This window comes from Carassius auratus, chromosome 2 (assembly GCF_003368295.1).
Source record: "Carassius auratus strain Wakin chromosome 2, ASM336829v1, whole genome shotgun sequence".
In the NCBI taxonomy this organism is placed as follows: domain Eukaryota; kingdom Metazoa; phylum Chordata; class Actinopteri; order Cypriniformes; family Cyprinidae; genus Carassius; species Carassius auratus.
The window spans coordinates 14,416,047-14,537,942 of record NC_039244.1 but is presented as its reverse complement, the minus strand read 5'-3'; the positions used below and the strand labels follow the sequence as shown (position 1 = coordinate 14,537,942).

Below are 121,896 nucleotides of genomic sequence, written 5' to 3'. Positions count from 1 at the left end.
ATACTTTTATTGTCTTCACTGTGAGATATCTTTAGAAAAAAACATAAGAACACCAAATTAGCTTAGTTATGCCGACATATTCAGGGCTTTTTATGAATACATATGAGTAAGTACCTACCAGAGAGAGCGATGGCTGATAATGTGCTTCCTCTAATAAGAACTAATGAACCAATGGCAAACTTCAGCTCTAGTTAGAAAGCACAGGGTGCTCTGCTGGGTTTTGGTTTTAATGTGTGAAGCTGCTGTAAGTGTTGCTATGTGAAGAACTCAAGCCTCTGTCCACCTTGTTGTGCAACGCAGCTATTTTCTGTGAATGTGCAAGACTTCTGATTCATTATCTGTAGTAGGACTTCTATAACAAGAAGAAGAGCAAAGTGTAGTGAATTGTAAAACTTATGCAATTCTGACAATGAATTAAAATATTTGACAGGAAATACCTCTTTTCAATATCAAAAAGCATAACAGGTTGTTTTGTACAGCTTAAAATAAGCCTTTGCACATTCAAGTTACAAATGTCCGCATCCCCCTTATGTTCAAAATAAGGTGTATATGGCAATGTTTATAACAATGTATGTATTTTTGTGTTAGTAATATGTCCTTGATTATATAACATATACAAATATTTAATTTAACTTTGAAATGGCAGCGAATTAAAACATAATGCATAACATACATCATGATGTCAATAACTGTGGAAACATCATCACAGACTGTGAAAAGGGTCCATATTATATTAAAATTCATTTAATTTGCTGTCATATCAAATTATATTTCATATACAGCAATGGGAGATTCCTAAACAGAAACCCAGACAAACACTCACTTATACACACAATGCGGTTTGTGCAGACAGCTGTGCACATATAAGTCAGTCACCAGAAACTGTCAGTGACATAATGCCATGGCACAAAGTAAGTCTCATGAGCTTTAAAGTGACATCTGAGCAACATCTATTAATATGAAGTCAAACACGAAAACAAGAATGCGGTGGAAATATGCAGCAATCACAAACATTTTTTTTTACAAACATATGGCGTATTAAATAGCTGAAGTCAAAACCCTTCACATTCCGCTTGCTTCCTGCTGTTTTGAATTATTTCAGAAAACCATTAACTCTGTATATATTACCCTGTGCTCCAGACCTCAGGTTTTAGTAAAACAAGAGAACCCCAGAAATGAACTTCCAACTCTAGTGTAAAATAGCAGCCTTGTCAAATTCTTAAGTCTCCAGGCAGTATCTCCAGTCTACACTATGTGACAGGCAAGAGACTTCCCGATCCAAAATCAAAAGCAAAATTGAATTTGATCTGATAGATTCAAAATAATCTGGTTGTCTTGGTGACGGATGTGAAAATCAGAAGCAGGGGAGTCAGAAAGTGTTGATATCAACAGAGAACTGGACAGGCTGTCATTCCTGGCACAATCAGTTTTTATCTGACACACTGCACACACACACACACACACACACACATGCACACTCATGCACAAACATACATACATCTACAACACATGGGCTGCGAGCAAAGGTGACATGCTGATGTTGATGTCATGGGCTGAAAACAAAAATTAATCGGTCACAAAAAAACAAAAATAAAATGTGTGTGTGTGTGTGTGTGTGTGTGTGTGTATATATATATATATATATATATATATATATATATATATATATATATATACACACAAAATTTTGCAATGCAATGCAAGGCTCATATGCACTTAGCAGGTCTGAATGAGAGAATTGGTGTAGCACTAACAGGACATTCAGCAAGTTAATGAAAGCGTTCAGGAAATGGACCAAATCAAGCTTAATCCCAATATGATGTAAATGCATCATTGCACTTACAAGAAAATGTACTGGTAACAAATGCATAAAATAATGATGAGATTTATGGAGAAGGAAAATGGTAGAAACCCCAAATGCAGAATGGCCCCTGAGCAATGAAAGTGCAAATGTATTCAATGTACACTACTTGACATTCATCTACTAAAAGACAGACAGATCAACATGCAAGTCTGTGTGTGTGTGTGTGTGTGTGTGTGTGTGTGTGTGTGTTTATGAGAGAGAGAAAGTGTGTTTTTATGTGTGGGTGGTTGAGTAGTGGGGGATGATTATATTTGGTGTTAGATACATTTTTTTATGTAACAGAGCTCATCAAAAATAGGAATAAGGTTGAAACAGAAGAAAGAGGAAGCAAAGAATAAATTTGAATGTATGATATGATGTATTCAGCCTGATGCAGTGATGATACCTCACCCACAGCCTGCAGGTGAGATGCACACAATGTTTCACTGGATTAAGACACTGTCAGTGTGAAAACATGACCCTACATAATGTCTCTGTGGCAGCATGCAGTTATTCTGTGATTTCATGGTGAAATCTCGGCTGTCAGTGATCGAGAGCTAAAATGCTGATCCTGCTAATTCTGCTCAAAGACACTGGAAGAATTCATAAGCAATGCTTAATGCTCACTTTAAAAGTCTGTGGAGTGTATAAAGCATGGATCTAATCAAATATTCATTTTTGGGAGGATAACTTAAGGTAGCTTTTTAAATTTTAAGAAGTTGTCATTAAAAAAAAGCATATTGATTGATTGCTAATCTGAATATTATGTATATGCCCTGGTATAATGGCCAAGATAACCTATGCATAATATTATTATGCATTTATATATATATATGTGCGTGTGTGTGTATATATATATATATATATATATATATATATATATATATATATATATATATATATATATATATATATGTGTGTGTGTGTGTCTGTGTATATGTATACATATATGTGTGTGTATGTATGTATATGTATACATATATATGTATATGTATATGTATATGTATATGTGTGTGTGTATATATATATATATATATATATATATATATATATATATATATATATATATATTTGTATGTTTTTTACTAGCATCCCCAACCATGATATAAAAAATGTGTATATTTATTATCTGCATTCTTTAAAAAAATAAATAAATAAACACTTACAGAGAACAGATACAAGACTGAAATCTTTTTTTTTTTTTTTTTTTACCATTTTTAGCTTTCTAGTGTCTTCTGTCGTTTTCGAGGCAGTGCCAATGAATATTTAATACCTTCCTCTGCTTCTCACTATTTAAAAAATAAGATTTCATAAAATGCATTTGATGAAAATCTGCTGCTTCTTAAAATTCAATAGCTATGCATATTAAAAAATGTTTTGTGAGAGTGTGGGTAAATGAACTTATGAAAGATTATCTGGCTATATCTTGAAGATATTATATGCACAATTTAAGACAGCAGGTACACTGCAAAAATATTTAGTCAGGTAACCTAAAAATGTTTTGCTTCACACAGTAACATTTAAAGTAACTGGTTTTATTTGAGCCAAAAATATTACTTAATATGACTGAATCGGGGCTGAATACTTAAGGTTATACTGAAAGTCATTTTTAATGATCAAGTAAAAATAACTCTTTATGGTAAAAACCACACAAATCCACAGCGAGTGTGTGTGCAGTGTGTGCTAGATTTAGATTTGTTAAAATATACATATATATTCACACAAATCAAACTGCACAGTGCATGGGGGAAGGTTGTACATTTCTGTGGGGGAAGGGTATGTGTGTGAGGGGGTTGTTTGAATGTACTTAATAGGTAATATGGCGGGGGATGGGAAGCTGACATTCAGGAAGATGCCTTTTTCTGAGGTAAAGTTATGATTCCAAATATCCAGCACCGGCATGTGCTCACTTTCTCTAATACACAAGAGACAAGAGTAACCGTTGCTCATACAATTAGAAAAACTAAATTCTCCTGACACATACAACTATATAAACAGACTCATTTGCAACTATAAAAAGAGTCTGAATCTTTGTTCAAACACTATTAAAATCCAGACTCCAGCACAGGTGACTCTTAGGAACGAGCACTTAAAATGCACTCTGATGTACTTCGGCTGCTAGGAAGTTGGTTTAACACTGCTGGTTATATTTGTAACTATCAGATGTTTCACATTGTGAAATCCCATTGATTTTTGGTTCTGTGTACATCCGGTGAAATAACATATCGACTAAAATGGAAATTCCCCATGGACACAACCTCAAACCAAACCGAGACGAAGCCTCAAACCACAAATAGTTTGGCTGCATTTGGGGAGTAAAATTAAACAAATTCTTTAGCTAATACCCTCGTCCTGCATTGTTCACCTCTTGTTCTACATTTGATAAATTAACATTGTGTCAGCCGGTTGAAATAAGTCTGTTTATGAACTCTCTCATGATGTGTTAGCTGAGCGCTAGACTGCCAACACAATGCTTTAAATGCCAGCTGATACTCAAAGGTTAATGGAATAGAAACCTCATTGTACATTTATTCACCATATTGTTCTTTAACAAAATGTCAGCATAACTCAAATGTTAATGATTTCTAAAATGTCTTCAGCGTTGAATTTGTCTGCCACTTTCATCAGGCTACCTGTTCTGTGTGTACAAGACTTCATATGAGATTCATGCAGGCCAGTGTGTTGTTGTAGATGTAACTGTTAAACTCAACTTTCATCTCTTGGAAGCAGATGTCAGGATATTGTCTAGTCCACTTTTTAAGAAATAAAGAATAAAGTTAGATTTTATGGCTGAGAATGTTATGAAGCTAGTTTTTTTTTTTTTTTTTTTTGGCTGCCAGTCACAAATTGTTCAGAGATTAACAGCCTTTGAAAAAAAAAATGCTGACGTTACTTTGACCACAAAAAAGCGAGCTATTGTGTGCACTAGCATTCAACGTTCAACGGGCCGTATCCAAACAGAACCAGAGCAGACTTTCTTTTACTGTGTCTTTTGATGCAGAAAGGCCATGATGCATTCTGATTTGGTACATTCGTCACCAAAAACATTATACCAATAACAGCACTGTGTATCTCTATCATCATCAACCTCACCATCATCATCATAATCATCGATGAGAAATTATGAAGAATGACAGTTTCTCCAATGTAATTGACAAGAAATAGGACCACATACACCTCCTTCATTTCCATTTGAGGAAAACATATCCTACTCATTTGCCACCGAAAACATTATGCTGGCATTGTTTTTGTGTTTCTCATAAGCTTTGATAACGTAGTTCACAAACGCTAGATAGATAGATAGCTAGATAGCTAGATAGCTAGCTAGCTAGCTAGATAGATAGATAGATAGATAGATAGATAGATAGATAGATAGATAGATAGATAGATAGATTTACATTTCTTAAGATTGTCTGGCATTTGAGATGTTGCTTCTAGTAGAATGGAACAAATGATTTCAGAACCTATTGATAGTTTCTGTTTGTGGAAGGCAGTTGCCTCATATTTATATGTAAACATTTTTTTTTTATAAAAATAAAAACATTTACAAAGTCTATGAATGTTTTGACTGATTATCAACTGCCTTATCCATATCAAAACAAAGCAATGTGAAATGTCAAAAAGCTTCCCAAGCCCTTGAGAAAATAGATTCTTGGAAAAGCAGAGAACCAGAAATATTCATAAGTTGTGGTCAGTGTTGGGTATACTTATGAAATATGGCTATACTGTTTACAAGTTAGAATTAAAATGAAATCAGAAACCTAATCTTTAAGAATTACTTTTTAAAGCTTTCCATCTAAAATTTTTCTTGTGGGCAGTGCAGAGTGGAGGAGCAGCAAATGGAGAGGGAGAAATGAAAAACCTGCAGTGGAGGTTTATGACCGTACAGAGGGCTCAACTGTGTATTATTCAACATATTCTTTTCATAAAGGCTAATATCTTATACATACACATTCCAGTTTCCATTTTTTTCTAATTAGACTGTTCCACCAGTGCTTTTTAGACTACTTTTTGACTCTCATCATAGTGCTGATACATTAAAACTGTGATTCTATAACTTTTAAGAACTGCAAATTCTTTGGAAAAAAATTAAAAAGTAAAAAAATATGATAACAGTTTACATGCTTTACTTAAAGATTTTTAGCCAGATTCAGAGTTTAAAATGTAAAGTTTAACTTGTAAACTACATGTGAAGTTAAACAATATTAAAAGATAAAAGACAGTTTTAAATACTTTAGTTCACCTTGGGCCCAATTTGGAAGTTTGCTGAGGCCTAGTCCTAGCAGGTTTGCACCACAGCTGTAGACTTTTGTTTATCATTACATTTTAATAAATTCTAAACACACTACTGTCAAAAATGTGTTCGTATTGAAGAGCGATACTGTCACAGCAAAACGGAATCTTCCGTCACCAAATGTTTAGACAGTATCATACGCAAATTTGATGCAAATCCTGTGCTCTAGAGCGCACATCGCAGCGCCCCCTGTGGCCGCTCAGCGCTAGCGCCGCGTGTGCTGCGAGTCTTTTGTGTGTGAACATTGGCAAAGCGCTCGCTTCTCTCCATAGAGCAGTTACACTGAGCCACAGCTGCACCAAGAAGATACACATCTCTACTCACAGCAGTCAACACAGACTCACCAGATGCTCTTGTTCTCTCCAAACCTGTGCGCTTTTTTTTCCTGCGGTATCTCTCTATTGTAAGACGACTGAGGTAGAGGGTCATATAAAAGTTTTTGCGAAAACCGCGGAACGGATGTGAGGCGCAATAGAGAGCCTCTTTCAAGCCTTGACTTTGCACCTTCTTCTCTTATTTGAGTCGCGATTTCTGAGTAAGCGAGGAACACGCTTTCTAGTGGAAAGGCAATAGGAACCGGTTGATGCTTTTATTGAAATGGACGTGAGATTTTATCCACAACCCCCACCACCATCAGCAACAGATCCTTCCCGACTGGGACAGTTACACTATTCGGACTCTCCGTACTGCAATAAGGTAAAGCTTCATTTTATGATGCTAATCTTTTATGATATGGATATTCATGAATGTGTTTTGTTTTGAGTTTTGCCCGGCTGAACTTGAATGGACTGCTGAGGACTTGTTCAAAGTTTGTAACGTTACTTCTTCACGCGACTGTCACAGAGAGAGTCGGGGAAAGTAGGAGCGATTGAGCGCGGCACCACAAATGTATCCGAACCCGGTGACTTTGTTTATTATCTGTTTATTCCAAACTATTTGTTTTTAATAATATATTTGTAACTCTTAAACGCGCACATCGGCAATTTTACGCGCCTTTTACGTCGCCTAAAAAATTAAAAACGCTGTTTCGGGTTGTCACTGAAACCGCGCGCGGATGGTAATGTTAAATAAAATGCAAATAATACTAAAATGCATCATGTAAGTTGGTAGCAAAAAGTAGCGTGCTTTCTTAAATACACCTGCTCTTCATCACTGCCCCAACAAACTCATGAACATCAACAAACTGTTCTTTATGCACAACATGCACAAATAACAGATAGTAATATAGGCTATTGTGTAGTGCGTTTGTTTATTAAGGCGGTCCACATAATCATACTTTATACTTATGGCATTAATTTATCCTCCGAGTCCCTGAGGAACAACAGATATATGTGGGGTTTGTATTCCTCTGTTTCTCCTAATGATGGTGCTGTTACTGTGTGTGTGCAGTGAATATGCGCAGGATAAAGAGAGAGAGAGAGAGAGAGAGAGTGTGTGTGTGTGTGTGAGTGTATGAGGAGGGGGTAGGGTTACTGTGGGGTGATATAGTGGGGGTTGGGGTTGTATTATTCCTTTCAATGCTTCTTGATTCACTGCCATAGGTCTCATATTCATGTCTAAGAGCAGTTACACACCGAAATGTTTTATGGATGAATCACGTTTTTAGTGACAGACTCTATTTAAAAAAAATCCTTGAAAGCACAATTTCATTGCATTGTTTCAGTGATTCATTTGTTAGATGTAATTTTGATGTGCAGCAGTAAATTGTTAATATCTTTGCTGAGTTTCTAAAACCGGAGAGGAGAGAAGAAAGGTTGGCGGGGGTAAGGAGGAAAGGAAGAGGGAGGGAAGGAGGGGAAGGGCTTTCAGATATAATCTATATAGTGTAATTTTACTGCAGAAGCAAGTCAGCCTATATCAAGTCCACTCGAGATTTTTCATCTTAGCGATTCAGAAAGAGAGGGAGGAGGGGAGCTGGAGTTGGAGGGGTGAGAAAGAGAAGGTGGGGAGAGAGGGATGTACACAGCAGAGCAAACAAGTGAGATTGTGACAGTGGTGTGTGGTATCTACAGAACAAATAGACAGAAATTGATGGTATGTGGCTAAACGGGGGTCACGCTGCCAGTGGGACTGATTCAGTCTGTGCACAAAGCCCCCCCATCTGATTAACTTCCTCCCTACCTGCTCTCCTCAGATCCCAGAAGACCGCACTCTTTCTGTTTGATGTGGACAGAAAAATATGAAAACAAGCACTGTATCTTTATTCATACACTATGGATTTAGTTCCGAGCCTTGCAGGCATGTGCTGGTTTAAAAGCGTTCAGTTGCAGTGCACTTTGTTGTGGATTTTCTGCAGTTCAGCAAAACCTGTAAATGCAGGAAAGTCTGTGTTTGTCTAGCACGATGCTTTTTGTGCAGTGAAAGGTACATGTTTCGAGCCTGAAGTTATTGCTGCAAGGAGAAAAAAACGGAGCAACTTTGAACACACTTATGCTCCACACTTCCTGCACCATACAGTTCGGTTCTTATCACCCTGTGTTTATCGTTCTACCTACTCTGATATTTTTGTCACAAGATACAGTGTCGGTTTGCTAAGCAAAAGCATTTGACCCTGTAGAGGACTCTTTGAATCTGAATCTGCACCTCAGATGTCTGCTTTAATACACGAGCGCTGTCAAGGAAGTCAAGTGTGGTCTTGAGCGGTACTCTGGAGAGAGAGCGTGAGCAAGAGAGTGTGGCATCATGGGTAGGATTGGATTACAGACTGTATGGGATTATGAAAACCGGCAAAGATGCAGCCCCAGACCATTAATGGCCAACAAAACTGTTCTGCTGAAGCCGACCTATATCAAAGTCAATGATTTATTTCATGCCTAATGACTTTCAGCTGGTGCTCAAGTCGCTGCTTTAATAGAGTTTGCAGGCTCGAAGTTATTACAGCCAATGAGATAATGCAAGCAAGCTGTTAACACTACGCATGACGCATTGTTCGTTGTTGATGTGGTTTTAAGGAATGGTGAAAGATTTCACAGGTTTTGCTTGTTTACAGTCTACAAATCTTGTGCGCTGTCAAGTGTTATGATAGAACAAGTCCAATCTAACTAATTGGGCTGAATGATGTTTACAGTGTAGAAAACATTTCTTCCGAAGTTGCAAATGAAATGCGTTCAACAAGAAAATACTATTTCAGTTTTTATTTCATTTACATACAAATTTCATGTTTAGTTCAGTTGTACTTGAAATTTCTTTGTAATTTCTTTCTTTTTATTTTTTGCAGTTTATGAGGGAAAATTGTTTCGAAGTAAATCCTTTTTTGTCAAGAGACCTATAAACATTTGTCAGTGGAAAACCTGCCAAATTAAATTCAGGCTCTTTTTATTATAATTATGGGCAAAAGTCTGCTGAATCTTCTGTGTGTGGTTTTGATGTCTTTGTAAAAATGCAACTAAATTTCTGCTCTTAAGGAGATTACATTAAAAACAGATGAGAAATGAGATGTCTCCGATATGTATTGCTGTCATGGGCCATGCTCCGTAGTATAAAGTCTCGTGTGTGTGTGTCTTAGCCACAGGCATTTTCAATTAAGTAGAAATGACTGAGATCTTTGGTGGTCCTGGATGTCAGAGGGTCCCAGGATGTTGAACCTGACATAATACGCTGTGTTTTGTGTTTGTTAGTCAAGAGCAGTACTCAAACCACACTCTAAAACTGACCAGCCCCCCAACACCAAATCCCCCCTCCACCAAAAAAAGTTCTTCTACTACTCCAGCTGTAAAGATCAATACCCGCATGTGCATTTTAAACAAAGGAGTTACCAGTATGGTATTTGTGTGAAATCCAATTTTTATATATTAGTATTAATCTCAGCTTGTGGAAGAGCTACTTGTGATAAACTTTGGATATCAGTATATTATAAAGATGTAAAACAAATTTTAGTACTTCACTAGGTCGGTATGAACATTGTATCAGTTATTTAAATATACATTTTCCTGTTACCTGGCAACCAAAGTTTTATAACTTAAAAAATTTATTAAAACGTTTTTTACGGAGCCCCGCACATGACATGCAAGAAATTTGCGCACAATTTACTAATTCGTTCCCTCAATGTACTAAAATGTGCACATGATTACTATTGCGTTTCTTCGATTTGCTAAACCGTGCGCACGATTTAGCAAATCGAGGGAACGAATTAGTAAATTGTGCGCACAATTTATAAATCGAGTGAACAAAATAGAAATCGTGTGCACGTTTTAGTACATCGAGGGAACGAATTAGTAAATCGTGCACACGATTTAGCCTAATATTTTTTTCCTGCATGTCATGTGTGGGGCTCCGTAGTTTTTAAACATTGGAAGCACAAATCGTAAATTCGGTGTTTTTCCATTGAAATTAATCTTTATTTATTGATTTGTTTCTTCTTTAAATATTTTATTTTCATTTTTTTTACTGCTAAATTAAACGAATCATGTTTTAAACGTGGTTGGAAAAATCAGAAACCTCATTCAAAATTAACAGGCTATTACATTAATAAAGTAAAAGGTTTATACAATATATCATTTTTTGATCAACATTTTCTGAAAGTTATTTGTTTAAAAAACCTTAAAAGTTTTTAAACTCTTTTTGTCAAAGTGTCATGTATTATTGTGAAATATGCAGTTTTAAAACATGAAAGCCAAATATTTTATTTCTGGTTTATGTTTTGCTTAATTATATGCATTATTAAAAGTCGTGTCAGTATGCATAGACAGGTGTTAAGTGTAGTGTTTAGGGCTTGTTTAAAACCTTCATGTTTGAATAGTTTTGAAAGCATTGTACTGTAACTCCCAAAATGGCTTGCTCTCCGATTTAAACAAAGATGTCCTACGACTGACGGATATCTGGGAGTTTTTCTTATGTCAACAGCATATGTCAACATTACACCTGCTGGCCACACATGGGTGGATTGTCATAAATGTGAGAGGTTGACAAAAGCTGTGATCTTTGCTCATGTTGTGCCTAGGTCAAGCTCCAAGCACAACAAGAAGTTGCGCACATCACTAACATGACATTCTTTTTCATTCATTGAAGCCTCCGCACAAGCTTCACTTGGCAGATGACTTTGCAAAAGATTGACTTTTTTTTGTATGTTTTGTATGTTTGTTTAGTGTATGTTAAGTCTGAACATTAAATGTTTCTAGTAGCTTCTTACTGTTATCTTGGCAGCAGGTGCTAAACCAATTGTCAGTTAATAAATTAAAATGTACATTTTCTGGAAGAAAAAACAAACACAGCAAGATCTAATTATTGTCTTATCTCCACAATATCCATATATTCTAATATAAGGTCAACTTAATTGCATCCAAATTTGGTTTTGCTGGTAACAAAAGCCATTATTGTTGGAGTTCCTGTTCAGTGGCTAGCAGGCATGGTTCACTGGCTACTGTCAAGAAGGATTTGCTTCTGATTGACAGCCTCACTGGAATGTGCATAGAGTTTTTAATTGCATATCATGTGTGCACATCTAAAGAGACTCTGCGGCTCAGGATACTGTTCATTACAACTCTACAGGTCAATGTACAACTCAACTACACAATCATAAACACAAACACACACTCATTATATAAGACCATTACTTGTGGGCTTGTTGCATCTCACTTCCTTCCATTATGAGGTAGAAAATCTGCTTGGTTTGTTTGCTTGGACTTTAGGGACATGTCAACATATCATTTTCCAGTATGTGGATATTAAATACATAATATACTGTCCAAACACTCACATGGGAACTGTAGCACAGCACCCATTTATTTGCACATCATAAATAACGCTGTCTATCAGTGACTCTCTGTTGCTTTCTATCATTTATTTTGGCATCCATCACCTGGATACCAGACATGACTGATCCTGCTCCTAAATATCCTATTATTAATAAAGTCATATGACTTAAGTGCTATATTTACTGTAGTTTGATAGCTTTGTGAGGAACAGCCTAAAAGTAAAGTTGTTATTCACAGAAAATCAATCTTCATTCTGCATATTCAAATCGGTGTGTAACATTTGGTATGAATTTAACCAGGTTTCTAATAAATGGGTTACATTTATATATTTTTGTTGTAAAAAGCAAAAATTGCTGGACTGAAGATTTTCACTGTTACTGTTAATGTTGTGTAATCCAGTAGCCTAATTCAGGGTTTGGGTCGCAAAGGGGGCCTCAAGGGGTTGCAAGGTGGTCCACAGGTAATTCGGAGAAAAAAAATGAAAGAGCAATATTTATTGTAAGAGTGCTATTCTTTATAAATTATTAATTTCCAGGCCATATTTGATTACATTAATAAAGTAAAAAGTTCATACAATATATATTTGAATTATTATTATTTTTTTGCTTTTAGTACAATGACAATATAAAATGCAATTATTCAATTTCTAATATCACACTTCAAGCTCCATCAGATATATGGCTGCCTATGGGGGTAACAAAACAAAACAAGTGAGGAACTTTGACATTAAAAGTTTGAAAACCCCCGGTTTGTTTGTCTAGGTGGTTTGGGAAATCTATCAGTGATGCATTTAATTGCGAAAATGACAAAGAAAGATCTGCACAAGTGGGGTATGTTGTAAAGAAGTGAAAAGAGCTTTTCATAGTCAGTGAGAAGAGACCTGTGCTGAAGTGCTAAGGCGTCACTTTGTGTGTTAAGATAAAAAGAGGGAATTTTGCTTGCTTGGTATGTTCCATTTTTGTGTTTGTCACTGTGGAAAATGCAAGGCCGTAAACTCAAGCATTCCTGTGAGAAAGACAGCTTTCGGTTGCATTTTACAGCCTTGAATTTTACTGACATGTTTACGTCGTCTGCGTCTGTGTTTACGATGCTAGTCGTCAGTCCCAGTTCAGCCCTCTCCAATCTCCGAGTCTGCCTTGCGTGTAATTCAAACAAATGTGACATTGCGTAGCAGTTTGTTACAGAATAAGATTATTTTCTCAATATAATTAGCTTCCTTCTCTGCTAGCATATCCGCCAGTGCGGTGCGATGCAGAAAATGCCAAAAGATCAACTCATTAAGTAGCTGAACATAATGATCATAAAATCTGGACATGTGTTCGCTTTATTTTGGCTTGGGGAATGTTTTTTTTTTTTTTTTTTCAGGGCCGCCATGCGCATCGAGAAAACTCTGGCACAAATCTGTGAATGCGAAATCATTGGAGGCATCTCATTTTTTGGGGTCTGCTTTGCCCAATGACAGTCTACATATGAATAGCTGATTAGGCTCCTCAGTTTGAGGAAACATCCAAACAGATGGCACTGTGAAAACCAATCCAGAATATCTTAATTGTTTGGTTTAATCTCACTATGAAACATATTGCAATCATTTTCACATAAAGGCTTTTTTTTTTTTTTCTTCACAGAATGTAATGTAAGTTATGGAGCGGATCCAGAATTTTTGAAAATATCCCAGACATTCTTTTTCCATTGGTCTAATTGCTAATATCTTTAAGGACTCACACCATAATAACTAATTTTCCATTATTTGTAGTTTTTGAGTGTGTGTGTGTGTGTCGTCAACACACAAGGCAGATAATCCATCGTTTATTTAATTAACAAACATTTCTGTGTTATTTCATGGCATGTGCACAGTTTCAATGAGTCCAGCATCTGTTAAACACACATTTGTCTGTTTGTTTGCATGCTTGGTGAGTTATTCTGACCACAATGATAGTGCCAGCCTCTCCATTGTGTGATGCTTTTTCGTGGAGGGACTTCCAGCAGCACATCGGGGCTGATACGCACACGGCAGCTTTGTGAAGGAGCACACCCTGGCCTTTGTGGGCCCATCTGTAGGTGAACTAATGGCCTGTTGCGTTTCCCCTCATTCAGCTCAGTCTTTGGTGTTTAAGTGGCACCTGTCAGCCTTTTGATGCCTGGTCCTCTGTTCTCCTGTGATCAGGAAGGACACATTGCCAGTTCCCGATCACTGTCCTGTGACAAGTGTAAGATCATGTTTCAGCGGCTCTAGAACAGGTGGGCCCCACACCTTTCTCCTCTGGAACATAATCATCAAAATGGACTCCACGCTCTGAGGCTTATCATAAGCTGTAATCAAAACCTATAAGTGCAAAAAGTAGAGTGCAAAACATCAATACTGCACTGATCATGATGCTGTTTCATGATGTGAGCATTCTGATGCCTTGGTTTACATTATTAAATAGCACTGGAAAACACAACCGTTCATATATTTGGAATAAGTATGTCTATTGGAAGGTACTAATACTTTTATTCATCAGGAGTGAAACAGGAATTTGACGAATCCTGGAAATAATGTCATGTTTTCTACAAAAATATTAAGCAGTGTAACTGTTTTCAACATTGATAATAAGAAATGTTTTTTTTGAGTCATAATTCAGCATATTAGAATGATTTCTGATTTCTGGATATTAAAATATATCAAAGTAGAAAATAATTTAATTTTAGCAATATTTAAAAATACTGCTGTTTAATTGTCTTTGATCAAATAAATGCAACCTTGGTGCGCATTAGAGGCTTCGTTCAAAAAAACACAAACAAACCTTTCCGACCCCAAATATTTATTATTGTATTGTATTTATTATTAAGTATTGTAGTGTTAATTTGGGGCATTTTGAAACAAATTCATAACTAATATTGGGTCTTTCTTTTGCTTACTATTATGTGAAATATTTTGTTTTGTAAATTAGAACCAGCTGTTAAAAAAACCAACACACAAACGAAAATGTGCTTTTGATGTTTTGTGTGGTTAACAGAATATTTTAAATTTGAAAACAAGCTTGCTACCTAGCTAGCTAGCTAGATTTGTATACTGTACTTGAAAGTATTTTAGACATTTCCTCTACATGCAAAATTTAAGAGCAAGAAGAAAAATATGTTTTCAACAAACATTCCTTTTATTTAAAATGTTTTGTCCTCACTGCGAGCAGCTGTGTTTGAGGTCAAAATCGACCCAAAATAACAGACTTAAAGTTATAATTGCACGCTTGACTTTCAGAGAAACTCCCCTCAATGCTTGTTCATGTTCTGGTGGAAAGTTTTGAAGCAGGTCATTTGCTCAAGTTATTATTTGAGGGGTTGAGGCTGATCGATGTGCCATATTTTGGGTGTTTACACATTCAGGCTTTTAGAGGACACACTCAGCCAACTCAGCTCCGCTCATGAGCCTAAAATTAGACATGAAAATATGCGTTACTCTTACTGCGGTGCACAAGAGAGCAATTAATTTTAGCGCGACAAGTGTGTACACCATTCATAAGCAAAAGAGAAGGCAATTCAAAGTAACTTAAACCTTATCAGGACAGCAAGTGAAATGAAAGGCAGTGGACAGAGAAAACACGGAGCTCATTTCAACAGGGAGCCAGCAGAAAGTCATACTCAATTTTGTTTTGTATTAGTCATACCTTCTTTGCGGTTTCCTGCTGAAAGAATAGAAAATGGAGTCGAAAATGGTTCCAAACCCATTTGTTTTATAGAAACACTTTGAAAAGTTTTGCGGTTGGGGCTTAGCATTAGATTTGTTGGGATAAGAGGCTGTCTGTCTTCATAACAGCCTTTCATCCACCACCATTATTTTAAACACTAATCATTCAAATCTGAGCTTTAAAGACATTTAAAACATTCATTTCCGCATAGCTTTCAACTGAAACAGCATCTTGTGGTCCTGATTTAGTAAAATATGATTCTCACTGCGCAAGACGAAAGGCACAGTATATTAAAATCTGTCCGAAAGGGCAAGTTTTCTAGCCTGTTCTGGATAAGAGTGCAAATGAGTCTGTCATTACAAATATTACAACTGATCTATAAAACAATTCATGAATTTTCGAAAGCCCCTGGGCATTCAGTTTCATGCCTTCCCTGTTCATGTAAATGCAAATCAGTATTACACAGGTGTTGTGTGCTTTAAAAGATGGAAATAGTTCCTTTGCCGTTTTAATAACGATCTTTTTTTTTCAACCTTGCAATTTCGAACGGTCGAGGCTTATAAGTCAAACCACAAAATCATCCTTGTTTCAGTATACCTCTGAGTCTGATAGTGGTGGACACTGTCTTTTTGCTCTCTGCAAACAAGGCCCTGAAGAGAGAGACACACACACACACACACACACATTCAAATATATGACCCCAGTGTAAATGAGGAACAGCTGCACCATTGTAATTAAACATGGGCAAAGAAAACTACACAAACAAATGAACCTCACAGCCGTAGGTCCTGAGGCACATTAAGGGGGGAGAGAGAGAGAGAGAGTGTCACAAAGCTTCCTACAGGTGGTTAAAACACAAAATTGAAGACAAATGAAGCACCCTTTAAATTTGCCAGATAGTAAGTTAATGCTTGTAATGCTGTTAACAGAGATCAGGCAACAACACTCGCATTTAACATTTCACTGGGTGAAAACTCACGGTGTTCAGCTGTAGTGAGATTAAGCCAAATATTATTTTAAAACATTATCACACTAATATGATGCTTTAATGAGCATTATATAAGAAAGAATTGCAATCAAAGCATTTCCACTTTGTTGTAAATTGTGTTGTTTCTGATTCAATGATTAATAAATGAGTGTTGCTCCAAATGGGTTCTTTTCTTTTTTTAGTGGAAATGTTCTTGAATGTTCATAGTGACCACATCTGTCAAGCTTCAAAAAGGGAGAAAAACATAATAAAAACAACCATAAAAGTGATTTTTATGACTCGTTTGATATATATGTCTTTTGACCCCATAAAATACATTTATGAAACAGACCAGAAAGTTATATAGCATTTATGAAACCTTTTTTGGTATTTTCATTTATTTCTTTCTTTATTTTGTCTAGTTGTTTGACTAAAAGTAGAGCTGCACAATTAATTGAATTTCTAATCAGGATTACATTTACGGATGCGGCAATTATGTAATCGTTCAAAGTCCACCAATGTAATGTTATGTTAGTGCTTAAGATGTGTAAGTTCTTTCTACAGATTATCTTAAGGGGGTTTCCATTGTTTTCATTTTAGTTTTAGTATAACATTATAATACCAAGCATATTTGACTTTTTTATTATTATTATTATTATTTACAGAAGAAACCAATCCAATGTAAAGTTGACATTTGAGGCTTAATACTATAGAAAAACAATTTTCCAGGAAGACTGAATAAACAGCTTGTTTACTTTCCATATAAATATATGGCATGCAGTTGCTTCAAACAATGGTATAAACATCATTCAATGTAATCACTGAACATCATTCAATTTCAAGGGAATAATCAACATTGACTTTGATTTTTAATTTTCGATTTTTGTCATAATGGTGCGACCCTTAAAAAAAAGTCAATTTCAGTATATCAGTTTAAAATTTGAATCAACATGAAGAAATATGAAAACAATGACAGAATTTTCCTTTTTTTTGTGAACTGTCCTTATAAGTAAAAAAAAAAGTATATATATGTATATATATATATATATATATATATATATATATATATATATATATATATATATATATATATATATATACCAATAGTACTTGACAGATGAAAGTGCTTAGATGAAATTACTTTTGCCTTCATTATGCTTGTGATCGTAATGCAGCAAGTATGAATATCATATCATCAAGCTATTTTTAGTCTTTGTACCCTCATAAAGTCAATGTGTAGCATCACTCTATTTGATTAATATCATTTCACGTCATGTTTTCCTAAGGAAACTTCAACAAAAATTTGCTGCTCAGGTTCTCCCGCAATCAATACTGTAATATGATAGAGATATTTTTGTCCTCTTAGCAAATATGATGGTGATTTGCAGACTATAATTGGAAAGATAACTTCCAAGGCTCCATTATCCAAATAAAGGAAAAAAAAGAGACAAAGCAGGTTTTGTTCTCAGGTTCGGTTCTTAATCAATAGTTTTATTAAAAAAAAAAAAAAAAAAAGATTAATAATAAAAAAAACTACAAAAGTGATGAGTTGCAGCCACTGGGCATGTGCCTCGGAGACCCATCTGATGCTGATCAGGCTGAAACTCATTAACCAGGCCAGATTTGTGTGAATTTTCAGGATCCAAACGGATCTGGTGGATGCTTGTCATGGCAACAGCATGTATCAATAAAGCAATCTTTATTTCCTGACAGGGAACGAGACCTGCATTCTAATGGAGGGGCTGTTATTGCATCGTAGCTCGGCACTGTGGCGTAAACGCTGCAGTCAAACTAGCATTAGCTAACCCATATGTTTCGCTGTTAATGCATCAGTGCAGACATGTGGATTGGATGATTGACAGATAATGGGATGTTTGTGCCCGGTAGTGTCCAAGCTTGTTTTTCCGTGTATGTTTTTAGCAGCGGCTCATTGGTCAGGCCACATTAATTTCTATGTGTTTTTCTAGCAGGAGAGGTAATGAACAGGAAGTGATTGTGGTCATGTGTCCAGATAAGAGAGCTTGTGTCCCAGCATCCCTGATGCTTATCACCCACCACACCAGGGCGGCAGCTGCGGAGGAAGTACATAGCTCCATAGCAACAGCCCAAGAGAGGAGAATTCACTCTAAAGCGCACCAAAATATGTCTCAGGTTCAGATCCGCACAAAACAGGGCTGTGAAATCACCAGTTAGAATGATTTTCTCTCATAGTGGTGTAGATGCTGTATGAAATGGATATTTCTGATTCTAAATTATGAATCCGTGTTTAAAGCTTGTTGCAAAATGATTATAAATGACTGCAGATAATTTATAAAGTGGCAAGTAATATTGTGAAATATATTACTTGGCAGAAAAATTGTTTATGATTATGTCTTGTATTATGCTGCTGTTGCCACTGTTTCTTTAAAAAGCCACTGGAGAAAATTAGGGAGCAATATTTATTTATTTATTTGTTTTCAAAATGGCACTTTATATATATGTAGAGAGAGAGTAGCACGCAAAAAGGTGATTCACAGGTGTAGTTACTTTAATTTCTTGTACTATATGAAAAAAAAAAAAATATATATATATATATATATATTTATATATATAATGCTTAGACCATTGAGAACACTGCTAGCAATGACAAGGTCCTGCGTTAAAGCATTATTATTATTAATAATAATAACATTAATAATTAATAATAATAATAATATTTTAATTACTAATTATTATTATATATATATATATATATATATATATATATATATATATATATATATATATATATATATATATATATATTGGTGGTGGTGGTTGTAAAAAATGATGATAATAATAAACAATAATAATTAAAAAAGTAATAATAATTACTTAAAGGTTATATTGGTTGATCTCTACCTGTCAGCCTTGGAAAAATCACTGTAACACATTTTTCTTTTGTGGCTTATTGCTTTATTGACACACACAAACAGAACACAAAAGTGCAGTGGTATGAATTCAAAGCCTGAGTCGCAGACTGAATGGAACAAATGTGGAGGGGATGCTTGGGATTTTTTTCCCCCCTATGTATGTCCACTGCTGATAGCATTCCTGTTCTCTTGTGTCGTGTCGCTGTAATAAGCTGTGCGGCGCTGACGTTGTGAAGCGCTGCTGTGCTGGTGACTGAAGCTGAGCTGAAGATGAGAACACAGTGGCCCATTGTACTGCGTTCAGATACAGAGCCTGATGTGTGAGTTGGTCAGTTCCTGCTGGGAGCTTTTGTCAAGCGGAGTAGCCTGCTCAAGGGTGTCACTTTTCCCCCCTAAATACGTACATTTTTCTGGGAGATTTGGGGAGGAGCCTGTCATAATGGACATGGCCCTTTTGATTTGCGATCAGTGCCTGCAACAAGCTGCTCGTCTGCCCTCTGTCAACATAGTGTCAGGTTAAATGATGGATTAGCAGATTGATTTTCCTGGATATTCTGCTTAATTGGCTTTCGTGTTTTGCAAATTATCAGTAAAATGACAGAACACGACTCTCTTTGTGGCTTTCCGTGTTTTCACCAGATGGCAAGAGCTCTGCTATTGATTACAACTGTAGGGTGAACTTAAATTAATGTAAACAGCAGAGTTCATTAAATTTTCATTTACCAGCTCATGCAGTTGATAAAAATAGCTGAATAACTGTGCCCAAATGCACCGAGATACCTTCTCCATGTCAATCAGGTGTGACGAGAACACTTCCTAATTTAAAAGAAGGCGGATTCATTTTAATACATTTTAATAAGCCACTGTGCATAGCATTCAGCCATGAGCTGAGAAAAAAAAGACCCAACATCTGAATTAATCGCGTTGGAGGTTAAATTCAATTTCACGTAATGGGACTTGGCAGAGTTTTTTCTTCCCCTTGTACAATAGCTGAAATTGCAGCCCTTTCAGCTGGCTGCTGGCAGCCGTCCACCCAGGTCATCCTGGCTCCTGCTTCATGTTGTCTCTTTTTTCCCACTCTGTCTAAAGATACAGGCAGAAAAATGTTAATCCTTTCAGTGAGTCGCACCTGTTGACATTTTTGGGGTCTATTGGTTTTGCTTTTAGTGTGTTTTAGTTTGAGGGGGTGGGGGTTGTATCCATTTTCCCGATGCACCAGGACAAATTCTTTGCGTCTGTTGAGAGAGTGATTAGATTTCTCAAGGGTCCTTGTCTCAGAAACACTACCCTACATAAATTACTCATGCTCTTCTCTCACGGGACTGGTTGCCAGCACTGGAATACATCAGCCATGTTTAAAGGTTTAATAATACTTAATACTTTTATTTAGCAAGGATGCATTACATTTATCAAATGTAAATACGATAAATGTTCCAAAATCCATAGAAATTTTTTAATTTGAAACAATTGATATATTGTTTTAAATTATGTCTCGGACATTCAACTTTGTTTATTGTTAACATAACGAAGTAGAGCTTGGTTGATATTTTGTATTTAATTCAGAGAATTCTTTTTTTAAATGTGACCTACATGTACAATTATCCATATATACTCAGTATAACAATGAGGAAGTTGCACTACAACACTGTGAATGTGTTGTGTAACGCTCTGTGCTGGTGACAGTGGTCTCATGTGGTTGTTTGTAAGGGGTCACCATGTCACGCGGAAGGTTTCATGTCTATAACTAGCTGTTCTGTGGTTGAAGTGCATTGTGGGACATTGGTGTAGACGTATGTCGGACTGCATCCCAGACACCAAAAGTAGCACACACACACACAACCCACTCCTGTTGAGATAAAAATAACGTGACCTACCTTTCAGCTGCAAACATCCTCAAGTGAGCAGATACACTTAAACAGTCTCCCACATGAGTTAAACACCGTTGACCCCGCACAGCTGCACCAAAATCTGCACCATTTATCAAAATACAGAAACAAAACAGACACCGAAGACAAACAAGGAGGATAAATGTTGTCTTTGGGCTTTCGGTGCTGGAAAAACACGTGTTCAGACAGCCTTATCAAACCAAATTTTCCCCTCAACCAATCGTAAAATAAAGCAATTAAGCGGTCATGTCACCATCTATTGGTCTCCAGTGAAATATGCCTTCATTTACCTCCATCGGGATTCCCGAGGCACTAAATTATGATACACTGTAATTTTGTCTCACTCTGAAAGGATATTTAACAAGCCACTGGCTGCTCACTCTGAAACGTAATCATTTTTATCCCCCGTCCCCTGTCTTTTTTTTTCAGGTCAGCTCTGTTTTAGATAAGTTTCAGTTAGTGTTGAAGCATATCTAAGGACTCGGTTAGGGGAAACAGACATTAAAGTTCACTAATGGTTTAATTCAAGCTAATTGCGCCGACACGAGTGACCAAAAACCATGAGCCGCAGGAACTGATAAAGTGCTTCACGGCAAGAACGAGAGAAAGGAGAAAAGCAATGTGTCATCATTTATGAATCATTGAACTAATAAAGTTTCCCTGAAGCGCTGCTGTCTCTTTATAGTCTGGACTGCGACGACGGGAGAGCTGCGTCATCGCGTTATTCCCCCCAACACAAATTACCGTTCTTCCCATATCTAAGTTGGGCCATTGTGAAGATAATTTGCAACATAGGAGGCTGGTTCAGTTCCCAGTGTGGGGCATTCACCAATCAACTTATAGAAATGAATACGTGCATTACGTCGCGATACATTCGGAAGTAAATCCACACGATGACTTGGAGGCAAAGCACAGGAGGAAAAGCCCAACATGGTTTCTCGGCTTCGACATGAAATCGTACCAATTCAATAAGAGCTAGGCAGTGATTTATACTTCATCCTCATCTCTGGGCCTAATATCAGAGTGCCTCTATAGGTAGTCATGAAAGTCACTCTAGCTCACTGTAATAAATTACAGTGGTGGAACACGAATGAAGACGCTTTCAGTTCAGCTTCAGGCTCTCAGAAAATTGCCATTTTGAGGGGGGGGGGTGGAAAAAGAAATCACTTTGTGCCGTAATGCAGTACAGACAAAGGTTATTCATCAGAGGAATGATTTGAAGTCAAAGATGACTGCCACTCTTGATATTGAATGCTAGGGAGCAAAGACAGAAACTCTCCCCCTTCTCTCTCTCTCTCTCTCTCTCTCTCTCTCCCTTCGCCTCTATTTCTCTCCATGACGACCCTGACCCACTTTTTTGGCTGCTTATTATTCAGGCTTCGGTTTATCCATGGAAAGAATGTGTGTAATTTGGTTTGACAACAAACCCCTGCGTGTTCCTCTCCGAAAAGTTGTTGCTATCGACTGTGCCTCATATTGAGTAATTTTTTCTTTCTTTATTTTAATATAAAACAAATCATAATGTACTCATATCTGGGGAATAAGCTGTAATTTTCTGCACGGGAAGCATTTGAGTGTGCACCTCGCACAGAACTACTGCTTTTAGTAACAGCGTCTGACCTTTAGATTTCAGCTGAAATGAAACCTTTTCGCCCATACGTCCTCCTCGCCGCTGCGTGCTATTGTGCTCACATTTTTCTTGCCCTCTCTGTGTTTTATAAACGTTGACATGTTTAGAAAGTGAAGTTTCACCAGTGACTAATTACACCGGGGGAAAGCAAAGGTGTACATTTGGATGTTGATACTATTCGTCGCTCGAGCATCTGCTGATCAGAAATGAAACGGAGAGCATTTCTGGCACGTCTCCAAGACAGCATTAGCATCTTGCGAGAAGGCAGAGGGATATATTTTATTACCTGACATACTGCTGCTTTTAAGGGTCCACACATGTTGACATAGGGTGGTCGGCAGAAGGTCTGAAAGGCCAGATGTACCTTCAAGTTGACTCGGAGCGACTGATAACAAGATGACAGGATTAATTATTTCCCTCAATCTGCCAGCAGTCTCTTATGCAGTCATGTTTATACAGACGGAGCAAAAGGTTTTTATATAATAAATCATCTCATGAATGTTTTGAAAATGGAGGAATGAGTGAAGATTAATTGAAGTTAAAGAGCACTTTTATGTTTGTTTTAGCACAGGCAAAACAATATATACCATGACCATGACTCTTTAACTAGAGGGTTAATAAAAGAATCATGTTGGATCATGTTGTAGTTACATTTTCAAGTTGACTAGTTAAAAATTGTAAAAATTGAGAATCGGGCCAACCGTTCTGAATAAATCTCGATCTTTTTGACCATATCGCCCAGCCCTACCTGCCTGTTTTTAAACTAATTTAGAGTTTTGTATAAAATCTCTCTCTCTCTCTCAAAAAATATATAAATACATTTTAAAAACACAATTCGGTTGTTACTTACTCATATAAATTGTAATCTCTTTTTTTTTCTTCTTCTTCAATTTGACAGTATTTTATAATCTTATTCGCATAACGTTTGTCCAAAATAAATCAGAAATATTCATTTAATTGCCCGAAACAAAACAAAAGAATCTTAGTTTTACCAAATCTATTAATTAATTTGATTTTGATGAATTATTTAGCATTTTAATAAAACACTTAATCTGAACATTTCAGGTGTTCAGAATGAAATAAAAGCTAGAGATAAAACACAGCCGTGACGTATTTCACATTTAAGAATTACATTAGCATTCAAAAATGCATTATATCCATTTCTGTCAGTTCAAGAGGTTTTATAATAGATATTTTAGGGGGCCCATATATTCCAGCGGCTCTGAGTCCAACATAAGAAGGGATGAAAATGAGCATGGTGCTGAGTAGTGAGTGCATTTAAACCACAGGGTGTGGAAAGAATACACACTCGCAGTTTGATTTTCCCATACTCTGACCTTCCATAAGAAACTGATGAGGATGAGGGATGAAATTGGTTCTAGTCTTGCAAAAAAATCTCTGATTCACATCTGGACTTTTGAGAGAGAGAGAGAGAGAGAGAAACACACTTTCAAAATTTACTAGTTGGAGGCAGCAAAAATGGTTACTTACTTTCAGACAATGTGAAGAACTGTCATACTAACAATGAAGAACTATTTCGTGTTCCTGCCAAACAACTGCATTTAATGACTGAAAGCTGTCAAAACTAAATATAAAAAAAAAAAAAAAAAAAAAAACATGATGCCTTTCACATTTGCGTCACATGAAATGATGAGTACAGCACAGCAATAAAGTCTGAGCACAGGTGCAATGCCAGAAATAGGATTCGTTCTATTTGATTACAGTATGTATCACTGAGCAGGAGAGATGTCACTTCTAGACATATCATCCAGTGCCAGAGAAGCAAATGCATGAAGCCAATTTGACAAAGGGGTCAATATACAGCATCCAATATAAAAGAAATCTACAAGATCTGCCAAGACCTATAAACATCAAAATAATGGCCCCACTGTTCAACAAATCTATTCAATTGGCCCCTCTTTTCTTATTTGTTTCTTGGATCACTTTATATTTTTGCCATTTACAAAGTCGTAGAAGTCAAACGTGATGCATGGCGCTGAAAACTATGCAGTGTCTATGGTGAAACGTTAGCTGCGTCTATACAACAGGCAATCCTGAGAGATGATGTGGGGCTCATTGATTGCATGCAAGTTGCATGATTATGTTCGGCGCAAAGCTTTCCATTGCACTCATATCTCATTACCTTTCTTCCTGAATGGTGGCCATTTTGATTGGGTCCTGCTACAGCAGAGTAAATAGCAGTGAAACAAGAGAGCGCTATCAGCCTCCGGTTTCACAGGAAATGCATGATAATCTGTGTGGCTTCACCAAAAAGGCCTCGAAATGTCCTTTGTTTGTAATCTGTTCTGTCACCAATATGTCTGCTGCATCATGTATTTTTTCTTTCGGCTCCCTTCCCCCCTTCTTATGATATCTGTTTATATTGGATCTGTACAATATGAATAATGTAGAGCAACCAATCTCATTACCATGCTCAGATATAGAATACAGATTATTGTATAACATTTGCATAAAATTATGGCTCTCGTTGAGGGGGAGGGAGCGTTTCTTTCACCGTTTGATTTATTGGGTTCATTTATGGTAAGAAAGATTAGGTTTGAGTTACATAAAATTGTCTCGAATGTGAATCTTATGATACTTAAGTTGGAATCCAACAGCTTAAAATCAGATTATAATAGCGGGAAATTGTAGACACATTTCAGTCAGAATGACTTTTCAGGAAGACCTTTATCATCATTAGCACTTTCGAAATGAAGTTGTTTCATAATTGCACACATGCATACATTTTGCACCTTCTTTTGCATAATACGCTCATCTACAAATCCTCACCGAAGATGTGTTTTGCTCAAGAACTGCAGCGTTTCTTAGCTTTTAATGTATCACGAAGAGTACGAGAAACAGACCAAATGAAGTTTTGCCACAAATGCAATATTTTGCTGTGTCCTGAAAGGCCTTCGCTTGTGTCTGTTTTGCAAATTGTAGCTGTGCATAAATAAATAGCGTATCATGTTTATATAATTCAGCCCATAATTCTAGTTTTGGAAAAACAGTGGCACCCTGTCAGATATGGATGTTTGAGGAGTTTTTTTGTGAATGCGGTACAATATAATTAGCTGGAGTGGCCAAGCACTTCGCTCAAGGGCACAGACTGGTCCTAACATAAAACATAAGGGTTTAACATCATCCCAGCTTCACAGCTTGTTTTCATTCGAGAACCTTTCAGAAGTCCGTCCCGGCCCAGCTAAGTGGGAAACACTTAAGATTAGAGGAACAGAAGTTCCTCGTATATTTTAATAGAGAGTTGTTCAGAGCTGGTTGAGGTGGCAGGGTGCCCTGCTACCTTCCTCCTCAATAGCTGGTACTCTTATATAATAGTGTATGCAAGAAAAGGAGTTTGTCAGGAGGAGTCGGGGGGGCTAGGGAGGTTACACACTATAGGTTTAGCCAGAACGTTTCCATTTTATCTGTTCACACAGTGGGATGATGAGACCAGGCAGGGGGGCTCTGCAGAAATCCTACTGACCTCTGGAGAGCTCAGAGAGCAATGTACTGATACAAGCAGGTGCTGAATGCTTTTACTCTCTTGATTACAGATGGGAATCTCAGGATTTAACGATTCTGGTTCCAGTTTCGCTTAATGATTCCGGTTTCGTAATACCATTGAGGAAGCACCAGATAATTGATCCTATTTACATTGTCATTTCATTTATACAAAACTCTATTCTGAAAGTGTGTTTTTACCTACGTATTGTCATATAAACAATCGGTGCATAACTGATTTAAGTCTCTTGATAAATGATTTAAGTCTCGCATAAGCAGTAGTAATAGTTCTTGGTTTAGTTTTTGATGAGTCATTATGAGTTTGTGATTCATTCGAGCCAGTTTGACATTCATTAAATATAATTAAATTGAGCCACTCTGACATTCATCATTGTATTATTTAGCTCTATTATTATTCAATTCAGCTCAGCTAAAGCATAATTTAGCATAATATTTTGTAGATTCAATAACGGTGCAGTTTCAGTCAACTCCCTCTTTCAGTAATCATAGTACTCACTAGGAAGTCAGATATTTTAAGGGCTGTGAAAGTGAAATGTTCACTTCCTTCTATCCATCCATCCATCCATCCATCCATCCATCAATGTTATTAAGATATCGGTCATGTCTGTTGTTGATAGTAGTTTACGAAGCAGCTGAAGATGTACATTTTCCACCATTTTCCACCAGCACTTAAACACTCAACAAGTCTAAGCCAATGCACTTTATTTTATTTTATTTTTTATAATTAATCCAGTTCTAAATAAGATTCATAATCCTGATACAGCCTAATTAACACACTCTCATGGCAATTCATAATTATGTTACATTTTGACAAATTGGTAGTTACAGTAATTCATATGAATGCATAGAATCTCATTTGTCTGTTTCCGTACAAAGCATTGAATGTGTATAATGCTGCCTGTTGATAGTGTTTTTAAGGTTGTTGTGCTACTTTGCTAGTATTATGTAAGAATGCCTTAATCTGAGACATTACCGTAATGAAGTGTTTTGGTAGTTTTAGTGCATTTTGAATGTGAAATGAACTGCTGTGTCAAGTTGAAAGTTACGAGAACGGTTAGGAGAGCATGAAATGGCTTGGGATTGTTTCAGTGATACAGAGTCAACTCCATTCTTTTGTGAGACAATAACTTTGCACTTTCAGATTTTAAACTTTGCAGGATGCTTTCATCCACTTAGAGCTGTGTTAAATCCATAATAGGGGCACTTTAAACACCTCATTGTGATCGAGCATCAATGCTGAGACCCTCCAGTGACATTAATTAGAATAAATGAACAGAAAACTCCTTGTAAGATAAATACGGGCACATTAGTGAATGAACACATCCCTGGCCTCAGTTCAGTCCCCGCACACACTTTTTGGCCCGCAGGCCTTGTCGTTCTGAACCAGGGGAGTCATTTAAGGATGAACAGTTTAATTACAGAGCTAATAAGTGTTGCCACAGACTTTCTAATATTATTCTGGGAGAACACTAGCATGTCATTACTCTCCTCCCCCTGAGGAACACTTCCTATTAATCATAATGAGGAATTTGTTAGCATGTGGTCATGTCAGTTGGGATCAATTTCTTTTACCTAAGCTTCCTATGAAGCTGCCAGACGCTCGGGGCGGAGTGTGGAAGGGATCGATTTACAGTCCCGCAGCCATTAGGCCCTGTTTTGTTTTTGTTATCTGATAGCTCATTTGCATCAGCGCGGCAGCTGCCGAACACACATCGTAGTCGTTTGTTGACCTGCTTGCACAGATACTTTCTTGCTTTTCACACTAAAACGTTGTTTTTTTTAGGATGTAGCTGATGCCTGTGGGCCTGAAGTTTGATGATGGACTCTTGTGGTGTTTTTTTTGCTAATAATGTAATAATTTGTGTAGGTAGCATATGCAGTCAGGCTGTCAGATTTAAGAAAAGCAATCTAGACTGGCTGTGGTTTTATTGGTCATGTAATGGCACCTCAAGCTCTGAACGAAAAGCTACAGTGACACAAAATGGCTCCCAGCACGCACAAGATTGAGAAACAGTAGTTCACACGACTCAAGGAAAACCTCAGTCATGATCGACCTGTGCAGCTCGCAAAATGGAGTTTGCACATTTGCCGGGGTTTGCTCCGAAGGTGCATTGGGTTTGTAGGTGAAGGAGGGTGTTGGCCAACTGTTGTTAGGTGGATTTGGTGTCAGTTTGATGGATTTAGCTCTGAGGTTTCAGTTTTTCAGCTAAGGCCACCTCACACTTTCCACTGGCACATTCATATGCAAATAGTGTCTGATAGAGGGTAAGAGTTAAGTAGATAGAACAGCGGACGGACACTGAGAGAGAGACATGTGAAAGGTCATGGCAGTGAGAAACTAGAGAGAATCTTTATAAAAATGGATAAGGTGTGAACGGCTGTGTCTCGAACCTTCTGTTATAAATAACTGCCTGCCATGTGAGTGGGAGACAGTGGTGTTGAAATGAGGAATGAAGTTTTATTAATCAACACAACCCAGAAAAGAACCAGGCAGAGCTGTATTTACTGTCAAAATGTATTTCTTTGGAAACATACTCTTGTTCTAATTCTGTTCTATCCCTGTGAGATGCTGGTTCTGTTTTAAAGTCCTTGCGAGCTTCCTACTGACATGAAAATTAATCTTAAAATAAAAGTTTACATCCTTTTTGGCCCAAATCTTAGAAGAATGCAATTCCATAATACATTGTAAAAATAATTAATTCGTACAATACCAAAAAATACATAGACCTGTATTTTACCCACAATATTTATGCTAGTTAGAGTACTGAGAATAGGGACATACTGAAATCTCAAGAACGGCTTATAAGATCTGACATGAACTGTCCCTTAAATGTAGTTTTTTATCCTTAAAAAGCATATATTTCAGATCAGTCCTGCCAATATTCACATGCAGTCTAAATGGGATCTCAGTTGGCATTTGGCTCTTTAATTTAGAAGGCAGGACTTACTCGGTCTAAAACCAATAACTGCAGCATAGCTGAAAATGTATATACTTTTTTAAACATTTTGAATCATTTTCTTCTTGTTATGAATCGAGGCTTGTGACTAGGTTGTAGTGGTGTTCCAGAAAACAGCACTTTTCATAGTTTAAGAATAGCCACATCTTAGATTGGCCTGATCACATTAATCACAATCAATAAGCTAGCATGAAATTAACTGTCATCCGTGTGCAAAAACCAGTCAGATCGGCCCATCAACTCACACACTTAAAAGGTCGCAATGTGATAGGCTTTCATTAGGATTATTACCATTTCATTTCCATAGAATTATCTGGAGCAGGCATAATGAAATGAGATGTGCTGCTCGGATGAACAGAAATACAAACATTCAGCCATGAGTTTCCTCTCTCACTCGGTTTACTCTCCTTCGTGACACCCTCTCTCATTCTTTCTTAACACTCAAATAAGTGTCTTAGATCTCTGTCAATGACAACCCTGTCAGAGACAAATTGCTAAGACATTCCCTCACAGCCAACTTACTGATTTCTGCTTTTGATATTAATCAGTCATTTTCTTGGGTTTTTAAGGAAGTGGAGCAGATGCAAATTGGCAGGTATTTTTTTCAGGTAGGCATGTCAGCAGAATCTGTGTGTGTGTGTGTGTGTGTTGCTGAGTGGACGGTAGCAGGCAGCCAGTGTGGGCTGCTATAATTTCCCAGGTGTGCTGCACAGCTGGGTTACAGGCTCATTCTTTATCAACACACAGCTAACCTGCACTGACTCAGCTGAAGCTGTTTTGAGCATCTTCAGCACGTGAATGCACAAGCTGCTTGTTTATTGTTAAAGTCAGACTGGTTCTGATCTGATTGATTGCTTTTTTTCATGTAGGTAGAGTAGATGGATTAACAGTTCTGGTTCTCAGAAACATTTCTTATTAAAACAACTTTAAAATCAACTTGAAACACCAAGTGCAACCCATTTTACTGCTGTAATCTGACGTATTTTTGAGTGAAAAGGGATATTCAATTTATGATTTCATCCATATGGAATTAATAGGTTGCATGCCACAATAGATTAAAATTATTGGAAGAAAAAAAGACAAGTTTCAGAAGTGGAGCATTTTATTACATTTTAAATAATATACAAAAACTTATTTTGTAAAATTGTATATTTAATATTTAAAATCTATAAATTTAATTAATTATATATTATTATTTATATCACATATTAAGTGATTTTTTAATTTATTTTACTAAATAGGTACTAATGTGATATTTAAAAAAAACTAATAAAAACACTAACAAACCTTTTCTGTTTGGAATAATATGCACCAATAAATCGTGTACAAAGTAGGGTTGTGACATTGATTAACTTTTATTCACCGGTGAATCAATGTGGTGGGGGTGTCATTGGAGTTTTCTCTTTTAAATACACTAGCTTATAAATGCTCATGCGCATTTTACTTTCGCTTTCAAATTGGTGGCAATTCAACAAAACAGTACAACATCAAACTCACTTATATTAAACATAGAACGTTTATTAACAAAATGAATAAAAATACACCATACTATTGCCTAACATAAATTAATAAAATAACTTACAAAAAAATTAAATAATATATAAAATAAAAACGTAAAATTGGTAAACACTGTGGGAAAGCACGCTGCAGGAATCTCTAGTGAATGCTAGACAGCCATATATGTGCAAGGCAGTAAGCTCATTAACTGCATATGCGGCATGAACCAATCAGCTTGCGCCAAGTCCTTTAACTCTCTGAATATCATCAGTTACATTAACAACCTGTCAGCCTGCTCCATCTCGAGCTTCATGACTGAACTATATCTTTAATTGTCAGCCAACACTGTGAGCACAATTAGTATATATCATACTGATTGAATGGTCCGTAAAATAAGTTAAAATGACGATTTAATAGTTTTTTTTTTGTAAATTTTTTTTTTATCTGTGGTGAGACACCTCAACCAGCAACTTTAATTAGCACTGTACTAATCACATCAAATCACTGACATCTCCATCTGATACGGCAGGGACTTCAAAGACTCATTTGCAACTGCACAGAAATGACCAACCGCATGTTCTGTGCCTCTTTCTCATTCTGTGGCCCGTATTATGTGTCAAGTGAACGTTTCTGACTGTTTATTTATTGTTTTTTCTCCTCTCTCTGTCTGTTTGCAGTACGACAGTGAAAACATGTTCATGAGTATGCCAGAGCCCAGCCAGGACTTTGTGCCAGGGAACCAGGTGGGTTAATTACTGCTCACTCCTTTTGTTTTAAATCGTAATTAAACAAATTTAAGCCGGCGCATCGCAAATTAGAGCCGCTATCAGTCGCCACCATAATCAGGGGCTATTATAACATGTAAACAAAACATTTAAAGCTTTGTCTAAGCTTAATGAAATGAAGCTTTAATGCATATTGTCGCAGGGTTTAATTTCCTCCATTTACACTTTCATTAAAAACTACACACAAGTATGGACTGCAAACAAGGCCACGGGTCTATAAAAGACAGGCTGCAGCGTTTCTGAGCAATGCTCCTCTAGTTACGGCCGTTACTCACCGAGGGAAGTTTATTTCAGGATACTTGTGCTTGTTCGAACAACCAAGATAAAAGGCTGTTTTCATCAGTGACTCAAGCTAGATAGTTCAGGACATCTCGCTATAAAAAGCAAAGCTTGATTAAATTTTTAAACTAAAGCATGCAACTGAGGTCAAGGGGGAACATGCCTGCGTGAGGAGAGCAGGTTGTCTTAGGAGACCTTTTACATGTTTGGCTAATGAATTACGGCTACAGGTTAATTAGCACCCCTCAGGACACATGCCACATTCTGCTTTTTGGAAATGAATGTGACAGGCGGCCCGGTGCACCCTAGACAGACTGATCATGTGTGCAAGTGCAAAACTGGAACTAGGATTTTTTTCCCACAGTATTTCTCCCGACTAGTTTTATCAGCCTGCAGCAGGCTATATTTGATGTTGCTGCTCTATTAAAACATTTCCTTCCTGCTTTTGTCACGAGCTGTTTGGGGTTGGCCTGTTTTTATAGACACATTGATCTGAACTATGTGCTTGCATTCCATGAAATTTAAGCAAGCTACATTTTGACATTTCAAACTTTAAAAACGATACACAGTGGGATGCTGGAATATTACTCCAACTTTTCTGTAAAGTGCCTTGACGCAGTAAGCACAATGGAAGCACTGAATTCAATCTGTTAGTTGATCACAGAGTTTGGCCTTTAATGTAAGACATGTAGAGTGTCATGTGCAATAGCTCCCTACCTCCCCATCTCACTGGTGTTTTTCTGATTACAAGTATTAAAAAAAAAGAATAATTATTCCATTTTCAGAAGTAAATTTAATAATGAAACACTCTTTAAGTAAAAAACTGTCCATATGGTTTGGCAGCCTGCTCAAAACATCCCCTGTCTTTTGCTTTGACATAAGAAACGTTTAACAGGTCTCCGTTCTGCTGAAACGTGTGAAGGTGCAATTCACACCTTTCTCACGCATGTCGAAAAACGTTATATTCAAACTTAATCATGAACACATTCACTTGTGGTTTGACAAAGTTGTAGTTTTCTGTGCACTGACAGAAAAATCTTTTAAGTTTGTTTGAGAAAGTCCTGGTCAAACATGGGTCACAATGGTCAGTCAATTGACTAAAGAGGACAATTAGTCAAAAGCATGTTTAATATAATATAATATAATATAATATAATATAATATAATATAATATAATATAATATAATATAATATAATATAATATAATATAATATAATATAATAAGAAACAACAACAATAAATATATATTTTTTATTATAATAATATAATTTAACATTGCAACTAGCCAGTCTGAATATTACTGATTTACAAATATAATATAATATAATATAATATAATATAATATAATATAATATAATATAATATAATATAATATAATATAATATAATATAATATAATAATATAAAAAGTTAACTATTGAGTCTAATCTAATTTAATACATCAGTGGGCAATTAATTATATACTGATCTATATATTATATATATTTATGGTTGGCTGCAAGGCTGTTACTTGCCATTCACTGTCTAGTCAGAGTTTTAAATGCGCATGACTAACTATGATGTCATGTTGAGGTCACATGTTTCCCTCTGAGTTTTGTGCTTGAAATACATTGAAATAAACACAGTATATATACATAATCTTATTGTGAGTCCTAAAAGCTCTTCAATAAGCATTCACAGTGCTTTGTGATGTAGAGAATTAGTGAGAATGACAGTCTGACCTGAAGGCTATAGAGAGTAAGCACAGTGGTGTTACGGCTTTCAATAGCAAGAGGAAAAATAAATAAATGATATTTGACTCATGTATTATTCAGCACACTGTGGCAAATGCATTCAGGAGAATGTAAAGGAAAGTGCAGTGAATTACAGGTCACTTGTTTCGTTCATGTAGTTTATACCTCTTTAAACAGGAAAAGCTGCATATGGTCCTATTGTGCCACCCATTACATAGCCTGAAATTGATTTACAATGTGCATTGTCTGCATTGTACATTCCCGCTCACTTTGTTTAATGTGCTCACGCTGCATGTTTGCTGCAGCTTTAATGTTGGGTGAGATGAAAGATGCATTGAGAATATAAAGCAGCATAGAGGCAAAAAAAAAAAAAATGGATTGAAGAGTGATGAAAGTTGAATGCATGTACTATTGTTTCTTGTTACCCTGCTGTGTCGGTTGACCCCTTGTCCTTGCGTCCCACTGTAGTTCCGCGTGCCTGCCAGTCCCAGCCAGACGCACCACAGCAACAAACAGGCCAGCGGCCACTGGAAAAGAGACACCCCTACACACACGGACGGCCCCCGTCTGACATGGGTAAATAACCCCACACCAACAACAAGCAGACGTCCATCAGGGCAAAATAACAGCAGCTTACATCATTTGTGTGTCACGTGCTGTGTGTGTCTCATCCATATTTACATTTACACTTTTTTTTTTGTATTAACACTTTGTAAAAATAAATGAAACTAATTAAAATCAGACACCACTGCAAATGTTCCTGCCCATTTCCTCTTTGTTTTGAACACAAAAGAAAGATATTTGACATTCTAAAAGATTTAATTAAGATAAATTATATTAAAAGATTAATAGAGAGATAGATGACAACAATTTACTTTCACTTCCTGGATTTGAAACAGTATGTGATGATGCTATAGTATAACATAGCATACTAGCATATCAGCATTTCTTGCACAACGTGAATATGAAACACACTAGCTAGCTAGAATATACCCATCTGTTTTACAAATTAAATGTTGTCAGTAATCTCGATCGCTAATGCTAATTTGGAGAATGTTTTATAGTGACCCACTAAACTCTTATGCAGCGGTGCTGGCTACTTAGGGTTTTTATTCATTCATAGGCAGTGTTTGGAGTAACGCCATTTAAAAGAACGGCGTTAGGTAACGACATTATTTTTTTCAGTAATGGAGTAATCTAACTAGTTACTTTTCTCGTCGTTATAATGCCGTTAACATTACTGGACGTTAAATGTGGTGCGTTACATTGATTTAATAAACGATGTAATCTGAACGCACCCCTGGCTCACACAGCGAGTGAGGAGGTAGGGTAAAAACGAAATAAGCGATTATGATTGGGTAAGGCAGAGTCATGTGTTTCATGGTAGCCAATCAGAGCCAGTGTTTTTACGCCAGCGGCGTCAAACACACACACACACGCACGCGAGATTCGCAGCAGCAGCAGCAGAGATGGCGAGTCGGGAGCAATCCGATGAAAAGTTGGCATTTTCAAGGTAGAGATATAAGCACTAATTCAAATTCATTGTGGTCAAAAGCAAGAACGTGCATGTAATGTGTACATGTAATGTGTGACACACGCATCTACAAAGCTAGTGGCCAAAAACACTTTTCTTACAAAGATAATACTTGGAAGTGCAGGATAAAACTCTTGCTGTCTGTTGACGTGCAATAAATATTGAAAGTTATGTACGAACACCTGTCTGTTCTACTCATTTTAAAAAAGTTTTTTTTTTTTTTTTTACAGTAACGCAAATAGTTACTTTCCCTGGTAACGAGTTACTTTTATTATAGAGTAATTCAGTTACTAACTCAGTTACTTTTTGGAACAAGTAGTGAGTAACTATAACTAATTACTTTTTTAAAGTAACGTTCCCAACAGTGTTCATAGGTAGTACAGCAAATGGCACTATAAATATACATTAAATTATGTACATTAAGAGAGAGAAAAAATAGCTAACCAGCTAGTAAAAAGTGAAAAATATATCAAAGTCTGTGATACTGAATGCCCATTGTACGCATGCATGAAAGGATTGCTGTAATCTTAGAGCTACTTTGAGTCTAGCACTACTTTTATGTTTCCATTTTAATCTTAAAACTCTCTTTGAAAATATTACTTTCTCTTGCTTATGAACTGCGGTCTCTATTTTCTGCTGTTTTCTTGCTTCCTTGCATCTCTCTCTCTCTCTCTCTCTCTCTCTCTCTCTTACTCAAAACATACTTCTCTCTTTCCCTCTGTTGGGAACAGGTAATTACTTTTATTGGCAACAACAGTTGAATTCACCTTGACCTCAGTGTGTGGTACGTAGCCACAAAGCTTTCTCCTTTAAACACACATTAACCAAATTAGAGAGAAGTGTACCCCTGTGCCTATTTTAAACTTCACACTCAGGAAGCTCAAACTGAAGCTGAAAAGCCTCCGCAGCTCCAGCACTAAAGGCAAAACATGGACTGCAATTGTGAATCTCGAAATAGGATGGATAGACAAAAAAACTGCTTAACTTTTTTCTTGTGCTTCCAATGAGGTGAAACACCAGACTGGCCCTTAATAGATCTGAAAAACTAAATATAAATATTAGGCTATGAGGAACTTGCTATCATTAATGAGCCAGTTTTTGTACTGACACATACAGTGCCTTAAAGTCTCAGTTACAAAGAATAAATAATAATAATAATAATAATAATAATAATAAAAAGTTTGATGTGCCCAGAAAAAAACAGTATAGTTTCTTGTGCCATAGTGGGGAATGATGTCACAAAGCATGGAGTAAGTTGGCTTTTCATCAAAACAGAAACAGTAATATATATATATATATATATATATATATATATATATATATATATATATATATATATATATATATATATATATATATATATATATATTTACATATTTATTTCTATATCATTAATGAAACAGCAAACATTTTTAAGTTTACATTCAGAAATATAAAACAAAAAAATTGTGAATAAATGTATGTATATATATTATTTATTTCAGAAAGCTACGTTGTACATTAATCAAAATTCAACATTGGTAGTCCCTTTGCCAGCATGTAGTATTTATGTAGGCATAAAACTAAAAGGAAATCATAGTAATAATTATGAAAATATTAATAATCTTTTAAAATCAAAAAAGGAAGAAAAAAAAACTTGGTCTAAGAACACAGTAAAATTTTTCTCTTAAAGCTGCGATAGGTAACTTTTGACGCTCTAATAAACAGAACTGCTTTCGTCTTGCGGAAGAACATCGTAGCCGGAACTACTTCTCTCTGTTTATGTCTATGAAGAATCACAAAGGTACTGGGTTTCTCCGCCGCGGTACCCCCGAAGCAATCTAAAATAGTCCGAATATAAACACTTATTATAGGTGTACACTAGTGATTCAGGACAAGCCAAAAACACGGTTTGGAAAATGGATTCATGGTGTACTCACTTATTATCTACATTTTTCTACATTTTGAACACAAACAAAGTTACGGACTGCAGCTCTGATTGGTTGATTTCTTACTGGGAGCGGTCTGTAACTGCAAATGGCAATAGGACCACTGGGAGGAGCAAGAGGAGCTTGATTTTTTCACAGATTATCTGTCTCATATTCTACTGTCAGGACATAATGACAGGTTTAACAAATATGTAAAAAAAATTTTTTTTACAAAAGTTCCCTACAGCACCTTTAAATTCTGCTTTGAGTGTATAGTTAAATCTTGTCCGAAAGCTTGACAATGGTTTGATTGTGTTTAAATCTTTACTCTCGGTTTGGTAGACAGAATTGACAGAAACAGATATTTGAATGTAAGGGAAATTTACACGAGAGGGACTTTTTATGAAGGAAACGTGTGTTAAAATGACATTTAAAAACTGCTGTTAATCTCTTGGTTGAAATCTGCCTGACTTTATTTCCATCAAAACATTCCCACTGACTCACAACACTTTTGAAAGCCTCGTAGCTTTGCCTGAAGTGACAAAATGTGATACTGTTATCCATCTGAACATCTCTGGACGTGGAGATCCGTTGCTCTCTGAAAGACATAACAATAATAACAGCCTGCAAAAAACGACTGAATCAATGAGATGTTAAAATACACCGAGCATTCATCAGGCAGACTGCACCTCAGCACGGTCTGTCAGCACACAGCTTCTCTCCGATCTTAGTATCTCCTCTTATTCCCCCTTCTTCCAACCCAAACCATGTGTTTCTTGGCCATTTAATAAAAGCCACATTTATTAACCCAAAATGGCTGGAGTGCTGAGTGCATGTCAGCCCACAAGCGCTCTGTATCAATGTTTATTTATTTTAATGCAGCAGCAAGATGAAGTAGTGTGAGCTAGCGATGCTAGATAAAGCCGACTACAGCCGAACACTATAAATATACACACTTCTCACATTTCTGGACCATGCTCAAAGCCACTACTTGTGAAAGTGCCCACTTTGACTCACAGAGCAAGCAATGTTTGCCTAACAACCGTTGGTTTTTGTCTAAACCTGATTAGACTGGTCTGATCTGCGTTATAGAAGATGCAAAGCAGCATTCAGGAAGAGTTTTTGATATTAATAATATTCTGAACTATAAGAGCAGCACAGATGCAATATGTTATCTATTTGCTTCTTGCGCAGAATATATTTGCCTGCCGTGATGGTTTGACGTGTACTGTATATAGTCTCTGATGAGGGGGGTTGTCCGATTTCTGTGGGGGTTTATCTATCCACCACCCCCCTCCCCCCACCCCCCAGATGTTGCAGAGCTCTTGTGGGACCAGGAGAAAGCTGTGCATTTTAAACATGCATAAACTACCCTTGTGCTCTCTGCTGGGACTGAAGAGGCCCGTTCTTACATGTGTTTTTTAATGTTAATTCAGATATAGAAAAATGTTCATATGTTCATATAAAACGTATTTATAGAATACTTTAAAAGAATCCGATCTTGAATACTATATTAAACATCGTTTTTCTCATAATAAATATATATTATTCAGTTATTCGTGAATTGCATATTCATGCATGCATGAGCCTCAAGCTGCTCAAAGACATGGGAGTGGTCATTCATGGACCGTGCCAGTATGCTTTGATCCCGTTCGGTTTATAAGACAGTGCGGAGGTGAAGCCGCGGTTCAGGTCAGATGAGGCTTCACATGCCCTCGTGTCCGTCCCCTCCATTAGACGAAGTTAAAACCTCCTCCAGATCAAAGTCATGCTTGACCTTGATGCAAGCACAAGACAGACAAGGCCTTCTGCATTTATCCAGAAGCTCTCAGCAGTAATCGGCAGCTCAGCGGGTCCGAGGTTGTTTTGGGGGTCCAGCCAAATAATGTTGCATTCAAATGAACACTGCCCCTGGGTCCCAGAGGGATTCATTACAGGCTGAATTGCTTTCGTTGCCTCTCTCACACAATCCCAGCCTAGATGGCAAATGAAAAGCCATTTGAAAAAAAGGGCACCTTATTAAGTTTAACCACTGTAGCATTTAACCTGACATCTTCATTATTCAAAATTACGTTATGAAAAAGTCACTTCATCTGCAGGTGCAGGTTACTGTAGTCTACGCTTCCTTTTGCTGTTCTGTAGCAATTTAATTGGGGGAAGGGCATGACAACATGTTGGAGCTCTCCTCGTGCCGCATGGAGCTCTGGGTAATGATCCACAGCAAATCCTGGAGTGATCATGTAAAATAGAGTAGGTTTATTTATGAAAGTCAATTTTTTGCCAAGGCAAATACCTTGCCTAGAAAAAAGTTGCACTGCTCATGTCTAAGAAAAAAGACACAGCTTGTTTAACGCTCACCGACATTTTTTCCCCAATACTGAACATTGTCACAATGAAAAATGCCATTTTACTGTCAATTATAGGCTTTCAGTCAAATCTGAACAATAAAACAATTATGAAACACAAAACAATGCAGCAAATCAGCAGTTATAATTGTACATTTTTTTAACTTAACTATAATTGTTTTAAATTAAACTTTCATGTGACTTGCCAGAATGCATTTTTAGAATATAAAATTCACCACAAATGTATTATTTATCATAGTAATAATAAACAAAACATATTATTATTATTAAGATATTTAAAAATAAAAATAATACATGTATTTTTCTCTATGTACAGTAGAAATGTTTTCTTTTCTTTATCATGTTTATAAAAGTATTTTATTACTAAAGTTATTCAAAAGTGATTATTAGATATTGGAGAGGTTTCGAACTACGTGTTTGAAACCAACACACAAAACCACAGCTAGAGATAAAAACCCATTTGATTTAAAACCTTATAGTTCCCGAGATACAGCTTCCTCGTGTGACAGCTAGTCTCACTCATCCGTCTAAATTGTATTTCTATCAGAAAGCATCTCTCAAATTTGTTTTAATGCATTCTGTGGCATAATGATGGGGCGTATCTCTTATCTCAAAATGCATGTTTTCTCATCCAGCTCGTATCTCAGTTCGTGTGCACTTCTTTCATAATGACGAGCTGATTCACGCCTGTCAAGTTGGAAGGCTTATAAACAATGCTGCAGTAATTTAATGTGAATTTCTGCTGGTGAAGCATTTCTGCCACTCACTCACTACACTATGTTAAAAACACAAGAGCTCTTCTCATATCTTTCCACACTCTCTCGCTCTCTCATTTTTTCCTTATTGTCAGTGTACACCACATCAGATACATAGTCCCCCAGTTTATTCCTCTGTCCCCCTCCGCTGTGAAGCTTTGATTGACTGCTGACTGTGAAGTCGCCCATAGACAATGATTCCATACAGCCATCATGACCATCATCAGTAATTGATAGTAGATTTAAATGACTCTCCTGCTCATTTGCCATTCATCTCCCACCAGTCCCATTACCCTTGTGCTATTTGACAGGCAATCACCTCTCTGAGAGATTTGTTGTCCAGTCGAAATGATGTCACATGAAATGGGCAAGGACTTTACGAGTTGTTGATCTCAAAACTTGTCTTTTTTTCCACCCCTTCCCCTTCTTTGCATGCAGGTCCGGCTCTACCTATAGGCATAGCAGGCAGTCGCCTAGGGCCTCGGTTTTGAGGCGGGCCCTCCATAACCGTAACATCCTCTAAACGCTATTCCACCAGTCAGCACAGGCAGCAAAATACAAAAAATTAATAAAAATCCAACTTTTTGTCATCAAAAAATCCTGAAAAACATATCATAGGTTATAAAATAAATATTCAGCAGCACAACTGTTTCTAACATTGATAATAAATCAATGTATTCAAATAATTTCTGAAGGATCATATGACACTGAAGGCTTGCGTAATGCCTGATGAAAATTCAGCTTTGCTTGACAAAAATAGTTTTATTTTAAAGTGTAGCAAAATAGAAAAACAAATCAATGCAGGGTTGATGAGCATAAGAGACTTCTTTCAAGAACATTGAAGTAGTAATGTGTCCAAAATGAAATGTTTTATAAATAAAAAGGCTAGGAATCATATTTGTTTTAAGTGCTTTTTATTGGGGGTGGGGGGCCTCCATGATTTTTGCCGAGGGCTTCCAAATGTCTAGAAACGGTTTGCATGCAATGAGAATGAAGGTTGTTGGGAAACTATGTGTCATCCAAAGTCCTGATTTACACAGAAATTGTAGTTTTTCTTCGATGTTTCGTTTATTGTTAAATGAAAAGCTAAGCTTTCAGTGGAAAACCGCACAACTCAATTATGTTAAAATTATACATAGCGATCTGAATGTAACTGGATCGTGAATAGTAAACACTGAACTGAATGTACAGATATCGTGTGGGTAATTTCCCACAGCCCTGACTCAATATAGAAAAAAAATGAATTTACTTCAATTCATATTATGTAATTCAGTCGAGAACTTTCTGACCCTGGAGGTTTTATTCAATTACATAACATAATGCAAAAATATTTCAATTACCAACGACATGACTCCAGATGAAATTTATTAAACATTTCTTAAAAAAAATAAAAAATAATATATATATATATATATATATATATATATATATATATATATATATATATATATATATATGGTAACACTTTAGAATAAGGTTCCATTAGTTAATGTTAGTTAACTACTTTCGTTAACATGAACTAAGCAAGAACCATCCTTCTACAGCATTTATAAGTCTTAGTTCATGTTAATTTCAACATTTACTAATGCATTATTTAAATCTAAAGTTGTGTTTGTTAACATTAGTTAATGCACTGTGAATTACCATGAACTAACAATGAATAACTGTATTTTCATTAACTAACATTAACGAAGATGAATAAATACAGTAATAAATGTATTATTCATTGTTTGTTCATGTTAATTAATACATTAACTAACATTAACTAATGGAACCTTATTCTAAAGTGTTACCATATATATATATATATATATATATATATATATATATATATATATATGTGTGTGTGTGTGTGTGTGTGTGTGTGTGTGTGTGTATGTATGTGTGCGTGTCATTTTAGAGGCTGGAATTGGAAAAATAAACTGACTCATAGTACCTATCCCTTTAGACAATGAATTTATTCAGATTAGCTGGAACAATTTAGCAGTTTTTAGTTAAATAAGTGGATCTGCGTGAGATGAAACCATGTTTTGATAGGTTTGCATCCATCTAAAGCCTTATCTAAAGTCATCTTTTTCAACAAGATTTACAAGCACACAGATGTAGGAAATGTTTGCAATGCTCTTAATTTTTGTGCATTTCACTTTTTTTTTCTCTCAGAGCCACACACCACATTACAGGGTTATTTATTTCCTGTGTTCTCTTTCTTGGCTGCCTGTTTACGTATCTCAGTGTCACAAAAAAAGAAAGACGAGACAAAGGAACATCACGTATATAATCGTTAGAACAAATAAACAAAATTGCACCTCAAAGCAGCCATCCGTTCCTGCTCTTATTTATTTCTCTAATTTTCAACCCAAATTTAATAATTTCCTCTTCTTTTGACAATAATTACACGAATAAGTACATTACTCGCATGTATCAACAGCAATGTAAGCCACTGCAAACAGTCGTCTTGCTTTATTTATTTATTTGATTTAATTTGGCAGTTAAATCATTCCTCTAAGGGCCTTACTGTATGAATTATGCCAGCATATTTCCTGCAAACAAACGCAGACATCTGTGAGGCCCAACACAATCAAATATGCAAATGAGCCTGATACATTGGCTTTTAGAGGCAGAAGTAGGAAGCTCATTAAAACGATTATTGCAATCCTTAAAAGTAACAGTTGGACTGTTATTTGAGTTGAGCTTGAATTTGGAACCAATTTCATACCTAATTGCCTGTAGTTGGCTGTCTGACAGGTTCATTTAGTTTGCTGCAAATAAAAGCCATGTATTAGAGATAATAAAGCAGCAGAAAAGAGGAGCCCCTTTGAAGGTAAAAAAAAAAGAGAGGGATCGTTCGAGTCGTTTCGAGTCGAATCAGAGGCATATTTGTGGTTAGCGTTTCGTGAAGCGTTTACCGTTCTCGGGTACAGATAATAAACTCTCTGCCTTCGGATAACTGTATACATGTTTTCTACAGTATTTTACTCCAAGAGAGAGTGTTTACAGAATAATTTATGGTTTTGCTTGGATTCGTACAGCCTTTCATCTCCTTATCTGCTTTACATCTTTTTCATCACAGTCTAAACTGACAGGGGCTGGAAGAGGCAGCCAAAGCAAACTTCACAGCCAAGCGCAAGTGACTGTTCAGCCTCATAAAAGCAGCCTTTTGTTATAGTCTAATGAGACTGATTGACCATTTGCATATAATTTTACTTCCTCAAAGGCTCAAATAGCAGGAATGAATCACTGTAATGTGCGGCGCACTTTGATGTACTTTATTCAGCATTTCATCTGCCGCGTATATAGTTGTGATTAGTCTTTTTTCTGTTATTGATACAGCATGAATCATTGCCGTTGCTGGATCGCTTCAGTGGCAGAATATAGAGCATCAAAGAATGTTGGTTTTCGACAAGATTTTTCTGTTCGTGCCTTAACCCATTTCACTCTCTTATTTATAAGTATCAAATGGACAGTCTGTCCTTGTTCTAGCCTACGGTTCGCCCCCCCCATTGTGCAGTATTTCAAACTAACTGTTTGGAAAGCCTTTTCATGCTGCCTTTGGAGACACTCTTGACAAGAATGCTCTTGAGATTTGAGATTTTCAATGTTATAGCATTTGTATTCGCTTCTAGTGTATTTACCTCTGAATAAAAGATAATAGATGAGAAAAATGCATCGTTTTCATCATCACTAATGACTAGTCAGTCACAAATGAATCATCTTTTGATAAAGTTGGTTTTGTTATGCAGCTATCTTATGTAATGAGCCAGTCAGTGTTCTGAAGGGTCACGTAACCTCTGTCTGATGTGTCTCTGTTTGTCCCAGCAGTCCTACCCAGTGCACAGTCTTGGGGACGAAGACTATAACATCCCACCCATCACACCCCCCAGCCTCCCCGAACACATGCTGGCACACTTGCCCGAGTCTGAGTCCGGAACGTACCATCACCTGTGCCCTCCTGTCTCCCAGAATGGATTGCACCACTTTCACCTGCAAGGAATGGACCTGCAGGGCATGTCGGTCCCCAACATGTTGGGTCAAGATGGCGGCCTGCTCACCAACTCCCTCTCGGTGGTGAGTACTGGCGCTCTCTGACTTAGATCTGGGGCTGATAATCCAACTACCATATTTTTCCGACTATAAGTCGCACCTGAGTATAAGTCGCATCAGTCCAAAAATACGCCATGATGAGGAAAAACATATATAAGTCGCACTGGACTATAAGTCGCATTTATTTAGAACCAAGCACCAAGAGAAAACATTACCGTCTACAGCCGCTAGAGGGCGCTCTATGTTCTCAGTGTAGGCTACAGGAGCACTGAGCAGCATTGAGCGCCCTCTCGCGGCTGGAGACGGTAATGTTTTCTCTTGGTTCATTTGTCTTAGTTCATTTCTCTTGGTTCATGTCAATTTAATTTTGATAAATAAGTGTCACCTAACTATGAGTCGCAGGACCAGGAAAATTACGGAAAAAAGTGTGATTTATAGTCCGGAAAATACGGTAATTATGGAATAAAGTTTAAAATAAGTAGTAGTCGCATTGTGAAATATAAAGTCACAATTAATAGAAATAAAGTTGCAATTGTGTGAGTTAAAATCACCCTGAGACATATAGTTTCATTATGAGTTATAAAGTGACACTATGAGATATAAAGCAGCAGGGCCGTGCACAGACCTTTTGAGGGGCATGTGCTGAAACTGAAAAAGGGCACCCCCTCCCTTTTTTTTATATCAATTATATATATTCTCTTTTTTAGCTATTCTGTTTGGTTTCATAGCCTAATTTGTATTATTTGGTTAACATTATTATGAATGACATTGAGAACAGGGGAAGGTGAGCAATGAGTCAAGTATTTTTGACAAACTTTTTTGAAATATAATTTAAGTAATTATGTCCAACTCAATTCCAGATTATAAAAACTATAGCCATACCGTTACTATAACATTTCCAACATGTATCCGCCTTCCTGGCAAAAATTTGATACTGTGGTGGACCAGGGATGTTGGTCTCTTGAAGGTCTCTTATTCACTACACTTTCCCTAAAATAAGCCAGCAATGAAAAAAATAAATAAAAATAGTGTGAAAAGTACAGTTGCAGTGAAAAGCATTTCTGAAGGATCACGTGACACTGAAGAGTACTGAACTGGAGTGATGATGCTGAAATTTTTTTTCACAAAAATAAATTACATTTTAAAATATATTCAAATAGAAAACAGTTATTTAAAATTGTAAAAATATTACATTATATTACTGTTTTTGCTGTATTTTGGATCAAATAAACGAAGCCTTGGAATGAATCATGAACTACATCTGCATGATAAAATATAAAGATTTCACAGTGATCTTCTGTAATTTTTTTTAGTTACTACTACATTACTGTAGTAAAACCATGTTTTACTACATTTTATACATGTGAGAACGACCTGAGAGTATACCATAACATGATTGGCCTAAATGTTAATAAATTAAGTGTATCAGCAATCATAAATCAAAGAAGAAATTTTTTAGAAATATATTTATCTAGGTGATAAGGATCACTCATCGCTTTGTGTAAGTTCCAGTACGAAACAGCGCGGGTGCGCACCTGTTATGATTTTCCGATGGTTAAAAACTAATTATATGTTGTTGTATTACTTATCAATATATAGTTTTTGACCAGCGAATGCATGCAAATGTTATTTATTTATTTTTTGTCATTAAAACGGCGACGTTCTTTCGCTGCCGGCATCACATTACATTTTCATCTAACTACAGGTTACAAAATAGTTTTTGTAGCTATATAGACGGAGCACTCAGTTTTTCCTGTGGTAAAATGCATTTGGCCAAAATCGCATTTTATAAAAGATGAAATGCTACTGTATGCACAGGCTAGTTAAGTGTTGGTTATGTATTGTCTATGACTAGATGGCAAATGCTAGCCCTCTCTCTCTCTCAGGCGACGTCCCACATGTCTCAGTCAGTCAGACAGACATCCAATAAATAAAATATGAGCCTTTATAGACATAGTGTTTAGTAGTACTTATTTGAAACAACAAGATATATATTTACCCTTCGCAAAACCATTCAGCTCAGCTGTTGTCTACTGTGCGGTTGCTGTGGAACTTCAGTTGATTCAATGAATATAGAGGGGGGCGGAGTTATCATTTGTAAAACAGACATACAGACGTAAAGGGTGACCAATAGCATTAAAAAAAAAAAAAAAAAAAAAAAAACACCAAAAAAGGGCACTTCGGAGTGTAAGGCAAAAAGGGCATGTGCTCTGCACAGGTTGAGCCCTACCTGTGCACGTGCCTGTAAAGCAGTGTTTATGAAATATATAGATTCATTTAAGAGATATGAAGTCACATTTTGAGATAAAACATGTTGTAAGTTATAAAGATAAAATAACGAAAAACAAAGTTGCAATTTGTGAGAGAGAGAAAAAAAGTTACAGTTAACTTATTTATAATTTTTACCCTGAGGTGGAAATGTGCTTCAATATAATCTAGTATGAAAAATGACCAAAAACACAGTTTCTTTCTGTGTGGAGGAAACTTCATTGTAAGATGCTCATGCTCTCCTTTGAGATGTCACTAATGCATTTTGCATGAAGGAATTACACTACACCAAAGTCGTTTCAGTGCCCTAACAATGATTTAATTGACACAAATAAAACACCTCAACAGATATTATAAGAGGTTGGAGTGGCATGTAGAATGATTGAGATAGCACCCAACTAATGAGAGCTAATGTGATTTAACGCACAGCGAAACAATGCCAAATTCCCCATTGGATTAAGTTAATTAAATATAATTTAGCATCAAGGCACTCCTCCTGATGCATTCTGCTTGCCATGTAGCTGCTAGAGAGTTGTATAGCACAATAAGAAAATGTAGATACATTTTTAACAACTGAATAAAAAAAGAAGAATATGGTTAAGAAAAGAATAAATTAAATATTACAATATAGTATTGAATTGTTATAATATTTAAAATATTATATATATATATATATATATATATATATATATATATATATATATATATATATGTATATATGTATATGTATATATATATGTATATGTATATATATATATGTATATATATGTATATATATATATATATATGTATATATATATATATATATATATATATATATATATGTGTGTGTGTATACACACACACACACACATAAAATTAACACATATTACATATAATACATTGTATATATAGTTACAAAATGTTGTGTGATGTATGTGTATATATATTTTTAGATGTAATATTTTAGATAAATCGATATATTACACAACAGAATGTTTTATTTGGTTTCCTAACTTTTTTGTCTTATTACTTTAACTTGTTACTTTATCCCTCTCTTATCTGTATAAAATGTTAATATTGAACACAAGGATCTACAATTCGCTGCTACTTCTGGAGAAATGAAACCCAGACCTTAAATTTTGGTTAAGCGCAAGAAACCTCATAATGTGATTATGAAACATATGAAGTGCCGGTGAGGTGTGACTAACTGTGGTTGAAGATGAATGCGAGATGTGCTGCTAATCTGATGCTAGAGTCAAACTGAAACGTCTCCCCTTCATCTCTCACCTATTGTTTTCCATAAACCCCATGTTCGGGGCCAAACCTAAATATTGAGCGTTGTTTTGGTGTGTGATAAACCCTGATAATTTAGCTTTTGTAAATCTTGACCTTTGTTTGACTATACAAGCACAAATGACTTATCTTTTATCAGAAATGGGCGCATGAAGGCGAAGTGATGACAGCCGTAAGAGAAATAATGGTAAAAACAATATTTTCAATTCCTTTGTTGCTCTTTTGGGAAAATGCACCTTCGTAGTTCCCCCTCTTAAACTTGCATCAAAAAGATTATTAACGAGTAACATACACATGGGTTGCTAAAAAAAAACAAAACACACATACACAGAGTGACATGCACACTGAAAGATATTGAGATTCACAAAGGCATTTGTTCTTTTCACCTTAATGTTCTCAGTGCTTGGAGAACATCCATTTAGAGCGGCTATGAATTATGGTTGCCAGGCAACGGGACAGAGAGCTTGTAGCTGCAGTGGAGAATGAAAGAGCTAGCTGATGGAATTAATTTTCTCTCAGCATTAGCCTGTTGGAGCTGCCTTCTCTGGTGGAACAGAGAGTGCATTTATGTGCCTCTTACATTTTGCATTCATTTTATAGCTCTCAGAGTTTGCATTGTTTAGCCAGCAGAGACAGTTGAGTGAAATCTGCTTCACCTTAAAAAAGTATTAGATTAAAAGCAACATTATCTCTTAAGGTTTCACCATCTCTGCTCATTCCATTAAAAGGAATGAAAATAAATGCAGCGGAATGACTAAATGGATCCCCTAGTTCTGAGAAACAGAAGGCTTTTTTTTAAAACATATAATGTGAGAGATGAGATCTCATCGGGCCGTTCTGATGAGCTCGGTGATTCGCATAAAATGCGACAAATTTATTGGAATTGCTCAGGTAAGGTTTGCTTTCCAGAAAGCCACATAAGCACAAGTTGATGTGTGTAAAATGTGCAAATCTAAACAGAGCTGACAGTGGAGGAGAGAGAGAGGCAGTGAGAGGTAAAGAGCAGCGAGATCGTCCATCATCAGCGCAAAAGCCACTAAATCCTCATCCAGCGGTGGCCTAAATAAAAAACAGGAACAGTAATGCATATAAATCTCCATTTATTGTAAAATTGCAGCAAAGAATAGTTTGCTGCGCACTGCAAAACTGGCTCATTTGAGACCTTGAAAGTGCAGTGTGACAAGACACTTCTGTTAGGCAGCTTTTGCATAGATCATTTACAGTGAAGTTTAATAAGAGACAGGTATTTGGGTGCGGTCGTGTAAAAATCCAAGCGAGAGCAACTATACTCCAGCACGTCCAAATGACAGATGGTGTAATACGGCTTTAAGCTTTTATACTTTAAATTACCTCACTTCTCATATGTACTCCTGCATGTCATAAATATTGGGTGATTTCTTTCATGTAGACTGTGACAAGCTAATATTACCACAAAAAAAAGAAAAAAGAAAAAATATCAGCGATTTTAAAGCGGATTAACTCGAGAGGAAGGAAATTAATAGCTACGATTATGCCAGAATATATTTCGAATTCATTCTAATGATCAAAAGGGTAAACAAAAAGCCAGTCTGTCTTATAGCTTATAAAGATCTACAGTAACACAAGGACATGAAATACACCCTCATTACTCGTCCTGAAAAAAAAAAAAGTCCTTATCACTGGGCTGTGGTTTTATTACCCTGAGCAAACAATTGGCTCTGATCTAGTCCAGCACTTAAGCTATTTATACCTTTTTAATGGAAACAGAAGGACATGAAAGTGCCCCTGAAGTGACAGCCGGAGTAAAGTAGACATTATTTTCCTCTCTTTAAAATGTCATTGGACTCTGTGGAAAGCTGGGGTTCTCGCATCCCTTTCATATGTCTTCGTCATGCACTATAGGAAGATAAGCATGCAAATAGTCTCCTACTGTACGTGTGATTACAATTTGCCCTGTGATTTAAAGGAAATTGATATCAAATGAATATGACCTCTTTTGCAACACGGGTCGGTGGATCTGATGAAAAAACAGCCAGCCCAGGCAGCCATTTGTTATTTAAAACTTAAAAAGTGCAGAACGGGCAGCCTTTAGGGCTTTTGTCTGTGACCTCGTCACGTGACCTCTATTCATCCCCGGCAAGTCTTTGTCCTCTGTGCAGTGGAGATTAATGGTGAGCTCAGATGATAAATACCATCACGACCTCGCTCTGACAAACGCGATTTGAGTTGTTTTCAGCGGCCATGTTGATCCTCTTGCTGTTAAGTTTTACTCGGTGGGAAATTTCACTAGTTATTGCAGTATGATTAAACAATTTTTCTTTGATTTCACTCTAAGTTACTGTCAAAAAAATCTGCCTCTTAGTTTTGTTTTACCAAGAAATAGAAAGGTGACCTTTATCAGCATGCGTGGTTTTAAGTTGAAATGTGTTTTCTACCCAAAACTGACCACATTGGCTTATTACCCACACAAGGTGGCTATTGTCTGGTTAAATAACAGAAAAAGTCCCCCTCAAGAAAATACAGATGTTTCAAAAGAAATCGAGTGGGAAGGGGTATAATACAGAAAACACCAAGGGTATTAATGAGGTGTGTGTCATGGCGAACACATTTCACTGAAAAATGAAACTTCCTCCTATCAATTAACATTGTAATGGTTAAACCCCCTGAAAAGTTGAACAGTTTTCCACTGCGATCTTTTCTTTTTTTCCAGCCATTTCATGAGAACTTGACCTTTTCACCAGTGTCAGTTTATGATTAGTCAGTAAACCGCTAAAACCGCTAGGATTAGAGCATTTCCTCACTATTGCTGTGTCATTTTGTCACGTCGTTAGTCCTTTACATCCAATCAGCTGCTTTCGGATATATGCTGAATTCTCGTAAATGAACAGTTCTTCTGATGCTCCATGACATGACAGAAAAAATCGCTTTCATGTATTTATTTGATTAATCAAGTTAAACATGATATGAAAGTCATATTGTTGGCTTAAAATTAAAGCAGAAATTAATTTTAAAAAGTTTAACTGTATAATTAAAATATAAACAGCATCACTTAATCGAAATTTTTTTTACAAAAAAATCCAGAACACATTAGTATCATGGCAGCGTGGACAAGCACCACTCAGAAATGCATAACAGATCGTGTGGATGGCTCACCATGTAATGCATTTTTCAATATTAGACACAACATTTCCCTGTGTGACTGTCACTGTCTGACAGTATGAAATGTGTTAAATCTTCGCATTAGCATTATTCAGTCCTCTCAGGGGCTCTCCTCGAAATAAGGGATGTTAGAAAGCAATTCCAGTATGTTTTGAGTAATGGGGGTCCAGTTTGTCTGAAGTGTTTGTGCGGGGAGGGAAACATAGAGTCACCTGTCCTTCAGAAAAATGCCTGTGGCTTCTAACCCCAAAGCTCCACCTGTCGGGGGCATTGTGTTGCATACAATGGTGGGCGTGGGGTACATTTCAGGTCACCTGTTGCTTCAGACAGTATCAGGTAACGGACTACAGCTACAAGGCTTGTCCTTGTCGGAAGTGATTTATCCCCCAGATACAGTGAGCAAAAAGCAATGTTTCTACACTCTGCTACAGACCAGCATTAATAGCTGAAAACCCAAACCAGTCTTAAGGTATGGATGGAGACATTAGTGCTGGATTATGCTTGTATGTATAGGTAGACATTTAAAACCTTTAAGGGATTTCTTTTGTAACAGTTCTGTTTACCCGAGGTAGGTTTTAATAAGAATAACTTTTTACTTTGTAAAAGATTAATTCAGGTTCAGTAGAAGTTAGGCTTAATCAGCAACTTTGGTTTCATGAGATTGATTACCAAAAATAAATAAATACATTTGTTATTTTCTTAAAAATCATTCAAAAAGGATTTCAGTGAGTCACGTACAATGGAAGTGAATGGGGCCAATTCGCATATGTTGAAATACTCAATGTTTCAATAGTATAGGCACAAGGAATAAACAGCAGGACAATATAATTTCATAAATCCTAATTCCTTAAAATGATCATTATGATTTAAACAACTTTACAGCTCATACTGTTTTAACAGAAAAATTAATGTAAGCGCTTTTTGAAGTATATATATATATATATATATATATATATATATATATATATATATATATATATATATATATATATATATATATATATATATATATATATATATATATATGTGTGTGTGTGTGTGTGTGTGTGTGTGTGTGTGTGTGTGTATGTATATATATATATATATATATATATATATATATATATATATAGATAGATAGATAGATAGATAGATAGATAGATAGATATAGATATAGATATATAGATATGATTAAAAAAAATGTGGCGTTTTTTTTTCAAGAAATCAGTAGTCAAGTTGATTTTTTTTGCTACAACATTATGCTACAAACTTTCATTCAACTAACAGACTTTCACCTTGCAGTCATCAGAACGGCTTGAAGTTCAGTTTATTTGAAGGATTCACTGGGAAATCTAGATTTTGTTTTTTTAAAGGAAGTTTTATTTTAATATTCCAGATGCAGCAAATGGTCAACTCCGACTCACGTTACGGCGGCCATCCTCAGGTGGACACGCTCAGGCACAGAGTCCAACCTGGCATGGTTCCTCAAGGTCAGCTGGCCACCATCAACCAATCACAACTCAATACTCAGCTGGGTCTGAATCACAACAATGGCACCCATGGATCCCCGTCTCCACCGGAGAGCAAGTCAGCCACACCCTCCCCCTCCAGCTCCGTGCATGAGGACGATGCAGATGATGCTGCCAAGGTGAGAGAGAGAGTGTGTTACCCATTCTATGATCTCATGAATATAAAAGCTTATCTTCCTCACACACATACACTATTTTATGCACTGTGGCAAAATAGAGTGTATTAAAAGGAATGAGTCACTGCTGACCTTTCAGCAAGTTGCTCTGCCATGTTTCCTTAAACATAGATTTGCTAAGACACTGATCTGCCTCAAGTCTGTTCTTCACAGCCAAAATACTGCACATTTTCTCCAAAACTCACATCAGTGCTGATCCTCTGGAAAGTGTGGTCGTTTATGTGCTCTGCTAAGATATTTTTCTGTCTTGTTTCCTAACATAGAAGACACGGCTCAGCATTAAAACGTCCAAACTGCACAATTAGGAGCTACTCGTGTTTATATGAAGTGACGCATCCTGCTATTTCAGTCACTTAAATATTTGTTATGATATTTGTTATGATTATGAAGCTTTAGGCTGGTGACTAATTTTCATATGAGTAATAAAATTAAATGTCTGTTTAGAGCATTTAACAGTTACAGTGTTAAAATGCAAACTTAATATACATAGCTTTTTGTGATTTAGTTTATATCTTTCTAATCAATATTTAATATTTAGATGTATTTAAATGTATCTATAATAAAATATGTTATTTGTCATTTTTAATGCAAAAATTACTAGTAAAATGTGCAATTTATAGTACTTCTACACGTACGTCAAATTCACTTATTTGGTTAGGTATATCTGATTGCCCTTTAAAGTGAACAGATCAGCAACCATAAACAGGCGATTATGTCATAATCCCAACGCCCTATAGATGCTGCATATTAAAATTAATATTTCATTGTCTAGAAATTGTTCTTTCCACCTCGTGCTTTACATAAATAGTTATCCAGGGATCACAAACGACTGCAAACGTCATGGAAAATGATTAGTAAAAATGCGTGGGAACCTTGAATATACAAATAATGCACGATAGTCATTAAAATTTAAAAAACAGCTCCAGGCTTTGGAGACATGGTTCACTAGCTAGCTTTAGGATGATGATTGCTTCAGCTGTTATTAAGGCTTAATCTCATTGGATATGTATTGTTTACTCTAAAGAGCTCCTCTCTTTTCAGATGAATGGGGCAGAGAAGAGAGCAGCCACAGACATGGCCAAGAAGCCCAAAACCCCCAAGAAGAAGAAGAAGAAAGACCCCAATGAGCCTCAGAAGCCAGTGTCAGCCTACGCCCTGTTCTTCAGAGACACTCAGGCGGCTATAAAAGGGCAAAATCCCAATGCCACATTTGGGGAGGTTTCCAAAATAGTGGCCTCCATGTGGGACGGCCTGGGCGAGGAACAGAAACAGGTGACTTTCTCACTTTAATAAACCGGGCGCGTGTCCAGATGTGAAAAAGTTCCTTTATCTTGCTGCGATCTTGTGGCTGACTCATAAAGACTGAGGTAATACAGCAGGAATTAGGTTACTGTGTTTCTATACACACACAGAACATTTTTTCTTTATTATCTAAGGTATTATCTACAATATATGCAATGGTATATCCACTTTTTTTATGTCAGCGGATACAATGATGCACACGTTGGTCAGAACATTTGTTGATTTCCCCTTGTGCAATCAGAGAATAACATTGCTTCCGCAGAGGTGTTGTGGTCTAACATCAGCATGGGTGTGCATGTAGGGGAAGTCTTAAAGTCAGGTGTGAAAACAGTGCAATATGTGAGATTTTTTTTATTTTTTATTAGAACATAACAAACAAAGGTTTTGTGGAGTCTGCTAGTCACTCTATCAAGTTTCGGTAGACGTTTGGCATGAATACAGTCTGTAATGTATTATGCTGTAGAACTGTTGTTTTCAGCACTTTTAATTGTCTTCTGAACAGGTTTAAAAGTGGATTTTCAAGTTACTAGTCTTATTTGAAATTAATAACTCAACATTAAACTTAAGACTGTTTGAAATTAATAGTTCTCAACTTAAAACATTTCAAGAAACTAAAACAAAAAATGCATAGCTTATCCCCAAATTACTAAACAATACAGAGTAATATATTTTGAAGTAGTTTTGTCCATATAATGAAAGTCAGTGGGGTCCAAAACAAGACTGGAACTGTATGGACAAAAAAACAAAACAAAAAAAGATTATTAATAACATGAAGGACAAAAAGATTTTTTAATTTGAGGACTAAAACACATTAGATCTTGCAGTCAAAAAAAAAACAATTTATTTTCATTTGCTCTGCATTACAACAAATGTGTATGTCAAAGTGTTATATTAGCACTTATGGAGTACAGTAAATACCCTTGATATGTTTAATATCCTCATTAAGGTTCCTTGTCATATTGAAAGCAGTGATGATAAAAAGGATTAGCACTTATGTTAACACCTAGACTGTTTTTAGGTTTTGAGGAATGACATGACTACGAGAGCTGCTTCTGATTTCAGAATAAACACAACTGAAAGTACCCATTTCTCTCAGCAAAGCCACCAGGCAGCAACTACAGTCATAAAAAGCAGTTGTATTTTTTGAAATAATTTATTTTGTGCTCTTTTCACTATGTAAAACACTCAGCCGGTGAAGCTGATGAAAACACTTAAAAGTACTTTTACTCAGGAGAGGATGTTTGCCTGATAAAAGAACATCATGTCTCTCTGCTGTTTTGTTTTTTTCTTTTTCTATCTCTCTTCTGCTCTTGTCTTTTTAGTAGAGGTCTATTGGTTGAGGTAATAACAGCACAGATGTATTGATGGGCAAATAATTACACATATGCCGCAACTGAAAGGGGAAATATGGACAGTCCATAAAGGCAGAAGAACAAGCGATGGATAAAGTGGACTGCACTTAAGCACCATTTCAGTGCTCCAACAACAATTACGCATTATGGCTCATAAATGGACTGCCATTAGATCCCATTTCTAAGAATAATTGTGCACAGGAACATGAAGAACAGCTTTGGCCTCTTAATACATATTTTTTCTTTGTTTGTTTATTTTATCATGGCAGATGTACAAGAAAAAAACAGAAACCGCAAAGAAGGAGTACCTCAAACAGCTGGCTGCGTACAGAGCGAGCCTCGTGTCTCAGGTAAATGACTCTGGAATAGTGATATGGGGACATGCCTAAAAAAGGGACATTTAAGAAGGGGCATTTCGAGATGTTCCTTTTTCGCAGTTTTGGGATATTTTTAAGACAGCTTGAGCAATAAATATACTCCCATTGCACACCTAACTGGATATAATCTCATGCTATAATAGCTTGCAAGAAATCCTATATATATATATATATACACACATTTTTTTTTTATATAACTTTTATATACATATCTAAATCTACAATAAATATAAAATGAATATTTTAATTATCTTATATGTCTGAAATGTATTAAATATATACATTAATTATATAAATATATGTATGTGTATATATATATATATATATATATATATATGTATATATATATATATATATATATATATATATATATATATATATATATATATGTATATATATATGTATATATATATATATATATATATATGTATATATATATATATATATATATATGTATATATATATATATATATATATATATATATATATATAATTTTTTGGTTGCACTTTATTTTACAGTACGTGTACTTATAGTGTACTTACAGTGTATTTATCTAAGAAAGTTATTGTAACACATTGTAACTACGTGGGGTAGGGTTAGGTTTAGGGGTAGGTTCAGAGTTATTACATAGTTATTGTAATTACTATAATAAGTACATAGTATGTACATGAGGAACAGGACTGTAAAATAAAGTGCTACCAATTTTTTTTTTATAAATATTTAGTAGTATAGTATATAGACATACATTTTAAAAGAACATTCAGGTCATACAACATTCATCAGGCATTTAAAACCAGAGAAAGACACAGTGTAGTGCTTAAAATCTCTTGATTATTCCAAGAAGCCTGTTTAACATTTATGCAACCAACAACTAAAACACTTCTTTCCCTTTCTCTAGAGCTACAATGACCCGGGCGATGTGAAGGCATCCCAGGCCTCTCAGATGCTCGGACCCAAGCCACCAGTTTTCTCTGGGGCAGGCCAGTCTCACCCAGGTCTCTACATGGCTGCTCAGTACCACCAGCAGCCAGGACTCAGTCCCCACCTGCCCCAGATGCAGCCAGGCCTATCCCGAGGTGGTACATCCCGGCCCAACGCTCCCATGCCAGGAGCGGTGAACATGGGCAGCATGACATGCTCGTCCCCCCCTCCGCTGCAGATCAGCCCCCCCTTACACCAGCACCTCAGTCTCCACCAGCAACAACAGCAGCTCAGCAGCCATCAGCTGCCCCTGCACTCCCCATCCATGGCCCAGGTCAGACATACACTGATAACTTTCACACAGAATCATGCACTTCTTTCTTCTTAGATACTTTGGAATTTTGAGACAACACTTGAATATATTTAAAATAATTTCCTATATATACAAAACCATAAAAAAAAAAGACATTGAAATAAATTGCACGAAAGTGACAGTAACAACATTTATGAAAACAAAAGAATTATATTTTAAAATAAATGCAGACATTTCTTCTTACCTTTTTAGTCATCAAAGAAAAAAGTAGCACTGCTTCCAGAAAAATATTAAGCAGGGCAACTGTTTTTAAAATTAATAATAATAAAAAAATTGAGCACCATATTAGCATATTTCAATTATTTTTTAAGGATCAGGATACCGAAGCCTGGAGTAATGGCTACTGAAAGATTCAGCTTAATAAATTACATTGTAAAAGAGAGAACAGTTATCTTAAATTGTAGTAATATTTCAAAATATTACTGTTTTAACAGTTTTTTTTTTCATCAAATAAGCACAGCCTTGGCTAGTATAAACCTTTAATGATTTTCAGAAGTGTGGGTCAGTATTAGATTTAGAAAGCTACTTTAATGTAAAAAATATATTTATGTATTCATTTACCTTTTTATGATTGCTCACATTCAAAAGCATAGATATTTAAATTCATTCTTCAAACATGAAATTCACCATTTAATTGAAGTAATCTAAATTGACCTAAGTTTAATTGATAAATACTGAATATTATCTTGGACTTCGTGTGAACCGTTCACCCAAATCAATTCCTGATAGATAGCATCAAGCCCCTCCCTTTATTTTTATTTGCCTTTTAATGTGAAATATATCAGATTCTGAAACTAAAATAGGTTGCAAACTCTATTTCATGTTGAATTTAATCAAGAAAGACATTAGCAGTCTTTTCAGTGTTATTAAGGCGACACCAAAAAGAGGCTAAAGGTCTCTTCTCCCCCGCCAATATATTTTCCATAAACCTCTTTGAGAACCCGCCTTGACGGATTCTTCTCCAATTTCCATTATACTTTATCGTGGAACAGATATATATGTGTATATGTGTGTGTATGAATGTGAGAGTGGAGGAAGTGTTGTTTATGCAGCAGATGCAGCACTGTTTCATTTTTCATCATTTCCGGCCCCTTCAGCCTATCTCTCTCGCCGGCGAATGAGGTCAAGAGAGAAACCATTAATATCTGTCAGCTTGTTTTATGTCCACGCTGAGCAAAAAAAAAAAAAATCCCAACATATCACACAGACAGATTTTCAATTTTCTCTCTGTAATAAACAGATGCATTAGGATTTGGATGTGACTTAGGGTTGCACAAAAAATAAAACCCCTCACATTGAGATTGATGAATACATCAGTGTGGAAGACAAAACGCCTCAGCTATCTGATGAAAACAGTTTTTCAGACCGGGCCGAAGGAAATGAAATTAGTTCTCTGCTAAAGTGTATAAGAGGAAAAGGCTGGATTTTAAGGACGTAGACAACAAATAAAGCCTCTACCCATTCACAAACAACCCCAAAAAAGATCTAATTAAAAAGAAAACAACCTTTTTTAACAATAACATTCACTGCGTTTATTACCTCCCCTGCTTTAACGTACTGTAGGAGGAGGAAGAGGGCGTTTCAACCGCAGCCCTACATTAACACTCAGCCTCATTATTAGCATCAGTGCTAATTAAACCCTCGTTCCTCTAATACAGTGATGGCGAGAACACCATTAAGAGTTTGATGCTGATCCGTTTCATGTCTTAACAGCCTTGAGTTGCGCTTGAACTTCAGTGGGATTGAGATGAGGTTGTAATGAGGTCCTAATGAATGGCACCCTTGTGCTGGAAGCTCTTTAAGAGATGAGCATCAGCTGGGAGGCAGGACTGACTGCTGCTGGAGAGAAGCAGAGGGTGGAGAATCACATTGTCTCGGGGTAAACAAGGATTAGCTTCATAAAGAGAGATGAATCAGGTGGTCCGGAGAACAGGTGACACGCTATCCAGTGACAGCAGTTTGATCTTTCACCGAGGGGATGCGCCTCGCTGATGTTGTTGAGTCACGAGCTGTTTGGGTCTGAATGTGTTTTTTGGAAGGAGTCGTTAAGGAAATACATGGCAACGTATAGATTCCATCAAGAACGAAACAGAAAAACATATTTCCGATTCAAACTGCCGCTGCAAAAGTTCCCCATCCACATCTGAATATGAAAGGCCTATTGTTGTCAGTCTCTCTTCCTGTGCCCGCTGGGAATTCTGGGAAACATTGTATTTAAAAGAGTAACTGTTCGATTGAATTTCATGTGCTTCTTTTTTATCACTCCTCTGCAGGAAGATGAACTATTGCTGTTGGATGATCATCGTCGTAAGGCAAAAAAAAAATTGTTTTAATTTTCATGCAGATTATAAGTGTGAGTTTGTCTGAAGTCCAATTTTAGATTACCACAGGGCTCCTTGTATGGCTGTGTCAATCTTTTGGAGGAGAGTACGAATGCTTAAACTTGGCTTTTCTCTCCTCGGTTTGGGGAGTTCTTAAGCCTGTTCCACAGATCCTGCCTTTATGGGAGAATTTTTAAATCCAAAGGGGAGTAATAATCCTCGTTCATTTTTGCATATTTGTAGAGAGCAAACAAAAACGCGCGGTTCAACTTTTTCAGTGAGCCGAGGCGGGCCGGGGGGAGGTGGGGTGGTGTTGTGGGGGGGTGGGGGACACAAAGGGGCAGATGGAGCCTTTGTGATCGAATGAAGGAGAAGAATTTGAGGAACAATTCATGAATAGGTAGAATCTCTGGAGGGGGAAAAAACGCAGCCACCTGCTGTCTTGCTCTTTCAGGCAGATTCTCTTGTGTACCACTGAGATTAACTTCCTTTTCACATGCAGTCTTTCGTAGGCTAAGAACAGAGAAGAAGTCTTCAAATTAGAATATCTGCTTCATTTATTTTCCCCAACCAGCGAATGCAGTTCCTGGTTAATGCTCATTTGAGGCTGCTTGCATTACACCGTCATCATGTCCACTTCAGATCGTGGAGGATGTTTGCTGGAATTAGATTGGACGAGCTGCTTTGCTCTGGTTTCTCTCAGAAAAACAGGCTAGTTAAGCATTTTGATGTCAGACTTTAATACAACTCAGTGTTAAATTATTGAATTAGTGGGACATTTCACCGAAAAATGAAATATATGTCATTCCAGACCCATTTTCTGAGTGGCACTCAAAAGTAAACCTTAATGAAAATTCATTATAGAGGTCTTGTTGCACAACTATAGCTTTAATATGTCAAGCTCCTAAAAATTACAAATAAATAATTAAAATGCGTCCATACAATAGTGTTCATTTGTGTGAAAAGACCCACATTTGAGTCATTATTCACTGATAATATTCCCCTCCCTTTTAAGTTTACATCACCGTTCTCAAGTTTGAGGTCAATTTTTTTTTTATTTTTTAAAGAAATTAATACATTTATTGAGCAAATATACATTAAATTAATCTAAAAATAACACTTCTACATTATGATGTTTTGATTTCAAATAAATGCTGAAAATAAATCCTGAATTAAAATGTTTCATGGATTTCACAAAAATACTAAGCAGTGCAACTGTTTTCAACTTTAGTAATAACAAGAACTGTTTCTTGTGCAGTAAATCAGCATATTAGAATGATTTCTGATGGATCATGTTACACTGAAGACTGAAGTAATTATGCTGAGAATTCAGCTTTAACAACACAGGAATGAATGAAATTTCAAAATATATTCAAACTGTTTAAATTGTGATGATATTTAACAATATTACTGTCTTGTGTGTGTTTTTGATCAAATAAATGCAGCATATGTGTGCATAAGAGACTTCATTTAAAAGAGTTTAAAACTGACCCAAAAGGGCCTTCTTTCACCGAGATGTTTTTCTTTTTAATTGCACAACCTAATATTTCTTACATTTTCATCTACTCATTACTTAAAACACATTTCAATTTCTTTTTCCCACACAAAGCCATTGTACGGCTTTAAAACACTGTAAATACAAGTGCTAAACAAACCCCTAGTCACTATACAAGCTGTTTTTTTTATAATACAAGAGCTGCGTAACCATTTCTTTAAAAGTCTACTTTTGTGTTTTACTGACAAAAATAACAGCATGACAATGAATGAATAACTAATGCCTGAATTTTCATTTTTGCCAGAGGTATTCCTTTAACATTGTGCTGCAATGCTTTATTCTGGTATATAAATGATTATCATTATTGTTATATAACAGATCCCATTTGCTCTCATAGCTCTGCACTATAGGCCTTGACTCTGTGGGACCTGCAGCATGTAGATCTAATATGAAATCTGCTCTCCTCTCAGGGTTTCCCCCTTCAGGCAGAGTATCAGAGCATGGTAAATGTCACATCCTCTGCCGGACCTGGCCTGTCCCCTTCAATGGACTACCGCACCGGCTGCAGGAACGGACCGACCCAGGGCCTGGACTGGACCGCTGAGTACTGCGGCAACGGGTGAGCGGACGCTAGCGAGATCAGTCATCATCATTCACGGAAAAAAAAGCCCATTTCTGCGACAGCCGTTTTGACTTGTTGGTATTTCCCTCCACAGGGCTCTGCAGAGGGACAAAGCCCTGTACCTGACCTGATCGACATCTCCAACCCCACGCTCCTCCTTCACGCTCACAGGACCAAGGCAGTTCCTCATCCCAGTACAGCTCCTCATCAGGGCCTGCTGTTCAGCCCTTACTTTAGACTTAGACACAATCCACACATCAGCAAACCAACGTTTGAATGTTTTCTTTCTCATGGCTCACCCTTTAGTGCACCCTACCGTGGTGGCTTTGGAATTTGTATCTCCTTCTAGCTTCTGACATTCAGACATCTTGGATCTTTAAAATAGAGTTGAAATCATTAAAAGCATGTACATGTAAACTGTATGCTAAAATTTGTTTAAATGCAATCACCTCTCTAATGATATTGACTTTTAACGCCCTCCTATTGTTCTGCGTCCTCGTTGCGTCCCTAATAAGAGGCCGTGTATGGAAACCCCCTGTAGACGTGTGTTTTATTGGAGATTGCTCATGGTTTTTAAGACGTTGCGTAGGTCAACTTGCCTCGCAGGAAGGTTGTGTCAGGCCACCGGTTTCTAAGCACTTACCGCTGCGTGTCGGAGACTCCAAGCTCTCGCTGACAAACGGCGGAACGAAAACCAAAACAGAACTTCGTTTTTTGTACAAAGACAAAAAAAAAAACATAAAGCCACAAAAAAAGAATGCAGATGATATGACTCCTGCGTCTCGCCCCGCTCCTCTTTCTCGTCGTATCATTCTTCCTCTCTGTAATGATCTTTTCTAGTCAACTGCCTTAGAAACAGAGTTCTGTTGTAAGTATAAAACAGTGGCTCATAGGAACGTCATGAACGGCCGGACGGGTTGTTTCAAGCTGTAAATAGAATCTGTGTTACTCCTAGAGTATAAGAATTCAACTTTTTTTTTTTAGGTAACAATGTGATTTTGAATTGGACCACACCAGTTCGTTTAAAACCCGAAAAGGGATAATTAGCCAAGAGGGGTAATTTCTTGGCAGCGGAAGTCGCTGTTGATTAGACAGACAAAAGTATTATTTTCCCAAGTTTAATAAAGTATAGGTTGATGGCATCAACCAGCGAGGCAGCATGAACTGATTCATTAAGGAAAGAGCTAAAGAAAAAGTTTATTTTGTATTACGCAAAATATTTCTTTTGTATCACTTCTGGCATACTGATTAATGTCATCCAAACTATGTGTATGAAAGTGTCAGATGCTTATATGGTGTTAATTAGAAGAAACAGTGGCAGATTGGAGAGTTGCTGTATAACCCTGGCATATGGCTGATCATTTACTATCCCTCTACACTGTGTCTATATGAGATCTTTTTATGGTACTTGTTTGCGCCTATTTATGAAGGAAAAATAATAACTGTAGGTGTTTTTTGAGTAATTATGTTAGAGTTCCAGGGATGTTTTTCTGTTCATTTGTTTTGACAGAATTGATCCAGGCAACAATGTGAATAATTCTTATTTAGTTTTTATTGTGTTTGAAAATAAATAAAGGCAAACCTGCATTTTTGTGCAGTAATTAATCAACGAGTGTCACGAGTGTTTCATTACGAGGAATTCAGGGCAAAATATTTGTATTGCATATTATTTGAAACATTTATATCTTCATAATTCCTCTGTCAGAAAAAGGTCAAGCTTAAGTTCATGTATAATGAACACTAATTCACTTCCACACTCATATCTGGGTCACAGTGTTGTTGATAGGGAGTGTAATAATAACAATCCATTTTCCAACCATGAACACAGCACAAATATCCCTCCCAGTGTCAAGAGCACATTCCTGCCCTGTCATACAGCTGCCATAGACCCTTTCACCTAAGGTTTTTACATACTGATCTCCCTCGAAATGCTTCCTTAGTGTCATTTAAAGCTGCAGTAGGTAACTTTTGTAAAAATATATTTTTTACATATTTGTTAAACCTGTTATTATGTCCTGACCGTAGAATATGAGACAGATAATTTGTGAAAAAAATCAAGCTCCTCTGGCTCCTCCCAGCGGTCCTATTGCCATTTGCAGAAATTCATCCGCTCCCGGTAAGAAACAACCAATCAGAGCTGCAGTCCGTAACTTTGTTTGTGTTCAAAATGTAGAAAAATGTATATAATAAGCGAGTAAACCATGAATCCATTTTCCAAACCGTGTTTTTAGCTTGTCCTTAATCACTAGGGTGCACCTATAATAAGTGTTTATATTCGGACTATTTTAGATTGTTTCGGGGGTACCGCGGCGGAGTAACCCAGTACCTTTGTGATTCTTCATAGACATAAACAGAGAGAAGTAGTTCCGGTGTTCTTCCGCAAGACGCAAGCAGTTCAGTTTATTAACCGCTAGAGCGTCAAAAGTTCCCTACCGCAGCTTTAAGTCAATGTTTTCCTGCACAAACTTTCTTTATAAAAAACCCATAATGCATAGAAATAATAGTAATCTTATGGAACATCTAAAATGTATCCTATTTATGTCAATGTTTCCAAAATGATTCATATATTTATTTACATTGTCAGGAGAAATACTTTTTCATGTTATATAACCTAGTTATCTACCATAAAACAAAGTATCTCTCCTGACAATATCATCCACCGCTCAAAATGAAACGACCTAAAATAGTAAGTTAATTATTTAGACTTGTTTCTGGATTGTGAAAGTACGAATCATAAAACAATTATGTACAGCTGAAAGTGTTTTGATTAGTTGTAGTTTGAGGTAAAAAAAAAAGTCAAAGTTCCCTATTTGGACAATGTCCAGCCTTAATGGACTGTATAGGAGAGTTTAGTGAATCTAAAGACAGATTAATAGACTATCTCTATTATGACTGTCTTGCTGGTTTTAAAAACGACTGCTCCTTGTCATGGAAGTCATGTTTGGTGATGGCAAACTATTGCCATCTAGTGGACAAAGGCAGAACAGCAGCGGGCCTATGGCGTGATCTGTGACGAGACGCTGGTTCATATAACAGACAAATGCTAATATTATTCAAATATGATTTTCCCATTACATGGTGATTCATATTCCAGTTAAACCAGATTTAATGACAGGTAAATGTTCGCTATGAGTAACAATGGGTTTTACCAAGGTGACTGCACAGCTAACAGATGGAGCAATATGTGATTAATGTTACTCTGTACTGATCCTTATTACTTCATCCGAATATCCAAAACGAGTAAAAGAAAGAAAAACATAAATCCTCCCCCTGAAACCACCCTTTACTACTTGCTCACTATCCAAAAAGAGTTGATAAATTGTCCAAGCACCAAAATCCTTAATTCCTCTAATCAGATGTAAACTATAATGTAAACTAACTATCAGGACTTAGGCAATAGACACACAAACTGAAGATCTATTAAAGGGATACTTCACACAATACTCACCCGCCACTTGTTCCAAACTTGTTTGACGTTCTTTTTTTCTGCTGAACACAAAAGAAGATATTTCAAAGAATGTATCTGTTGATGGTCCCCATTTTAAAATGTAGAACTCCTAGATGATCTTTTATATATCATGGAAGTCAATGAGGAACATCAGCTGTATTATTTAAAACATCTTATATGTTCAACAGAAGACAGAAGAAGAGATTCATACAGCTTTGAAAGAACTTGAGTGTGTGTAAATGATGACAGCATTTTGGTTAAACTATGTCTTAACTATGTCATTAATTACAAACTGCACATACTGAAATTGAAATGTATTTTTCAATATGTAGTGTATTGATCATGTTTAGACCTTTTAAAATACATCTGTGTTCCCTATTGTAACACAAGCGGTTGTGGGAAATATTAGCTCTAATTAAAGCATGAAAACACACATGCACATGCACACACACACATGCTGGTATTGGTGGTTTATGGGGACTTTTGATAGGTGTAATGGTTTTTATACTGTACAAACTGCATTTCATCACCCTAGACTGAAATTGTATTGCAACCATGCAGTTTTGACATACTAGTTTTTTTCATAGCAGCCTGTTTGAACTTGCACATTGTGTAATCCTGTTGTCCTCATCGATTAATATTGTCACTTCACTGAAAAGTGAATACGGAGGGCTTGCAGCTGCATGTTAAGTCATTTATGTCTTGTTGTGACATAATGTGCACCGACCTCCACTATTAGAGATAAAGCACTCTGCTTCAAATTCTCTACATGCAGTACCAGATTTTTTTATTTTCATCAGAAGTAACACTGAATTCTCTCGTATGAGTACACAAACCACATGAGCTATAGATACATTTGATGGCACGTTTTGTACACTCAAACATTTACTTTAACCCCTAAACTGCACATGTGGGATACATTTAGAAACATATTCATTATAAAACTACTTGTTTAGTCAGTGTTTGCATGTCATTTTGTGTGTGTATGTGTGTGTGTGTGTGTGTGTGTGTGTGTGTGTGTGTGACCTCAGGTTGCTCTAGGGGGCCTGTCACTGTAATTAGTGTACTGAAAATAACTGTGGATGACAGAAGCTGCTAAATGACAGCTTGATGTTTAAATTCTGACTAACTTTAAATCTGAACATAAACATGTTTTGTAAACATTGCCTATCAATCCTTAAAGATAACAGATGTAAAATGGAAACAAAACAAAAAAATAGCCTTCATATGGAAACCATATTTTATTAATACAAACTCCATTGTAGTATTAAAAATTGGCAACTAAATGTGAAAACAATTAGTTCATATAATACAGTGAAAATGCTGTATTTGAGGATTTCCTGTAAGGTCATACAGCATGGCACTGAATTTCAAACACATTTCTATTCATTAAAGAATCCTGAAAAATGTATGTATCACAAGTAAAAGCGTTCAACATTGATATCAATAATAAATGTTTCTTGAACACCAAGTGCTCAGCATATCAGAATGATTTCTAAATAATCATGTGACACTGAACACTGTGTTACAGAATACCAGGGAGGCTGAGGAGTAACAGAAAGATTTTAAGAAAGGTTTTATTTAAGGCACAAGCAGAGGAGCGGGTAGTGTTGGATAGAGTGATGAATGGGTTCGTGATAGCTGGGTGAAGAAGTCAGAGGAGGGAGGTGAACCACACACACGCACGATGGAGACTTTGATCTTAGGAGTATCGCTGGAGAGAGGTAAGTAGAGGAAGAGTTAGTCCTTAGAGTTAGCATACAGGTAAGACCTTGTCGTGAACGAGAACGGACGCTGACTGAGTGCGTGTGTGTGGTATTTATGGTCCAGATGTGATTGGGTGATGATGAGGGTCAGGTGGAAGTGCTCAGTACTCAGGTGAGGGCTCGCGTTGTGAATGAGTGGAGGTGGAACCTGGCGTGTTTGTAACAGTACCCCCTTCTCCACGGCCCGCTCCTGAGGACCCTGACGACGTGGTGGACGTCCTCTTCCCCTGGGAGCTGGTCAGTCAGGATGATTGGAGTGGAAGGTTTTAAGTAAGTTAGGATCCAGGATGTCGTTGTGTGGGACCCATGAACGTTCCTCTGGACCATATCCTTCCCAGTCCACTAGATATTGAAGTTGTCCACTATGCCGCCGGGAGTCCAGGATGTCTCTAACTTCCTAGGCCGCACCGTCTTCTAGGAGGAGTGGAGGGGGGGGCTTCGGTTTCACCAGGTTCAGTGGAAGGAGAGACAGAGGGATGGTGAGGTTTTAGGAGAGACATATGGAAAGAGGGGTGAAACTGGTACTCAGGAGGTAATTGGAGTTTATAAGTGACCAGATTGATCTGCTGAAGGATGATGAATGGGCCAATGAATCTGGGACTTAGCTTGCGGCAGGGCAGGCGCAGGCGGATGTTCCGGGTGGACAGCCAGACCTTCTGACCGGGTTGGTAAGTTGGGGCCTCAGATCGGTGAAGGTTAGCTGTCGTTCTGCGTCTGGGCCCGCTGGAGTTGGTGGTGTGCTGCATCCCAGACCGTCTCGCTCTCCCGGAACCAATTGTCGATGGCGGGAACATCTGAGGGTTCACCTGACCAGGGGGATAGAGGAGGTTGGTAGCCCACCCAAGGAACTGGTTCCAGGAGTTCTGGTGGTCGTGACAGAAGGTACGGAGGAAGCGTCCAATCTCCTGGACCTTCCTCTCCGTCTGCCCGTTCGACTGGGTATGGTATCCGGAGTACAGGCTGATGGCCACACCTAGGAGTGAGTGGAAAGCCTTCCATACTGGACTGGATTCCAGGCTGGACTATTGCAATGCCCTCTTGGCAGGTCTTCCAGCCAATTCTATCAAACCTTTACAATTAATTCAGAACGCGGCAGCAAGATTTATTTTTAATGAGCCAAAAAGAATACACGTCACACCTCTGTTTATCAATTTGCACTGGCTTCCAATAGCTGCTCGCATAAAATTCAAGGCATTGATGTTTGCCTACAAAACTACCACTGGCTCTGCACCCATTTACCTTAATTTGTTACTTCAGACTTATGTGCCCTCTAGAAGCTTGCGTTCTGCAAGTAAATGATTGTGCCATCCCAAAAAAGCACAAAGTCACTTTTACGGACTTTTAAATTAAATGTTCCCTCCTGGTGGACTGACCTCCCCAACTCAATCCGAGCAGCTGAGTCCTTAGCCATCTTCAAGAATCGGCTTAAAACACATCTCTTCCATCTTTATTTGACCCTCTAAAATTAACACTCACTATTCTAATTCTATTCTAAAAAAAAATCTAACTACCTTTCTAATCTTTTTGTATTCTATTTTCTTTTCATTTATTATGCAATTTTATATGTGTGTGTATGTGTAAAGAAGGATGGAGCTTGCCTGATGGAAGATGGCGAAGGCTCTTGGATATGGCATAGTTTGTACATCTGTTCACGTACCTCCTGACATCCGAGGCCATGTTGGGCCACCAGAAGTGTTCTTTAAGCAACGAGAGGGTTTCATTGACCCCCAGGTGACCAGTGCCAAGAGATGTGTGAGTGGAGTGAATGAGTGGAGTGCGCCATGTCCTGGGAATATACTGATGTCCCGGTGGGCATTCCGGCGGGGTGTTTGTAGCAGGATCGGTTGGAGGAAGGGTCTCAGCGGACCAGGTAATGGGGCAGATGATGACCTTTTCAGGGAGTTTCGGGTTTTTTGAGATTCCCTTCGGGGGCGCGACACCAGTACAGGGCGTCAGCCTTTACATTCTTTACCCCTGGGCGATAGGAGATGGTAAAGTGGAAGCGAGTGAAGAATAACGCCCAGTGGGCTTGTCTTGGGTTTAACATCTTGGCAACTCAAAGATACTCCAGGTTTTTGTGATCCGTGAGAACCAGAAAGGGGTGTTTGGCTCCCTCCAGCCAATGCCTCCAATCTTCCAAGGCCAACTTGATGGCCAACAGCTCCCAGTTGCCGATGTCATAGTTGACCTCCGCGAACTTATGGAGGTACTCCCAGAGCACCTTGTGAATAAAATCCTGGAAGACGGAGGGGGCATTAACAAGTCCATACGGCATGACACAATATTCATAGTGGCCTGTAGGGGTTATGAAAGCAGTTTTCCACTCGTCCCCCTGTCGTATCCGGATGAGGGTATAGGCGCTGCGGAGGTCCAACTTGGTGAAGACAGTGGAGCCACGGAGATGTTCTAAGGCAGTTGGGACGAGGGATAGTGGGTATCTGAATTTGACGATTATGTTGTTGAGAACCTGATAATCGATACATGGTCTCAAGCCTCCGGCCTTCTTTTCCACAAAGAAGAAGCTTGAAGCAGCAGGGGAGGTAGATGGATGGATGTAACCCTAGGCCAGCGCCTCCTTGATGTATTCCTCCGTGGCCTTCTCCTCTGGAATGGATAGGGGGTAGATCCTTCTTTTAGGCACTGGTTCACCCGGCAGCAGATCGATGGCCCAGTCCCACGGCCGGTGTGGAGGAAGCTTGGAAGCCCGTTTGGGGCAGAAGACGTAACTGAAGGGGGCGTATTAGGTAGGGATGGAAATGGATTGGTTTTCCACTAGGCTCTCTATTGAGGTAGAATAAACTGGAAGAGGTTCAGGGGAAGGTTTGGCTGGGACTTGCAACAGGCATCAACCCACTTCAAGACTTCGCCCGTTTTCCAGGAGATGACAGGATTGTGCTGCTCCAACCACGGGCACCCTAGAATGACGTCAGTGGTGGATTCCTCCAGAACCAGCAGATGGATCTCCTCATGGTGGAGTAGTCCGGTTTGGAGGGAAATTGGACCCACACTATGATGTACACATCTTCTACTCAACGGCCTGCCGGTAATAGTGTGGACTTGGTAGGCTGACGGCGTTGCCGTGGTAGCGAGATTGAGTTGACGGCACAGGGCGCACGAGATGAAGAGTCTGCTAGAGTCCTAAACTGAAGGGCATATTCATTGACAGACATTTTCCCCTTTTTGAGATTATACAGCTTCTCACAAATTGACGAGTCTCAAGCTGGTCTGCCAAAAACTTTGCGGAAATGGTCGATGAAGATGGAATAAGACTGGATAACTGGGTTATTTTGAGTCCATATAGAATCTGCCCACAGTAGTGCTTTACCTTGCAGTTGAGAAATTACAAATGCTACCTTGGATCTCTCTGTGGGATATAAGTGTGGTTGCATCTCCAGGACCAGCGAGCATTGAAGGAGGAATCCGCTGCACTCCTCCGCCGAACCAGAGTAGGGCGCCGGCCTGGTCATGGGACTGGCGTGAACGGAAGGTGAGGAAGTGCTGGCATCGTTGGCGGAAGTGCTCGCTGGTGTTGGGGATGCAGGTTGAGCAGTGAGTCTCCTACGTAGTGCATCGACCAGATCTTAAAAGGGGTCCGTGAGGCTCATGCTTGGGCCAAGCGGTGTTGGTCTGGTCTTCTGTTACAGAATACCCGGGAGGCTGAGGAGTAACAGTAAGATGGTTTTATTTTATTTAAGGCACAAGCAGAGGAGCGGGTAGTGTTTGGTAGAGTGATGAATGGGTTCGTGATAGCTGGGTGAAAACGTCAGAGGAGGGAGGTGAGCCACACACACGCACGACGGAGACTTTGATCTTCGGAGGATCGCTGGAGAGAGGTAAGTAGAGGAAGAGTTAGTCCTTAGAGTTAGCATACAGGTAAGACCTTGTCGTGAACGAGAACGGACGCTGACTGAGTGCTTGTGTGTGGTATTTATGGTGCAGATGTGATTGGGTGATGATGAGGGTCAGGTGGAAGTGCTCAGTACTCAGGTGAGGGCTCGCGTTGTGAATGAGTGGAGGTGGAACCTGGCGTGTTTGTAACACACTGGAGGAAAGATGCTGAAAATTCAGCTTTATGTATAAGGAATAAATCATTTTAAAATATATTCAAATAAATTAAAAAAACTGCATTTTTACATTTTAATAATATTGCTAAATATTACAATGTTTTTAAAAACATTTTACTATCATACCAGCCCCAAACTTCTGAATAGTAGTAGAACAGCTAGAATGTTTTTAATTTCGTTTTGTAGGGTTAAACTCCACTTTAAACCAACCTTTAATCTAGTCCCACGGAAAGCTGTCCCACAACTTGATGTAAGCACTAAATCAAAACCTGGTTTTCAAAAAAGTTCCAGATGTCACAAGACCAAAAAAAAATTAAAACTTTTTTATACTTTAAAACTCTGTAACAGCAGACTATATGAATGTAATAATCAGCATTTCATTATCCAAATGATCTATTTTCTTTACCATTTTTTAACCCACTGTTGTCATTAAAACATTATATTCAGTAATTCTAATTAAAGTACTTGTTTCTGTTCATTCGTATCATGGCTGTAGAAGGTGAAAACAAAAGGATAAAACAGTCCAGGAGAGACTGATATTTCTCCTCAAATGTTAAAATCCCCTTTTGCAACCACATTCTACTTCACACAGACCATGTCAGTCTTATTTCCATTTTTAATGATTTATCTGTCTCTTCAGGTATTAAAATTCAGACAAGTAAATCCATTAAACACTAAAAATTGCCAGCCTTTGGCTACAGCAGAAATGTTGCTTCTAAATAGTCAATTTCCATATCTTCATATTTGAAGTAGTATCCTAAATTACAGTGGCCTTGAGATAATCTTTATGAAGCAGTTAAGATAAAATAAAACAATGAACTACTCTTCACTTTTCAGTTACACCCGCCGTATACTTTTTCTATCAATTAATGATACTCCATCCAAATGGCTACAGCCTAAAAGGCCTACCGTTACGAAAAATAACCATGGTTTTATTATAGTAAAACTGTAGTAACCCATGGTTTTTTGGCATATTGACTGCCATTTGTAAAACCACAGATTTACTACAAATACCATGGTTAAACTATGGTTAATATAGCAAAACCATGGTTAATTTGTGGTTACCATGGTTTAACTATAGTAACCATGGTTTTTTGGTTTTATTTGTAGTAAAACCATGGTTAATTTTAGTAAGGGTAATGCTGACATGCAGTATACAACTTGACTGATAATAACCTACAATATCGTGACAGACATTTCCCTTTTATCATCTTGCACAAACAACTCTAACCCTGTAAAAGGTAACAAGCAAACAACTAATTCAGATGTATTATTTACACTGGCAAACAGCATCTGTCTGCTGACTGTCATCGGGATCTGTGGAAAAGGCAAAATAATTATCTTTCTCATCTATCCCGTACTAAATTGCTTATAACCTCTAAAATTCTTCAGAAATATAATTTAACACATTTCGCTATTGCACATCACCTATGAGACCAACAGTTACACAATCCGAAATATGACACATAATGTTACCATAAGAGGTTGACTGACTGATGATCTCTATGAGGCCTGTTTTTACCACAGTTGAGTGAAAAATATGATTCTGGAAGTCATAATAATGATATTGAAAACATTTTTCATAATAATGACTGTGATAATAATGAGAAACATTCTCATAATTGTGACTCGTAACAATGACTTCTCACAATAATTTCTCATACAAATTAAACACTATCTCATAATAATGACTTATGAGATACTTTCTCATAATAATAAAAAACTTTATTACACTAAGGAAATAGTTTCTCATAACAATGACTTAACATCTCATAATGAGATGCTTTCTCGTGAAGATAAAATTTCTAATAATAATGAATTAGCATCTCATAATAAGGAGATGCATTTTCAAAATAATGAAATACTTTTTCGAAACAATGACTTAACATCCCAGTATAATGAAATGTTCTTGTAATTATGACTTGATGTGCACTTAGAGGCTTTTGCATTTGAACTCTTCATATGTGTGTGTTGAAGAAGAAGATGCTAAATGCAAAACTGCATATGAAAAATATAAAAGATTATACTTTGTAGATTACACTGACTTTAATGAAAGCTTGCCTTGTTTATTGTGTTCTCACATTTATACAAGCGTGTCATCACTCCATTCTTTGCACATTAAGTCAGAATTAGGAGAAAATGTCTAATTATTATGAAAAAGCAAATCATTATTATGATAAAGTTTCTCATTCTCTCAGTCATTATTACAAGAAACTAGGTAATTGTTATGAGAAGGTTTCTGATATTCTGGATTTTTTCACAGAACATTACAAGATATTAAATGATTATTGTAAGAATTTTTTTTCTTTATAATGAGATAACCAAGTCATAAATATAAGAAAGCTTCTCATTATTATGCTAACCCTAAAATAATCATATTTTTTATTATATTGGCTTCCATAGGTCAGTACGGCAGTTGTAATTAATTAAATATTTAAGACATTTTATCCTGAGTTTACTCTAATACAAGCAATCTTTTGTAGTTTGTGTTGGCAGGCTTGTTACATAATCAGGTCAAGGTCAAAGTGTACAGCAGTGCACACGAGTACACTTCATGTTGTACCCTGAAGACAGCTGGCCGGGTTTACTAAGTGTCATTTTAATATTTGCATACCTTGTGCTAATGCTTATCAACAGAAGGGGTGGTTGCTAAGTGTGTGTCCTTGACACAATCTATATGTTTGTTTATCAACTAGATTTAGGTCTATTTCAGGATTACTCTTGACCATTTGGCATTCTCAGATAGTGATGAACAGATGTTAAGGAAAGGTAAACGGGGGTAACAAACACTGACTTGCTGAAAGAATTGAGGGCTTTTGAATATTTAGTGTGATTGTGCATAATATACTGGCTGGATTATGTTATTATTATAAATATTGTTGTTGTTGTATGTTTTAATATTATATCCTTCCATGTCTTTCCAAAAGAAGAAGAAAAAAAGCTCTTTGCTGTTTTTTGTTTTGTTTTAGTTTTTTGGTTTTTGCTTATCTGGTTTAAAGGGGTCATATGATGCAATTTCAAGTTTTCCTTTCTCTTTGGAGTGTTACAAGCTGTTCTTGAATAGATAAGATCCCAAAAGTTGCAAAGACTAAGGTCTCAAATTCAAAGAGAAATTCTTTATAAAAGTTAAGACTCGTCCATGCCCTCCTAAAAGGGCTCATTTAAACACGCCCCCATGTCTAAATCGCGATGTGGGAAGATTTACATTACACCGCCCAAACGTTCACGCAAATGTTTATTCTCGGTGTAGTATTGTTGCTGCCGTCAAGATGTGGAGATGCTGTTTCGTTGTGAAAGCAAATTACTTTGTTTGGTCTTCCAAAAGAGGACACAACTGAAAATCAGTCGTTAAGCTGTATTTACAGCACTGTCCCAGAACAGTATAATATTCAGATGAGTGCAGTATATTTTATAGAGGACTGTTTCCTGATCCTGGAAGAGTAGACTACAATGCAGGCTGTTCTGATTTACAGACTGTAAGTACGTTTTCATATATAAAGAATTTCCCTCTGATAATTCAAACGCGAGTTTTGAGCAGTGTAGAGTAGCGCGTGTTATTTGTCATTTCTCTGATCACAAATGCAGACATGGTTTTATGTTTATGTGGCACGATATGCAACGCAATGTGTGAAAAGACAGTATAAGTCATTATAATCCATAATTATGTCCCCACTGGATGCAACAAATGTCAAGTTTATAATGGGTTTTAATGTTTTTGTCTCGTCGCTTCGGCTGGGACATTGCATCGTTACAGTATGTCAAGGGGCGTAACATTTCCATCACACGCTTGAGGTATTCAGCCAATCACAATGCACTGGTAAGCTGGCCAATCAGAGCACATTTCGTTTCCGAAGGCGGGGCATAGAGGAAAACCAGTAATGTACAATATGTGGAAAATAATGAGTTTTTTAGCAATATCATATGACCCCTTTAAGCTGGTCTCCTAAAACAGTCTAAAACCAGCAAAGAGACCAACCAGACTAACCAGTACTGGAGCTTATGCTGCTTTTTGCACCCTCCAAACATTTTTCACTCTCTCACTTTCTGGCTTTCCAGATATGGACTGTGCGCTGTGAACACCCAAAAGCAGAAAACGTCTCAAAATCCCCCTGATTGGCTAAAGCAAGTATCTGACCGCAAGTCTGACTTTTCCTCTATATTTTCAAAAAAGGCTGTCACAGAGTTCATCAGGACAATTATTACATAGATATTTTTTACATTTTCTGCATTTAATACAAAAGCCTATACAATTGCTTACAGCACCTTTTTGGTTTAAAAATTCATTCAGTACATTCATAGTAAAATTCACTTACAATTAAAAAGCACATATCATTTTACAAGAATTAAAAAGAATACTAATAAACTTAGCATAAGGGTAATAATGCTTCAGAATTTTTTCTTAAAAGGAGAGCTCTGAAGTTTCTTTAAAAACTCTCTCAAATCAACCTGAATAGAAAGACAATTGAGACCTATTCACATTTGTCTGCTTGGACATGATGCAAAATGTACATTATTTACAGTTTAAGTCGACAGTCCATAATTAATGTGTGAGATTCCTAGTGAGATTTCAGTCTGTATCGAAAGTCAACATCGTAAGTGGGCTGCAAAACACCCAGTCCAGCCCGAGACTGATCCAACTGAGGCTCTTTCACATCAGGGTCTAAAAGCTCCATTTCAAAGTACGCTAACAGCAGAGACAGGAACTGTTTGATTTCATGAACCGCAAAGAAGCGGCCAGGACACTTGGTCACCCCAGAGCCAAAGGGCATGTAGTAATAACGAAGTTTGCGTCCGTTTCGGTAAAAGCTGTTCTTTTCCTGTCCATTCTCGTCAAGGTATCTGTCATACTTATATGTCTGTTTGTGGCAAGATGCAAATACATTAATGAGGAGAATAATTCTTACATAATTAATTACACGTTTTTTTCCCAGTGAAAGCTGCAATATCTATTAAACACCATAAAGAACATAATACTTACCAAAGGATCTTCATAGATCTCAGGATCAAAGTGAATCATCGGGGGGTACAGAGCTATTACATCATCTTTTCGGATGTGGTAAGACTCGCTGTTGTCCAGGTGAAGAAGGAAATCGCTCTTTGCAATTCTCACATTCAGGGACGCACTGGACAGCCTCATCGCCTCTTTAATGATACTGTCTGTAATAACAGAGAAGCTTTAGTTCACATGACATTTTGGTATGCTGATAATATTGAGTGCATAAATCTTTATATATTTTCAAAGCATTCCCACCTAAAACTGGCATGTTGTCCAACTGTTCCCTTGTAAGTACAAGTCGAGAATTCACAGGATCGACTTTCTGACAAGAAGTTTCAAATGTTCGCCTCACTTCCTCACTAGCAGCTTTCATGGCCACTGGGCATCTGCAAACAAGCAAAAGTTGCATCATCAACTTAACAAGTACATTGAAAATAAATAAATAAATAAATAAATATCTAATATATATATATATATATATATATATATATATATATATATATATTAGAATAGTCAATTTCAGTTTTTTTATTCAGTGTATAACTTGCTGTTTCTTTGTAATTCATATGGAAATTTACGAGGGGAAATTGTTTCTATGCCATATTTTTCAGTGTTCTCTGATGCATCAGAGAAAAATTGTAATTTAAAGTAAATTAAAAACATTCTATAATAGTGTGGATCAATTTCATGGTTTAATGCTTCCAAATGCAGAACGCTCTGAAGTAATACTTATCTCCAACACTACAATTAAACGTATTTATCTGAGCTGATTGATAATCCTTGGTAGTGACTACAGTGCAGCTTTACACTTGCGGAGTATGACTTGTACCTGATCATATAGAACAGGGTCCAGAAGGTTGCAGGCAAAGTGTTGGCTTGTGAAGCCCACAGCATGGCCACATGGGTCCTGGCTTTGCTCAGCTCATTGAAGCTAGATAATGTGTCATTCAAGAGCATGCGCAAGCATATGAGGTCAGACACGTTGGCACGCTTGCTGAGGTTCTCGTGGAGCATCGTCTTGGCCAAGTTCTCGCGAGCGCTGTAGGCACTCTTGAAAACGTGAATCGGGAGCCCAGCGATCAGAGCAGGAAAGATCTTATCAAACTCTTTAAAGTTCTCTAGTGCATTGAGTACCAGAGCTTTTTGGGCCTGCTGCCGTGCAATGCTCTGGTCTCCATCCAATTCCTTTCCAAAGAGGGTCAGGTAGCCTGCTTCAAACATGATCTTGTAGCAGAAGGCGAAAATACCATCACTCTGCCATTCGGAAGGTTTGGCCTTCAGCACACCTGACTGCAGCATGGTGCTCTGTAGGTTTTCCATCATGGTCTCAATGAGAGGAGACAAGGCCTCCCCTTGCAGGGTCTTCAGGAAGGTCTGATGCAGGTTCTCTGTGGTGTAACCGTGACTGGGATCCATGCTCTCGTGACCAAATGCCTGCAAGAATACACGCAAATCATTACATGCTAAGTAGTTCATTTGTTGTTAGATTGTTGTTGGCAGTAATCAAGAAGTTATTTCATTTACCTTTGCAGAGGCATCAAAGTGAAATTTCTTCCAGTCTAGATGCCTTCCTTGGCGGATGACGGCATGGTAGGAGAATGGATCACAAAGGAAATGGACATACTGCCCAGCGATCTTGCATGTAAAAATGTGACCATGCTTCTTCTGTCTGCTCCGAAGAAACTCCAAAGGATTGGCCCCAAACTGAAGAGCACAACCAAGGTAAGGGATCCAACCATTTTCTACTGGAGGCTCCCCAGGCTGTCTGAAACCATTACAGCTCCAAACGGTTACAAAACAGCTAATACAATCAGGGTTTAAGAACAAGAACAAGTTCTGTCACGTTCAGTTCTTATGTAACCTAAATTGCTATTGATTCAATTCAGTGCCTATCAAGTTATTTCCAAATCAGGCAGTTAGTTTCTCAGACTGTTAACCAATAAGTTGAACATGATTCAGACACAGATTATGCCCATACCTATCGGTTAGAACCTCAAGAGCATAGTTCAGAATTGGAAACAGTAAATATGTTTTAATGAGAGGTTTCATTATTGCTATAGTTCTATAGTTCTAGAGTCTATCCTCACGAAAAACAGCAATCTCAAGCAATTTCTTCACTTTTCTTTAGTAAAGCACAGGGATGTTTGATGAGTAAGTCATTCTGTCTTAAAGTGGCCATTGTGAGATTCTATAACACCCGGTGGCCTTCTGTACCCCGTTGTATGCATCAGAACATCACCATCACAAGTCATGATTTATATAGAATTGAATTTCATAGACTGTCTCATTCCATTTCCTTGTTTGTGCTGAGTTTCCCTTCCGCTGTTACTTAAATATAACGAAGCCCCTCACAATAAAGATTTGAACCTTGAGTGAACTACACTTCTTGTGTCCGAGTCATTCTTGGTCCCAGGCACCAGCTTCTGTGCTCCATCACTCAACTCCTCAACTTGATCTGATCTTCTCAATCTATTTATTCTAACACATACAAAGCCAAAAATGTCTGGAAAACTAACTAAAATAAAAAAATATATAACAATAATAGACAAATTTACATGTTTAATTTAAAGTAGTGCCATGCAAACTTGTTATTCAGCATTAGAGATTGTAAAATTAAATAAAATCAGTTGTCAAACAGATGTGAATCCCACCATCCCTGAGATGTTCCCAAGCTTAGTGAAGCTTGTAGTCACAAATAAGTGAGTTTTTACCTTCTGCGTATTCCTGTAATAAGCCAAAGACAACAACAGAGCCCAACAACTATGGTCCAAATCAGGGCAATGCTTAGGATCATGACTGTTGGAGAGACAAAAACTGGTGGAACTAAAGCGTGGTTGTCCTCGAAGATGCACTCGTGTGCTCTTAGCACTGTTTTTATATGATTCACCACATGTTGCAAGCCACAGCCCTTGACATAACTCCACAGTTAATGACTGCCCCATCTTTTTTTTTTTTGAAAACGTGCCATATGCCTTTAAGAAAAAAACCTGTATAGGTGTATGAGTGTATGTGTGTGTGTTTGTCCTTGAACCATGGACACCTCCACCTGACGGCCAGTAGACTGCACTTTGATAGTATTGCAAAGTTGGGAAACAGCTTCAAGGTCTTTGATATGTGTGATTTTTTTATTTATACTTTTTTTGTTGGGAGGGGTGGGCTCTATGAAACTTATTGAAAAGATTCAAGTGTTTATTTATTAAAAAAGAAATTCAAGTTCTCAATTCAATTCAAGTGTATTTGTATCGCGCCTTTCAAAATACAAATTGTTGCAAAAAAATCTTTACAGTAAATTAACTTTCTACAATATTTAGTAGTAGCTTACCAGTGGGGACTGCCAGTTAATGTACATACAGCAGAAATGTACAGAAGACTCAAAGACGTAATCAAACAGACAATGAAAACTAACTGAAACCTGACTGAAATTCTTCATACTGATCATTGTTTTGCAGGAAGGAGATCAATTGAGCAGACACAACTTTTTTGCCATGTTCACAAGGATCTAGTTGTGGTTTCTTAATAAGAGCCTTAATAACTGCCAGCTTGAATGGTTTTGGGATGTGACCTAAAGATAACAGGGTTAATAACATTGAGAAGCGGTTCTTCGGCTACAGGTAACAACTCTTTCAGTAATTTAGTGGATACAGGATCTAATATACATGTTGTTGGTTTAGATGCAGTGATAAGTTCATTTAGCTCTCCCTGTCCTATAGTTGTAAAGCACCGCAGTGTTTCTTTGGAAATGACCTAACCTTTATCTGTAGATTTTTATGATGAAGTCGTGCTTTTGTAGGTTTTCTAAATAGTTCCCTCACTGGGTGGTGGGGAGAGGTTTGAAAGCTGTATGGATTGGCAAAGTGTTTATTTGCTGGACCAGAAGTTTATACTATTGTAACCTTAATTTGATGGGTCACTTCTGGATAAATGCTCTGCCCGAAACCTAAAAGCATCAGTGAGTTCAGTCAGTTCAAACACACTAACATGAGCTACACTGACAAACGACGTGAGGTACTAAGTCAAATTTTAGTACAATATTTAAAAGAGAAATAAATGCACACATCTAACAAATAGTGAGCATAGACATGATTTTAGGAATGGATAATTACTAACATTGTTTTGTTAGCTTTGGGCATTTAATCAATTACACGCAATTAGATTTAAAATTAATTAAACATTCTTCTTGGATTCTATTAGCAATTGAATGGTTGATAATCAGCTTTAAGTCCCAATTTATTGCAGAGCTTATCAAAAGCAGTTTTGAATCTCTGAAATGAGTTAACTTCTTTGATAAGGTCCAGATGAAGGCCATGTTCATCAACTTTAATAATTAACACTGTGATGGCCAGGTGTTCATTTGACCTTGAAACTACAGATAAAACAAACAATCTGCACCAATCAAATGATTCTATTCTGTAACCTCAAAAAACTTTCCACCATTCACTTCAGAAAGAGTTACAAAATGTTTGAAAAGTGAAATGTAGCATTATGGACATACCAATACAAGTGTGAGGGGATTCACATATAGCATGAAGGTATTCATAAAGTTTTATGGCTGTTGTAACTTTTCATGTGCATTCAAAGAATCAAAACAACTTTGTATAGTCTGTTTTAAACAGTTGCTGTTGCTCCAAATCTCAAGAAATGGAAATACCATATTGAATTAAGTTTGTGTTGCTGAAATAGTAAAATTACATTTTCCACGAAATACATGATTGAAAATATTTTAAAATATTTTGATGAAAACAAAATTATGTATAAAAAGGTCATAACAAATACCATTAAAACCTTACTCTATGAATATAGCATGGTATGACACTTATAAGGGAAAGAAGTTTCTACCCAACATGGCAGATCATGGCTAGTAAAAACTGCAGGATAAATTAGTTTGAAAACTCTTGGTTGAGAAACTGAGCAGAGACTCCAGACCCCAACTAGTTGTGTTGAATAAAAGGAGAATTTAGTTTTTATCACATCGTGAATTTTGCAACATCAACACTGTTATTGAACTGAACTGAATCAACATTGAACTGCTTCGTTGATTCTGTTGCTTTCCTGTTTAATACCGTGAAGCAATTTTGAAATGATCTACTTGTAAAGTACTATAAAAAATAAACACTTGACTTGAATAGAAGACACGATTCTTGTGAAAATATCAAATAAAAAGGATGTTAAAAGAACACCGAAAGCTTTTTTAGGAAAGAAATGTCATGTCATGTCCAGTTTGTAATTTTTCTGAACATGAATCAGCATTGCCTTGTTTAATTGTTATAATAGATCTAAAAGCTTTCCACCTTCACAATGAAAAAAAACAAAACAAAAAACAAACACTAAATCATTTTGACTGAATACATAATGATAATACAACATGAGACATTGTACCCTAAAGGCAGAGGAAAGACTGTCCCTGGAGTTAAACATTTATACAAATCCAAACATGAAGTCTGTGTCTGTCACTGGGATCACATCGATGAAAATAATACATCAGAGACATCTTTTGAATTTGAGTAGAAAATCACATTCCACTGGTTTAAACTTAAGCTGGTGCAAGCCTAAGTCTTTGCCACTGCACATGTACTGTCAGCTTTTTCAGGTAATTAGTATAGGGTCCAATTCACACTAATAACTAGTTGCTTATTAGCATGTCTATTATTAATTTAAAAAATATATATATTGGCTGTTTATTAGTGCTTATAAAGTGCATATAATGCATGACATCCATAATCCTACCCAATACCCTAAACTTAACAACTACCTTATAAACTACTAATAAGCAGCAAATAAGGGGTTAATTGAGGCAAAAGTCATAGTTAATCATTAGTTAATAGTGAGAATTGGACCCTAAAATAAAGTGTGACCCAAAAATATATTTCAGTATATTGGAAAATATCATGTAATATATTAGGCATTTATTCTTATATATATTTATTGCAATATATTGAAAGCGGCAATCTTTTGTATATTTTGCAATATATTATATAATATATGTATCATCAATATATTATTAAATGTATTCAAATATATAAAATATTAGAAAATAAAAAGGGAAAATAATATATTACAATATATCACAATATATTTAAAGAAATATATTGGTAAATATATTTTCCTTTCGTAAGAGGAGCTGCCAATCATATTATGATTAAAATTAAACATTTTAATGATTAGCATTTCTCTCACCTCCAAAAATAAACTAATTTCTTATTTAGGATTTAGAATTGATCAAACATTTATAAATGAAAGTTAAATGCTGTGGATTGTTCACATAGCCTGAGCATTGTTGTCTCTGCATGACTTATGATGATTGCATGATTTTTTCTCAATTCGTTCAATCTAGGGAATCAAACCTATGAGCTTGCTATTACTTGTACTGCAAGCTTTTAACTAGTCCTTCAACTTAACTTGAATATCAATATTAATTTTAATAATAGCATATGTTGGATAATTAATTATACATAAAAGCACTATTGTATTTTGCCTGTCAGCATCAACAAATGGACTGTGACCCTCACAGTGCCATAAAAGAAAATAATCATGAGATTAAAACAAAACTAGAACTAACCTTGAAGCTGGACTGGTAATGTAGAGACAAAAGAACAACTGTTGTCACTATTACTTTAGTCAGTATTGAAATTACTATTATTTAACACAATTTGTTGTGGTTGATATGGTCAAACTCTTATTGTACAAAGGAGTATTTTTAGAGATTATTGAAATGTCACAATTGAGAGAGAGCACTGGGATATTGACAGCTTCAGGTAAATTAGAGTGCTGTCACTTTAAGACCTAATGTGCACATCCAATAACCGACTGGGTTTCCATGAATGTTTACCAACAAGGGCATCTTAACATATTCTTGTGTTTTTGACTGTATAGCCACACACCGGAAGCCCAACAAAACTTTTCTTGTCCGTAGTCCACTCCGTCTCGGAGTCTGTGGCCACGTGCACAGAAAGACTAATGTGTGCTCAATACAAACTTAACCTCAAAAACAATTCTCCTTACCAGTATGGACCACGTGATGTGTAGCTGTTTAAGATCAGTTTGCATTTTAGTACACTCTCTGCGTGACATGCTAGTCTACATCAGGACATTGAAGCATTAATTCTTCCTGGCCAGTGTTGTGTTTAATTCATGATCCAGTTAATACGTCAGACTACGGTTATCTGTTTGACCTACGAAATAAGGCAGATACCCCGTCTTCAAAAAATACTCATCTTCAAAGCACAAAATGTTGAGATTCCTTGTCCTTCCGATTTCTTGGCCTGTTCCGGCAATATACAAACGTCCCAAGATTTTTGGTGTTTCTCATGCCAGCAATTATCGTAACGTATGTTTCTTTAAAAAGTTGTCTTGACTCATCTGTGGGCTGAATCATGTTGGAACATGAGTGATAATAACTAAAAATGACTGACATTTGCGATCATGCTGCATTTGCTTAAACTCAGTTATTCAGATGCAGTAGCATAACTATCAAGTTATATCATCCGTTATTAATTTACTCCTGATGACACGCTTTACTATAATCTTGAGCTGAAATCTAGCTCCAGTCAGTGGATCAGAGGTGAAGTGCATCTGTTAATGCAGATGCTTCTAAGTGTACCATCATTTTATAAGACATTCATGATAGAAGTGTTTCTGATTTTACAATCCAACCATTGACAAGAAGATCATAAATGCATTTCTTGAGCTCTGAATAGAAGAGTATTAGAATAAAATTATTTAATAATAATAAAAAAACATTTTATGTAATCCTTCATAATAGTGATTCAAACGTTAAAAACACCAGTTCTGTTTTGCATTATTTTTTATAGATCCCTGTAACAACAGTATTATCAGTCAACAGACTTAAGTGCATCTGTCACTTTAGGTCAAGGGTAAGCCATAACAGATTGTGCATTCGGTTTATACATTATGGATGTTACATGGTTTATACAGCATAGTTTCATGCTAACATCGTGCATTCTGCAGGACCACCACTATAATGGAGGGAAGGATAGAAATTATTCTAAGAAATGATTCTATTCTAAGAGATTTCACAACAACTCTATTAGGTGTGCTGTGGAATCCAGTAGAATTCATTCAGTGTTTATGTTATTTCACTCATAACTAATCCACAGTTGGGGCTCTGTATGATGCAAAAGAATGTGAAGAAAGCCAGAATCCGTTGCATTTTTCATACTTGTGGCACAGTGAGTAGCAAGCTTCTTCTGAAGACCTAGCTTTGAGCTTTGTCTGTCTCTTGTTTCTCCTCTCTCCTTGTGTTTGCATGTTTATTACACCTCTGCCTTATCTCAAAAAGGAAAGAAAGATAAGTTTATCAAACAGGCCATATTAATATTAGACAATGCAAGTTATGACACAGGTCAGAAAAAAAAATAATGAATGGAAGATGATCAAAGACTTATTTATGAGTTTAGCTAAGTTTAAAGAATAAATATTTTGCGGAAAAAGAGAAAAAAAGAAAGGAAAAACCCTCAAAATAAAGGCAACAAGGTGAATGAATTAAAATTAGGATTAACAATTAATTCATGAATTAATGGTTTAAATCAATTTACTGTAATCATATATGTTATGTAATTCATATAAAACAAATTAATATTATAAAAGTAATAACAATGAATAACAAAAAAAAATAAACCACACACACACACACATACACAAAAGAATCGCTTGCCCTAAAAATCTGTCATCATTTAATCAGACTTACTTTCCTCTGTGGAACACAACAGAACATATTTAGGAATGATGCTTTTTCCCTCATTACAGTAAACATCCAAGAGCAACTTAAAAACTACATGACATTCCTCGCTATCGAGGTAATAAGGGCAATGATGTTGAAGCAGATTCAGTCTCAAAAAATTGACACACGCTTAATTACATACTCTCTCTCTCTAACTTAATAATGAGCTTACTATCGACGACTCAAGCCTCCGTTACTAGGTCTAAAATGACATTTTGGAATTAGCAACGCAGGCATGGGATGAGATGCTAAGAAAATAATCCTACACACAAGCATTTTAAGGATCAAAATCTGACAAATGTCTTCAAATACAACATCTGAACAATGTGGTAACCTTGAGATGTGGTAACCGTAGTGTAAATAGAATCATTGACGAAGGGCAATTGAATTATTAGAAGATGATGTGCACCAAATAATAATGCACTCATACACTATACAAGAAAAAAAAACTGTTTTGTTATATTGGCCATGTTGAAAACAGTTCTCAGGTCACTCACACACTTAAACTAGCATGAACTATACATTCTTTTACAGCTTTTTCAAGGTTTCTGATCCATACTGCTGTTTTCTATGCTCAACTAATATCGTATCATCATTACTGATGAGTCTTGTCCTGAACTCCCTTGTTTTTATAAAATAAGAGTCTCTGAATGACTTCCTTTTCAGGGTAAATAGTTTTCAGACTTTCCTCAATCTGTCCACACAGTTTGCTGACTGTCATCCACCTGTCCTTGTTATATGTTCAAATACCCTGCCTTTCAAGAAAGCCAATTCCCTCAGGAGAACACAAAATCTGCTCTAGCACTCGATGAGCTCTCCATGCTAAATGGATGAGATGTGTCAGTGTGTGCTGTTGTTGGAGCCTGATTTGCCTAATTTGGGAACACCGTGTCATTTTATCAGCTCCTGGCAGAAAATTATGAAGATAAACAAGAAAAAGAAAAGTCTGTCAGCTAACTTTGAAATCTGGCTTGACAAAGGCTTGAAAGAAAGTTAGTTTAAATTGTGAAGGATATTTAGACTGTGCACTTCTAATACTTTGGAACTTTGCAAAGAGAGTTGAAGTTTGAAGGTTTATGTATTGTGTATAATGTATAAAGCATTATGTATTGTGAACACCTGGGCCATATGAATATATAAGCAAAATTTGACAGCATTTTAGACATTGCTAGGGGCAGTTTTTTAGGTTTGGATTGGTAGAAAGACACGTAGAATGAGTGAATGTGAGTGAAAGTAAAAAGAAAAGACTAACACCAGTTGTTCATGTCAACTTACTGATTACTATATGATAAATGTCTTTGTCACTGTAAGTCAGTGTGTGGCTAAACTACTTTTTCAGTCATGAAATTTAGTTAAAACACAATACCGCAAAAAAAACGTGTGTTGGATTTACATGATCATGTACATTGGTTCCACATTAATAATGGTCATGTAATTTGAATGAATAAAATTTACGCAACAGAACTGAATTGAACTAAAGTGAACCAACACTGAACTGGCTGGAGCTGAATACATGACACTATTGTCACTGATTATGTTGCTTTACTGTTAAATGGTGTAACTAATATTTCTTTGAAACAATCTGTAAAGCACTTGAAAACAAAGGCAACTTGAATTGATTTGATTATATAAAATATTTTCCGAAAATGTTAGCAAGCAATAGCATTTAAATTTGAAATTAGATTGGTAAATATTAAATGCTACTTGGGTAAAACAACAAAACATGTTTCCCTCAGCCTAAGAAAAAGCTCAGGCTTAATTGAAATGGTTCCAAATTCAGAATGGACATTGAACACATCAAAAACACATAAAATAATACTCATATTCAACCTGTTTAGTCTACATATTAAGCCCCCATGCTGGGAACAACAAGTGCTATTTTAGTAGTGACAATATAGCAAAAACTATTTCTGAGTACATGACTGATTCACATTCATGGTCCTAATTTAAGGATTTGCACGTTTTCAAAAAATTCATAAATTGAAAGCAAAGAAATCAAGTTCAAAAGAGAAATGCAATTTTGTTGCATAGATTGAAAATACTATCTAAATCTATGATTGAGGTTTCCAGTTTTTTTTTCTCTGTGTAGTTTAAAAACTCAAGTTGACAAAAAAAAAAAATAATAATAATTGCAAATGTGAAAACCTCTGTCCCTTACTTAACATTTTACTGATTTGCAGATAAGAGCAATACCACTTTCACTGTCATTAGCATATCTGGGCGATGCTGTTTATCTGCAGTATTATTTCGGCTAAAATGCAGTGCTGTTATAGAAATAGATAAATTTTCAAAGTATGTAGTATTCTGGACATTGAAAAAAAAATCTCACAGAAATTCCTAGTAAATTTCACAAAACAATTACTGCAAGTTACATTTAATTGAACATGAAATGTCAAAATAGACTGAAATTGTAAAACATAGTAAAAAATGTTTAGTAAAACATACAGTGTACTGTATGCATAGAATACTACTGAGGCATATTGGTCAAAGCATGCCATATACAATAGAGCACACTAAGTGCTTTATCCCACAATGCAGTTCACTTCCATTTCCAACATGACAAATTAACCAGAGTATCACATTTTCTTGAATCAAAAGTTCTAGCAGTCACACCACTTCCTGTATTAATAAAATGCTCTGATGAAGTCATGTGACTGCACTTATTATTGTATAATTCACTCTTTTTTACATAGTAAGGAAGGAGTGTATGCTGTATGTTTCCAGTAAACTACTGTTCCTTTGTGAACAGCAAAAACATCGACAGCATATGTCTTTACATTAGAATCATCTCTCTCTAAAGGGGCTTCTGTGTGTGTGTGTGTGTGTGTGTGCTGCCCCCTTGAGGCTCTGTGTGTATAGCTATAGATTTAAATGGACCGTTCACACAGTTGAACTGTTTTGGGATTTTATTTTATTTTCAAAAGTGCACACATTTAACAATATTAAGCACAGTATATACACTTTGCTGTTTAGAAATTTAAAATTAGATTATAAATTATATATTTTTCTCTGTCTATTCTTTGTAGGAAGCAGAAATCTCCACTAGGGGACAGTCTCTGTTTGTCAATGATGTATAGTTATTGTTCATGCTGATCTGACTGTTGCCATCTGACATCAAGCACCTACAGTTAACCACTACAGATTGTTTTTGAAGTAATGTATTAAGTAACATACGAATTTTGCACCAACCATGCACTGTTTATAGTAAAATAAATCTGAATGTGAGGAAAATATTTGAATATCGCCATGGCTTACCTTCACTGAATAAGGATCCAGACAGGATTTCTGCTCCTTCTCTGGGGGCCAAGAGTTTGATACAGCGGGAACTGAAATGAAAGCTTTCTAGGTCAATTATAGTCCTGCGTGACTGACCTCTCATCTTCTGTGCAGTGACCACAAACCTGCTTGTGTCCTTGAGACGACACGTGTATATGTGAAACTGTTCAACTTGTATGCATATATTTCTTATCGATATTTCAGAGTAGATTTTATTAAATGCGTCTGTTCCACTGAAGGTAACTGAGATGGACCACAGGCTAATACCAGCTAGATATAAACAAGAAAAAAAATGTCTAATGTAATTTATTACATTAGGAACATTTATTATAATTATTATTAATGTTGTTAACAAATCGTGCTGCTTAACACTGAACAAATTGAACAAATAAAGTCACCCCAGATGAGATGGGTTACACACTGTCTTTAATACACGGCCCAAGTAAAAGCTTTCTTTAATCTCAATTTCATATGCAGGCACTACATGCATCAAACTAATAGCAACATCTGCGTGTCATCTCAGTATAAAATACCCATTAAAGATATCCAGACATGGAAAACACTTCAGATGATGGTTGTTACACATATTTGAGAAGACAGTATTAAAACAATCTACTATATATGTTAAAAAATATGCTTCTGTAAATCAAATAAATAAAACACGCTTATTTTATACTAAGATATAAGAATCTACACTGTTACAAGCATAATTAATGTTTCATAATTCATGTTTTTCTCTTCTTTAACTAAGTGTATTTAGTAATTTGAGGCTAGACTGGAATCTCGGTTTTAGAATTTTCTGGATTTCAGTTTCAGGAGCATTCATTGTACACAGAACCCTCTCACTCTCCTGAACACAAGTGAATGCAGGTTGTTGACAAAGCTTTTACCAAGCTACTGGAATTTTAACAATGTGTACCACATGCTTTCTAATAATATTTCTCTCTGGCGGCTTGCTCGTATTGTTCAAACACTTGACAAGGTATAACCTGGCTAATTGTTGACAGAACTGGCAGAAACATGGTCCTACAAAAGTAAGTCCTGGGCCACCATGATGTGACATTTAAACAAGCAATCATTTAAAACTGATTAAAGCAACACTATGTAACTTTTTTCTGTTTTCAAAAGCTAGTACATCATAAATTCATCTACCAAACCGACTTTTTGTCTTATCTCAAATCACTACGGTACGGCTTTTTAAGTGATTATTTTAGGAACGTAGCCTGTTCGGGTCGTCACCGCTGCGGAGTAACAAATAACTGCGTGAGTCGCCATAGACATAAACTTGGAGAAGTAGCTCCGGTTAGAATGTTCTTGCGCGGGATGCGTGCAGTTCTGTTCATTAACCGCTAGAGAGCCAAAATTTGCACAGTGTTGCTATGTTCACTTAAAGAAATCTGGATAAACATACAAACATTATGACAATAAATAGAGTAGTAATTGTACATTTGGCACTAAAGATATTATGAAAACATTCTTGGTTCAATAAACATTTACTAAAAGTGAAATTGCAACTGAGCTTAACACATCAGCATGCATTTTCAATTTTTAACTTACAATAATCAAGCAACTGCATAAAAAAATAACTTTTTTTGGAAGCTACATTCCAAATTCACATGGTTTATAATTCCGAAGGGCATGTGCTTCATTCATTTCAGTACTGATATAAGATGTAGAGTTGAAGGAATCTCTGGTTTTTAATGGTGAAGCGTCACAGATGAAACACTAGCAATACAAACAGGGACAAAAAGGCCTGTTATGACACCACATGATCACTGTGAGTCTCTGGCCCGAGAGAGCCGCTGAGTGGGAATCGGTGGTAAATGTCATGTTAGCTCACAGCTGTAAGCGCTGGGAAAAGCGCTGCACTAGAAAAGCATGAGTCAAAGGGATGGAAAACTTGCAGCCTTTGTGTTGCTGAGAGAGGCGTGCATGGGGAAATGATGACAGCCAATGAACCTCAACAACCATGTCGCAGCATCCCTCCAGCGGAGAGAGAGACGGCTCAAACATGGCTTGCTTTCATTGCCTAATCTTCTGCTCTGCTTCTGCCAGGGAAAGTGAGAAGCAGAGATAGAGACACAAGAGAGAGAGAGAGAGAGAGAGAGAGAGAGAAAGGGTATTCATCAATGCCTCTTTTGTCAGGCATGCTGGATGGAAATTAATGACGGTGTTCATGAGGGGGTCTGATGTTATTAGTGTAACTTCAGGAAACAATATGGAAAATTCAATTTACCTCCTCATTTTTATAGTCTTGGTTTTGCCCGGGGTGCCATTTTGTTTCAATCCAGGTCCTGACAGGGAAAGTAAGGCTTTTTTGCCATCACAGTTCAAAAGTCTTATGTTTTCCTCACATGAACAGAAATTATTTTCACGTCATCCCAAGCCGGAGGGAGGATTTGCTAATCCAACATTAAACACTTTTTCTGTGGGGAAGGGGAGTAGCGAAGAGGGCATAAATAGCGTGTAAATATTGTTTAACAGGCACTCAAATGCTATTACAAATCATTTTTAATTTCCCCTTAACAACACTCAATTTCAAAACAAGAGTTGGCAGCCATTTTGTGGCTAAAATAAGACATGCCTTATTTTAGTTACTAAAATGAAAAGTCACGTATAATAACAGATCTATGTGGTTCTAAGGTGGTCCTGGGCAGAAACTGGCAAATTCAAAAAAAAGTCAAGAGAGTCAAGTTCATGTCCGTAGCACAAACAATTGAATAGTTAAGCAAAGTTTAATGAGCATGTAGTTGCACTGAGACTTCCCTTAGCAAGCACCACAAAGCCCAATTTAGTTTTTTCGATAGCATCAAGTTGAAGGTCTTTTTCTAAAATGCAGAGAAAAGTGAGTGAAAACATAAGGTTTCACGTAAGTATTCCAGCTTGTGACCCGTAGATCCCTTGAACTTGTTTATGGGAGTGAGTTAGGTGCTCTAGGGAGCGAGGGGCCTCTAGTGCACTGGTCTGGTCTTTCTAAACATTTGTGATGAATTAGATCATTTCCTCTTGCCCTGAGAAAGCAGGCAGCACAAATGACTAAATTAAAGATACCTACCCTCCTGCGGGGAGCCATGCTTGAGACAAGGGCTACAATGAGAGAGCGAAATAGGGTTTCAAAACAGGGAACATCTTGCCTATGCGCAAATCGTGAGGAAATAAGACTTGACAGCTGTTTTCTCAGAGTCAGCAATGCAAGAATCACATGACTGGCCTTTGTGACTTTTTCACCACTATCGACACACTGTGTGAGCTGGTTTAAAAAATTACTTAAAGCTGCAGTAGGTAACTTTTGTAAAAATATATTTTTTACATATTTATTAAACCTGTCATTATGTCCTGACAGTAGAATATGAGACAGATAATCTGTGAAAAAATCAAGCTCCTCTGGCTCCTCCCAGTGGTCCTATTGCCATTTGCAGAAATACATCACTCCTGGTAAGAAACAACCAATCAGAGCTGCCGTCCGTAACTTTGTTTGTGTTCAAAATGTAGAAAAATGTATATAATAAGCGAGTACACCATGAATCCATTTTCCAACCGTGTTTTTGGCTTGTCCTGAATCACTAGGGTGCACCTATAATAAGTGTTTATATTCGGACTATTTTATATTGCTTCGGGGATACCGTGGCGGAGTAACCCAGTACCTTTGTGATTCTTCATAGACATAAACAGAGAGAAGTAGTTCCGGTCGTGTTCTTCCGCAAGACGCAAGCAGTTCTGTTTATTAACCGCTAGAGCGTCAAAAGATACCGACTGCAGCTTTTAAAATAAATAAATAATAATACGATTTTTTTCCATTGTTTACTCACCCTGATGTCCTTCCAAACCTGTTTGACTTGATTTTTTTCAGGGGAACACAAACAAACAGATATTTTGATGTTTCCCTTTAAGAAAAAAAAAACATATGCATGCATCAAATAAATATCATATGCATCAATTGATGGCAAGTGGCAAAATCAGCCATTTATTGAAATGAAAAAGAACTAAAAGTGAACGAACGTCTTGATGAAGTTTTTAAGTAACAGCTCAAACTTCAATATACCCAACATATACGTCATTGCAACAACAGTGTCATACAGATTTGGTCATTGACAAAGTCTCACACAGCCTTGTGCTGCAAGCCCAGAGAGGGAACGAACAGACAAGGAACTATGGAGAAACATAGCATACTCGTCATCACACTATGCTTTTCCGACAACTCTGAAAATTATATACATATTCTTACAGCATTTACACCTTTCGAAACAACAGTATTACAAAAATAATCAACCGCCAAACAGGGAACTTTATGGACGACAGACAAAGTGAAACCAAACCACATGAAGCTGAATGGTGTCATGATACTGCTGGAGATCTCGAGAATAGACTAAAACATGCTTCTGCTGCGTCTATTCACAGAGGTTTATTTACATACATATCGTATCATCATAAGAACCAGTAAAAAAAAATTGACAGAAAGAGAGGATCAAAAGAAGTCTAAAAGACACTGTAGCTCTGCATTCATACAGATATGGCTTCCTGGCTCAGTGTGCCCAAGTGAAATAAGAAGCACCTGAAAGATGCTGGCATCAAAACATCTGACAGACAGAGGCAGAAAGAAGAAAAGAAAAAAGAAAATATGATTTGTTCTCTGCACAGAGATGGCATTGACGCAACCATCTTTAAAAAGGCTTCTACATAAGATGCATTACCTTGAGGCTGCAAAGAGGCTGAGTTTAAGGAATTCTGCAGATTCAGAAGACAGCAAACACTGAATGCAAAAAGCGACTAAAAAGTGCAGTCAACGCAAAATGCTGCCATGTAATCTTTCGAGATTTCAAAGACAGTGCATGGATTGCAAAAATAAGCAGGTACCAGTCCAAACCAGCTTGTGGGGGTCTGTTTCCTATTTTAGACATGGGAGACTTTCTGAGAGTCCCGCGCCTGCTTGATGCTGTAGAGCCACTTAATGACCCGGGCGTTCCGTTCTACAGCAGAGATGCCATAGGGAACACGCTCCCCAGCGTCGTCTTCTTCATCGGTCAGGTCGTCGTTGCTGTGCCGTGACTGCTCACAGTCCGAGCTGATCATGCTGGCACTACGGAAGTTGAGCGACACAATGTCAGAGTTCGCTCTGGTGAAGCTTTCCACACCTACGCTCTCCAGCTCCTCTGGATCTAGCCCACAATAGTTGAAGAACCGCTCCACATCTGCACCGGCCCGAGCATAGCGATCGCTCAAGTCTGATTTGGAGCGGTGAAGAGAGGGTCTACGGACCACAGAACTGCCCAACTCCAGCTCTGTAGCAGTGCTAGACAGTGTCTCTCTTTCAATGGAGCAGAGAGCATTGTCACATGCAGCCAAGGCCTTGGCGCTAGGCTTGGGCGGCAGTGGTGGTGCGGAAGAGCTGCTGCTGCGGGCCGCTCTCAGTGGCTTGCCATTGCACAGGAGCCGAATGTCTGAGGAGCTGTGGGAGGCGTGCAGCGGTGAACGCTCATCATCAGCCTCACACGACCTCTCCTCCAGCAGCCTGCGACTCAGGTTCAAGTTGCCTCCCTGTGGACTGTGTCGACCTTGCGTGGAAGGTGGTACCTTGAGCGAGTCAGCAAAGGAACGACATCCCGGTTCCAACAGCTCGGACGAGCGATGTGGTGCCCAGCTACGTGCCCCGACTTTGTGCGACGTCCCCTTGGTGGGCCCATCTGATGAGGAGGAGCTGTTCAAGATGTTCTTCAGTATCTCCAGGTTGAGATTCTCCCGTTTGGTGGTGGTTGCGCAGGTGTCCGACTTGGCGTTGTTGTTGGAAGCTTTCAAGCCACATCCCATGCCGCCACTTCTCTTGACGGGAACCGGGCAGACGGGGGGCTTGGCAAGAACCTGTGGCTTGATGGGTTCCTGCTTAGCGTTGATGACCTCCTGGCTCTTCACGTACTTGGCCTTGTCGGCCTCTAGCCGCTCCACGGCGCTCAACCGCTTTGGGTTGGGCTCGGTCTGCCGGCGGAAGTAGTCAGGCCCCTTGTTGAGGATGCGGAGTGGGACAGCAGAGGCAAAGGCCCCACCCTGACCGGCGGGTTTGCTATCTGCCTGTAGAGTCTCGGTGGGCATCTCTGCTGGTCTCTCGGCGCCCGCCGTAGTGGATTCCGCAGTGGACTCTCGTCAAGGGGCAGCCTGGAGGCACACACATCAAGCCAGATGACCGGACTATTAATCCTGTCTCCACTGGCTGTCAGCAGTGAGGCCTCATACTCACAGCTCATTAATTAGCCCCCGCTTCCTCCACACAGCCAGATCCTGCACGGTGGAAAAAGAGAGCACTCAGATCCAGTCAGTGTCAGCACACCCGTCAGGCTCGGCCAGCTGGGAGGGAGCACTAGAGGATTATGGGGAAAAGCCTTGCCGCTGCTCCTTTGTTCCTGGCCAAGTCTGAGAATCTGAAACACACAAGGACCAACCCTGTTAAGGGAGCAGGTGACATCACATTCCTAGCAACAACAGGAAGAGCTATGACTCTGGTGTGCTGTTGGCCGATGAAGCACAAAAAAAAAAAAACAACTAATAGAAACACATGCACAGTTCAATATCAGTGGAATTAATATAATTTAGGTGGTGGTGAGTGTGGGTGAGACAAACCTAGACTTTAATCTAGGAATATTTATGTAGGCGACTGTACTGTGGTCCCATTTGTATAATTGCGATTTATTTAGCAGTTATCCTTACATGAAATTCCTTTGTTTATATGATACCTTACTGTCCTTCATCTGTATAATCATCCAATAAAGCAATACTTTCATATCAAAATTATACTTATATATATTCGCATTCAAATTATTCTTATACAAATGCAAAGAAACAATGATTCAGCAAATTGTGTGTGAGTGCACAAGTTTTATTTTTGCAGTCAGAGAAATACAGACGTATGATCAGGGCTCATGTTTCTGCCAAATCCCAGGTTGTTTGCAGGGGGGATAAAAAATTGAGGAGAGGAGGAAACACAAAATGGTGGAAAATGTTCCTGTTCTCATAAACAAAAGTAATTACAGAGGTTCTTGGACGAGAGTGTTGGTGCTGGCAACAATAGTTCTGGAAATTGCTATGATAAAGCATTTTATGGCCCAACAGTCAGTTTATGACAAACTTCTGATTCTATCTAAGAGCTGCAGAGATTGAATAAAAGATATAAACATCGGCACAGCCTTTACTGAGTCAGCAAACAAGAGGTCTCTCATTCGTGCTCAGGCCCATCACAAGCCTAAATCAAAATGTTGACCCTTTCTTGCTTTTATAGCTTGACTGTACTAAAAATAGTCTATTATTTCAAAAAATCCAGTCATATTCTTGTCAGGCTGTACAGAATGCTATAATGATGTGACAGTGTATGCCATTACAAGGTATAGCTAACATCAAAATGTGTGAAACATTATCTTACAATCAATAATACCAATATCTGAGGTATTACACTCAGGTTTTTCATCATTTTTGTAATCACTTTAGTGATTACAAGCTCACTGGGGATTTTATTGTTGTATAGCAATCATTAAATAGAAAATTTAATTATGAAAACCCCCATTAGCAAGTGAACCTCACTGGACCTGAAAGCATTAAAAAAAATGTTCTGCCCAAGCACTTAAAACATCCCAAGAGTCTCTTTTGGGATAGACAGAGGCTTTTCAAAGACTTGAATATCAAAGGAGGAAGTATTAGACAAAACATTCGTATTAAAAAATCTTAAAAATAATAAAAGTATTAGGCTTTAAAAAGGACAATTCTGCTTAAGTTAAACTTCAGAAATCACACTGAAGGTTATGTGATTATGAGGAAGTCTAAGAGCAAAAATACAACATGTATATATATACTGTACACTCTGTATGCATTTTTTTGGAAAAATCATGGCAAAACTTAAATTGTGTTTAAGATAAAATATTGTAGGTGAACAAACACAGAAATACAAATACAAAAAATATTCTACTAGTAAATGCAGATGAATTATATGTGACAATCAAACAGTGATGGCATAAAAGCACTGCAATCAAGTAATATTAAGAAATTCTACCCATTTCCCCATTTGCAGAATATTGGCAGGGCAAAAACAAGCATAAACAGCAAATAATATACTTGGAATTTCACCTGGGATTTATCTAGACATAATATAAAGAGACTGTGATGATAACTGCGTTTTCAGCTCTTTAATAACACTATCAACAATGACTGTTTATACGTTTCAGGAAGTGGTCAGTGATTATGAGCCTGGACAGCATAATGGCAATGGGCCTTTCTCTTTAAACATAATTACAGAACACAGAAGAGTCTAAAACACGGGTCACACAGAGAGTAATAATTGTAAAAATCTCCCTAAACACCCCCACAGAGAAAAAAAACCCCTGTCTCCTTTAATCTTCTGTGCTGACTGCTGTAGCCCCTTCCCCCAAAACAGAGTAAGTCCAGCTGTGGGACTCCAGCCAACAGCCATCTCACATCATTTCATCTCCCTTCAAAGCCCTTCTGAATTATCAGAGCCAAAGACAATTCCCACAGCCTTCTCAATGCACCCGCTCACCCTTATCGTCCATGTAAGAACAACACTTTACCTCATCGCACCAACCCTGTGAGTTGGCCTGCTGAAATTAAACAGTGATTTGTAAAACGGATATTAGAACGACTTGCTCCAGGATCAGTAACTCAAACAGGCCTGCATCTTACATACGGAGACCTCTGTATGTGATCCTGTGCTTATGAGAAACATACACGTCATGCGTATACTCCAATGAGTTCTGTTGCTTTAAATGGTAAAAGCTTTACAATAAGGTTTGATTTGTCAACATTAGTCAATGTATTAACTACACACGTGAATATTTCGTTACTACGTATGAGGTTTTTACCATTTCCTATGTACATCTAGCATAGTATAAAGCACATAAAGAAGTGCATTTCCCATTTAAGAAATGTGTTCTCAGCTGTATAAGTGTTAACCAAGTAAACCTCGGATCATAAAATCACAAAAACACGTACAGAAAATACGCCACATCAGCTGAGTCATTTGGCAATGTAGCAATAACGCCATTAAATCCAGCTTGTTGTCTGAGAGGCCAAACTTTTTTTTCTTCTTCCAAACACATGATGATCACGCGAACAGTTCTTTTGCTGTTTAAACAGAAACTGACGGGGGGAAAAAAGCTGCTTTGAGGCCCCATGACTGACTTACAACAATTATAAATGTCCACGTTACTTCTAGATTCACAAAGGTCTGTTGCGTTTATCAAGTCTGAGATGATATTAAGCACTAAGGTCCCATTGGGCGTATTGGCTTACAAAGTCGTGTAGCAAATAAAGAGAAGATCAGATTTCAGCTAAAATCCTTTTATCACATTTGCCTAAAGGCTCTTCATCTAGTAACATTTCTCTTGAGAGGAGAGCTACAGTATGATCCTGCTTTACAGCAAAACCGGTTTTTATTAAACCTGCTTTGCCTGTGGTGTCAAAACGAATGCATTGTTATTGAAAAATATAGAATAAAATAATGTTTGGAAATGTAAACTGATATTACAGCACACTACAGCAAACGATAGAAATAACGGACTTAAAACCTTTTTTGGTGAAAATACTAATGGCCTTTTCCACAGCAGTGTATATATCTCATTTTCTAAACACATGTACAAAATAATTTGTCAATATTATTTGTAAATAATACATAGATTAATTTATATTTTCACATGTGAAATAATATTTATAAAATAAAAACAATATTTTTATAAATAATTATTGTACAGTATTGTTCAAAATAATAGCAGTACAATGTGACTAACCAGAATAATCAAGGTTTTTCGTATATTTTTTATTGCTACGTGGCAAACAAGTTACCAGTAGGTTCAGTAGATTCTCAGAAAACAAATGAGACCCAGCATTCATGATATGCACGCTCTTAAGGCTGTGCAATTGGGCAATTAGTTGAATTAGTTGAAAGGGGTGTGTTCAAAAAAAATAGCAGTGTGGCATTCAATCACTGAGGTCAACAATTTTGTGAAGAAACAGGTGTGAATCAGGTGGCCCCTATTTAAGGATGAAGCCAACACTTGTTGAACATGCATTTGAAAGCTGAGGAAAATGGGTCGTTCAAGACATTGTTCAGAAGAACAGCGTACTTTGATTAAAAAGTTGATTAGAGAGGGGAAAACCTATAAAGAGGTGCAAAAAATGATAGGCTGTTCAGCTAAAATGATCTCCAATGCCTTAAAATGGAGAGCAAAACCAGAGAGACGTGGAAGAAAACGGAAGACAACCATCAAAATGGATAGAAGAATAATCAGAATGGCAAAGGCTCAGCCAATGATCACCTCCAGGATGATCAAAGACAGTCTGGAGTTACCTGTAAGTACTGTGACAGTTAGAAGACGTCTGTGTGAAGCTAATCTATTTTCAAGAATCCCCCGCAAAGTCCCTCTGTTAAAAAAAAGGCATGTGCAGAAGAGGTTACAATTTGCCAAAGAACACATCAACTGGCCTAAAGAGAAATGGAGGAACATTTTGTGGACTGATGAGAGTAAAATTGTTCTTTTTGGGTCCAAGGGCCACAGGCAGTTTGTGAGACGACCCCCAAACTCTGAATTCAAGCCACAGTACACAGTGAAGACAGTGAAGCATGGAGGTGCAAGCATCATGATATGGGCATGTTTCTCCTACTATGGTGTTGGGACTATTTATCGCATACCAGGGATCATGGATCAGTTTGCATATGTTAAAATACTTGAAGAGGTCATGTTGCCCTATGCTGAAGAGGACATGCCTTTGAAATGGTTGTTTCAACAAGACAATGACCCAAAACACACTAGTAAACGGGCAAAGTCTTGGTTCCAAACCAACAAAATTAATGTTATGGAGTGGCCAGCCCAATCTCCAGACCTTAATCCAATTGAGAACTTGTGGGGTGATATCAAAAATGCTGTTTCTGAAGCAAAACCAAGAAATGTGAATGAATTGTGGAATGTTGTTAAAGAATCATGGAGTGGAATAACAGCTGAGAGGTGCCACAAGTTGGTTGACTCCATGCCACACAGATGTCAAGCAGTTTTAAAAAAACTGTGGTCATACAACTAAATATTAGTTTAGTGATTCACAGGATTGCTAAATCCCAGAAAAATTTTTTTTGTACAAAATAGTTTTGAGTTTGTACAGTCAAAGGTAGACACTGCTATTTTTTTGAACACACCCCTTTCAACTAATTGCCCAATTGCACAGCCTTAAGAGCGTGCATATCATGAATGCTGGGTCTTGTTTGTTTTCTGACAATCTACTGGTAGATTGGTATATGAACCTACTGGTAACTTGTTTGCCACGTAGCAATAAAAAATATACTAAAAACCTTGATTATTCTGGTTAGTCACATTGTACTGCTATTATTTTGAACAATACTGTATATCAAAATATCTTAAGTATCCTTATAAATATAATTTTCTAAAAAAAAAAAAAAAAAAAACACACAAATGACAAAAGCATTGTCATAAAAGCACATATGCAAAGAAAGTTGATTTGAGATTATCTGAAGAGCATCTTGGCTGTAATGGAAGCAAGACATTTGGACCTGACTGTATTATTCATATGTTCGCAATAGTTTCATAAGATTACACCACAGCTAGCCATGATGGCACAGAGCTAGAAAGAACGAGAGTGTCAGTGTGTTGATAAACTGCTATATAAGCAACAGATACTGGTGTCCATCTGTTATCTGCTCACACCAGCAGCAGCAGCAGCAGCACGAGGCTGTGACATTAGAGCTGCTTGTGTGCTGTGTGCAGATGAGCCCCGTTCCTCAGGGAAGAGCAGCTCATTGGCTCTTTCCTCCTGTCACTCATCCAGACATGGGACCAACCTCACAGCAGGTGTGCGTGAATGTGCCCAAGCCCTTGTTACATAATAATAATAATAATATGATGTATAGAAGCTAAAGACCAGCACAGCACAACAGCTTGACTATAAGGACACATTACAGAGAACAATCTAATTCCAATTGGACTTCTTTGTTCTCTGTGACAAGCAGGTGTCAGAAACTGACAGTTACACAATGCTTTGTGTACCAGAGAAACCACGGTTAAGAGGCATTTCTGGGTTTTCCATGCCATTTTTTTACACATTGGTCTGAAGAGGCAAATCACATAAAAGAATCAGACTTAATATTTGTGACAAACATTCAAGTTAGTCAGGCCTTTAGAGTCTACCATTCTGCAAAAACAAATAAAAGCTTAAAGGGTTACTTCACCCCAAAATTAAAATATTTTAGATAAAAAAACCGGGAGGCTTGTGACTGTCCCATAGACTGGCAAGTAAAATACACGTTTAAGGTCCAGAAAAGTATGAAAGACATCATCAGAATAGTCCACCTGCCATCAGCTGTCATTTTTAATTCAAAAATAATGACTTTATTCAACAATTTGTTTCCTCTGTGTCTCTCTGCATCACCGTAATGCCATTTTCTGTTTCAGCAGCGACACAAGGATACGTTTTCTACGCGAGTTTACGATTTGATCTGAAAGAAAACAGCGCATCCTTGTGGCGCGGGTGACACAGGAGAACGTACGCTGCCTGCATTCAGCTCATATTCTCCAAAATGGCACTACAATGATACAGAGAGAGACAGAGAGGAGATGAATTGTTGAATAAAGTCATTATTTTAGTTTTCATCTCAATCAAAAGGTATTCTTATCGCTTCATAAATGGTTGAATACGGTTGAACCACTGACGGCAGATAGCATCAGACCTGTAGCACCGAGGCCAAAATAGCACAGCGTTTCCACTGTAAGGCCAGAAGCTCCGCTGCACTTCACTAAAACCTGCCCTTTACACGCCTCTCAGGAACAACGTCATGCAACCGCATCATTTCACCAACAAAGAGAGATATCAGAAGACTTAAGAAGTCACTGGAACTAGTGCGATCCCAAAACGAAGACGATAAAAGCGGCCATTTGTTTGCATGCTTTGTTAAATATTTAAATCCTAAAGCCTGTATATGTTACTATAATAAGATGATGCATCATAATTAATTAATTTATCAGTATTGAAAATTTGTCACAGAAATAATGCATTATGAACATTCTTATTCAGTTGAGTCTGTTTCTGTTTATTTGTAGTCACAGTAGCCTATATACACATTACATTTAGAAAGAATGATAATTTCTATATTTTTATAAAAGCTCCCGAACAAAAAGCATTATTACATTTTTATGACATAGGAGATTTATGACAGATAAAATATGTTACTAAATAAATACACAATTGTGATAGAGAATAAGAAGCAGATTTCTTCAAGGGGTCACATTTACCATGTTTACTATGGTAATGTTAATTCCTAGCATGCATAGTATTTTGCATCGCTTATAAATATTTCTGCCTTGTATGGCGATCATAATCCACATTGGATCAAGTTATTTCAAACACTCGTTGCTGACTGAACGTGAGTTTTGAGCTCAACTTATTTTAAAGTCTTTAATGCTGGTGTTAAAGCTGTTATCTTTCTGAAATGACCCCAGCACTGAGGCTCTCCAGATGCGGAGAAACTCCACCTTTGTACAGAACGTCAAAGTTTTCGTTGGTCCAAAAAAACCAGCCTGTTGGCCCCGAGGAAGCACCAACGAGGTACAATCAAGCACCGGAAGTCACAGTGGAAACACGACTGGCCCTGGCATGCACTAACATGCCTGCTTTAAGCCCTACAGTGGAAACACAGCTAGTGTAACTTACTTGGCAGTCTATGGGACAGTCACAAGCCTACCGGTTTTCATCCAAAATATCTTAAATTGTGTTCCGAAGACGAACAAAATTTTTATGGGGTCTGGAACGACATGGGGTTAAATTTTCATTTTGGGGTGGAGTATCCCTTTAAATTCAAAGGCCAGGATTTAAAGAGCACAAGAACAGTACCAGACATCCCAAAAATCCCTAAACCTCAAACACTGAAGTTCTGAAGAAATGTCAATGCGTCACACATCAAGAGCCACAAATCAGTCTCTGGCATCACTTCCAGTTCACAATCACCATCTGACATTGCCTCTGCCAAAATATCCAGACAGAAGACATATTTGTCTAAGACACTTTAATTTTTATATGTGATGCTGGCACTGAAGGGCCCACAGCGTTCTCAAGGATATTTGTGCTCTGTGATAGAGGAAAGGCTCTAAAAATAAAGCCTAAGGTAAATAGCGAACCTATTAAAAGGTATCATTCTGACATCCAGACCAAACACAGGATGTACTGTGCTTTGTCTGGGGATACCTGGCAGGCACAGGTAGAAACGGTGCATCTATTCTGAGGAGGTGCAAAATTTGGCCTTTTATGCCCCAAGACTGCAGGTGAGGATTTCAAAGCACAAGCCCATTTGTCTGTATTCTTCCGAGAGCAACTTCAGTTTTTAGCACATTTAAATGTTCTCTCTTCCCTATGGGACACCTTCTAGGAATGCCCTTTAAACCCCTTTCAAAGGTCATGCTAACAGAGAAGCATTTGATGCTTGGAAAGTGTTCATTTTGGACCCTGGCTCCATGAATTCACATTAAGAAGAATACAAGTTAAGTGGAATCTCTTTAGATTCACTAACATGATCATTTTCTGATTAGAAACAAGCATCAACAAATATTCTGATTAGAAACAAACAGCAAGTTTTTGAACAGTAGGGTACATACGAAAGCGGGGTGTAAAATCAATCCGATACATCCTGAGAGAATAGTTGTGGGTGCTTGTGCGGTAATCAATACATAACTGTGAGTTCATGAGAACAATGTCAATCTAGTTGGTGTAACTGGATGCTAGGGACATTAACCCAGACCGAGCTTCCTTTAATGCCAAGCCATGACCCAGATTATCCTGTACTAAAGCTCATGGAACAAAATCTCATCTCTCATGACCTTACTCTGGTGCTCATCACTCCCAAAGCTTAGTGGTTTTGATCACTCGTAGAATAGTGAATGAATAATGAATGGTCACCATACACTATGAGAAGCCCACAGTAGACTCATCAATTAAAAAGTGGATGCTGTCCTCAATGAACAAACCCTGAGCTCTCGTGCACTTAATGTTTTATCCATCCCAGATACGGGTAATATAAACCCGTTAGTCAAAGAGCAATGAGAGGACAGCAGTGACGGAGAACTGAGGATAGATAGCCTTAGTTGGCTAGAGATCCTGAAGCTGTGGACTGGATCACTTTACTGTCTGCGTATATGTTAACATGATTCATTGTGGGGGAAAGAAAGAACAGTAAATAACAATGAAAATGCATTTTTATATGTAATCTAAACAAAACATCAATATTTTTTAGCAAAGGTCCTGAAACTAAGGTAGTGTGATTAAAATGAGGAATGCAACCAAATCATGATGCGATTACATTTTAATGGCTTGTTAGCGAGTCTGGAACACCTTGACTTCATCATTGCCTTTACCCAGATGACCGCACTGAGATCTGCACTTCTGAAGGGTTGGGAATGATCAAAGGGAACGTTTCGGCTTGTACACCCCATAAGCTTAAGTGGAATTGACATGGGAAAAAACTGATCCTGCACTATAAGCTGCTCCCTCAAGTAACTCATGTTTTTCTGTGAAGGAACATCTGTTAATGCACACAATAACAAACTCAACACACTAAAAGGGCTTGGGACCAGTACTGTGGATAACATATGAAATATTTGTTGGTTTATAAAAAGAAGGTTGGCGGTTGTTTCAAGTATTGTCTTTGCAACTAGTAATCTAGAAGTTATTCTGGATAGAAACAAAGTTAGTAAATAGTAAATACGTAACAAACCTGTGTGTGGCTCAGGTCTTAACGGGCTCCGAGCTGCTGTCTGAGCTGACCTTGTCCTCCAGCTGCTGCAGGTTATCAGTGGGGGTGATGCCTGGCCAAGAGAAAACAGCAGGTAAGATGCTACCATCACAAATCACAGTGAACAGTGAATGTGTTTTTTGTTTTTGTTTTATTAAATTAAAATTAAATTAAATTTATGCATTTAGCATACACTTTTATCCAAAGCGACTTACAGTGTATTCAGGCTATCAATTTTTACCCATCACGTGCTCCCGGGGAATCGAACCCCCAACCTTGAGCTTGATAAGCGCAATGCTCTACCAATTGAGCTACAGGAACACAAATCTGTATTATTGTTCAAATCTGGTATTGTCAGCCTGCTTCAGATGGTGGCCTCTTTGCAAACACATCTGACTGTGATTGTTAGGGCATTAGCAGTGGAGAGTGAGTGAGGAGTGTTTGCATGATGAGCTCACAGTGTTTCTTCCCTTATACTGTGTTAATGAATCATCATGACACTACAGAAAGCAGCAGATGTTATAACTTCACTGGCTCACATGACTACAGTTTGTCATTTCATAGGGAAGTTCCTCCCGACAACACGGACATTCATGTAATGAGAAAACCCTGGTTCAATGGTGCAGGGCTCAGCTACTTAATGAAGCATTAACCAAATTATTACCTCATTCAGCATTATGGCTAGTATACAACTTAATGGCAAAACTCAGATTTACAAAATATTTTTTTCTCAGACTTATCAAGACACACAGATGAGATGTCAAACAGGCCTATTTATCATCATCCCTCCCTAGAACATTCATCATAGGGCACAGTTCGTGTGATTAATGATATGAAGGTGCTGAAGTCACATTTACAGTCAGCTCATTCCTCCATACATTGCACGCACTTTGAGTTAAGACTATGAGACTTACAGATCCTTCAACAGAATGCAAGACATCTACTTTGGAAAGCTTACAGAAACAATTAAGTGGCTCTCTGTATTTCCTGGGTGTGAGATGGAGGATATGCCTCACTGGCACAGGTCCAGACGCATGATATGAGTAGGTTTCTCACAGGATGTACTAGAATGCAAGATCTCTACTGGCAGTGTGTCAGAAGGTGCGCCTGGTTTTGGTATGAGATAAGGAGATAAGCAAATATTTAGCAACATATGTACTTTCTAACAACAAATATATAGGCCTACCTACTTATTTAAAATATGTATCTAAATAAATTTACATTATTATTAAGCAAATTACAAATACTTATTTTTATATGCATTAACATATAAACTCAGTAAATAAATATTTTAAGTGAAAGTGACGTGACATTCAGCCAAGTATGGTGACCCATACTCAGAATTTGTGCTCTGCATTTAACCCATCCGAAATGCACACACACAGAGCAGTGAACACACACACACACACACACACACACCCGGAGCAGTGGGCAGCCATTTATGCTGCGGCGCCCGGGGAGCAGTTGGGGGTTTGGTGCCTTGCTCAAGGGCACCTAAGTCGTGGTATTGAAGGTGGAGAGAGAACTGTTCATGCACTCCCCCCACCCCCAATTCCGTCCGGCCCGAGACTAGAACTCACAACCCTTCGATTGGGAGTCCTACCCTCTAACCATTAGGCCACGACTTCCCGTAATTGTTTAAATATAAAAATTTAGTTTATGTAAATATATACATTAGTAAAAGAGTAAATAAATATTTGTTATTTTATGTAGTAAATGAACTAGAAATAAAAATTACTGAATCAAAGCAAACATGAAATCAACAAGTTCATGGAATATATTTATAAATGATTTATCCATGTACATCATTATTTTATAAAACATTCAATTAGCAAATGACAATGATCCAACAATTCCAATCATTTCCCGATGAGCAAAATCAAGTCTCACGACGCATTTTCACTCAGATATACATTACAACAGGGAAGAAATAAACTAAATAAACTTATCAATTTATGCTGGCTTAAATTGTGTACAATCAAATAGAAAATTTCAATGAAAATACATATAAAATAGGATGTTTTCTAGCTGAAGAAAACAACTAAATCCAACAGTAGTGCTTTTGACCCCATTTATACATTCATGTAGGGTCTTTTTCAGTCATGCATTCTAGGTTTAAGGGCGAGCATGTTCAGAAACGCCTAATATAGCAGAACATAAATCTTGCTGAGAGCTGGTTGAGATACTACTGAAGCACAGAGACAGCCTTCGCTTTTCACGTGGACATTTGGCTTTCCATTCAGACGGCACTCCAAACAGAGCCAACCGCCGCCTTTCACAGCTTTATTTATCTGTGAGCAAACACCAAAGCCTGCATTGTCATTCCAAACGAGTCTCGAGCCATGAATCAAATACAACAGCATGTGAGTGAGTCAGTTCCCAAATCTACAGCCAAAAGTGTCAACTTCACTTACTACAACACACGTATTCCACTTCAGCATGAAACTAAAGAACAACAAAATAGTGTGAAATAAGAACACAGATCTAACAAACGATCATAGTAACATCCATGAAACGATCTGTAGACATCAGTAAAGCTAGAACTCTAGACACACATCAAACATCAGCGTGGTGAAGCGCATCAGTCAGATGCAAGGATGCCATTATACTGCTGAATGCAAATGCTATTTATGTTCATTGTCTTTTTCATGCAGACGCACAAACTCAAACTCTTCACCTTGGATGCTACTTATCTTTGATGGCACTCCCATCATGCCGTTCTGCCACCAGCAGCAGCAGAATCAGCACGCATCTCTCAAAGCTCCAGTTTTAATGAGTAAACAAGCTACAGCAGGGAGAATTCACATCAGTGGCAGTTAACGGTTATGTTTTTTGGTGCTAGATGCTTTTATTTAGGACATGGCAACCCAAAACAGTGTTGTTTAACAAAAATGTATACCCAACAATAAAAAATTATTAATATCATGAGTTTCAATAAAGAAAACAGAAAAATAAAAACTACAACATAATGTGTTGAACAGTTTCTCCATCCTTTATAAGCCAATAAACCCATTTAATTTGCTATCAGACAATTATAAATGTTTTTTGGATTAATTGTATTTTAAAAATTATATAAAATATTAGATTTTAAGATATTCGATTTTTCTCTGCATATTGCCCTACATGGTTATCTTAATAAAAGATAAAAAATAAAATACAAAAGTGAACATTTATTAATATTTGTAATATTACGTAATACAGTGAATTTAGAGCACCAACACTGTAGTAATCTCCTCCTTTCTTTTGCTCAAATGATCTGTAATTTGTGGGTTATAAAGCAAAGTCTTATGAACATTTGTTTCTATTAGACGGAAGGCTTTGGTAACACTGTAGAATAAGCCAGAGTGTAAGTTGAGGACTATTCAGAACATGGGTCAGCAAACTCGGTCCTGGAGGCCTGGTGTCCTGCAGAGTTTAGCTCCAACCCAAATCAAACACACCTGAATCAGCTAAATCATGCTCTTACTTCCTCAGTACTTAAAACGTCCAGGCAGGTGAGTTGAGGCAAGTTGGAGCTAAAGTCTGCAGGGCACCTGATGACTAAATGTATTTTCTTTATTTTATCCTGGGGTCGAAACAGTGTATGGAGCAGTTAATGCAGTTCACTTACTGGAGATTGGGAATTGTACTACAGAACAGCAGATACTTGAAGTGGCATTCAGTCATACTTAATTTTTTATGTTTTCAGTAAATCAATTATTACCATTTTATACCAGTGGAAGTATACATGTTTTGTTGATCAATGTCAGTCATGACACTTTTTTTTCTGAATGCACCTTGAAAAACAGGTCATGTGAATGTGACTGATTCACTTTTATTTCTGTTGGGAGAATAAACTGTTTAATTGTATTTTAGTTGTGTGATTTGTGATGAAGGTATAGAGCAGGTATAGAGGTATAGAGGTTCTCAACTCCGGCGCTCGAGATCCATGTTCCTGAGAGTTTATAGCATAATGTTACAGCTAAACTCTGCAGGAAAGTGGGAACGCCTGGAATAGACAAAATGCATTATTATAAAGTAATAAATAAACTTTACATTATTACTTTAAATAAGCACAACTTCTAAATTAAATCTACTTAATATTTACTTGGAGTTCAATTCGATTTAATTTTCATGAACATTTTACATGATAATAGCAAGTAAGCAAATTTACTTAAAATAAATGTTAGTTCAAATTGTTACAAGGATTTTACAAAGTAATTGTTTCAGTGTATAGTGAAACATAAAAGGAACCACAGTCCATCCATGCTCCTCTTAAACCAACTTTAGGAGGCTCTCTTTAACTCAAGCTCTCCTACAGGAACGCAGGGCAGTCCCAAACCACCAGGAACATTCCCCATCGCCACACACCAAGGTTTATTTTGAGGAAACAGGCCCCAGTGGGGCCAAACAGGTTGGGGGTGTGGTGACTTTTGCACAAGCCCTTTTGTTTACCAACAAGGCCAGTGTGGGAGAGACTGGCCTCCTTTGAGGAGGGAGATGAATAGGTTAGCTAGTATGTTAAAAGCAGGAAACAAATAGCGTCTCTTCACTAAAACATTCTTACATAGCAGCGCTGCTTTGAGAAAGAGGCCAAGCTATGGGCCGGCACCCACCACCAGCTTAATGAGAGCTCCTACAGAGAGAGAGGCAACACATATCCGTATTATTTCATTAATATTTTGTGAGACTATCAATCAAGTTATTAATCAGTATTTAACCTCCAAGATTGTTTGATGATTTAACTTTTAAGTAAAAGCCATCTATACTCATATAGATAGAGAATGCACATATATATTTATCCTTTTAGTAGTAGTAAGAGTTAAGAGTAACAAGTGTGAACACGTTGAGTGTATTCCTTCTCCTAGGGTCACAAGGCCAGGCTGAAGAGGGTCAGAGTGATCTATCCTCTACGTGCACTACGAGAGACGAAGAGAACTGTGACATTTAGAAATATATACCAGACATTAGGAATCCTGTATTTTTATTCTTCAAGATGAATGTCTGCATATTATGTGTGTGTATCCAACCGTAATGATAAGACACTTGCCAGTGGTAGAAAACCTTGAAATGTAGATAAGAGCTCTTTGTGTGTGTGTGTGTGTGTGTGTGTGAATCAGCACCTATGCTCTGTGAGAAGACCATTTTCTGCTGACCTCCTTTTGGAACCACCAGTCATGTTTTGGAACCAGTCAGATTTTTGCTGACCAGCGCTATGACGCAATTACTGTAGTATCTTCTGTCTGGAGTATAATTGTTGGTGATTTTGAGTTGTACGCAGAGCGGCCTACGAACTCTATTCCTACGAATGCTGGAAAGCTGGGGAGGGTGGGAGGTGAGACAGAGAGAGGACATTGTGCTGAGTAAGGAGTGCTGCAGTGCCCGTCTGCTGCCTCATGATCTCTAAAGGATTCATAAACGCTCAGGCAGCCCTCATCTCTCAGCTCAAAAGCACACGCTTTTCCATAGGAAACTAAAGGACCATTCAATGCTCCAGTGACACAAAGAACCTGATGACATCCATGTCACTGCATCCATGTTACTTTTTCAGATTTGTCAGAAGACAGAGGACTAAAGGTAAATCGAGACAGGGGGCTCAACAAGCATTTTTTTCTGCCTGCTCAGTCTGTTGCCAGCATATTTGATTTTAAGAAGAGTTGTAAAAAGTGTTTAATCTTTGATGAAATCCATGATGGATGTAATATCAAATAGCCATGCCATTTGAAAACCAGCTGGAGACTCAACAGAAACAAAACAATCCGGATGCAACATCGATGTGTGCACACTGAGACACATGTGTGCCTGTATAATCCTAAATGTGTTTGCCCATTCACTTTCAGATTGATTTCAAGAACACACTGCAAGATATTTTGGGTGGTACACAACATCCTCTTATGAATAATGGCACTTAGGTCACTGATAATTAGAAACAAAAGCTTCTCAGAGTCAGGCATCATATAAACTGGCTAATCGCTATTTGATCATGTTCTATGCTATCATTACTGAGGAATGCTGGTTCAAATAATGGGAATTAATTTCATTGAAAGTACTTTTTTGCCTGGCAGTTTTAAAAATAACTCTTCTTCAGCATGTTCCCATTCCCTGCTTCACCATCTCAGCTACCCAAAATGTCTCAGTAACACATCAAAGGAGAGAGAGAGAGAGAGAGAGAGAGAGAGAGAGAGAGAGAGAAACACAAGCACCCACTGAAATCACAAAAATATGACAGGATAGAAAGCCATAGAATTTGTGAGTAGGATGCAAACACTAATGCATCATCTAAAATTATCTGAGCACATATATATTTATTAGGGGTGTGCCGGTTTCAGAATTGGTGATGACGGTTATGACGTGAGTCAAATGTGACGGTTCATAACATAACCGTCGGGGGGGGTCCAAGTCGGGTTAACTCCGTGTCAGCGCGCGCTCTGATCGGTAAAGGGGCAGAGATTTCAGACCTCCGTTTATTAAGGAGATCTGTCACAAAACTCATCATCCGCGCCAACGTTTTTTGATCAAATTTCAAAGCCGCACCCGCCAGCCATCCACTGATTGTTTTGGGGTCTATGGCGATGCAATGCTTTGCTGATGCGAGCCACAAAAAAAAGCCATTGCCATTTGCCCATTAGCTCCGCCCACTACCGGAGAAACTGGTATGTCTTCTGCTTGTTCGAAAATGAATATGAATAATTCTAAATTTAATCCATTATTTTGACAGGAGAAGACAACAAAGAATAGTTTACATATAGCGTGTTGTTTAAGCGTGGTAAGGCCGGTGACACACTGGATGCGTGGCGTGAGCGCGCTGCTGCTGTAGAGGGAGACCGTTGACAGACCAGGCTCATGTCTTCATTACAACAATATATACTTTTGTTTACACACCTACACCTACGCCTATTGATAAGACGGCGAAATAGATTATTTGACAGGTGCAATATTTGAAAATTGATTATTATGTATTTATTTATTTTATTACCTTTATATCTGAATTTATGTCAACCTATAGACTATCAAATATCAAAATATCAGGAATTCATATGTATTTGTGTACAAAATGACATTTAAACACATTTTCCTATTATATTTTGGCTGGAAAAGCTTCCAACACGCGCGCGTGTCGCGGTAAAAATAGGCGTCGGTTCTATTTCTAGCAAGCAAGCGTTTGGCGCGCGGCTCGAGCCGCGCCTGAGACGCGCGTCTCACGCAGGCGGTCTGTAAGCTCTAACCTGTTAACATAGGAGCCGAATTAAAAACCGACACGCCACGCGGCAGAGACGCTTGCGCCACGCATCCAGTGTGTCACCGGCCTAAGACTCTCGCTCTCTCTCTCTTTGCATGTGTGAGAAACAGCGCTATCAGTAAAGTGACGGTGAGTCATGCGCATTCACAAAGAGTTTACAGAGTGTCAAATACAGGTGCGCTGTGTGTCCATTGAGATGAGCTGAAAAGTTCAGATCGCTTGATGGAGAGAGGACTCTGAAGCTCAGATGCTGAAATTAATGCAAGCGTCATGCGCTTCAGTCTATGTAGTAAACAAACCTGCACGTCTCTGCCATTCATTAATTCACACAGAGACGCGCAGAACACGGATTTATATTTTAAACAACTTTTGCGGCTTAACATTTACAGATACTGGTCCATATGGAGATTTTATTTGATTATTTTATGCTAACTTTGGAAAAATTCCATGACTGTCCATATTAAAATGCAAGTCTTCCATGTCACGGTTATTATTGTCTGCTTTATTTGCTTTTTATTTTTTTAAATACATGCAATTGGTTGATGAAACATTTATTAAAATTACGATAAAATTTGTACAAAACGAAATTCGTTTTTAAGAAAGGTTTTCTACAAAGCAAAATTTTATGAAGTGGTAAATATCATGTCTGACGATTTACAAAACTTCATTAAGTGGTAAAAACCATGTCTCCCAATATATTGCGCATCTTATGATCCTATCTAAAAAATGAAAATAATTTTTGATAAAAAATGTTTGTAAAAAATATTTTAATGACACGGTTTTGGCGGTTATAGAGTTCTAATGACGGTGTTCAACTATAACCGCCGGTCTCACGGTTATATACTAACCGTCACACCCCTAATATTTATACACATGAATTATCAGATGACATCAAACAGGGATTTGAGGATCGATCTTGAAATGTAGATACTTCTGACATTTATGCTATCTTTTGTCAATACTTATATAATATCAATATTAATGTAAAAAAAGTAATTCATTTTTGGTGAAATTTTATTCATATAGTGATCATGAAAGTGGAAGAAACTGTGCTGTTTGCTTTGTTAGCAATTTTTTTGTAAATTATAAGCAGGGGTGTAAAGTTTTTCAAACCAAACCGAAGAACGATACACCACCCAGGCTACGTATCGCGTTACTCTCAGTACGTACCGCCATCCACCCTCGACCCCAGACAACCCTGAGCCACTTGAGGTTGACCCCGCTTGCACCACGGCTCATCTTAAATCTGACGATGCATGTGAAATATGGTTTGCTAATAATAACAACACATAAAATAGACCTGTTGGATTCCCTCATTACAAGAGCAATGATCAAAAACAGACAAACAACACAGAATGCCTTATGCGCACTACTAGTCGTTTAGGCCAACCAAGACCGTTCTTTAATTTATACAGTAAAACATGCACTGTTATTTTACATTTGTTTACTTTTCAATTTCTGGGCCTGAAAATTACTGTTAAACACCTAAAAAAAAAATTTTTTTCTATTTATTTGTGCTGTTGCTTGTAGTTAGATTATTTTTATTATTTTCTTAATTTTTATTTGACCACCGAACTGAACCGTAAACCAAACCAAAGCGTGATCTGAACCATTACACCCCTTAAAAAATTGTAAAACGCATGGTATAATTTACATTTTATTCGTTATTTTTATTTCAAATGCTCTGTTTTTTTTTTATAAAAAACTATAATTACCCATTTTATAATTAGTATATAATTTATAATTATTAAATGTTTTAATATGATTCCTTTTGAATAATAATAATTGGATTATAATCTTCTAATAATTTATTGGAAGTATAGGTTTTGATATCCATACAAAGATACAATTTTATATAGAATTAAAATCTAAAACATTTCATTGGCAGTTCCTGAAAATACTTGGTATTGGATTGAAAAAAAAAAACTGAGAAAAACACCGGTAAAAGAGAGAGGGAGAGAGCAAAAGTAATGGATGTTATCACATCAGCAGTATGGGCCGCACAACTCATGGTGCCAAATTAAAGACAGTCAGTCGTGACATCAGCAGTGTGCATGACACCAGCAGAGAGAAACACACACACACACACACACTCATCTGCCCACTGCCACCCACTCCTCTCTAATCTAATTACACCCCTCAACCAGCTGCTTGTGTAGGCAGACAACAGCAGCAGGACGGAGCCCGGTGCAGAGTATCAGCTATATCAAATTTTCATAAACCAAATCTTTTGGAGACAACCTGATTCTGCTGTTCTTTTAATAAGTGGACCAGCTGGACAAAGGCACTGTGGATTCAGACCTCACCCAGTCTATTCACTAAAACCACAGTCATCATCATAACCTAATACCTTCAAAACGCCTTAACACACACACACACACAAAAATAGAGCATTCCCTAGTTGAGCAAACCCTTGTCATGGCATACATACTGAATTCTCAGCTCTGTCCAATCAAAAACCATGGCAGGAACAGCAAAGAACTGCAGTGTCAGATATTCCTCCTCAGACAACTTCAAACCAGGATACACCATCAGCAACCATATCGCTGAATCACTAGTAAGAATGGCCCGGAGTAATAATAAATAATACATTTTATTTAGCATAGTGCCTTTAAAATAGTATGTCTTAAAGCTCTTTACAACACAAGCAAACACAATCCATTCCATAGTAATACACAAAAATACAGAATAACAATCAGTTAAAAGCAAGAAGAAATTAAAAAGTTTTAAGACGAGATTTAAAAATGCCTAACAAATTTGCTGTCCTGATGTCAGCCAGCAGTGAATTCCACAATTTAGGGGCATAAGATGAAAATGCCAGGTCACCCCCAGAATGCAGTTGTGTTTTAGAAACGACTGAAAGATCGCAAATTCCAACTAGTTGTAAAAGCTCAGCCAGGTGCTGAGGAGCCAGACCACATACAGTGCCTTGTGTGTTAGCATGAGAACTTTATAAATCAATACGGAATCTAAATGGAAGCCAATGCAACAATTACAAAACAGAAGTTATATGATCAAAAACCCTGGCCCCTGAAAGAATTCTGGCTGCTGAATTTAGTAAATTTTAAATATACGTCAATACATACAATATTTTGAGAGTCCAGTAAGAAGGGTGTTACAATAGCCTCAACAAGAAAAGACAAAAGAATTAATTAACCTTTCAGAGAAAGACAGCACAGGTTGTAGCCGTGCAATATTTCTGAAATGAAAGTAAGGTCTTAAAGGAAAACGCCATGGTTTTTCCATATTCCACTATGTTCTTCCCTCAACTTAGAGTTGATATGTACCTCTCCCGTCACTGTAGCGTGCAGCACCACTATGATAGCGTTTAGCTTAGCACCATTCATTCCTTAGGATCCAAACAGGGATGGATTTAGAAGCTACCAAACACTTCCATGTTTTCCCTATTTAAAGATGTTTACATGAGTAGTTACACGATAAAGTATGGTGACACAAAATAAACTGGTGATTTCCTAAACAAAATCAAGACTTTGTAAAAAGCATTATAGGAACCCTTTTAATGGGTTGGTTCTCCCAAAAATTACCATGTCCTAAAAAATCTTGTTATTAATGATTAACAAACCCGTAAAACCTCCGTTCATCTTCGGAACACAGTTTAAGATATTTTAGATATAGTCCAAGAGCTCTCAGTCCCTCCTTTGAAACTGAATGATTTGAATTTCTTATTTTATAGGTCCCCCAAAAATGACATTGGGATGACCGCCCCGACTCGGCCCCCTTGAAATTTTCAATTTAGTAATCTGGCCCTCAAATGAAACTAATTGAATAGCCCTGCTCTAGGATCTTGGTTTCCAAATGCAATACAAAACTTGCTTTCATCAGAAAAAGAGGACTTTGGACTAGGGGTGTGCACGGATAGTCGAACATTCGAATATTCGTTCTGCTCTAATTATTCGATAAATAAAAATGATATACAAATTTCGCAAAAGAAAAAAAAAAGTTCACAATAAAACCTAATTTGGTCACTTTCTGTGATTCTCCATGGCATATTTGAAGATGTATGCAAGCAAAAAATAATTAATGAATGAATAAGGCACCATTCACATATCGCGCCTAAAAACGCATGGAAAACGCTAGGCGCGCCGCTTTCACCTTCTTTCTAAAGCGCTCAGGCAGAAGCGCTCTCTCCATGAAGACGCGGAAATTTCAGCAAAGGATAAATGGATTTGCAGCACAAAAAAAAAAAAAATCGCTTTCAGTAGCTCTGCTACAAAATTTATAAGAAAATGGCAATCCATATACAGCTATGAACAGCTGTTCCTTCATCCTGGCTGAGCTTTCAATGTTGTTACGGGAAAGGATGAAGCTGAATGTTTAGTTCTTGTCACATGACCTGCAGTGCGCTTGTGGCATTCTGAAAAGTTGAGATGTTTTTAACTCGATGCGGTGCGGACGCGCCTGGAAAAAACGGGCACGTCGCACCGCGTGCGCACCGCGTGCGCATCATGACCGCGTCGCTTCCATTAACGAACAAATAATGAACTTGAGCATGCAAAAGACATAATATGTGAACGGCCTCTAAGAACTGCGCTCTTCTACAGTACTTCAAATATAAAGTACAAAAAGGGGGGGTCTAATTAAGTCCTGGGAGGTCTGTAATAGGATAAAGGTATCCTTGGGTCAATCAAGGATTTAATCTTAGAGGTGTTCAACCCCGTGCAGTTAAGCCAGAGTTGATGTGGCTCAGAGAAATACTCCATGTATTGAGTGCAAGAAGTATGAGTTTTAATCTTGTGTGACTGATAATAAAAACAAGAAAAATAGTAGTCAGCCAAATCTCCATTCTTTGGCCAAGTATGGTGTAGGTTAGCTAAATAGTTAACATTGTTTGCAGCTCCTTTAAATGAGTCTTTTGAGTAAAGTTGTACAAATTGTGAATTCATCATGTGACATTACTGCTGCATGGTATACATGTTAAAAACGACATATGAGCCTCTCTGGAGCCACAACTTCTGTTCATAATTGAGAACTGTAAATTATTAAGGCATGTTCATCGATTACTAGCTTATTTAACTACATGCAACAAAACACCTCAAATGGGTACATTTTCCAACACTAGAGCTGAACAACATGTATAATGTGGCTGAGGCTGCATCGGCCTGTAGATGTTTTTCAGCAGGGGGAAGGTTGACTCACAAAAAAGGCCACTGTGACTCAGAGCTCTTAATCCTTCCATAAGCGCAGTTTCATCTTTTCAAGTTGTTCTTCTTGAACACTGTGGGAACATGCTGTCAGAGTACAGGAAACTTTTGTACATGGGAATGTTATTTCCACAGAGAAAGAAAATCCAGCTTTTTGCTGATCTGTCTGATGTCGTTTCAAAGTTTCCGCTACATCACAGCACATACATTATTTAAGAAATTATCAAAAGTCAATTTTATTTTGAATCATTTGCAAAGGTTGGAATCCCATCCAAAATGTTTAAGAGCATTTACAAGACAAATGCATTAAGACTCGTGACTGTCTCATGAAGTGCTTGACCTACAACAAGTGGGTCACTGACAAATCAGACCGTCCAAGATAAAAGAAAAATCTAATATACACTACCATTCAAAAGTTTGGGGTCGATAAGATTAAAATAAAATGTATATAAAAAAAAGTTTTTATCCTCTAAAAGTTTAAAATAACAGTTTTCTGTTTTAAAATATTTTAAAATGTCACGCATAGAGCTGAATTTTCTGCATCATTACCTCAGTCTTCAGTAAATAACCAGTATAAGTTTTTTTCAGGATTCTTTATCGAAAAGTTTAAAAGAACAGCATTTATTTAAAATTAAAAACATTTGTAACAAATTTAAATGTCTACTGTCACTTTTGATCAATTTACTGCACCCTTACTAAATAAGTATTAACTCCTCTAAAAAAATCTTATGACCACAAACTTTTAAACACTAAGGCATATATAGTAACATTAATATATTTTACATAAACCATGAATATATGTAAAAGGACTGTATACATCTTAGTAATTATTTTCAACTTTTCACCTTATTAATTCCAAATATTTTGTGCATTCCTCAATTTTCCAAATAATAAGTCAAATACATTTTGAACATGTAATCAAGTTACTGCATGTTAATATATATATATTTTTTTTTTCTTAACTAAATTCCTATCGCTTGCTGAGGTGATTTATTGAAACGGCTCCGAATCAGAATAATCCTCTCATGATCATTTATAAAGAGATTAATTCTGGCAGTCATCCAAATAGACAGACAATATACAGGTATCTCTGCTGCACACTCCTGAATCACAAAAGCCCAAATCAATCTTTAAAGCTGAACTACAAATAAGAGAAGCTTGCTCAAACAATTGTTTGCAATTAAAAATAAATAAATAAATGAAAATTATGGCATTAAGAACTTGATGTTCATTTGGAATAATACTATATACACTAAATAATGCTGTTTATGCCAAAGCATAAAAAATATTTTTTAAATATTTAAAAAAAAACACCACACTCAGTGAGGTACTCACACTATGAAAATTTCTTTGAAATCCACACAGAAATTACACATTTCCAAAGTTGACGTACAAGGAAACACAGGATCACAGTACACATCTTTCAACATATTTCATTGAATGATAGTGTCCTACAGACTAAACAAAATCTTACAACCGACTGGACACACCAGCCAAGATTGCAGTTAGCCCTCAACCTCTATTAGTCAAACACAGTCTGACTGCCTTCCTTAATTACAGGTCAACATTGAACTGCTTACCCTCTTTCCTAATCTTCACTTTAAAAAAACATGTTTGGGATAACCAGAACTTTATGTGCAAGTCCAATATGTTGCTGCGAGACCATGTACAGGTCAAGTCTTGGCCCACAGAGACGTAGCCCAATTACAGTTCAGAAGCAGTGCTTATAGCAATAAAGAGTTAAGAAACATATTAATCGCATCAGTGGAGATTGTAGGCCCGATTTCAATGGGATTACAGTGTCATCACCGCTCTCGCTGCCCACAAAAAAAAACAAAAAAAAAAAACACGACATACAGGGTCACTTTTAAATGACCTTGAGCCTGTAACGAAAGATGTCCATTGAAAGGAAAGATATGCTAACATCAAGTTGAGATGGAGCGTTAATCAATTTTATCTCAGGGTTTATGATATTATATAAGGCCATGCAATTTGGTAAAGAGTAAAAAAAAAAAAAAGTTGGCATCAAAGATAGTGATTCACATGCAACAGCTACTACTGAGTCACTTAAAGCGGTGCCAAAAACTGTGAGAATTTGGCCATTTTGTGACCGAAAACAATATTGTAAGTTTTCTAATGTGTGAAGCAAAATTGAGTGAGAAACTTATAACCTATTATCTGTCATATGCCCCGAAGAAGAAATCCAGGAAATGCCTATAGCTGCAGCTGAATAAACAGAAGATTGAACTGCTTTCATTGATTCAACGTGACTAATAAACACACGACTATGGCAATATGGTTTATCGGAGTTCTTTTTATTATAATTTTTATCATAACAAAGTATATCTATAATCAAATGCTAATCAACATAGCCATTAAAAAAGCTTAAAATACAATGAAATATTGTGTGCCTTAATTATTCTAAGAAGCCCCATCATCTCACAGAAGAATTCATTTTAAACACTCGACTGATGTTACGAAGTGAATTTGGAGTATAAACATTTTAGTAAATGTGTTTTTTTCACATGCTCTCAGATTTACTCTTATATTTTAGATATGCAAACATCTGTCATTATCGAGAACGATTTTGTCAATTTCATAATCCTACAATTATATCGTCTGCGATCATGAATGTGATTTTGCATAGCTTGTTAGAGATGGAGATTTACTGCTAATCACAGAACCGGCTTTACTTACTAAATTTGCATGACAATCGCAAAAAATTGTGTTCAATTAATCGTGTAGCCCTACTTTACTTCAATTTTTATCATAAAGCAGCTTCAGTGTGTTGATGTGGGTGACTGACCTTGACGGCCTGAATAGAAGAAATTAGCCACAGAAGATTTCCATGTCAAAGAAGGCAGAGTTCCAGAGCATATCTACTTAGTCCATAATCACCACGGACCAATGGTAGACAAAAGGTTTTAGTGACCAGAGTAAACTTTTGCTTGAATTTTGAATTTATTTTTGCAAAAATTTTGTTCAAAGTATATCAGACCCTTTATGAATAATGTCTTAATAAAATACAAAAAAGCTTTGTTTAAAGGGATAGTCCTTGCAAAAATTAAACTTCTATCATCATTTACTCTCCCTGTTGTTGCTCACACTTTGCTTTATTTACTCTACATTAATCACAATTATGAGTCACAATTCACTAAACTGTGCTAAATGAGCCCAACCAAACATTCATTTAGTGATCTCCTTTTAAGCTCTTCACGAGACAGAAAGTCATATTGGTTTAAAACAATATGGGGGGAAGAATTAACGACAATTTTTATTTGGCAGAACGTATTCAATATTTTCTTGAAGGGCTGGGGATAGAATATATAATTATCTTAATACAAAAAAATAATACAAGTCAAAGGAAAGTTACCATCATTAAAGAAAAACAAACATTTATGTGTTTGCACAGACAACATATCTGCATTCTGCCAATACTGTGCCACCAGAGAGAACTGGCATTTAGATAGTGCTAATGCACTGCCACTTGAACCAACCCCCGGGGGTTGGGCACAATTTTACTCAGGGCAGGATTATCTGAGACTGAGTGATTTATATGTCTGCACAACCTCCAGGGTGCATTAAGTGGACACACCATCATGTATTTGTTGCTAGATGCCCAGCGAGTGAGCTAATAAAATAACCATCTAAACCCATCCCACAACAGTCCATAGCATGAGGGTATTGAGAAGAATACTCCACATTTCATATAATGTAAAGCAGCTGTTAGCAGCTAGCTGACGTAACCATTCAAGAAAGAGAAATAATGCCAAAACATAGCACAAGCAGTGCCAAGTAAATAAGCACCTGAAATGAGATGACAGCAGAGATTAATTCCTCTGTTCTCTAGTCTAGCACACTCTGGACAATGTAAAATAGGTCAGTGTTTGAGTATCATGCTTGGCCTTCCTCCAATGCTCCCAACTATTCACCGATCAGATTATTATTTTTTATTATTCCTTTATTGTTGATCTCTATAAAAGCAGTCATATGAACACAAGCTGGCAGATGATGCAAGCTGCAGACATTTTATTAATTCTGCTAGACATGCTGCACTAATAAGTGAGTGATGGGGAGAATCTTTCATTTTGGCTTGAAGCCTTGGGAATTTAAGTATTCCTAAAATGGCGGGAGATTGTGCTTCTCTCACACATGTAAGGCTAAACCTATTGTTTGTGTTGAATATGTTCAAATGATAGTGGATACTGAAATAGGAACGAGAATGGGAAATAATATGACAAAAATATCCTCACAAGATCAAATGCCTTTTCTTCAAATAGGTGGATGAGTCTCAGGAATTGTTTGGATCTGACCATGAACAACACAATGGCATGTCTTACTGTAATTAAAAGCCCCTTGCCTAAATACTGAACACAAATCACAGGTCCATGCATGCTTTTCAGTTTACATTTTTTTTTATGTTTTTTTTTTGTTTGTTTATTTTTTTTATGTTTTAGCCGTGATTCACATCCACTTACATTATAAGACTGATAGACTGCAACGGTTTCAGTAAAAAAATCTTGGTTTGTGTTTCTACTGGAGAAACAAAGTCATCTACATCTTGGATTCCCCGGGGGTAAGCAGATAAACATCAAATTTACCAAAAATGCTCATAGCTGAAGAAACACAATTATATGTGATTGTATTCAATTTTAGAAAGAATTCCAATATGTAAGCAACTGCTGTGAAATGAGTAATGAGGGAAGTTTTTACAGGCAAAATATTTAAAGGTGTGTATGGCAATATAAACATTAATAATACTGATTATTGAGAACATAACAGCTATTCCCTGCTCTGAGTCCATATCCATCTCCTCTTAGCCGGTAAAAGCAGGATATTAAAATTCTGCCTCAAATAAAGATCATCACCCATGGAGATACCGATTGAACGATTTCTAATAATCCTCCGGAAGTGGGAGAAGGAATGTGACCTGGCACCCAGCAGCAGTTTCCATCTGCTGTGGAGCACCTCCATAGGACTGCTTTCATCAACACCTTCTGTTGAGCTCTTCACACTCTCAACAGTGTGGCCTTAATCCTTCATCAGCTGACCCAGCGTTGGGCCACTTTGATTGCAAAAATATTTCTCAGGAGCCTTTAAACAAGATGCAATTGCATTTCCTTATGATATGAGTCGACAAGGCCTGTGCTGGAATAAGTGCTGAGAGATTCAATAAAGGCCTGATCTGCTGTGCTTACGCAAGGATGTTATTTGTTGATGCTTTCTGTAAAATCAAAGCAATATTTAGTAACAGGCCCTGTAAAATGTCTGCAGCAGTTATGTAAGAGCAGGGCCTCTAAATCTATGAGCCCAAAACAGGACATTAAAAAAAGCAATAAAACCATAATGGTTTGAGGTTGTAGCCACATAATTGGGTTACATGACGAACACAATAATAGTGGACCAATAGCCAGATGGCCCGAGATCAGGGAGTGGGATCATGTTATGTTCGTTGAACACATGTTTTTATGCCTATAGAACTACTGATGAGTGACACTGGCTAACTGGTTTAATCTTTCACCTAAATTTGATATTTTCAACCTTGCTACTTTAATTAGCATGCTAGCAGTTGGTTGTGATTTTACTGTCAGACAGTAAAACCCAGTGTTCCTGCAGTTCAAACACTGGGAGCACTGGGATAGCAACACCAAGGACATGGGTTCAATTTTTTGGGGGATTGCCTGAACTGATAAGCTGATTTATTTTTACTTTTAACTAATAATTGCTTTTAAGATTCTACAATACTTTGTCTAAATAATTAAAATAGAAAAAGTATCTATATATATAGTTAAATCAAAAAATCTATATTTTAACTACTAATGTAGACAATTTGCTAAAAGTCAGAAAGTGAATACATAGGCATTTAGGCAAAATATTATAATGTAAATTAAGAAAAATTGATGTTCATTCTGATATTTGCTAAATACCACATTTAACAGTTATTAAAATGTAGTGTTTTTGATTAGGTTTAAGTGAGCATTACATGATGGCAAAGGTAAACTAAATATAAAATATGGGAAATTTGCATTTATTTAACATCTAATTCAACTGAGCAAAACAGCCAGTAATTGATATAAAACA

At 37.2% G+C, this 121,896-nt stretch overlaps 3 protein-coding genes across 5 annotated transcripts in view; 1 reads left to right on the top strand and 2 right to left on the bottom strand.

The window, feature by feature from the left end:
• The first annotated feature begins 6,362 nt into the window (after window positions 1-6,362).
• On the top strand, window positions 6,363-62,981 carry LOC113117030 (thymocyte selection-associated high mobility group box protein TOX-like). 3 transcript variants are annotated; one of them, XM_026285404.1, is made up of 11 exons: window positions 6,363-6,833; window positions 31,523-31,588; window positions 34,109-34,216; window positions 44,022-44,267; window positions 47,926-47,973; window positions 52,300-52,551; window positions 53,650-53,880; window positions 55,532-55,612; window positions 56,539-56,895; window positions 61,221-61,369; window positions 61,467-62,981. In XM_026285404.1, the coding sequence occupies exons 1-11, from the start codon at window positions 6,735-6,737 to the stop codon at window positions 61,501-61,503; spliced, it is 1,674 nt and encodes a 557-aa protein (XP_026141189.1). In that variant the 5' UTR covers window positions 6,363-6,734; the 3' UTR covers window positions 61,504-62,981. The 3 variants fall into 3 exon arrangements, with proteins under 3 accessions (XP_026141189.1, XP_026141181.1, XP_026141198.1); XM_026285396.1 differs by having other exon boundaries at window positions 44,019-44,267; XM_026285413.1 differs by lacking the exon at window positions 47,926-47,973 and having other exon boundaries at window positions 6,364-6,833; window positions 44,019-44,267.
• A 12,121-nt stretch (window positions 62,982-75,102) lies between these two features.
• Window positions 75,103-77,898, bottom strand: LOC113040546 (cholesterol 7-alpha-monooxygenase-like). Its single transcript, XM_026198858.1, has 6 exons — window positions 77,861-77,898; window positions 77,171-77,411; window positions 76,476-77,080; window positions 75,902-76,032; window positions 75,629-75,807; window positions 75,103-75,506 (listed from the first exon to the last, which is right to left on the bottom strand). Exons 1-6 carry the CDS (start codon window positions 77,896-77,898, stop codon window positions 75,207-75,209), a joined length of 1,494 nt encoding a protein of 497 aa, XP_026054643.1. The 3' UTR covers window positions 75,103-75,206.
• Window positions 77,899-92,173: 14,275 nt separating this feature from the next.
• LOC113117023 (protein FAM110B-like) overlaps window positions 92,174-121,896 on the bottom strand; it is a 32,969-nt gene continuing 3,246 nt past the window's right edge. Inside the window, exons 2-3 of the mRNA XM_026285384.1 lie at window positions 103,417-103,507; window positions 92,174-94,069 (exon numbers count right to left, since the gene is read on the bottom strand). Of these exons, the coding sequence (XP_026141169.1) occupies window positions 92,550-93,743 (1,194 nt within the window). The 5' untranslated portion in view covers window positions 93,744-94,069; window positions 103,417-103,507 and the 3' untranslated portion in view covers window positions 92,174-92,549. The remainder of the gene's footprint in view (window positions 94,070-103,416; window positions 103,508-121,896) is intronic.

Coding starts and splice junctions, on each gene's coding strand:
- LOC113117030 (XM_026285396.1), top strand. CDS start 6,735: ATGGACGTGAGATTTTATCCACAACCCCCACCACCATCAGCAACAGAT. Junction 56,896..61,220: donor ACTCCCCATCCATGGCCCAG/GTCAGACATACA, acceptor CTCTCCTCTCAG/GGTTTCCCCCTTCAGGCAGA. Junction 61,370..61,466: donor GCTGAGTACTGCGGCAACGG/GTGAGCGGACGC, acceptor TTCCCTCCACAG/GGCTCTGCAGAGGGACAAAG.
- LOC113040546 (XM_026198858.1), bottom strand. CDS start 77,898: ATGACTTGTGATGGTGATGTTCTGATGCATACAACGGG. Junction 76,033..76,475: donor ACCCTGTTCTATATGATCAG/GTACAAGTCATA, acceptor GCTTGTTTGCAG/ATGCCCAGTGGCCATGAAAG. Junction 75,507..75,628: donor AGATCTATGAAGATCCTTTG/GTAAGTATTATG, acceptor TGCCACAAACAG/ACATATAAGTATGACAGATA.